At 36.6% G+C, this 141,613-nt stretch overlaps 7 protein-coding genes across 9 annotated transcripts; 3 read left to right on the top strand and 4 right to left on the bottom strand.

Moving 5' to 3' along the window:
* Positions 1–5,266: 5,266 nt before the first annotated feature.
* Positions 5,267–15,218, bottom strand: LOC117324463 (nuclear receptor coactivator 4-like). Of its 2 annotated transcripts, none has more exons than XM_033880342.1 (7): positions 15,136–15,218; positions 11,787–11,919; positions 10,846–11,045; positions 8,611–8,857; positions 7,956–8,352; positions 7,490–7,698; positions 5,267–6,564 (listed from the first exon to the last, which is right to left on the bottom strand). In XM_033880342.1, the coding sequence occupies exons 2-7, from the start codon at positions 11,874–11,876 to the stop codon at positions 5,812–5,814; spliced, it is 1,896 nt and encodes a 631-aa protein (XP_033736233.1). In that variant the 5' UTR covers positions 11,877–11,919; positions 15,136–15,218; the 3' UTR covers positions 5,267–5,811. The 2 variants fall into 2 exon arrangements, with proteins under 2 accessions (XP_033736233.1, XP_033736225.1); XM_033880334.1 differs by having other exon boundaries at positions 5,269–6,567.
* A 15,172-nt stretch (positions 15,219–30,390) lies between these two features.
* On the top strand, positions 30,391–39,178 carry LOC117324476 (caspase-7-like). Its single transcript, XM_033880355.1, has 6 exons — positions 30,391–30,630; positions 32,034–32,118; positions 35,662–35,885; positions 36,102–36,295; positions 36,887–37,019; positions 37,623–39,178. Exons 1-6 carry the CDS (start codon positions 30,624–30,626, stop codon positions 37,823–37,825), a joined length of 846 nt encoding a protein of 281 aa, XP_033736246.1. The 5' UTR covers positions 30,391–30,623; the 3' UTR covers positions 37,826–39,178.
* A 1,071-nt stretch (positions 39,179–40,249) lies between these two features.
* Positions 40,250–48,612, bottom strand: LOC117321607 (achacin-like). Its single transcript, XM_033876122.1, has 5 exons — positions 48,588–48,612; positions 46,691–47,078; positions 45,025–45,126; positions 44,097–44,309; positions 40,250–41,812 (listed from the first exon to the last, which is right to left on the bottom strand). The coding sequence occupies exons 1-5, from the start codon at positions 48,610–48,612 to the stop codon at positions 40,903–40,905; spliced, it is 1,638 nt and encodes a 545-aa protein (XP_033732013.1). The 3' UTR covers positions 40,250–40,902.
* A 4,300-nt stretch (positions 48,613–52,912) lies between these two features.
* On the top strand, positions 52,913–60,907 carry LOC117324484. Its single transcript, XM_033880366.1, has 3 exons — positions 52,913–53,370; positions 55,191–55,391; positions 59,496–60,907. The coding sequence occupies exons 1-3, from the start codon at positions 52,956–52,958 to the stop codon at positions 60,089–60,091; spliced, it is 1,212 nt and encodes a 403-aa protein (XP_033736257.1). The 5' UTR covers positions 52,913–52,955; the 3' UTR covers positions 60,092–60,907.
* Positions 60,908–74,031: 13,124 nt separating this feature from the next.
* LOC117324493 lies at positions 74,032–80,036 on the bottom strand. Its single transcript, XM_033880378.1, has 2 exons — positions 79,955–80,036; positions 74,032–75,395 (listed from the first exon to the last, which is right to left on the bottom strand). The coding sequence occupies exon 2, from the start codon at positions 75,392–75,394 to the stop codon at positions 74,198–74,200; it is 1,197 nt and encodes a 398-aa protein (XP_033736269.1). The 5' UTR covers position 75,395; positions 79,955–80,036; the 3' UTR covers positions 74,032–74,197.
* Positions 80,037–80,811: 775 nt separating this feature from the next.
* LOC117324501 (cell division cycle and apoptosis regulator protein 1-like) lies at positions 80,812–120,655 on the top strand. 2 transcript variants are annotated; one of them, XM_033880392.1, is made up of 21 exons: positions 80,812–80,919; positions 82,296–82,360; positions 83,492–83,694; positions 84,163–84,407; positions 90,384–90,498; positions 94,243–94,426; positions 95,208–95,478; positions 95,658–95,883; positions 98,708–98,988; positions 101,091–101,307; positions 102,101–102,169; positions 102,314–102,448; positions 103,681–103,752; positions 104,123–104,311; positions 105,972–106,142; positions 106,459–106,524; positions 106,789–106,888; positions 114,166–114,326; positions 115,709–115,862; positions 119,584–119,823; positions 120,288–120,655. In XM_033880392.1, the coding sequence occupies exons 2-21, from the start codon at positions 82,303–82,305 to the stop codon at positions 120,530–120,532; spliced, it is 3,402 nt and encodes a 1,133-aa protein (XP_033736283.1). In that variant the 5' UTR covers positions 80,812–80,919; positions 82,296–82,302; the 3' UTR covers positions 120,533–120,655. The 2 variants fall into 2 exon arrangements, with proteins under 2 accessions (XP_033736283.1, XP_033736293.1); XM_033880402.1 differs by having other exon boundaries at positions 84,166–84,407.
* A 4,368-nt stretch (positions 120,656–125,023) lies between these two features.
* Positions 125,024–128,274, bottom strand: LOC117324510. The gene is made up of 2 exons (XM_033880414.1): positions 128,151–128,274; positions 125,024–127,147 (listed from the first exon to the last, which is right to left on the bottom strand). Exons 1-2 carry the CDS (start codon positions 128,160–128,162, stop codon positions 125,102–125,104), a joined length of 2,058 nt encoding a protein of 685 aa, XP_033736305.1. The 5' UTR covers positions 128,163–128,274; the 3' UTR covers positions 125,024–125,101.
* Between the last annotated feature and the right edge of the window lie 13,339 nt (positions 128,275–141,613).

Genomic DNA, 141,613 nt, shown 5'->3' on the forward strand with positions numbered 1-141,613 from the left:
TGATGAATGCATGTTCTAAAAACAATTCTTGAGGTATTTCAAACCTTAGAGAGTCTGGACTTCATTAATCTTTAAAGCAGTTCGGATTCCCACACTATAACCATATATAGCATTGTTTGAGATTTACAAATAAAACAAATTGAATATGAACAATATTTTGACATTTGGTCTAATCCAACCAGGTGAGCGATACAGGCCCCATGGGCCTCTTGTTTATATTACCCATATTAGGCCCCCTTTCTCCCGCCTTAAGGGTGTCACATCCTTCATTTATACATTGCCAAATAATTCACCAGACCGAATTTCATCAAAATTTAGTTGTTCAGGATTAGTAGAGTTTTAAAAAAATACTCGTCGGTCAAGGTGAATCAAACACAGAAAACGTTGTTAATGATAATATTTTTTACAAAGGCCAATAACTGTAAGTTACAGCCGAATAATTTCCATTTTCAAACTCATCCGAGATCTCATCAATATATGACAACATACAAAGTTTCATCAAACTTGGTTGATATTTACTCCAGTTATCGTGTTCATGAGGTCTAATAATAATATCATTACCAAGGGCAGTTACTCTGTAAGTTATTATTGAATTCCCATTTTCGAACTCCTCCAAGATCTTGACGATATCCGATTGCATACAAAGTTTCATCAAACTTCGATATTTATTGCAGTTACCGTTTTTTTTGTTTTTTTTTGTATTTATTTTATTTTTCAAAATTAAGCATAGTAATAGTATTATTACAAACGGCAATTACTCTGTAACTGTCGAATAATTTCGATTTTCGAACTCATACGAGGTGTTGTCAATATGTATTTACATTCAAAGTTTCATCAAACTTGGTTGATATTAACTCAAGTTATCGTGTTCACAGGGTAATTGTTGACAGACGACTGGTGCCACAGTATGGCATAAGTTCACCTTGGTCATTTTTGACCAGGTGAGCTAAAAATTCTCTAGGCTGACCCCTATGGGAAAATAACATTGCTAGAATCCCCAACTTAAGTTTAAGTAGACATATTTTTAGCTCACCTGGACCGAAGGTCCGGTGAGCTTATGCCATGGTGCAGCGTCCGTCGTCCGTCGTCCGTCCGTCAACATTTGCTTCAAATCGCTACTAGTCAAAAAGTTCTTATTGGATTTTGACCAAATTTGGTCAGAAATATCCTTGGCAGAAGGGGATCAGATTTTGCATAAATGGTGGCTCTGACCCCCAAGGGGCCTGAGGGACGGGGCCCAATAGGGGAAATTGAGACAATTCCTTTAAATCGCTACTAGTCATAAAGTTATGAATGGATTTGAACCCAATTTGGTCAGAAACATCCTTTGGAGAAGGGGAACAGATTTTGCATAAATGGTTACTCTGACCCCCAAGGGGCCAAAGGGGTGGGGCCTAATGGGGAAATATAGGTAATTCCTTAAAATCGCTACTAGTCATAAAGTTATGAATGGATTTGAACCCAATTTGGTCAGAAACATCCTTTGGGGAAGGGGAACAGATTTTGCATAAATGGTGACTCTGACCCCCAAGGGGCCAAAGGGGCGGGGCCTAATGGGGAAATAGAGGTGATTCCTTCAAATCATTACTAGTCATAAGGTTATGAATGGATTTGAACCCAATTTGGTCAGAAACATCCTTTGGGGAAGCGGAACAGATTTTGCATAAATGGTTACTCTGACCCCCAAGGGGCCAAAGGGGCGGGGCCCATTAGGGGAAATAGAGGCAATTCCTTCAAATCGCTACTAGTCATAAAGTTATGAATGGATTTGAACCCAATTTGGTCAGAAACATCCTTTAGGAAAGGGGAACAGATTTTGCATAAATGGTGACTCTGACCCCCAAGGGGCCTGAGGGGCGGGGCCCAATAGGGGAAATAGAGGCAATTCCTTTAAATCGCTACTAGTCATAAAGTTATGAATGGATTTGAACCCAATTTGGTCAGAAACATCCTTTGGGGATGGGGAATAGATTTTGCATAAATGGTGACTCTGACCCCCAAGGGGCCAAAGGGGCGGGGCCTAATGGGGAAATAGAGGTAAATCCTTCAAATTGCTACTTGTCATAAAGTTATGAATGGATTTGAACCCAATTTAGTCAGAAGCATTCTTTGGGGAAGGGGAACAGATTTTGCATAAATGGTGACTTTGACCCCCAAGGGGCCAAAGAGCGGGGCCCCATATGGGAAATAGAGGTAATTCCTTTAAATCGCTACTAGTCATAAAGTTATGAATGGATTTGAACCCAATTTAGTAAGAAACATCCTTTTGGGAAGGGGAACAGATTTTGCATAAATGGTGACTCTGACCCCTAAGGGGCCAAAGGGGCGGGGCCTAATGGGGAAATAGAGGTAATTCCTTCAAATCGCTACTAGTCATAAAGGTATGAATGGATTTGAACCCAATTTGGTCAGAAACATTCTTATGTGAAGGGGAACAGATTTTGCATAAATGGTTACTCTGACCCCCAAAGGACCAAAGGGGCGGGGCCTAATGGGGAAACAGAGGTAATATCTTTAAATCGCTACTTGTCATAAAATTATGAAAATATTTGAACCGAATTTGGTCAAAAACATCATTAGGGGAAAGGGGAACAGATTTTGCATAAATGGTGACTCTGACCCCCAAGGGGCCAAAGGGGCGGGGCCCCATATGGGAAATAGAGGTAATTCCTTTAAATCGCTACTAGTCATAAAGTTATGAATGGTTTTTAACGCAATTTAGTAAGAAACATCCTTTGGGAAAGGGGAACAGATTTTGCATAAATGGTGACTCTGACCCCCAAGAGGCCAAAGGGGCGGGGCCCCATATGGGAAATAGAGGTAATTCCTTTAAATCGCTACTAGTCATAAAGTTATGAATGGTTTTTAACGCAATTTAGTAAGAAACATTCTTTGGGAAAGGGGAACAGATTTTGCATAAATGGTGACTCTGACCCCAAGGGGCCAAAGGGGCGGGGCCTAATGGGGAAATAGAGGTAATTCCTTCAAATCGCTACTAGTCATAAAGTTATGAATGGTTTTTAACGCAATTTAGTAAGAAACATTCTTTGGGAAAGGGGAACAGGTTTTGCATAAATGGTTACTCTGACCCCCAAAGGACCAAAGGGGCGGGGCCTAATGGGGAAACAGAGGTAATATCTTTAAATCGCTACTTGTCATAAAATTATGAAAATATTTTAACCGAATTTGGTCAATAACATCATTAGGGGAAAGGGGAACAGATTTTGCATAAATGGTGACTCTGACCCCCAAGGGGCCAAAGGGGCGGGGCCCCATATGGGAAATAGAGGTAATTCCTTTAAATCGCTACTAGTCATAAAGTTATGAATGGTTTTTAACGCAATTTAGTAAGAAACATCCTTTGGGAAAGGGGAACAGATTTTGCATAAATGGTGACTCTGACCCCCAAGAGGCCAAAGGGGCGGGGCCCCATATGGGAAATAGAGGTAATTCCTTTAAATCGCTACTAGTCATAAAGTTATGAATGGTTTTTAACGCAATTTAGTAAGAAACATCCTTTGGGAAAGGGGAACAGATTTTGCATAAATGGTGACTCTGACCCCAAGGGGCCAAAGGGGCGGGGCCTAATGGGGAAATAGAGGTAATTCCTTCAAATCGCTACTAGTCATAAAGTTATGAATGGATTTGAACCCAATTTGGTCAGAAACATCCTTTAGGAAAGGGGAACAGATTTTGCATAAATGGTGACTCTGACCCCCAAGGGGCCAAAGGGGCAGGGCCTAATGGGGAAATAGAGGTAATTCCTTCAAATCGCTACTAGTCATAAAGTTATGAATGAATTTATACCCAAATTGGTCAGAAACATTCTTATGTGAAGGGGAACAGATTTTGCATAAATGGTGACTCTGACCCCCGAGGGGCCAAAGAGGCGGGGCCCCATTTGGGAAATAGAGGTAATTCCTTTAAATCGCTACTAGTCATAAAGTTATGAATGGATTTGAACCCAATTTAATAAGAAACATCTTTTGGGGAAGGGGAGCAGATTTTGCATAAATGGTTACTCTGACCCCCCAAGGGGCCAAAGGGGCGGGGCCCCATATGGGAAATAGAGGAAATTCCTTTAAATCGCTACTTGTCATAAATTTATGAATGGATTTGAACCCAATTTGGTCAGAAGCATTCTTTGGGGAAGGGGAACAGATTTTGCATAAATGGTGACTCTGACCCCAAGGGGCCAAAGGGGCGGGTCCTAATGGGGAAATAGAGGTAATTCCTTAAAATCGCTACTAGTCATAAAGTTATGAATGGATTTGAACCCAATTTGGTAAGAAACATTCTTGGGGGAAGGGGAACAGATTTTGCATAAATGGTGACTCTGACCCCCGAGGGGCAAAAGGGGCGGGGCCCCGCCCCATATAGGAAATAGAGGTAATTCCTTTAAATCGCTACTAGTCATAAAGTTATGAATGGATTTGAACCCAATTTAATAAGAAACATCTTTTGGGGAAGGGGAGCAGATTTTGCATAAATGGTTACTCTGACCCCCCAAGGGGCCAAAGGGGCGGGGCCCCATATGGGAAATAGAGGAAATTCCTTTAAATCGCTACTTGTCATAAATTTATGAATGGATTTGAACCCAATTTGGTCAGAAGCATTCTTTGGGGAAGGGGAACAGATTTTGCATAAATGGTGACTCTGACCCCCAAGGGGCCAAAGGGGCGGGGCCTAATGGGGAAATAGAGGTAATTCCTTAAAATCGCTACTAGTCATAAAGTTATGAATGGATTTGAACCCAATTTGGTAAGAAACATTCTTGGGGGAAGGGGAACAGATTTTGCATAAATGGTGACTCTGACCCCCGAGGGGCAAAAGGGGCGGGGCCCCATATAGGAAATAGAGGTAATTCCTTTAAATCACTACTAGTCATAAAGTTATAAATGCATGTTGTAAACTCAGAGAGTCTGGACTTCATTATTTCTTTAAAGCAGTTGGGATCCCCACGCTATAACCATAAATAGCATTGTTTGAGGTTAACAAACAAAAGGAATTGAACATGAACATTATTTTGACATTTGGTCAAATCCAACCAGGTGAGCGATACAGGCCCCATGGGCCTCTTGTTGTACATACGCTAGCACGATCTAAGACTACACTTACCTGACTGTAAATTGCATTTTAGGATCTCATTTGCCCAATAATGCTCCAGACCAAATTTCATCGAAATCCACAGTCAATCAGGACTACTAGCGATTTAAAGGAAATGTTGAGGGACAATTGGATAGGTGACAGACAACAGAACATTAAATATTATATCAACATGTGTTTAATTTGTGCATGAGCATAATGAATTTGTGTAGAAATAAACACCTACAAAATGTATACCATGCAACCTTTTAAACAGAACAACACAAGTACTACCAAGACACAAAACTTACACAATACAATGATACATTATATATGATATAGATAACTATACGTATGCAGTAATCTAGTATGTGATAAAATATATTATACCTTAAAAAGTTATGAAACTCAACCAAACATTTTCTTATTGGCTTGATAAAATTTCTGAATTATCTAGCCTTTTGAGGATCCTATGTACAGTTAAATAATACATTGTAATCACAGGCATGGATACACAAAACATTTTTCTGTAAAGAATTCATTTTATAGTACAAGCATCACAGATTTATTGCACAAAACTTTTCAACAATTTTGTTGACCATCTGATTCTTAAAAGTTTTTGATTTAAATGTTAGTATATCAATTCTTATTAGGAATAAGAATAAGACAGAGCATGATCAACGAAAAGTTTAATTATGGTGCTGGTTAGGATCCAGGTGTAACAGTTCAGTTACAGAGCCAGAACGAATTGTTCTCGTGAATGTAGGGAAACTCCAGGACTTGTTCCTTGGAATGAATTTCAGTTTCCATGCTTTCTTTGTGTAATAACCATATCTCTTGGTCCATGTCTGGTGTGCCCTTGTCCATATCAGTGATGCTGTGGGCACTGGGGGGTAGGAGCCACTGGTCAATGCCGATCTCGCTGTGTTGTTTGGTGACTTTGTCCCAAGTGACACAAGATTGGAATGGAGTGCTTAGAGGTGGTAGTCTGTTGGCCTCATCAAGGTGTAACCAAACCTGGTTGTCTGTGTTCTCAAGGAACACAGGGAAGGTTGTAGCATTTGATTTGTTGGGTTGACTATGGGTGTTCTTATCATTTAATAACCAGTCATTGACTTCCTTACTCGCCAGCTGGAAATGTTCAAATCCAACACATCGGGTAGTTGGTCCAACATTTTTTCCACCATTGGCAAGCCATTTCCGGTCATCACTGCTATGTTTAAAGATATTGAAACCTGGCAAATCAGTGGCATTCATGCCACTGATTCTATGGTGCTCCTCAAGGCAGGAGGGTGTTCCTAAACATTCATTGAAAGACTGGCATGGTTCATTGGCCTTACAAAGGTTGCTGACTTCTTCAGATTTCTCTTTGCTACTGCTTGACTTGATCCAAAGTTTGTCAGCCAGATAGTTGCCTAGGTTCTCAATCTCAAAAGACTTTGCTGGTTTGTCACAGCAGGAATCACCACAACAGCCTGCCTTCTGGGGGGAAAAAATTATTGATATAATGTAACATTGTAAGACCAATATATCCACAAAATTCTTTCACGAACTGCATTATATTTTATTTTATTTTCTCTTGAACAACCAGTTTAATTTATATATATATATATTAAAACAAGATCATGGCCGCCACCACTGTATTATATTTATTGGCTATATGTTGAATTCACAAAGTGACTTTACTTTTCTTCACCTAATCAACCACAAAATGACTTTATATTTCTTCCGATAAAAAAACCTACAAATAAATTTCCATAATTTTGAATCTCTGTCAAAACTTGACAGGGCCATCAGTCAGTCAATTTGATGCAAAAAAAAAATCTTCAGTGTGATTTCTTCACAACAACTTAAAGACCCAGAGACCTGATAAGTGGCCTATAGCATGCTTGAGTGAAGGTCTACCAAGTTTGTTCAGATGAAATTTGAATGTCACAGCGGTCAAATGTTCTGAAATAATGCCGTAACGATCAGCTAAGCAAAGTTGCATTAGAAGCAGGTGAGCATTACAGGCCCATTGGGCTCTTGTATAAAGAATATTTGAAGGATATGCTGTCAGGAAATACAGGAGTTAACTAGACTGAAAACACTCTTATCTAATTATGATCGCAGACTTTCAGGAAATACATTTGACCCCTGAAACCTTTCATAAGGGCAAGGTCATTCATTTGAACCAACTTGGTAGCCCTTCAGTACAGGCCTAATATCAGGTCTCTAGGCCTCTTTGTTACAGAAAAGAAGTTGCTTAAATTGAAACGTTCACGCCAGACGGGCGAGAACCAACATAACACAGCATAACATGCTAATTGACATTCACTCAATTTTGTTTTTATTTATCAAATGTTTTGTCATCAAACATTTATCAACAAGATACAGAGAGAAACAAGAATGTTCCTTTTTATACCTGTTTGGGTGCCAGCCACTGGGACATGTCATTGTTTCTTTCGGCAAGGTAACTAGCAATCACATCATGTCCAATAGCCTGATCAGAGCCTGTTGATTGGGAGTCTGACTTGCGATATCCTTCTCTAGGTGAAGCAGTCCAGCGGCCTATGTCTACCACTGGAGTGGTCCCAGACAGCTGTTCAACAACATCTTCATTGTCCAGCACCCCTATCAATGGTTAGTGTAGTCTTGGCACTTGTGCTTTTATAGTTATGATTTTTTTTTCATCTTTTTAACAAAAATGTATTAAATATATTTATCTCTCAAAACCAACAAGAAATGATAATTATCTTTTAGTACCTTAAGATTAGATGTTTGATACATCTGTAAATCTTCTTTCAGGTTAACAAAGTCATACTTGCAAGATAGAAATATATTCCCATCTTAGTGTTGTCTTTTATATAGCTATCCTAGCCAATATTTACCTGTAACCACTGATCCATCAACAATCTCAAAGTCATCTTCTTCTTCCATGTCAGGGTTCTGTTTGATCTGAAGCAACCATGTGTCTATACTGGAGGTAGTGGACGAGACAGTTGGGATCCCTCGGGGAGTACAACTGCCAGACGTTGTACTTGATGCAGTGCAAAATGACACTGAAGGAGAAATAGCTAGCACATCAGGGGAGATGACTGACATGATGGGCTGCTGACAAGAGTCGGACACTTCAGTAGAGGAGGATTTCAACCAATCACTGGGATCTTTACTAAAAGCTGGGAAGGCAAATGCTGGTTGTAAGGCAGATGTGGTGGTAGTTGTGGCAGTTGAGTGGGTCAGCCAGTCCTCAGGGCGGGCTGACAGCTTGGGTATATGGACATCAATCTGTTAAAGAATTACAATATTAAAGAAAAGTCAGCAAAATTGACATTAAAAGAAAACTGATGACTTTACATAAAGACTTCTGTTGGCACTACTGTTGACTGTAGTTCATGTTTACATTTGACAGTAAACTTCTATACATATTTACATTTAAATGTAGATTTCTGGTACTGACTTTATTTTACTGTGAACTTTGGTGTATAATAACTTAGGTAAGGACTTACAAGTTACATAACATATGGCGGCTAAGATCAGACTTACATTACGACTATTGGTCTTGGCATGTTTGATTTCTTCAACTGTTTTGTACAGGATATGGTGTTCTGCATCGTCATAGTCCTCGAAGTGAGGTGGCAGACTAGCCGCTGGACTGCGTGGGTCCATGAATTGTGATGTCAGAGGAAACCCAGTGTGATCCAAACGTCCATAGTTGACTATAGCATCCTTGAGTGAGGCACTGTCAGCCCTAAAACTGATATAGGGAGTCTCCTCTGGCTTCAGGTCATTCCTGTAAACATAAGATTGTTTGTAATTTAATACAAGGTATCAGCGATACAAATCCCCTCAGGCGCCAAGTATACCCACCTAAACATCCTGCTGTATGCCCCTTGAGGCCACCTTGTTTGATGTATTCTCTTTAACTTAACAAGTAAAAGAAATTTTATTGAAATCTGTTTAAAGATTAAGTAGCTTCAGGAATGACAAAAGTTTTTCTTAGTTTCAGTAATGTCAATCTTGTCCTTGACCTTGGCACCATGAAAAACGAACTATCTGAGATATTCCCATACTTGAAAGTTGATTAAAATGCATTACATAATTAAGTCACTTTGAGCACTAACAAAGATTTTCTATAAATAGCAACCATGCTTGTCCTTGATTTTAAATCTGGCACCCTGAAACCCAAACTCGTTTAAGGTATTGAGACTCATGTTTTACCAATGTATGAAATTTGATTGAAATACAGGTAAAAATAAAGTTGCTACAGCATTGACAAAAGTCAAACAAGCGAACGTACACACACACATACAAACTGAATATTATATCCCTTTGCCGACTTTGTCACAAGGGGATAATAACAGTAAGATCCAAGAGTTAAGTGACTACTTTATTTTCCCTAAATAATGACAACTTACAATGAACAAGACAATTCTGTGAATTGACTGGATGTAGGTCAAAATGTAGGTCAGAGTGACCCACTTCTAATACATGACACATTGCCTAACCTAGATGAACATATGTGATGAAATCCTGGAGTGTTATTTCCCAAACCCTACAACCTTGTTAAGTCACAAAACAGCCTTATAATTCCTACAACCTTGTTAAGTCACAAAACAGCCTTGTAATTCCTACAACCTTGTTAAGTCACAAAACAGCCTTATAATTCCTACAACCTTGTTAAGTCACAAAACAGCCTTGTAATTCCTACAACCTTGTTAAGTCACAAAACAGCCTTATAATTCCTACAACCCTGTTAGTCACAAAACAGCCTTGTAATTCCTACAACCTTGTTAGTCACAAAACAGCCTTGTAATTCCTACAATCTTGTTAGTCACAAAACAGCCTTGTAATTCCTACAATCTTGTTAGTCACAAAACAGCCTTATAATTCCTACAACCCTGTTAGTCACAAAACAGCCTTGTAATTCCTACAATCTTGTTAGTCACAAAACAGCCTTATAATTCCTACAACCTTGTTAGTCACAAAACAGCCTTGTAATTCCTACAATCTTGTTAGTCACAAAACAGCCTTATAATTCCTACAACCCTGTTAGTCACAAAACAGCCTTGTAATTCCTACAACCTTGTTAGTCACAAAACAGCCTTGTAATTCCTACAATCTTGTTAGTCACAAAACAGCCTTGTAATTCCTACAATCTTGTTAGTCACAAAACAGCCTTATAATTCCTACAACCCTGTTAGTCACAAAACAGCCTTGTAATTCCTACAATCTTGTTAGTCACAAAACAGCCTTATAATTCCTACAACCTTGTTAGTCACAAAACAGCCTTGTAATTCCTACAACCCTGTTAGTCACAAAACAGCCTTGTAATTCCTACAACCTTGTTAGTCACAAAACAGCCTTGTAATTCCTACAATCTTGTTAGTCACAAAACAGCCTTATAATTCCTACAATCTTGTTAAGTCACAAAACAGCCTTGTAATTCCTACAATCTTGTTAGTCACAAAACAGCCTTGTAATTCCTACAATCTTGTTAGTCACAAAACAGCTTTATAATTCCTATAACCTTGTTAAGTCACAAAACAGCCTTGTAATTCCTACAATCTTGTTAGTCACAAAACAGCCTTATAATTCCTACAATCTTGTTAGTCACAAAACAGCTTTATAATTCCTATAACCCTGTTAGTCACAAAACAGCTTTATAATTCCTACAATCACGAACCAACCTTATAATTAATTCTTTTAATTCAACAGACCAGTTTCCCTAGCTACCATGTACAGATATAAAACGTCTCTTTATCTTGATGTAATACATACATATCGAAGAGTATGTTGTCCCCTGCACCTCCGAGCTGACTTTGTAGACTAGTTAGCAGACTGTGAAGGCGTACCACCTGTCGATGAAGTACTTCCTCCTTACTGCTGTGAATGAGATCCACCTGATTAGCCAGGAAAACTTGGCGGTTCCACAAGGACCTTAGGTGCCGCAAAAATGTTGTGTTCATGTTGCTCTTCACCTATAAGTACATATGTGCACGATTGCTTAATTTTGCACATTTAACACACAAACTGGTGTGTAAACAACTGTCAAGTAAACACTGTTTGTTTAGACCAAACAAAAGGTCTAAATTTTTATACTGAAGTGACCATTTGCATTATTACAAAACAATTGTTTTCAATTATCAGGTTTACTTAAATGCATATCAGAATCAGTGTCTAGAGTACTGAATGTGAAATACATAGAGAATAACGAATAGTCTCTCATTGAGTATAACATATATATTTCATGATTATGACTATAATATATATATAAATATTTTTCATACGAGTCAAGCATAATCTCTGATGCCATATTCTTATGATGTTATGCTTTTCAACAAGACGACACCATTTTGTTTAAGAATATTTCAACATTATTCAGAAGTTACTTTTTCAGTTTTAATTTACATTGATAATGTTCTGAAAAAATAGTCTAAAAAAAAACCCAGAAATACATTAATATCTCCCTCTTATTTGGGGGTCAGAGGAAGCTGTTCCTGCTTATAACATTCCGCTTACACCATAATTAAGTTTAAGTTTAAATAGTACATAAAAATGTCCTATTTACTATGGCCAAGAATCCTTAAAATTTGCTACCAATGGGCGACTATTCTAATCAATATATTTCCTTCTAAAACAATAAAGTTATGGATAAAACAAATTTGTGGCACTGGTCTAGTATCTTGTAACAAATAATGAATGCCCAGTAATTTACTCACTTCACTAGTGTTCTTGTCCAGGTGTGTCTTGATAGCCTCCAGCTGCTGAATAGCATTTTGTGTCTCTCTGATTTTCTGTTCCAAGTCCATGATTTGGATTCAGTTGCACTTGTATCAATAACTTGTCTGGGACCTGGAAATTATTGTAAACATGGAAATCAAACATAAATTTCTCAATTACAATAAGCCTGGAAAACCAAATACCTGTACTTTCTGTCTAAGTTTTTAAATCATGCAATTAGTCTGTAAATGTAAAAAAAAAAATCAGCCAAGGCATGATTCTATCTATTTCAAACCAAATAAACACTGATCTGACAGAATTACTAACTGATATATACCCGACAAACTATACCTATATATTGCTAGATACTGAGCACCTTGCAAGTGTCAGGAACAGCTGGTGGTGATGAACGTGACAGAATGAGCAGGTTATAATGAGGTCTTGTAATCACAACACCTATGTATATACCACCAAAGTTTATCTGAGCTTATCTGGATCACATGCCCAGAGGACCTCTCATCTTGTCAAGTTCATCTGATTAGTACATGTTATTATTGTTATTGTACTCAAGTTTGCATATACAATGATGTACCAGTATACTATTTAATCAAGCCTATTGTTCTAGTAGATATGATTTAGTAAGTCTATGTCTCTTATGGTAAATCTAATACCGGTAACTGGTATTTATTTCATTTCAACAAATTTTATTGTAAAAATAAAATAAAAGGATTAGACAACAGGCAAACCTACAGTCTTTTAATTTCCTATGAATCCAGTAAATACATACATGTTCCGGAGTAGGTTAAATTTGACGAAAATTGGAATACGACACACATATCAAATACCAGCCCGAGTTTCCTCTGGCCCTGACACCATGTCTGGTGTACCAATTCAATTCAATTTATTTATTTTACTCAGGCGCACTTTATATTGTGCACGACAAGAGGTCAATATAAATACAATAATACAATGATATGATTGACAGTAAAGCACACATACCATAGACGCGACATTTCACTATTCATAGCCAATATCCGTACACTATCATATTCAACATACCATATACTACCACTATATTACAATTCCATCTTACAGTGCGATCATGATATTTTAGCATACAAATTCAACTAACATGCAGATACTTTCAATCATGATATAACAATCAAACCGTCATATACACTACAATAATGTTTTATTTAGCAAAAATGATCAATAGTATATGCATTAAAAAGTTTACAATTTGATGAGTAAATTCACATATTATTTTTTAAATGTCTTTCTAGTAGTTGTATAAACAGGGACAGATTTGATAATATTTTGATATTGCATACGGATATCAATCCTTTCATTTTGTGAACCGATGGGTTGGAGGTATAATAAATACAATGTAGGTATATATTTTCTACGAATTTGACTGACATAAGTATTTAAACATGTAAACAGATAATGATATCGTTTCCAACTCCATTTAAACATAGCGGACAGATTCTGTTTTCACATGGTGTTCTAGTCCATCGCCCAGTCTCTATGGGCAGAGATGTATTACTGGTTCTTAATTTACATATAGTTACTCTATCTTTTGGTTTGAGCCTAATCAAGTATTTTTCAAACTGAAATTGATTTTTAAATATAATATATGTTTGCCCCTTAGAGGAACTTTCAATGTCGTTATACCATTGTTGTATGAATTGGTCATGCAAAATAGCTTTAAAATTTACCAGGTTAACAAGTGGTAATCTTTATAACAGTATAATTTATACAAATGAGTCCAATCGGAAAAAAAAAGTGTGTGTAATAAGGTCAAACATATTGTGCTATAGGGCCAGATGGTTTAGTATTGTTTAACATTTTATCAACATGCAGCTATATACAATCATTTAAGGACAGCCTCCACTGTGTCATGCAGAGGAAAGTTGGACTATAAACTATTGAGTGGTACTGCCTTGAACCAACAAATCATCAGTAAATAGATACCAGTAATATGGATTAGACATGGACAAGTTGTGTGTACATATAACACAAAACAAATTCATGCTTGCATATATATAGGTCAGATTATTAAAGTGTATCTGCTCAAGTCAGAATCTGTCACACAGAATGCTAAATGATCAGTTCAAGGTTAACGGTAGTAGGGCAAATCAGGGCTCTGGACAAATCACACACCTATACTATGGATGTTAGTGTGTCTCGAAGTCCCACATCGCCCTGTGTTGTCAACCCAGATTCATTAGGTTACACAACTACACAAAATGTGTCGCTTAATGATCAGATAACAGACTCTCATGTAATGTAAACAATCGAACATATAATGTAGACAGAAGAATAAATGCATGCGCTCACACTTACATACGTACATTGGCTAACTGCTAATATATGATAAAACTGAATACATTTATATATAATACCTATATACCTATACATAGAAACCTGATGTTGAGTGCTATATTATATGATAGATGTAACATTTTGTCCAGCTGCTGTTGTAGAAAACATATGGCTGGTATAATTTTGGAAAAGACAGGCTAAAGCATCCAAATGCTGTTCCCCTACAACAATAGCTAGTTTTGTACCAACGCTCATGAGGACGCCAAGTCAGGTTTACTGTTAATAGACATAAAATGTGATCCACCTTACATTAAAGGCAACAATTAGATATTTAGGCCTACCAGTAACGTGAGCACAGGTCCTAGCATCGTCTGTCAATACATGATCCAATATATATATATTGGATGTATTGACAGATCTAGACGAGGCTAGGAACTGTGGAGTGTGGTGACAGTACCCGGATCAGTACAGTACCCAAATTGGATCAATAGGCTTAATGATGTGCATATAATAATGTAAGCTTATATATGATATAAAATCAATGTTTAACACATTTATAAGAAAAGAAATCAATGAGCTCAGTTGAAATGGGGAGAAACAATATCAAGAAGGCCCAGAAGTATAAAGATATAAACATAATGGAAGGTCAAGGTCGTTTTCTATTCGCCATTGACACGTTTCTGTCAGTCACGTTCTACTTTTTATCAACACCTAAAGCCCACTTCAACTTAAACGGTTATAGATGTGAATGGTGTTGTAAAGCATAGATGGAATCTTATTCCGTATAACCAAGAAAAGTGCCATATCGATGATATTTACTTCAGAAGTCCTACCGAACAAAGTCACAAACTAGCTCTAGTCAGCTAGTAGCTGTCTAACACACAGGTGACGCAACCATTCCGTCGGACCGTGTTTACGACAGCTTATTTACTATACTTTTGATACCGAAATAGTAAATACAATTTAAAATGTTACATTTTCAGTTGAACTAACATATAATTTAGTAAAATATAAGATATTTACCCAAATAATGTTGGCTCCAGATGTAATCGCCGGATGTGATCTCTTTCGCTGGTAAACGTCACACAATTCGGTGTGTTTTGATTGGTCGGCGATGAAGTATCGTAATGTCGTACGAAAATTGTACGCAGAGAATGTTCTAGGGCTGTACCCCCTGCCCAAACGTTGATCAAATCAGTGGCAAGTAAATCTAGGACACACTTGTAGAACAAATATTTTAAAATACCATATGGTTGTAGTGAAGCCATTTCTCAACTGACTGGTCAAATAGATTATTGGGCTGACGGTTTGATTAACATTGCGAATTAAGCTATGGATTAGATTTAGATAGTTTTTCTTTGCAAATATACAGTAGATCTACAGTATAGATTCGACACAAATTAAAAAAAAAGACACAAATATAAACGGGACACAAATCAATAAAAAAAATCAAAAATGGGACACACATTTTAAAATCATAAATATAAATGGGACACAAGCTTTAAAAAAGTGTAAGTGGGACGCAAATTAAAAAAAAAACCCGCATATATATATAAATGAGACACAAATTATAAAAAGCACAAATATAAATAGGACATAAATTAAAAAATATATATATTTATATTTATATGAACCAAGAAGATTTTATTCATGAATTTAGTAAATTTTGATGAAAAGTGTTAAATTAACATCATAATTCTTTAAGGTTTATTCTCTATTATGTTCATATATATAGAGGATATTGAATGGTTTCCAGTTTGATATAACATATCTTTCACGAGTATGATAGAATATCGATATTTTCACGAGTGCGAAGCATATCGAAATATTCTGTCATACGAGGGGACTTTTGAATGTTGCTTAACTCGACATACGACTTGCAAAATTCAGAAATTGAATTTTGTACAGCTCGACATACGACATTCACATTCAAATGAAATTACTAGTCAACGAGGGGTTTTGAATGTCATGTAGCTCGATTCAACATTCAGAAATTAATGTTGTGTAGCTCGACATACGACAAATGAAATTTACTGTATATTTTTTTTTTTTTTTGTAACATGGATGGTTTACGGATGGTTTGTCTAGACCAACCCAGGGCCACTCACCAAGTAAACCAGCAAAAAATCAAAAGGCTCTAGATACAGACTAGGATATATGACCAACTAAGCACACAGTACTATACACGGCCATTCATTTTCACTTTGGTTGGAATCAAGTGATCAAACTTTCGCGACACTTAGGTCAAAGAAATTGAAATATTGGTCATGGCAACAAAAACTGAACACAAATATCTACCTATAATGTGAATTCGGAGAGGATGGCAAATATCCATGGTTACTATATGGGTAGAAACATTTACATTAAAAACGTGCACGGATATTTTGAACCCGTTATGTCTGTTGCTAGCCGTACGGAAGGAAGAACATTCGTCATGTGATGCCCTTTTTCTAAGAGATATTTCTCTGTTTTTGTTGATGTATGCTGGTGATACTGTTCTTTTCTCAGAGTCAGCTTCTGGTTTACAAAAGATGTTGGAGACGTTGAAAATATATAGTGACAAATGGCAATTGTCAGTTAACATAGATAAAACTAAAATTGTTGTATTCCGAAATGGTGGTAGAGTTAGTGCCAATATCAAATTTTATTTTGGAAACAATGAAATAGAAATTGTTGATAGTTTTAATTATCTTGGTGTCTAATTGAACTTTAACGGTAAATTTAGTAAAACTCAGCTAACTATCGCTGACTAGGGACGCAAATGCATGTTCAATATTTTGAAAATTTGCAATAATTTAGCTCTAAATGTTGAATCTAAGTTGAATGTTTTTGATGTATATATTTCACCTCTCCTTAATTACAGCTGTGAAGTATGGGGTTTTATCCCGGCAGATCAGATAAAAAAATTACATACCGACTTTTTGAAAAGAATCTTGAATGTTAAAAAGAGTACACCTACTTTTATGTTATACTCTGAGCTTGGTCGTTTATCTCTGCATTACCCGGAAATGCCGAATTATTAAATACTGGTTGAAGTTAACTAAGACTACTAATTGTATATTAAAGTCAGTGTATGACGATATGATTGTATGTAATCAGAGAAACTGTAACTGGCGATGCCAGGTTAAAAACTTACTGATGTCTACATGTCTTTGGCGATGTTTGGTTAAATCAAAGCGTTAATAACGAAAAAGTATTTTTGCATCTTTTCAAACAACGCCTAATCGATAATTTTATTCAATTAAGGAATGAATTTACTGAAAATTCATCAAAATGTTATCTGTATAAATTCTTGTTAGACTTTTACTCTACAGTAATTATTTAACAAAATCAGAGATCTATATAATATAGTATATAGGTCTCTGACAAAATCAATTCCAGATATTTATTCTCGGCTTATATCAAAGTTTCGTTTATCATTTCATCAGTTAAGAATAGAAGAAGGCAGATATCGTAATATCCCAAGGGCACATAGAATTTGTATTTATTGTAACTAAAATCAGGTAGAAGATGAATTTTATTTTATTCTTATTTGTCCTCTGTATGTAATTTTACGTAAAAAAAAATATCAAAAAATACTATTGGAACCGTCCGTCGTCGTATAAACTTGTACATTTACTAGCAGTACGTAATAGTAAGGAACTTTGTCATTTAGGTAAATAATTACGATCAAGTCTATTATTACGTTCAACGTTTCAATACGACTTCATACAATTATCTCATATATATTTCACAGCTGTCCGCCATTCTATCAAATTCATTCTTGTCTTGTACAATGTAGGTTATTTTTTCATATTATACTTAACATTTTGCATATGTTTTGATATCCTTATTGTATATCAGTTTTTGCTGTAATACCGATGGGCCGCAAGACTTAAAGTGAATAAACAATACAATACAATACAAAATACATGTACATTCACAACAGTCACAAAACATCAATCTAAATCGAAACACTAAGATAGTCTTATTGTCTGTGCAGTAAACGAATGACTGAGTTTAAATAAACTATTAGTAGAAAAATGGTATATTCGTTTTCTTTAGATAAAACATTAGAGGCTGATAAACTATCCCATATACTGTATATGGTGTGCCGTTAGGGCCAAATTTTCAACATCGCTCCATGGTGAAGGAGCAAAAACACGAAAACACTTCTTCGCTCCTTCGTATTTCGCTCTTTCGCCATCGTGTTTTCGCTCCTTCGCTCCTTTGCGTTTAGGTCGAAGGAGCGAAGGAGCGATATTGAAAATTTGGCCCTAACGGAACACCATACATATACCATAATCCATCGTAACCAGCTGGCCAGAGCGCATGAGTAATAACAGTTTCATTACAGCAGCTGTAATCGAATATTAATGCATGTTCCTGCTAGAGATCGAACCCGGGAGCTTGCTAGTGCTAGACTTCTGCTCAATCGAACAAACTTTAAACAAGAAATATCTTTAAAAAAAGATAAACTGCATAGTTTTAATGCTGGTTGTTATAATATAAAACTGCTCGTGAAATAAATGAACGAACTAATGTGTTTCAGCACAGATAACAAAATTATATCAGTTTGAATCATGTTAGGTGATACTAAGACTGCATTCGAATCAGGAATATAATTTTATTAATGTGTCATTTGAAAAGATACAAATTGTACATCCATTTATTCAGTTTGCATTCAATCTGAACTTTGTTTCGTTTTTAACTGCATTTTGCATTGACCGCTACATTGACCAATCACATACTTCATCTTTGAGTGGTATATTGCGGCTATCATTTACCAGGCTTACATACGGATGTTTGGACAATGTGCATTACATGCATGCAGTTTAAAGCCACATACTCCCAAACAGAGTCTGTCCGCGTTTTCGAAGGCCCACGCGTACAAAGACTTTTAGCAGGAAAAATTGATTTCGTATTAAAATATGTCATAAGTAGTTTATATATGCATCCTTTCGACAATAGATTATGCTCGATGAGTATTGTTCATAAATTGCGCCCTATCAAATACAATCGTCTTTTATTTTTGTCACACGCCAAAATGATCGTACAAAATGTATTATTGTACTATGAAGCGTACAGTATATGCAATGTCAATAAATGTGTGAGTTTATTCAAATTTACAGATTGTGAAGTAGCTGAAATTTAATTACTTCGGAAACTCAAATTATAACTGCTTTGTCATGATTTTCAGTCAAACTTATAATTATTATATATATTCTCTTCTTCGTTCATGCACACCTTGCTAACATATATTTGGCGTTTAGAACGTTTACTTACATATACAAAACTGACCTCAACAGGGGAGGTAATCAAATATATGTCACAAAGTGTATAATATAGATGTGATTACCAAAGAATTAAGAAAAGTAAACACAGATGGTACTTTTTCGTTGTACAGTGTATTGTACAGTATACATGTTTATCTATTTGTTTTCCTTCGTTCTTATTTTTTTTTCCAAAGCTAATATAAACTTGTGCTTTGTATGATTAATATATATGTATATATAAGTTTTATCAAATAGCAAGTGTTGAAAACACAGATTCCGCTATTAGTGACTGTCATATTAAACACTTTTCTGATACGTAAAACAAAGATACACGTATTATTGTACTATGACGTGTACATTAAATAAAATGTCAGTATATGTGTGATTTTCCAGGAAAGAAAATTAAAATTTTGATATTTTGAAGTAACTGGGTTTGAACGACGTCGCAAATAAAAGTAGTAGCTGCTTTGTCATGATATGGAGCCCAGCATATATATTTACTCTTCTTCGATCATGCACACCTTGCTCAACATAAAATTTGGCGTTTAGAACCCTTTACTATTTACTAAACTAACCTCGACAGGGGAGGTAACCTGATATCCAAAGTGTGTAATAGATGCGATTACCAAAGAATTTTTAACAAGTAAATATAAATGGTACTATTTCGTTGTACAGTATATTGTAATATGTTGCCAGTGTATCATTTACGTTGACTGCAAATGTTTATTAAATTGTTTCACTTTGTTTCTATTTTTTTCCAAAATTAAAGCAAACAAATGTTAAATAACTTGTGTTTTGTAAAGTTCATATAACATTTTAGAGTTTTTTAACAATTAGCAAAGTAATGAAACTACTAATTCCGATATTGGTGTATATGTCATAGTTATCACTTTTCTGGTACGTAAATAAATGATAAATGCATGACTTGATGAAACTAACTTAATTTCGAGATTTACTTGTTTCTATGGCAGTTCCTTTGGTTGGATTCTGGTATACGTCCGCCGAATGGTCACTTTGACCTATGAACTGTCCGATACTAGTGGTCAGGTGACGGACGTGTGTACGGAATTTGGCCATTGGCACTGTCTCAGGATGGGGATTCAAGTTGCTCAGTAATTGAATATCTATTATCTATTAAAGATACCAACATTACAACATATCAACTGTAATGACAGATTTAGATGCTTCTCTCATAGCTGTATATGTATGTGTGATTAGTAATTACATAATTGTTTTATATTATTATTCATCATATAATTGTTTTATATACATATAAATACTTGGAATAAGAGTCTACGTAAATATCAATTAAATGACTGTATCGTATAAGTATCAATTTAATATCTGGTATCATATATACATATCAATCAATTATATTATATACATGTACATATTTCTGGTATTATATATACATACATGGTATCGTATTATTTTCTATAGTAGTAATAGTACATATCGATGAGCGTAAATGTTACATGTAGTTATATTTAATAGTACATATGATTCATATAGTGTTAGTTTAATGTTATATATATATATCTTGCCACATAAGTCACAAATGAATTTTGTCAATTTAATCTTTGTCTTGTTAATAAGATCCTTTAATATGAGGGATTTGAATTATCACCGAATCCTGATATGCGATTACTTTCACCAAAACTCAAATGTTTATTAATCGAACCATGTTGCCCTACGTGACTGCGAACTTACGTCTTACATTTTTTACTGCATGTTATCTGTCTAAATTTTATGTACTTATTGTGGCTTTTTTTCAAATGTACTCAATACATACACTCAGAAATAAAATCTATTGCTGGATTGCACAGTGCCCTTCTTTGATACCGATTCGCTGTTCTGAACCATTTTCTTTCTATGTGTATGATAATGGGTAATTCGTACATGTGTCACAGAATAGCGATCGGTATCTTTTATTCAAAGGTCTACGGTAAATGCATGAGGAAGTATTTCGTGTGTATATCTTTTAGTCTAAAGATGCTTATATGGTTGCTAGACCGAAGTCGTTTTTATATTTCATGGTTAATTAATCAATTAAATGTGCTTATTTCTTCATGCTTTCAAAATGTTGAATTTTCAGTAGTTTTACTACTACTTTTATTACAAGATATGGATATAGAGTCCAATCCCGGCCCGAGGCCCGACGAGCTTTCAATATTTCACCTCAATGTACGAAGTGTTAGGAATAAATTAGATTGTGTAAAAGACATAGCCGATGAATATGATATTATTTGTTTAACAGAAACTCATCTAGATGATCAAGTATCTACAGATGAATTACTTATTGATGGTTTTCATGAACCTTTTCGTCTTGACAGAAATTTTGCTGGTGGAGGTATATTAGTTTACACTAACAGTCTTTTAAAAGTAAACCGATTAACGGAACTTGAATTTCCCGGCCATGAAGTAATTTGGATTAATGTCCAGTTAACGAATTCTTCTTTCATTATTGGCACTGCTTATAGACCTGAATATTCTGGTTTACCTTTCTGGGAAAATTTTCGTACATCTATTAATAGTGCCTTAGACATTTCACCAAATATTATAATAACTGGTGATTTGAATGTCGATTTTTTAACTGTATCTACTAATCATATTATTTTTGATATAATGAGATCTTTTAGTATTACTAATGTCATAAATGAACCAACTCGTATTGGGCCGACTAGATCCAGTCTACTTGATCCTATTCTCTTATCCCAGTCTCTTTCCTGTATCGATTCGTCTGTAATACCTGTTGATAAGTCTATCAGTGACCATGATAGTTGCACTGCTAGTATTAATATTCCTTGTACTTTTAGACCCACTTTTAATCGTAAAGTTTGGCTTTATAAGAGAGCCGACTTTGAAAAGTTTAATAATCTTATTACTAATTATAACTGGAACGCTCTTTTCTCAAATTGTAATTCGGTTGATATTGCTTGTGATCGTTTTACTGATATATTTTTAAATTTTGCAAATTTGTGTATTCCATCTAAATTAGTCACTTTTAGGCCTAATGATAAACCTTGGATGACCTCAGAATTAAGAACTAATTTGAGAACTCGTGATAGATTACACAAAATTGCTAGGTCAACCAAGCTTCTTTCGGACGTTAATAAATTTAAGCAACAACGTAATAAGGTAAACAACATGAAAAAATATGCACGATTATTTTTTTATGAAAACGTAAACGGCATTATTGATGCATTATCAACCACTGATCCAAAATCTTATTGGAGACTTATTAAACGATTACTAAAATCAACCGGATCTTCACAATCTATACCTACTCTGGTAGATTCTCTTAACAATTCTATCGTCACCAATGATGAAGATAAGGCTAATCTATTAAACAATTACTTTTGTAATATTACAACAGTTGACGATACTAACACTGCTATTCCTTTGGTAGAACAAAGAACTGACAAAACTTTTAGCTCTATAAGAGTGAACATTAACGAAATTAAAGATATCTTACAAATATTGAAACTCGGAAAGGCCTCTGGTGAAGATGGAATTAGCCATCATATGTTACGAAATACTTCACATACTGTATGTATTCCTCTTGAAATTATTTTTAATATGTCTTTATCGACCAGTAATTTTCCATCTAGTTGGAAAATTGCCAAAGTTATGCCACTATTTAAAAAGGGTGATCGACATTCTCCTTCTAATTATAGGCCAATTTCTCTTTTATCTACCGTTGGTAAAGTATTTGAACGTGTAATTTTTAAACATATATATAACTACTTCATGGAAAACTCTTTGTTTTATAAATATCAATCGGGTTTTATGCGTGGTCATTCTACTGTGTATCAACTTCTTGAAATTTATCACAATATCTGTATCTCACTTGAAGAAAAGAAACATGTATGTATGGTATTCTGTGATATTTCAAAGGCGTTTGATAGGGTGTGGCATAAGGGTCTTCTGGTCAAACTTCAATCATACGGAATTTGTGGAGAGTTACATTCTTGGTTACAAAATTATCTATGTCACAGACGACAAAGAGTCTTTTTAAACAATTCATATTCTCAATTGGGTTTAAATTTAGCAGGGGTTCCCCAAGGTTCAATCCTAGGTCCACTTTTGTTTTTAATATATATAAATGATATTGCCGATGTTCTTGAGTCAGCTGCTCGTCTTTTTGCAGATGATACCTCTATGCTAATGTCTTCGTCATCCTGTCTTGAAATTGAAACTGTTTTAAATAGGGATCTAAATTCTTTAAATCTTTGGTCTAAAACTTGGCTAGTTACATTTAATCCAGACAAAACTGATGTAATATTTATTTCTAATTCTAATGACTTAGACGAAGACCTAGAATTGAACTTTGATGGGAAAAATTTGATTTTTACTGACAACCATAAACATCTCGGAGTATATTTTAATTCGAATGCCAAATGGGGAGATCACATTAACGCAATATACAGTTCTGTTATGAAGAAAATTAACGTTTTAAGAAAATTGAAGTTTTTACTAAGCCGTGAATGTCTTTTAAGAATTTACAAATCATTCATCTTACCAGTTTTAGAATATGCATGTGAGGTATGGGATGGTTGCACCAAAGCCGAATCAGAATTGTTGGAGAAAGCCCAAAGGGAGGCCATTCGTATCATAACAGGCCTTCCGTCTTATGCAAATATCGAATATTTATATTTTGAATCAGGTTTAGATACCCTATCAAATCGTAGAAATCGAAGAAAACTCCAACTTTTATATAAAATGCAAAATAACTTAACACCAATTTATTTGAATGATCTCCTACCATCTACAGTAGCAGAAAATAACCGATATCCTCTTAGAAATAATAATAATTACAGAGTTCCTCCATTTCGGCTTTCTCTTACAAATAGTTCTTTTATACCATCTACTATTCGTAGTTGGAATTCATTAGATTTATCCGGACGATCATTACCTTCTTTACCTTTATTTGTAAATTCTTTGGCTTTAAACGTGCAACCATCCCCACCTATCTATTTCGGTTTGGGTGAAAGAAAATTCAATATTATGCACACCAGACTAAGACACCAGTGTAGTCCACTTAAGTACGATTTGTATCGTGTAAATCTTGTTGATGATCCAGCTTGCTCATGTGGATATCCATGTGAGAATGCCTTTCACTTTTTATTTGAATGTCGCCTTTATGCTCAGGAAAGACGTATTATGCTTCAACATATAAATGCCTTTGGAACAGAACCTAGTTTAAAACTTCTATTGTATGGTAATACTCAATTTTCCGTAGATCTAAATTGTCGTATTTTTAGACTTGTGCATTTATTCATAAAATCCAGCAACAGATTTTAAAATATTTATAAAGTTCTTGTGAACTATTGTGTTTGTATTAAATTTTCATAGTCATTCAAACTTTATGCCTATTTCTATATGTAATATACATGTGTTTATATGTGTAATGGGAGAAGGCCTTAGTAAGTTGCAATAACTTGTGCCTAATCCCTTTTCCTTTATTGAAATAAAATATGTTTAAAGTACAGAGTCTGTCCGCGTTTTCGAAGGCCCACGCGTTTGGCGTTCCGCCATTTTGTATGGACTGTAAAACCCGCCGTTGCATTGTGGGACTAATTTTCAGAAAAACTTTGTCTGGCAGCCACAGTTATTATTTTTGGGAATTCCCCGTATACTTTCATAAATACACATTTTCCTTCAGCTTCTGATTCACGATAACCTGTTCGATATGTATCAAGTCAGAAAACTGTAAAAAGCTCAAAATGTAAACATTGATATATATGTTTCTTCGTAAGTATGTGGCTTTAAGTATATATTTACTGTTCCGTGTGCATAAAGTATAATTATATGTCGCAGAGTAATTCATAAAAATGATCTAGCCTAAAATTTGAACAGCACAATGCATTTCAAAAAACTTTAAAGTCACATATATACTCCCGAACCACCTAACATTCTAGTCGCACACGTGTATTAATGGCAATCCAAGATGCTCACTCACGCTCTCCCAACATTAAAATGACCACTGGCCTGGACGCTTGACCGGGGGAGTCCTAGAGACATCAGTGTATAAAAATAACTCGCCGCATTTATATAAATATTTATAACAACGTGCACTGCACATAAACTACACACATGGCCGTTGTTTACATATCGAGCTTATCAGGTAACTGAACAAAATAAACAAACAGAGTTTACATTTATATATTATATTTTAAAATGTAGCAATATGCGTACAACAAAACATCGATAAAATCTTAGATGGGTTAAGTTGACAATGTTCAATTTATAGCTAACCAGCAAACCAATAGACGTCCAGAAAAATCGGAATTCGAGTCTATTCCTTTTTCTTCTCTCGTTAAGTTCCGATTCCACACATTTTGTGTCTTTTTTTGGCAGAATCTGTCTGCGTTTTCGCAGTTCCACGCTTGCAGCGTTCCTCCATTTTGTATGGACTGTAAAACCCGCCATTGCATTGTGGGACTAACTTTCAGAGAAACTTGGTCCGGCAGCCACAATAATTATTTTTGGGAATTCCCCGTCTAATTTCATAAATACATTTTCTTTCAGTTTCTGATTCACGATAATCTGTTATGCATGTATAAAGTCCGAAAACCGTAATAAGCTCAAAATGTAAACATTCTTCGGGAGTATGCGGCTTTAAATGTTAAGGGTAAACAAATCCAGAAGGCAAGTTAATTTAGCAAAATAGTTTAACCCAATCGAATAATTGATCAATCGAATTTGAGTAAACCGTGGTGGTAAAGTAGATCACGGGTTTGTATGATACATACGTCCCCAAGTAGATCACGGGCTTGTATGGTATATACTGTATATATACGTTCCCAAGTAGATCACGGGCTTGTATGATATATAGATACGTCCCCAAGTAGATCACGGGCTTGTATGATATATATATATGTCCCCAAGTAGATCACGGGCTTGTATGATATATATATATGTCCCCAAGTAGATCACGGGCTTGTATGATATATATATACGTCCCCAAGTAGATCACGGGCTTGTATGATACATATATCCCCAAGTAGATCACGGGCTTGTATGATATATATATATGTCCCCAAGTAGATCACGGGCTTGTATGATATATATATACGTCCCCAAGTAGATCACGGGCTTGTATGATATATATATACGTCCCCAAGTAGATCACGGGCTTGTATGATATATATATACGTCCCCAAGTAGATCACGGGCTTGTATGATATATATATATGTCCCCAAGTAGATCACGGGCTTGTATGATATATATATACGTCCCCAAGTAGATCACGGGCTTGTATGATATATACGTCCCCAAGTAGATCACATGGCCATCAACATGGATCGAAGATCATGGGTTTACAGCTGGTCTCATAAACAATGTTGAAAACCGATCCATACATGTATGTGTAAATGGGTAAAGTTCTAAGTTCCACATTTATAATGTTATGCACGATTTCAGGATAGATTAATGTATATGCACTGCCGTAAGTGTCGAATGACTGCTGTAAAAAATCGAATTTCTAATATCATAAAAATAAAATTTCTGGTACAAAATAAAAATAAAATTATCGATATCAGAAAACAGTTAATAAATTAGTAATTATCAATGTGAAAATAGCGAATGAGAGGATCTCATTGGACTATATGATTGCAGAAGTCTGTACATCAAATGGCATATGTCAGGACACGACCACGTGACGCCATTCGAATATTGTTGACATATACAATAGGAAGTCTGAGGACTAACCATATGTCTCCAAAGTCATAAATAACTTAAGTTTACCGCAAACAACACATGAACTTCGAGACAGTGAAAACGACGTAAAATCACGTGGTTTGAATATGATTATCCCGATTGTCCCTCCTTCTGGTGATTGTGACGTCATATTTTGGTGGGAATATCATTTTACGTCATTTTCACAATCTCAAAACCCCCGTATTAAACAATTAAGCATGAATATCAATCATATTGTCTGAGAGTTTGCTCAAACAATATAAAAATTATCCGTCGGAACAAAATATTTGGACGAACGGTCAAGACATTACTATAGGACGCTGAATTGGGAGTAATTTCAATACCTACTCAGAACAGGGCGCTTACAGGGAGAGGGTCGATCAAAGAACCCATACATTTCATGTCAAATGGAGTAGATCGGTGAAGCTTGTGTTGTTCATCAGACAATCCGTTGAGAATTGACCTCTTAAGCGGTCATTTTTCAACGACATGGTCCATTTTCAACTTTGAAAGTTGACCCAGGATTCATATTTAACGTTGAAAACTGACCTAGAGGCCTAACCTAGCACTGTTTATAATAAGTTACGTCTACCCTAACGAAGATGGAAAGAGAAGAGATGTGACGACCCTACCCTGTCAATTTTGGTTTATCAAGGTTTTTGACCCCATCAATACTAAATATTGGACTAAAATACATTGTCCTCTGGGCCGGCGTTGTCACACCTATACACGTACTCATCATCGAAAGACAGCAGATGGATCTTTATCATGCAAGTTGGACATTCTCACGCGACACCATTGTAAGTCCCGTCCGACGGACTGTGTGTAAGTGTCCCTCTGTCATTTTGTAGACTGTCCTCGTTAACAAATGTCTATACTTTTTCCGTGAAACCACACAATTCTGACTTCACTAAACTGTACACATTTACGACGTTTTAACATGTAACTGTGATTTGTTGTGAGTTTAGTAATTGTGAGGGTATAGGGGAAGCGGGAGTTGGCTGAAGACCGGATGGTGCTGGGAATAATTTGGATATTGGGATTTATTACATTTTAGTTGTAGTAGGAGTGGGGTAAAGTAGGATTTGATGGGGAGGGGTGGGGGAGGGGTCGGGGAGGGGGTCGGGAGGGGTCGGCGGAGTTTTGTTTACCTGGAGGTTGGTTGGGACAATAACGTTTTTGCTCTGTGTCCCATGGCAAGGAAAAAAACTTACTCCACTCCTTTTTTTATATATAATACAGAAATACAATAAGTGCTGCGAGCTTTGTTTGCTTTATATATAGATAACAATGACACGGAATCATGGCAAAACTATTTGGGCTCACCTCTTAGGGTGGCCTTCAGTATTATTTTATTTAAATGAACATAAAAACACATACATACACATATAAAAAGCAAAGGTGAGCGGCAAAATTACGCCAAAAATGACCGGTATGCTAACATATCGGTCATCCGCCACCCGAGCAGCATTGAAAGGATACTTATCTACCATCATTGCCTTGACTCATATGTCTAGAAGCATTTATAGAATATATTGTGAAGTTTTGTACCTATCACCTCAATAGAAGTAGACAGGACCAAGTCACTGATCTGAACCTTACTAACTCGTTATTTATTATAGCAACTAAAGTATACAAGTAACAACATCTCATCTGAACCTTGTTACCACCACGTTATTTATTATCTCATCTGAACCTTCGGGTGGCGGATGACAATATATATCTTTTATATATTGTCATTTTGGCGGACTTATCTATCTTCCGCTCACCTTTGCTGTATAAGGTGTTATTCATACAAAGAATTCAAAGAAATACTATTAATAATCAAAATCTTTTCAATTATCATTATCAACATAAAAGAATGAAAAATTAAATAAAATAATTGCGGCCACTCCTAAAAAAGTGAGCCAATTTATCGCCACACATTTGTCTTGCTGGTTTTTTATTTGGTACACGTGTTTAGAAGGAGACCATGCAGCAAACAGAGCTCTACAACATGGAGGTAACATGTCAAATAACAAATCGATTTGTAAAAGGGAGGGGGATAAGCAGTTGTCATAAATTTGAAGAGAGTTTTATTACAGTGGAGGCAAAAATTATAGTTTGTAGCAAACAAACATGTTTTTGCACTAACTGGCAGAATTTTATTACCAATAGTTCGATAACAATAAACCACGCCCCGTGACCCTTATATGGTAAGCGTCACATCCGGGGTCATAGAGCAAAGGTCACCTCTCATTGGTCAATTCTAATTAGGCATCCCAGCATTGAGAAAAAATTTTCGGACGGTCGCCATTTTAATTTGGAAGAATCTAAATCTTGTCAGCGAATTTCACAAATCTACTGCTTACCCTCCCATCCCTCCCATATTTTATTGCATGTACATGATAAATTTACCTGTTTAATGTTTGGTATGTGAGCAATGTTTTGTACGTGAGAAATGTTTTGTATGCGAGAAATGTTTTGTATGTGAGATATTTTGCCATTATGTTATGGTGCTTTGTAGAGTTAACTAATGTTGTAATTTTGTAAAGCGGACTTATCTATCTTCCGCTCACCTTTGCTGTATAAGGTGTTATTCATACAAAGAATTCAAAGAAATACTATTAATAATCAAAATCTTTTCAATTATCATTATCAACATAAAAGAATGAAAAATTAAATAAAATAATTGCGGCCACTCCTAAAAAAGTGAGCCAATTTATCGCCACACATTTGTCTTGCTGGTTTTTTATTTGGTACACGTGTTTAGAAGGAGACCATGCAGCAAACAGAGCTCTACAACATGGAGGTAACATGTCAAATAACAAATCGATTTGTAAAAGGGAGGGGGATAAGCAGTTGTCATAAATTTGAAGAGAGTTTTATTACAGTGGAGGCAAAAATATGTGTTTTATATTGTATCGTATGCCTTGAGTGTTTGCCAATGTAAGAATTTTAGGCAGATGTATGCGATAGAGTGCTCACTTAAGATACTATTTATTATTTAGATTCATTTAACGTGTTTTACGACCGATATTATAACCTTACGGTCAAGTAACCTGAACATCATGGTCGCTAAACCTTCACCGGTAAAATCGAAAGTGAAAGGTGTTAAGTTACGCATGACTACACTCTATAAATCAATAGATCTTCAAAATCTAGCTTGTAAATATAATCAGAAGCGCATATATTACAACATATGTGCGACGTAAAACAAAGGTTCATTTTTCATTGTATATTGTTGTATCACGTGAAACTGTAGTTTACAAGTGGACCATTGTTATACATTCTTGGTATGTCTATATATAGATAGTGCGTTATAAATAGTGTATGTCGTGTCTTGTAATTGGCTGCCACGGTGAGGGACGTTTACTAGGCAGGCGTTTTTACTTGTCTATTTGACCGAAACACGTACATGTACGTTACGGGTAATAGCCAGCAGGCTCTGGATTAATTTGTACTTTAACACGGCCAACTTCGACGAGCTTCAACCCAGTCTACTTTATCGTCAGTGATTGGCATGTAATAACATCAGTACGACCTGTTGTCAAAACGAAAGTAGGATATAGGATATGTCGGGTATGTATCTTTGTAGCTCAGAGATTACATTTTTTTATATTCTTTCACTGAAATAGATTAATTAGGGAATACATTTCAAGTCTATAAATGTAATGAACTATTACGGATAGATTAATTTAGAATTCTAGTTTCATGTATTTAGTGCAGGGTTTATTGTTGTATTACCAACAGTTAATTGTCGAATCTTGCTGGACAATGAAAGAAGAATTATTTCTTCATTCGTATCCATATATAGTTTCAAAAGTTTTCGATGTTGTCTTGGTATTTTTAAACGGATTCTTTCATGAAATGTCTGTTGAAATATCACTTCCTTGTACAAAAGTGAAACAACGCCACAAGGGTATATGGGCGGCCGTTTTAGGATAAAATACAGACACTACTTAAGTGCAAAAAAAAAGGGGGGGGGGGGGGGGGGGGGGTATTCGTGTTGACCTATTTAATTCCCGAACAATGAAAGTGTGGGCGAGTGATCGCCTGGTAGCAGATAGGCAGGTAGCCCGAGTTTCCTCCAGACATGATGTAAGGGCCAGAGGAAAATCGGGCTAACAGGAGTTTCAGAAGTTTTTTATTTGACACTCAGATCATATATACGATACATGAGCAACACCAGACTATACACAAATAATTAACATTAGACAATAGATAGCACTGGTACAGTTAGCATGGAGACTGAAATGTTTGCATAATGAAATGGAGAAAAGCACATATTCTTTTCAATACTTTCAAATTTGTTGTACAAAATAATTCTGAGTATTTTATAGTATTTGGATACTGAATATAGTATTTAGGAATGTATTTATTTCTTTCAGTACGGAAAAAATCACATTCAAAAATATATATATAGTGGTATTCATCACCAATGGATTGTTTATCGCATAGTACACATATATACGTTCTTCCCGTTTCCCCCATCTTCCGGAAACTCGGGCTTACAGACAGGGACAGTTCATTGATATATGTACCAATGCATTATATTATGTTAATCTTACAAAAAAGTAATAAATAATCTCGCAGCTCCTCGACTTCAAGCTTGTATTTATAATTCAGAATGTATATTTGATTTAAACAGCTAAAGACTGTATTATTCATGGCGGAAAACAAGTTATCAAAAATTAATTAAACCAGATTAATGACGTACTATTTGGTCATGCTACCGTATGTTGTTATATCTAAATATATCTCTTAATTGTTTAAAACTGAAGATTTCAAGTTTTGATAGCTTTCTTTCTACGTTTAAAGACTCTATGATTATCATTCTGAATCGTGTAATTGAGGGAAAAAAAACTCCGATACGTATACAATATAATACCAAAATAAAACTGAACATGGATTAATTTGTAAGACGAAACGTATTTTGAGAATTTACAAGTTATTAATTTTCATATTGTTTCATGCTGTTACAGATCAATCTGATCCAAGTAAACCAAGACATCCAGTCGCTACTGGAGAAAACGGAGACTATGTTTTCCACCCTGGAGTTCGAGACAGGTACCTATTATACGTTATACTGTTGTATAGATACGTTATACTGTTGTATAGATACGTTATACTGTTGTATAGATACGTTATACTGTTGTATAGATACGTTATACTATTGTATAGATACGTTATACTGTTATATAGATACGTTATACTGTTGTATAGATACGTTATACTGTTGTATAGATACGTTATACTATTGTATAGATACGTTATACTGTTGTATAGATACGTTATACTGTTGTATAGATACGTTATACTGTTGTATAGATACGTTATACTATTGTATAGATACGTTATTATATAGATACGTTATACTATTGTATAGATACGTTATACTGTTGTATAGGTACGTTATACTGTTGTATAGATACGTTATTATATAGATACGTTATACTATTGTATAGATACGTTATACTGTTGTATAGATACGTTATACTGTTGTATAGATACGTTATTATATAGATACGTTATACTATTGTATAGATACGTTATACTGTTGTATAGATACGTTATACTGTTGTATAGATACGTTATGCTGTTGTATAGATACGTTATACTATTGTATAGATACGTTATACTGTTGTACAGATACGTTATACTGTTGTATAGATACGTTATACTGTTGTATAGATACGTTATACTGTTGTATAGATACGTTATACTGTTGTATAGATACGTTAGATACGTTATACTGTTGTATAGATACGTTATACTGTTGTATAGATACGTTATACTGTTGTATAGATACGTTATACTGTTGTATAGATACGTTATACTGTTGTATAGATACGTTATACTGTTGTATAGATACGTTATACTGTTGTATAGATACGTTATACTGTTGTATAGATACGTTATACTGTTGTATAGATACGTTATACTATTGTATAGATACGTTATACTATTGTATAGATACGTTATACTGTTGTATAGATACGTTATACTGTTGTATAGATACGTTATACTGTTGTATAGATACGTTATTATATAGATACGTTATACTATTGTATAGATACGTTATACTGTTGTATAGATACGTTATGCTCTGGTATAGATACGTTATACTATTGTATAGATACGTTATACTATTGTATAGATACGTTATACTATTGTATAGATACGTTATACTGTTGTATAGATACGTTATACTATTGTATAGATACGTTATACTGTTGTATAGATACGTTATACTCTGGTATAGATACGTTATACTATTGTATAGATACGTTATACTGTTGTATAGATACGTTATACTGTTGTACAGATACGTTATACTGTTGTATAGATACGTTATACTGTTGTATAGATACGTTATACTATTGTATAGATACGTTATACTATTGTATAGATACGTTATACAGTTGCATAGATACGTTATACTGTTGTATAGATACGTTATACTATTGTATAGATACGTTATACAAATGTACTATTGTATAGATACGTTATACTGTTGTATAGATACGTTATACTGTTGTATAGATACGTTATACTATTGTATAGATACGTTATACTGTTCTATAGATACGTTATACTATTGTATAGATACGTTATACTGTTGTATAGATACGTTATACTAGTGTATAGATACGTTATACTATTGTATAGATACGTTATACAGTTGCATAGATACGTTATACTGTTGTATAGATACGTTATACTATTGTATAGATACGTTATACTATTGTATAGATACGTTATACAGTTGCATAGATACGTTATACTGTTGTATAGATACGTTATACTGTTGTATAGATACGTTATACTGTTGTATAGACATGTTATACTATTGCATAGATACGTTATACTATTGTATAGATACGTTATACTGTTGTATAGATACGTTATGCTGTTGTATAGATACGTTATACTATTGTATAGATACGTTATACTGTTGTATAGATACGTTATACTGTTGTATAGATACGTTATACTGTTGTATAGATACGTTATACTGTTGTATAGATACGTTATGCTGTTGTATAGATACGTTAGATACGTTATACTGTTGTATAGATACGTTATACTGTTGTATAGATACGTTATACTGTTGTATAGATACGTTAGATACGTTATACTGTTGTATAGATACGTTATACTATTGTATAGATACGTTATACTGTTGTATAGATACGTTATACTGTTGTATAGATACGTTATACTGTTGTATAGATACGTTATACTGTTGTATAGATACGTTATACTATTGTATAGATACGTTATACTGTTGTATAGATACGTTATACAGTTGTATAGATACGTTATACTATAATATAGATACGTTATACTATTGTATAGATAAGTCATACTATTGTTAAATAAGATTTACTGTTAAATTGATAATTAAGCACTAAGTACCATCATACAGTCATCTGAGTCAAAATATATCGACGTCGTCAGCCAGGACCACCTCTCACTGGGCGTTTCGACTCCTATCCTGGAACGCCCTAAAGGTGGCGAGTCGACATTGATAAACTCTACTGTTGTATAGGTTGTAGAGTTAATCTCTACTGATGTATACATTGTAAAGATAAACTCTACTGATGTATAGATTGTAAAGATAAATTCTACTGTTGTATTGATTGTAAAGATAAACTCTACTGATGTATAGATTGTAAAGATAAATTCTATTGTTGTATAGATTGTAGAGATAAACTTTACTGATTTATAGATTGTAGAGATAAATTCTACTGTTGATAGATTGTAGAGATAAATTTTACTGTTGTATAGATTGTAAAGATAAATTATACTGACGTATAGATTGTAGAGATAAATTCTACTGTTGTATAGATTGTAGAGATAAACTCTACTGATGTATAGATTGTAGAGATAAACTCTACTGATGTATAGATTGTAAAGATAAACTTTACTGTTGTATAGATTGTAAAGATAAATTCTACTGTTGTATAGATTGTAGAGATAAACTCTACTGATGTATAGATTGTAGAGATAAACTTTACTGTTGTATAGATTGTAAAGATAAATTCTACTGTTGTATAGATTGTAGAGATAAACTTTACTGTTGTATAGATTGTAGAGATAAACTCTACTGATGTATAGATTGTAAAGATAATCTCCACTGTTGTATAGATTGTAGAGATAAACTCTACTGTTGTATAGACTGTAAAGATAAATTCTACTGTTTTATAGATTGTAAAGATAAACTCTACTGTTGTATAGATAAGCTTAGCCCGAGTTTCCTCTGGCCCTGACACAACCCCTACACCAGAAATTGTGTCAGGGCCAGAGGTAACTCAGGCTAAGATACGCTATACTGTTGTAAATAATAACCTCTGCTCTTTTATATTTAAGATCTTCCATGGTACTGTGTATACATAAGCTCTGCTGTTTAATAAGCCCTAATGGGTTTTACTAGGTTTGCTGTGTGGTTTATTTTGCTCATATATCAGTGATGTTTCTTTGCAGTATTTGTACACATGTTGACGATGGTTCTACAGATAGTCTGATGTTATATGTATTTACCAAGTTTATGGTTTCATTACACCCTTCGTAATGTTATCATACACTTTTGATTTTTTGTATATATAGCTCCAAATTACCAAAGAGGAGTGAAGAAGACTTGATGCGTGAAGTGTACAACATCAGAGGTCAGACTGAATCCTCTCGCCAGGCACTTATTATAAACAACCTTACGAAGATCACAGGAGATAAAGATTCCAACTTGATGGAATCCAATCTTCAGAAATCCGGTTTCAGTGTCAAATGTAAAACTCGCCTGACACAAGAGAAGTTAGAAGAATGTTTGAAAACAGGTACATGTATAATTCAACCAGAATTACATTATAACCTGTCAAAACCGGATCCCTGTCTATTCCGGTTTCATTGTTTGATTTTAGCATTTCCCTATTAAATCATAATACAGTGTAATTGATAGACTGTTAATTATGTGAAGATAAAAATCGCAGAATGAATATTGAAGATGAAGTCACTGACTCATAAATATGATTTGACGTGTGATATGTTGACAGTTGCAGACGACATGGCTGATGATACAGACTGTTTTGTCTGTGTTGTCCTTGCCCTCGGCGGAAATGGTTTCATCAAAGGATGGAATTCCAATGTTTCCCAAACCAAAAGTTTGACAACTGAGAAGCTTTGCGAACCATTTCAAGGAAACAATTGCAAACCCTTGGTGTTAAAGCCAAAGATCTTTATCATAATGGTGAGTTAGATAACAGTTTATAAAATATTTATCATAATGGTGAGTTAGATAACAGTTTATAAAATATTTATCATAATGGTGAGTTAGATAACAGTTTATAAAATATTTATCATAATGGTGAGTTAGATAACAGTTTATAAAATATTTATCATAATGGTGAGTTAGATAACAGTTTATAAAATATTTATCATAATGGTGAGTTGAATAATATTTTAGTTTATAAAACATTTATCATGATGGTGAGTTAGATAACAGTTTATAAAACATTTATCATGATGGTGAGTTAGATAATATTTTAGTTTATAAAATCTTTATCATGATGATGGGTTAGGTAATATAGCTTATAAAATATTTACATGTATCATGATGAGGATAAAGCTATTTTATAAAATCTTTATCGTGCTGATGAGTTATATAATAAAATAAGTTATAAAATCAGCGCAAGTATAGGTACTTGGGTGAAATTTCACTGTATTATAGCGAAAATTGATAATGGGAGGTTTCTTATGTATGAAAACACTCAAAGATTGCTGCTATGAAGTATTATCGGTAATGAACTCGGTAACCTTAAAATTAACCATTTTCACATAGTCCTGGGACACAGAGCCAGATAGTCGAATACAGATTGACGGGGACGCAGACCAATCAGAGGTTTTCAAGGTTCCAACGGAATCGGATGTTCTGGTGTATGTATGTCATATGCCAGGGAAATTCAAACAAGGCTGTGAGTATGTTAACACGGAATATTGATAACTTAATGCCTCGCTTTCTTTTAAATAGAAATGGAACTAAATATAGAATTTATTCATAGTCGCAAAACTGCCAAAATTAAGAAAAAAAGACCAGTTTGACTGCACAGCATACGTTGATGGTTTACCTGAATGAGCAATCACGCCAAATACAAGATGGATTAACAGCTATCAGTTCTGTTTCTATGGACGACTTTTGTCAACATCTAATAACATAAAAGTAAAATATGTTTTAAAGAAGTTAAGTCAATATCAATTAATGTATTGTACACATTGAAAACAATGCCGGTATTAAAATCTGTCAACTTTTAATTTCAAACTAGTATGTGCAGAATGAACAGAACTGAAGTCATTATGTATATATGTCTACTAGAGCAAGTTACTATAGTAATTGATATATATATTAATGTAGTTTTAAACGGTAAATCCTACTGACTTACTAAGATAGTTCATCTCTGAATTATTGTTATTATGTTTATTGACTGATATCTAATGTAAACTTTTTGTATTATTATTCTCCCTAAACTATAAAATTACAACAGTGATATCTGCAACAGAAAATTGAATTGTATTTACAGATGATGGCGACGGTTCTTGGTTCATCAAGACACTTGCAGACGTGATGCAGAAGAATCGAGAACGCTGTAAGAGAAGGGATTTTCTCCGTCTGCTTACTATTGTCAACCGAGAAATGGCCAACAAATACAAGGGTACAAAACTGAAACGTTCCGAGTGTATTCCTACCGTCACATCAACGTTGACTAAACTCATCTATATCTAAAACGTTTCCCTTGTTCTCATCAATCTTTACTAACCAAAGTCGATCTATTTTTTAATATGATTGTTTTTGAATGTCAATACCCTTTCTGTAGTTTGGACTTTATTATCATGACGTGAAGCTGTGCTTTCCTGAGCGCCAGTTTTATCCAATGACGTTTGAAAGAGTTTGGCTGTTTGTAACACTCTTTCAACCAGTCGTTTTGACATTTTGTAATCTCCATGAACACGAGTCTTCAAGTTACGTTACATTGTCTAGTTATAAATGATGCAAGTGAAGAATCTCTGGAGGAATAATGTACATTGTCTAGTTGTTTTAGATATCTCTCTCGGTGATCGAAGTGCTCTGTTACATTGGTGAGTTGTAACCATAAAATCTCTGAGTGTGTTACAACTTTGTTTAGATAAAGCTGTTAATTCTCTGAATATATTTAATCCTTTTTCGGCATAGCCGTATAATATTCTTTTGGCCCCGGATATGACGCGACAGGTGGCGTTACTGGTCAAGATGAAGTATGTGATTGGTCAATGTAGTGGTAAATGCAAAATGCAGATATGCAGTTAAAAACGAAACAACGTTAAGATTGAATGCGAGCTGAATAATTGGAGGTATCTTTTTAAATGACACATTAATAAAATTATATTCCTGATTAAAATGCAGTCTTATTATCACCAAAAATGATTCAAACTGATATAATTTTGTTATCCGTGCTGAAACACATTGGTTCGTTGATTTATTTCACCAGCAGTTTTACATTATAAAACCACCAGCATTAAAGCTATGCCGTTTATTTCTTGTTAGTTATACTGTTAAATCTCTGGATATGTTACACCCTTTTTAAACATAACTGTTGAATATCTGACAGTATTACATTTTTTTTTTAGATATAGCTGTAAAATCTCTGAATATGTTACACTTGTTTAGATATAGCTGTAAAATCTCTGAATATGTTACACTTGTTTAGATATAGCTGTTAAATCTCTGAATATGTTAAAACTTTGTTTAGATGAAGCTGTTAATTCTCTGAATATATTTAATCCTTTGTAGTTATACTGTTAAATCTCTGGATGTGTTTACACATTTTTGAAACATAACTGTTAAATCTCTTACAGTATTACTTTTATTAGATATAGCTGTAAATCTCTGAATATGTTACACTTGTTTAGATATAGCTGTAAATCTCTGAATATGTTACACTTGTTTAGATATAGCTGTAAATCTCTGAATATGTTACACTTGTTTAGATATAGCTGTAAAATCTCTGAATATGTTACACTTACTAATATATAACTGTTCAATATAATGTTACTTTGTTATTGTCTGTTTATGATATAATAAAAAAAAGCCTAAGAACTGTGATGAGTCTGAGTGTTTCTTACCACCTCCTACAAAGCACACTGATATGGACGAGCTCAGGCACCTGATAAAAGATCTGAGTGTAAGTCTTAATACTGTCCATGGTAGCCTTGGTGCCAGAATGACATCCTTAGAGGTCAACCTAACCGAAAATCTTTCACAAATGACCGACAACAAGATAAATGAACAGCTCCACAGAATTTAACGCTTTACGAAACACCGAGTTAAGAACCATGACCACACTTCCTGTAAATGCTGCTTGCTATCGAAATAGTTTGTACAGACACAAAGGTGTTTGGGAGATTGGCTATGGCTTAACATGTGTTTCTTTTAAAAATGGAACATTTTTGGTTTCACAAAGGCCTATCAACTCTTCTTAATAAACTAAACTGGTTGGTTCGTTTACAGCCAGAATAAGTAGAAACTTTAAAAAAAAATCTATCTCAAAACAGGTAACAGGTACAAAAAATACTTTTCTATGGTAAACATGACATTTACAAAGGTACTCCTAGCCTTGAATAAAATGACAATAAAATACATATTAGATTTTAACTTTTAGTAGAACAGACCACTTCATAGGGGGGGGGGGGGGGGGGGGGGGGGGGGGTAGGTACACGAGTCAATGATATTTTAGTATTCATAATCAACAAAACTCTGGTAAAATATTGATAGCAGTACCTTCAGACAAATGGATAAACAACATGTTTCATTTTTATAATGATGCTAGTTCCAGAAATGGCTCTAGATTTTTTTTTGGAAAGGAAATAGATTTTGCCATTGGATTTGCTAAAAGTGGGCAATGTATAGGTGAAATACACAGATGGTATGTCCATGGATTGAAAAAGTGCAAGGTAACCTGGGGTCCATTACGAAGTAACTCCGTTATAAAACCCCGTTATAGGGACTATTATTTAATCTAAGATATATCAAATGAAATTTTCTCCTTAGCATGTATAAACGATATTAAATTGCATTTTAATTGTTTATCCTACATGACTTCAGACATGACAAGCTTGTTCACCAAAGAAGACAAACAACTAAAACCACGGATTGAATTGAAATTGGCCGTTTATTTATTACACGACAATTGAAATAAAATATAGCAATACAAGTTGATATTCATGAAATCAACCATATGAATCGAACTTATTGGTCAAAGGTGAGGGATACAAAACCACCACAACGGTACCTGGTTATCCTAATTTTTAATGATAAGAAACCCTAACCCAACCCGTATCTTCTATGACTGAGACACTTCCCCGTCCTCGGAGAACGTTTGAATAAACAACGGTATAATAATTACAAATACATTCGTGTTATATATGCTTACGCATATCAATGTATTACATACTATATACACCTGGCTTTCCTACCATAAAAGGAGTTGCTTACAAGCACCTCTGTCACGTGATTTTAGATCAAGTGTGCACCAATACACTAAACGATTTGCATGCCTATAAATCGTGGAATACGCATATCATCTAAAAAAGTTATGGTATATTTAAAGAACTTGGTGAATATTGTGATAAATTCATTCTTTTCTGTGTGTTGTTTTCACACCGATGAGAATGGGACACTTGGTCACACCTACAGGGGTACCTGTAAAGTGAGAAACGAAAGCAAACGCAACGAAACGAAATAAAACCAAACAAAACAAAACTAAACAAAACATGAAACATTGAAAAAATGGAGGGAAAATTGAACATATGCCTTTTTTTAAAAAATCAAAAATAACTACGCATTATATCGTCGATGACTTCCAGTGTATTTTCTGACCAAGTATCAGAATCGTAATTCCAGTATGATCCTGATGTAAGAAAAACATCATCGATCACAGACGGCTTATGGAGCAATTTCCAAACCTGGCTCCAGTGGACTCCTATTTTCCACGTGGAGTAGGCCCCACCGTATGGATATTCGTTCCACTGAGATATCCGACCATCGATGGGCTCGGGGATGTTTTTAACAGGAATATTGTACAGTTGCGACAGGTACAGGTGGGCGTGGCGCACAACTTCCGTGGTTACGCCATGTTGCTGTGTCCACATGTGATTGCCATGCTTCTGTAGCTCCCGCCACATGTCGTGTGATGAGTAAGCTACCATCAAGACAGCTGCTCCTGTCTGCTTGGATACCCCGAAATCCACAGTCCTTTCTAGGGGAAGGTCGGAGGTTAATATTACAGCGCCGGTTCGTTTTGGCGTGGCATACCAGCTACTGGCGAACTTGGCGACTTGGTGATGGTAATAATGGTAATGCTGAATAATCGGGTTTGGACACTTTTGTCGATAATTGTGTAGATGTAACTTACCACAGAATACATCGGATTTACTATGGATGTCTGACCACCATGAAAAATCGTACACTAGAAACAATTTGATACCAAATTGATGGTTTACAGTGTTCAAGTTGGATACAATAGGTGGTTTCTGTAATATTTCCCAATTAACTTTTAGCAAGGCAGTGGTAGGGACAGCTAGAATGACCTTTCGACTACACACAATGACTGACTCATTACTTTGCATTGTTTTCCCGTCAAGCGTTCGTGTTCTTACAAACATAAGGTTATACTTATCCTCCGTCTTCCTCGAGATACTGAGCAGCTGGTGGTTGAGATAGAGGAGGTGGCGTTTACTGAAAGTAAAGAAAATATCGTTTTAACTTATTGAATGTTCACATGCATGTTAGCTGCGAAATAAACATGTATGGGGTACTTTGGTTTAAATATCACATGGTAGCCTACGTCAATACATGTAAAAGATATATTTAGTTTTTTTGATTCAGATAGCTATTAGGGTCACTGTCCAGTAATTATTTTGCTCGTATATGGCAGTGTGTGTGGCAAAAGGCGTCTAATTGTTGAATCCTCACAAAGGGTCGAAGGTGGTTTCTCTGGTGCAATTGTTTAGGAGAAATTGAAGATTCTATATGCTTGTTGGATATTGATCGTTGCAGTCCACGTACTATTGGAACCTTTTAGAATCGATTAAATTCTTCCGAAAACATTGAAATATATAAATAATAATAATAAAATATTTGATTACGTGCAGACATAATAAAGGTAGAATACATGATATGAAGCAATTGTATTACAGTCTTTTCATAAAAAGGAAGATTGACCGAGCTAAAAGAGGTTGCAGCGATTCCTCATTCATAACCAAAATAAATTCATCTTTGTAATTCATGGAAACAAAGAATCATCTAAAATACTTGCTTTCGCAAAAAGAGGAACTCGCATAAAAATGGATTTCGTTTGATACTTTCAAATTACAACAATTGACACAACCTATTATTTAATGGGATGATAGGACGTGTAAATCTATCCGTCTTTATTTGGAGCGGTAAGCTGCCACTTCTTAACTTAGCTAATAAACTACGGTGTGGTCTTGGTATTAAACTAGTGACGTAAGACTCCGGTTTTGAATCTTTTTCAAATAATCGGTACGTCCTTAACTTTTTTCCGTTGGTGTTATCTTTATCACATCAGAGGCCGGAAAACCACACCTCTTCATCAACTTGGCGCACCTTTTGTTTGATTTTTAACATATAAGATTCACCAAAGGTCCAAATACATACTCATGTTGTAACTATACAACTTATTATAAGTACATTTAGTTTGTGGTTTGTAAGTTTTACTGGGTTATCACGATAACGGACTGAAAATACGGCTACCCACATATTGATACGGGCTACTCGCGTGTTTACGGACTGAAAATACGGGCTACCCACGTATTGATACGGGCTACTCACGTGTAGATACGGGCTACTCACGTGTTGATACGGGCTACTCACGTGTTAACGGACTGAAAATACGGGCTACCCACGTATTGATACGGGCTACTCACGTGTTGATACGGGCTACTCACGTGTTTACGGACTGAAAATACGGGCTACTCACGTGTTGATTGATACGGGCTACTCACATGTTGATTGATACGGGCTTCTCACGTGTTTACGGACTGAAAATATGGGCTACTCATGTGTTTACGGACTGAAAATACGGGCTATTCACGCGTTAACGAACTGAAAATACGGGCTACTCACGTGTTTACGGACTAAAAATACGGGCTACTCACGCGTTAACGGACTGAAAATACGGGCTACCCACGTATTGATACGGGCTTTTCACGTGTTGATACGGGCTACTCAAGCGTTTACAGACAAAAAATACGGGCTACTCACGCGTCAACAGACTGAAAGTACGTGCTACTCACGTGTTTACGGACTGAAAATACGGGCTACTCACGTGTTTACGGACTAAAAATACGGGCTACTCACGCGTTTACGGACTGGAAATACGGGCTACTCACGTGTTTACGGACTGAAAATACGGGCTACTCACGCGTTAACGGACTGAAAATACGGGCTACTCACGTGTTTACGAACTGAAAATACGGGCTACTCACGTGTTTACGGACTGAAAATACGGGCTACTCACGCGTTAACGGACTGAAAATACGGGCTACTCACGTGTTTACGGACTGAAAATACGGGCTACTCACGCGTTAACGGACTGAAAATACGGGCTACTCACGCGTTAACGGACTGAAAATACGGGCTACTCACGTGTTTACGGACTGAAAATACGTGCTACTCACGTGTTTACGGACTAAAAATACGGGCTACTCACGTGTTTACGGACTAAAAATACGGGCTACTCACGCGTTAACGGACTGAAAATACGGGCTACTCACGTGTTTACGGACTGAAAATACGGGCTACTTACGCGTTAACGGACTGAAAACACGGGCTACTCACGCGTTAACGGACTGAAAATACGGGCTACTCACGTGTTTACGGACTGAAAATACGGGCTACTCGCGTGTTTACGGACTGAAAATACGGGCTACTCACGCGTTAACGGACTGAAAATACGGGCTACTCACGTGTTTACAGACTGAAAATACGGGCTACTCACGTGTTTACGGACAGGAACTGCTTCACAAGTTTAACTGGTAGTTGCTGCATACCTCCCGATATTGTCAACCAATTTTCGCCAACCATGGTATCATTGAATATTAGCTGTGGTATTACTGACGCGGCAGACATATGATATAAGGAATATTTTATTGTGTTGGATAAAATGTCGACCGCTTCGCCACTTAGATACTTCTTGAAAAATTCCTGAATTCTGTTAAAGAACAAACACGTTTTTAAAATCAGATATTGCGTCCCATATGTTACATAATTTGATAACCCTCCAATCCCATTATCATGCTAATACGTTAATCGTTATGAATCACACAGTCGTTAACTGGACGAATGGGACCAATTCAATCAGGGAACACCAAAAACATTGCCATACAAGGAGAAAACGGATGAAGTTTCACGGTGACCTGATTTTATGTTGTATCTCCTGTTATATCTCCTAAACATGGCTGAGGGGAGTGCCTGAGGGCCTTCGGGAGAGTAAACCTCTATAGGTTATACCAACACAATCTAGAGCGCTAGGAACTAGTCTAGAGCGTGTACCACATCAGCCGGTTAGCAGATCGACATATGAACAAGTCTAGAACGATGTATCACATCAGCAGATAAGCACATCGACATCTGAACTAGTCTAGAGCATTTATCCAGATCAGCAGGTTACTTTTAGTGGACAAACTTCCTGTTATGATGAGAAATGCTTCTACTACTCAATCACTGAAAGATTATATATCGCGGTCCGCAAAATCCCATCACAGCAAGGAAAGGGGGCGTTACACCAAATATCACATATCTATTCCAGCCTAATTCAACGACTACCTTAAATTTGACTAATCAATCACGTGACAATTTCATACTCGGTAAGTATGTTTCTGTAGGGTTGCAACTGGAAAGTTGATAGAAATCCGAGTTCTACTTACGTTTGGTGTTCCAATTTCACACCGTCCTTTGAAACAAGGTAGCGCCGTTCCTGAGCAAATAAAGATGCATTTCCACTGAAGTTGGTTTGTTGGATCAGATACCTGAAACAGTATACCTTAGATTTCTAATATCTTCATGTCAGAAAAACAATCTAGTGCTGTGAATACGCGTGTATAAACGAAATCGATTGTCGTTTGACAAGCTATATTAAAACGAACAGACGGTGACAACAGCAGCCGAGAAGTCAATAAAGCAGAAACCAAGGAGACACCGAAACAACAAACACCAAAGATATCAACAAAACATACACTACTACAGGAACTAGGGATAATCTAAAACAACACAGATACTGAAATAACATCAAAGATGGATACATAAACAGTAGCCACAGAGACTAAAACATAATCAAGGATGGATACATAAACAGTAGCCAAGGAAACACAAAAACAACAGTAGCCCAAGAGGCTACAACAACGCAAAGGAAGAAACAACGACAGTATCCAAAGAGACGCCAACACAACAGTTGCCCCAGATACTAAAACAACATCAACGGACGACATAAACAGTAGCCAAGAAGACGCAAACACAACAGTAGCCATGGAAACTAAAACAACCCAATAGGAGCATGCACTTACCGAAATTACTGAAATATTAGCAGTAGCCACGGAGACTAGGATACACATACGGGACTCAGTGAGACATTAACACAAAGGTAGAAACTAAACAATCCCAAAGGGGTCACTGAGCACCTGAAATAAGAATCAAGCAATCGCAGAAATAAACAGAAACCGATAGAAATGGCATTGTAACAGAGAAGAAAACTATGGACCTGCTTCAGTAACCTCATATGCAGTGTTTAACTTATTTCAATCGAGCAAAATGTAAAGCTCTGGTGAGAGCAAATCGAGTTGGGTATGTAACCAAAGCCCGTCGGAAATGTAATCATTTGCGAATTGAGCAAGCGAAAATGTTTTCTTCTTCTGTCTGATACCCCTGAGTGGAAGATTATAGTATATATTAATTGTAGGTGAAAACGTAATAAAAGAGTAAAGAATGCATAATTAAAACTTGTGACGTCAGTGTTTATTTTGAGACCAATAATTTAATATTGTTCTCTGACACGTTTATTAACACGCTTGCTGTATTTGAATGCGTGCAAATTGAACTATTTTAAGTTTGTTTCGATAATGAATTTAAAGCGACTATAACTGTAGAATTCATCCTCATTAAATGCCTATTTCTTGTATATACATGTTGTGAAATGGGTTTAAGATAGCGATGCACGAGCCTTTACCGTAAAACAAAATTAGATAAATCTGTGTTTCCATCTTTTAAAACACGGTTTACCTTGTTCGGTGTTTAATGTTACACGAAAAAAAAAACGAAAGGAATCTTGTGGGACAAGTGCGAGTCCTCACGGCGGTCTGCTAACGAGCTGTAACTTCTGAATTCTTATATGACCTAGTGCATTGTAATGGTATCGCTTTGCACAGACTTTATTTACAAACAGGGTTGCGGACACTTTTAATTCTCGTAAATAAGGAGAGTCTTAGTTTTATGATATATTTGTTTATAATATTACACTTGATAATATTTTAACTATGATTTTTACAGTTAGATAGTCGCTTTAAACCCCTCAGTGAAGACGTGATCACGTTTGCCTACCTATATATATTATCTATGCCAAGTCTTTCGTGTTGTCGCAGATTGTAAGGTATGTTGTTGTCCCTGAAGTCTGTTTTTCGTAGATACCTCCCTCTCATATAGTACATCGCATCATTTTTTACTTGATCACGATCTAAAAAGGGCTTTGTCTTTAAACCGACCTTTTGCAAGGTGCGATACAGGAGTTGATGATCTTTCTTACTAAATCTCATAGCTCCTAGTTCAACTGGGACATCCGGGGCGTGTGTGAATGTGTGTGTGTAGAATCGACCGCCCAATCGGTCACAATACTCGTATAGACCGACATTGAGTCCCTGGTTACGAAGTCTCCAAACCGAGTACGCCCCTCCAATTCCTCCCCCCACCACAGCGACATCATGGCAAGTTTCTGTAATATAAATCACATTACATTAAACTCAGACATTTTCATGTCATTCTGACTGAATGTTCATAATCACTCGCTTATAACGCATAGCAATCGCATTTCCTGACAGGTGACACCCTTTCACCTTTTGTGAGTAATCATCATTTCGGCCTATTTGACAGGAGTTCAATTTTTTACGTACCACTCGTTATTTCCTACTTAGGACATAAAACCAGAATACCAACGGCTAAAAACGAGAAAACGAGTGCGAAATATGGACACACATATCCTTGAGAAAGTCAAAGGTGTATGCTAGCTTCTGTTAGTATTTTTAGGGGAAAAATTAGTCCCTACTCTTACTTCATCAACTATGTTGTTAGTATAGTAGGAGTAAGGGCTAATTTTGTTTTATTAATACTAACCAGATACAGACACCGGTGGAGAACCTATACGATTAGAGATCGTGGACGAGTGAACGTGTTCTGCTCCAAGAGTTAATTTACATGGTTTGCGTGATCTAAGTCAATATTCATAGTTTTAATTACATGTTTTTTATTGTTAATGCTATCGCATGCTCTGACTTTTGCCTATTGTTCGAAAATGTAATGTTTTATTAATACTCAAATTATACAAGGAATTTTGAATATATTTCGGATATTTTAGCTATGGGACCTCTAACTTCCTTTTCTTTCCTACCTACACCCTTTCTCTCTCTCTCTCTCTCTTTCTCTCTTTATTGTTCTCTTTCTATTTTGTGTGTGTGTCTCTGTCTCCTACAATATTTAGTGTTACTATTTCAATTTAATACAGTTAATTTTTATCTCTTCAATGTTTGTCTACTGTATTATCCTGGTATGTATGGTGAATGGATGTAAAGGTGTATATGTTTGTGAGTTATGTATGCACACACATAAAAAAGTTATAATTTAAAAAAGGAAAACTATATATGAAAGAGATATGTATGTTTCTTGATTGTGCAATATTACGTACAGTGTTTATGTTACATGTTACTGTTGATATTATATAGTAATTTGGATATACATATAACTTTATATATGGCATTAATATTTTGGACAACTTATATGTACTTAAAAGTTCTTTAGCAATATAGTGACTATTATGTCATTTAATCAATTAACTATACTCAATATTATAGATCAATTGACTTTTGACAATTTCATATATACTAAATTTATTCCATAATACATAATACAATGAAAAAAACCCATTAATTGACAGTTTGGTTTTCTTCAGTATATATGTGTGTGAATGTGAAGTGTGTGAATGTGATGTTTATTGCCTTGTAATCCAAAATGAAATGTCTTTGAAAATAAAAAAATTATAAAAAAAAAAAGAATTTACATGGTTTGCGTGATCTAAGTCAATATTCATAGTTTTAATTAGACGAAGAGAATACATATGTAGAACGTTTATATAACACTATATATTTAAGGTAATTTACTATGGAAATATGCGAACCCATTGAGCAAATACTTGAGTATTGTGTGACGCAGTTTGACCATATCTAATTACCATCCACTACCAATCTCTCATTCATACTATTCCTTGTGATTTTGGACAGGGTCTATGGATGAATCGTTTGAGACTCCGGGTTTTACACAAGTATCTGGTGTTCTTCTATTTATGTTGAACATCTCCTAATCTGATATTTCCACAATTTTGTAGGCGTATTTTATTTTCCTGCACTTCGTTCTGGATTGCAGAACTTGCTTGAGTCATGAAAGGACGACACAGCTTCATGATGCAGTTTTTATCATTGTTTACCAGAACGCATAAGAATACAAAATAGTTTACATTACCTGGATTAGATATGGTTGTCACTATCAGGACACTGACCAGTGTGAGAAGAGATACCATGGACACCATCGCCTACACTATAATACTTTCTCAGGGATCATAACACACACATCTGTCCTATATAACTGTTATCACACAAATATCAAGCGGGTCGTAAAAGTTCAGGCTTTGATGTTTGGTTCGATTATTGAAATAAACTTGTATCTTTATTACGCTACATGGCCTGAAAATAGCCATGAAAGGGAGCTCTGTAATATAAATAATCACCTAAGAAAATAATTTTAACATAGTTGAGGTCACAGACGCCGGCTGACGTTTTGGTATCTCTACATCTGGTGATGTATATTCATTTTCTAGCAACCGCTCGACGCTGCATGCTATTTAGAAAAAAAGGGAGGGGCTCTGTCACTGTTGGTAATATCTACAAAATGTCTGTAATCTTGAACAGCCACTTCTAAAAGTGTCTCTTCTGTTAGAGAATTTGTCATACTCTCGTTCAAAGTCTAATTTTCTAAGACAGTCGATTGTTGTCTTTTATTGGCAAGAAAATTCCAACACAACAAAGGAATGTTCACATACACTGCATATACATTGTATATATAAAAAAATATTTAAAAATCCTCTTAACATGGGCAGTTGAAAATACTGACTTCTCAATTTTCATACAAATAGTGGCCCATTTTAGTTTTTACAACGATGCAAGTCGACTTTCTGATTTACTCTCTAGATTAATGGTAACTAAATGGTATATATGACTTATATTACCAAATTTCTGTAGAGATGACTTATTGGGTTCTGACAAAAATCCAAAACTGCTACACTGTCGTCAGATTCATTGACTGTATTTTAACTATTAGACAATACGTCTGTGTCTGGCAGTAAGTCCACCTGTGCGTATCCATTGGTTAACATTTTTTATTTTGATATTTTCAACAAATATGAACATTTAACATCTTCCCCTATAATTGCCTTACCTGCTCTAACCTGATAGGAATCACCTCGGTCACCGAAAAGATTTCACTTTCAAAAGAAACAGAGAGATATATAACTAAAATGAAAGCTTTTTTTAAAATTTATTGATTCATTTTTTTTACAGTTTAAATTGGATACATACCTTCTACGTACTTTAAGCTCATAATAAATACAATAGGGCAAAACCCAAGATTTGCGCTAAATGTTACAAAAAATAGAAAAAAAAAGACAAAATATGCTAAAACATTATTATTTTCATCAGTAAAATCATAGGGTCATCTATATAGGAAAATAATATTGAATTTTGAAAACTTTTGCACAAAACTAGCCATTAAATATATCTCTAACAAGAGGCCCAAGGGCCTTAACGGTCATCTGACTCTAAATTAAAGACACTTATACTATTGTAGCATGTATTCGATGTAGCAAGTACAAAGTGGCACTGTTGGCCATGGTGGTCATCTTGGATTTCTGACCGACCCAATAAATAACAACACTTGGTCAGGACCATCTCAGGATAATTTCTGGTAAGTTAGAGCTGAATCCCACAGGTGGAATTTGAGAAGAAGTTTGAAATAGGTGTTGTTCAGGAAAACCATGATTGGACAATCATGTTACAAAATGGCCGCCATTGCTGACATGTCAAAGTTTTTACGAGGCCGAAAAATAGCAACACTTTGTTGACTCGCCTTCCTTAACATCCTCACCAATTTCCAGCTCAATGGCACCAGTGGAACTGGAGAAGTTTAAAATGTGTTTTTTTTTCAAGATGGCGACCATGACGGCCACCTTGGATTTCGGATCGGCCCGAAAAATAACAACACTTGGTCGGGTTAATTTCAGACAAGTTTCAGCTCAACAGCACTGGTGGAACTTGATAAGAAGTTTATAATGTGTTTTTCAAGATGGAGGCTATGGCGGCCATTTTGAATTCGAATCAGCCCGAGAAATAACAACACTTGGTCAGGATCATTTTAGGCAAGTTTAAGCTCAATAGCAAAGGTGGAACTTGAGAAGAAATTTAAAACGTGTTTTCAAGATGGCGGCTATGGCGGCCATCTTGGATTTCGGACTAACCCGAAAAATAACAACATTTGGTCAGAACCATCTCAGGATCATTTCTGGTAAGTTTCAGCTCAATCCCAGTGGTGGAACTTGAGAAGAAGTTTGAAATGTGAAAAGTTTACGGACGGCGCACAGCGGACGACGACGGACGAAGCACGATGAATATAGGTCATCCTGACCCTTCGGGTTAGATGACCTAAAATGACACGTAATGAGAGCATTTGTTTCACCTGATTTGACCTCATATATGTACATATAAATACGAGTTCCATTTTGGCATTGAATTGCAAATGGCAGTTGTAAATAACAATAAAACCATATGGCACACATATCATATCTACAGCGTTAACGTTAGATGTTGTGGTTATTTATAACGCGTTAAAATGACATAGATATTAAAAATGGACCAATCGAATTCACAATGGTTAACGATGCGAGAACCCGGTCACCCAGGGATACTGAAACAACGGATGATTACTGTAATCAATATTTTTGCTGGTATGTGTCCTTGAGTCTCGTAGATATCGTAGGGAAAATAACGGTTTATGCAGTCCCACATTAATGCCTCAGTTGCCATGGTTATACGAGATATTCACTGGTGATCTCTATGGTGAAGATAATCGAATCATATAGCATCATCCGGATCATTTGATTCGTTAATGTGAGATATATACTGTATATGTCAGATAGGATACATTACGTACTGTCTGTATGTCAAATGGGATACATTATGTACTGTCTGTATGTCAGACATGATACATTATGTACTGTATGTCAGATAGAATACATGATGTACTGTCTGTATGTCAGATAGGATACATGATGCACTGTCTGTATGTCAGACAGGATACATTATGTACTGTCTGAATGTCAGACAGGATACATTATGTACTGTCTGTATGTCAGATAGGATACATTATGTACTGTCTGTATGTCAGACATGGGATACATTATGTACTGTCTGTATGTCAGACAGGATACATTATGTACTGTCTGTATGTCAGACAGGATACATTATGTACTGTCTGTATGTCAGACAGGATACATTATGTACTGTCTGTATGTCAGATAGGATACATTATGTACTGTCTGTATGTCAGATAGGATACATTACGTACTGTCTGTATGTCAGATAGGATACATTATGTACTGTCTGTATGTCAGATAGGATACTTTATGTACTGTCTGTATGTCAGATAGGATACATTACGTACTGTATGTCATATAGGATACATAATGTACTGTCTGTATGTCAGATAGAATACATTATGTACTGTATGTATGTCAGATAGAATACATTATGTACTGTCTGTATGTCAGATATGATACATTATGTACTGTCTGTATGTCAGATAGGATACATTACGTACTGTCTGTATGTCAGATAGAATACATTATGTACTGTCTGTATGTCAGACAGGATACATTATGTACTGTCTGTATGTCAGATAGGATACATTATGTACTGTCTGTATGTCAGACAGGATACATTATGTACTGTCTGTATGTCAGACAGGATACATTATGTAATGTCTGTATGTCAGACAGGATACATTATGTACGGTTTCCCCACGATATTATAGTGTGGTGCACGTGACGACACTCTCGGCGGAAAAGGCGATTATTTAAGTCGAAATAAAGTGTGACCAACCCTTTGTTAAACTTCAATTGCAATAAAATATGTTTAAACTTAACCAGAGATTTAACTAATAAAATCATCTGAAATCTGAAATGCAGGCCATGATGTACATTTGTACTTGCTAGCTCACTATAGGTTCAGCTTGAATAGTTTTACAATATGTTATAAAAACTAGATTTTTTTCAAATCTTTAAAATATTCTAATTTCTATTTTGGTAGGAAAGGCTGTAGAGGAAACTGAATTGTGGTCTGAAGCCAATACTTTGGATTCTTGAATGAGGGTGACGTCCCCGGATGTCTAACTGGGGAACACCTACTGGACGGAAACGTCATTTGATAGCTTATGATCCAATCGGAAGCTGTGTTATTTATATTCGATTGCGAGATACCCTCACAATAACAAAAATATGGCGTCGGAGTGTGACGGAGGTGGCACTAGAGAAGAATCACCAGCAAAACGTCGTAGGGTTAACGTTAGAGCTTCAGAATCGGACTCAATTTTTACTGATTTTCCAGAAGACTTTATCAAACAACTATCACATATATGTGGGCATTACTTATGTTGGCCAGGCACCCAAAGAAATCCTGTTCTTACTTCACTTCAATTTATAAACAGTAATGCTGCCGACGAGAATGAGGGAATCACATTCTCTAAAGCATACTGCTCTGTAAAACCTACAAACACAAGAAAACAGGTTTTCGGAAGTATATTCGTGAAGGGCATTGACATGTTATTAGCCTATTTTACAGATCGGAGGGTTCCAGAAAATACGCAAGAACGTCACGTACTTGGGAAGTTGCTGGGTTATCTACTTGATACAGGTTTGTATCCTGGGTTATGCCTACTGCAGGGACGGGGTACGTGTTCGATAAGTAACAGATTTCGCTCTCTTTTTTGTGTCACACCAGTATAAGTTTTGTGTCACACCAGTATAAGTTATTACATGTACATCATACCTGACCACATACTGCCACATACCACATACATCAAACACAAGTAATATCAGTTTATATTTAAAAAAATAAGATTTTATGTTATGAATTATATTAATTTTTTTGATAAATTGGAGACAGGTGCTAGTACAATGAGATGTTTTGGACCGATGACGATGGAATAGCCCATGCAATCTCCATACTACCTTAAAAAGAAACTGTGATGGCTTCTGATTAGGAGTCTAATTATTGTGTAGACTCCTGTAGGATTGGGAGGTGGTGCTTGTGATGTCATCTGTTTAGGGGACTATAATTATTGTGTAGCCCCCTGTAGGATTGTGAGGTGGTGCTTGTGATGTCGTCTGTTTAGGGGACTATAATCATTGTGTAGCCCCCTGTAGGATTGTGAGGTGGTGCTTGTGATGTCGTCTGTTTAGGAGACTATAATCATTGTGTAGCCCCCTGTAGGATTGTGAGGTGGTGCTTGTGATGTCGTCTGTTTAGGGGACTATAATCATTGTGTAGCCCCCTGTAGGATTGTGAGGTGGTGCTTGTGATGTCGTCTGTTTAGGGGACTATAATGTATTGTGTAGCCTCCTGTAGGATTGTGAGGTGGTACTTGTGATGTCGTCAGTTTAAGGGACTATAATTATTGTGCAGCCCCCTGTAGGATTGGTTGCAGTGTCTCTAATGTTTTCTGTTTAAGGAGCTAATTGTTGTCCACCTGTAGGATTGGTTAGTGTCTTTAATGTTTTCTGATTAGGGGACAAAGGACAAATCTGAAAGCCCAAGAATATTCAATAATGCAAATTGTGCTGTATGACATATTGGTTATTGGAGGTGGCTAAAAGTGTCTTCTGCAGAATAAGACACTTTGATATACATGTATTGAGCTTCTGTTTAGGGAACATAGAATAGACCAAAACTATTCTGCTGCCAACACTTGAGATTATTATCGTATCTGACTTTGGTGTGTTCCTGTCATAATGTGGTTTGTTTTTCTTCACTTTTATCCTCACATGAGTATGAGCATCACACAATGATCACTGTGTTTTTTTGTTTTTTTTTAAATATATCATCATTTATTCACTCTATGTACTTAAACACCTCCAGTGTTTCATGTTTATACATTTACATGAAATAATGAGGCATTTTCAATATAAAATACTTAAACAGAACCAATAACAACAAACTGAAAGATTATCAATTTTGATATTAATAGTTTACATTCCTGAAAAATAAAATTCCGATGTACAATTTTCGTGTTTTATATTGTAGAAAACAATATTACTTTAATGCACATTTGTTCTGAGGGGATACAACTCTCATATTTATTACAACTGTTGCTGTGATTTTCTAGTGATGTTCAGTTGACTTTCAGCATCATTTTTACACTGTTTTATAGTTTATGTACATGTATTACACTGTAATGTTACACTGTTTAATAGTTAATGTATTACAGGGTAATGTTACATTATTTTATAGCTTGGTGAATTACAGTGTAATGTTACATTGTTTTATAGTTTAGTGAATTACGCTATAATATTATAGTTTAATGTATTACACTGTAATGTTATATTATTTTACAGTTTATTGTATTACAGTGTAGTGGTACATTGTTTTATAGTTTAGTGTGTTACATTGTAATGTTACATTATTTAATAGTTTAATGTATTATCTTGTAAAGATCACATTATTTTCTATTCCAGCAACACAAAAACAAAATCCATTGCGAAAACTAGGAACTTTTTGTGAGACTGAGCAAATAGTAATACTTGCGAATCATCTATTTGGAAAGCTAGCTACTTCATCAAAATATGTCATTGACAAGAATTTTGCTATAAAAAAACATGGATGCCCATGTGGAACTGGATGCAATATTACAGGATATTATGGAGCTACAAGTATAGGTAAGCTGATCATGGTTCAATCTGATAAAGAGTGATGTAACTGAACTGGTTGATGATTTTCTATAAATAGTAGTTGTGACACAGACCTTTGAATCCCAAAACATACAAACTTTCTAAAAGTGAGAATGTATTCTCATGTTATACTTACATGTATGGTGAGACATTTGTAGTTTTACCAAAATTACTTCAGAAACAAGTTATAAAGGAGGGTATCATTGAACACCCACAAAAAAGAGAGTATGTCATTGAACACCACAAAAAAGAGAGTATGGCATTGAACACCACAAAAAAGAGAGTATGGCATTGAACACCACAAAAAAGAGAGTATGGCATTGAACACCACAAAAAAGAGAGTATGGCATTGAACACCCACAAAAAAGAGAGTATGGTATTGAACACTACAAAAAAGACGGTTATCATTGCACACCCACAAAAGATATGGCATTGAACATAAACAACATGTCTATAGCATTCACAAATAGATCCCATACAGAATGTGTCCTTTATACAACTAGACCAACACAGGATATGTCCACAACATACACAACTAGACCAACACAAAATATGTCTACAACATACACAACTAGACCCCATACAGAACATGTCCATAGCATACACAACTAAACCCCATACAGAACATGTCCATAGCATACACAACTACACCCCATACAAAATATGTCCACAACATACACAACTAGACCCCATACAGAATATGTCCATAGCATACACAACTAGATCCCATACAGAATATGTCCACAACATACACAACTAGACCTCATACAGAATATGTCCATAACATACACAACTAGACCCCATACAGAACATGTCCATAGCATACACAACTAGACCCCATACAGAATATGTCCACAACATACACAACTAGACCAACACAAAATATGTCTACAACATACACAACTAGACCCCATACAGAACATGTCCATAGCAGACACAACTAGACCCCATACAGAACATGTCCATAGAATACACAACTAGACCCCATACAGAATATGTCCACAGCATACACAACTAGACCCTATACAGAACATGTTCATAACATACACAACTAGACCCCATACAGAACATGTCCATAGCATACACAACTAGACCCCATACAGAATATGTCCACAGCATACACAACTAGACCCCATACAGAACATGTCCATAGCATATACAACTAGACCCCATACAGAACATGTCCATAGAATATACAACTAGACCAACACAGAATATGTCCACAGCATACACAACTAGACCAACACAGAATATGTCCAGAACATACACAACTAGACCCCACACAAAATATGTCCATAGCATACACAACTAGACCAACACAGAATATGTCCACAACATATACAACTAGACCAACACAGAATATGTCCATAGCATACACAACTAGACCAACACAGAATATGTCCAGAACATACACAACTAGACCCCATACAGAATATGTCCATAGCATACACAACTAGACCCCATACAGAATATGCCCATAGCATACACAACTAGACCCCATACAGAATATGTCCATAGCATACACAACTAGACCCCATACAGAACATGTCCACAACATACACAACTAGACTCCATACAGAATATGCCCATAGCATACACAACTAGACCCCATACAGAACATGTCCATAGCATACACAACGAGACCCCATACAGAACATGTCCATAGCATACACAACTAGACCAACACAGAATATGTCCACAACATACACAACTAGACCAACACAGAACATGTTCATAGCATACACAACTAGACCCCATACAGAACATGTCCGTAGCATACACAACTAGACCAACACAGAATATGTCCACAACATACACAACTAGACCAACACAGAACATGTCCATAGCATACACAACTAGACCAACACAGAATATGTCCACAACATACACAACTAGATCCCATACAGAACATGTCCATAGAATACACAACTAGACCAACACAGAATATGTCCATAGCATACACAACTAGACCCCATACAGAACATGTCCACAACATACACAACTAGATCCCATACAGAACATGTCCATAGCATACACAACTAGACCCCATACAGAACATGTCCATAGCATACACAACTAGACCCCATACAGAACATGTCCACAACATACACAACTAGACCCCATACAGAATATGTCCATAACATACACAACTAGACCCCATACAGAACATGTCCATAGCATACACAACTAGACCAACACAGAATATGTCTATAGCATACACAACTAGATCCCATACAGAACATGTCCATAGCATACACAACTAGACCAACACAGAATATGTCTATAGCATACACAACTAGATCCCATACAGAACATGTCCATAGCATACACAACTAGACCCCATACAGAATATGTCCACAACATACACAACTAGACCAACACAGAATATGTCCAGAACATACACAACTAGACCCCATACAGAATATGTCCATTGCATACACAACTAGACCCCACACAAAATATGTCCATAGCATACACAACTAGACCAACACAGAATATGTCCACAACATATACAACTAGACCAACACAGAATATGTCCATAGCATACACAACTAGACCAACACAGAATATGTCCACAACATATACAACTAGACCAACACAGAATATGTCCATAGCATACACAACTAGACCAACACAGAATATGTCCAGAACATACACAACTAGACCCCATACAGAATATGTCCATAGCATACACAACTAGACCAACACAGAATATGTCCACAACATATACAACTAGACCAACACAGAATATGTCCATAGCATACACAACTAGACCAACACAGAATATGTCCAGAACATACACAACTAGACCTCATACAGAATATGTCCACAACATACACAACTAGACCCCATACAGAACATGTCCATAGCATACACAACTAGACCCCATACAGAACATGTCCATAGCATACACAACTAGAACCCACACAAAATATTTCCATAGCATACACAACTAGACCAACACAGAATATGTCCATAGCATACACAACTAGACCAACACAGAATATGTCCACAATATACACAACAAGCTATAGACCCCACACAACATATGTCCATATCATATACAACAGAGCCCATACAGAAAACGTCCATCAGCTTTTCAATGAACCCTCAGTAGTTCTTGAGAATATATATAGTGGTAAGAAGAATTGGTTTAAATGGATAGGCAAAATGTGAATTGGAAAAACCCACCACCACCTGGTACCACCACCAATGGTGTTATACATTACATGTAGAGAAAGTGTAACTAAAAAATCTGTTATAGGTATGTTTATAACCTGAACACAACAGCACGAGTCCTACTGCTACATGTATACACACATGTATCTTGTCTTTAGCATTTAATGATCAACATGAAATAAGGAAAATTGACACGTGTAACAAAAATGAGTGATATCAAAAACATTTAAAATCTATCTTAAATTGATAAAATACACAGCATTGATCAGTTATATTTACTGTAGCCTTTAAAAGTCAGCACTATAGCCAAACCTATTTTAGTGTTTGATATCTGTATATATGTATTTGTATATATATATTTCTCTCGGTACAACTACGACAGGAAATTCAAATCTATATTTTCGGATCACTAACACATATATAAGTGCATATGATACATTGTGCTAATAAATAGATATATAACTTAGCAACACAAATGACGAAGGAAGACAACTTTTTGACTCGTGCCCTGACCGGGCCTCGAACGATCTACGGCACCCTATCGCCTAGCCAGAAATACCCGCAGCTTATACCGCTGTGCCACATCGGCGTTCTTAAAAAGAACGTTTCAATGGCGCAGTGATGGTCGGCCCGATACCCTGACATGATCATTGTGGAAGTCCTCTATAAGATGATATGAATACCTGGATCGCAATGTATTTACATACATGGATACAAATTGTACATATATATATTTCTCTCGGTACAACTACGACAGCAAATTCAAATCCATATCTTCAGATCACCAACACATAGTGCATATGATACATTGTGCTAATAAATAGATATATAACTTAGCAACACAAATGACGAAGGGAGTATAGATATATATTTTAAGTTAATAATTGATATTCAAGAACAATGTATTTTCAGGAAATGAAGATGTCTGGCATGGTAATCTTGATATTATCCTGAACCAGGAATTGGGCATCAGTCACAGTGAAAAAGAATCAAGTTCCTGTAGAGCAGAATTGTCAATGGCCACATCAAAGAAATCTTCCCACCTTTCCAGAAATGATCAAATTATTGCCGAAACAGTAGTGTTCTCATTTCTACAGCAACAGTGTCACCCTGAGAGTGCTCATTTCTTGTGCCCCTGTATTGGTGTGGCTAACACAGCCCTAGTATTCTACTTCCATGATTCTGAGCACGATATCCTCCTGGAAAGCTCCCGAATACCACTGCTTGATTCAGAATTGGAAATCAACTTATTGGCAATAATATCATCTTGGTTAGTGGTTAACTATAAGTATTTAAGCAGTGGTTTGCCGGAGTCTCTGAAAGGATCAGAAAATGCAGGATTTTTCTGTCAAGCCAAAGAAAAAATTGAGACATATAGAAGTAATTTGAAGTTTGGCAATATTGACTGTTCTCCACATGTTCCTGAAATAAGTCATCTAGGTACAGACACAGACTTCTTGAGTGATGCAAGGTCAAAGTTTTTTCAGATTGCTTTTGAAACCAACTAATAAAGGCTGACATAAGTCTGGGGATGTGAGGCTGACATAAGTCTGGGGATGTGAGGCTGACAAAAGTCTGGGGATGTGAGGCTGACATAAGTCTGGGGATGTGAGGCTGACATAAGTCTGGGGATGTGAGGCGGACATAAGTCTGGGGATGTGAGGCGGACATATGTCTGGGGATGTGAGCCGACATAAGTGGGGATGTGAGGCCGACATAATTCTGGGGATGTGAGGCTGACATAAGTCTGGGGATGTGAGGCGGACATAAGTCTGGGGATGTGAGGCTGACATAAGTCTGGGGATGTGAGGCTGACATAAGTCTGGGGATGTGAGACTGACATAAGTCTGGGGATGTGAGGCTGACATAAGTCTGGGGATGTGAGACTGACTGTGTCTGGGGATGTGAGGCTGACATAAGTCTGGGTATGTGAGGCTGACATAAGTCTGGGGATGTGAGGCTGACATAAGTCTGGGGATGTGAGGCTGACGTAAGTCTGGGGATGTGAGGCGGACATAAGTCTGGGGATGTGAGGCTGACATAAGTCTGGGATGTGAGGCTGACATAAGTCTGGGATGTGAGACTGACATAAGTCCTTTGGGGTCACTCAGGGCTTGCATATATTTGACATGAATGCATACATGAGATTGCCAGTGGACTAGTGTCCAAGTTTTTTCAGATTTGATAAACTTCATTTCTACAAAATAACAATATATAGCTGTTTCATTTGAACATTCAGTTATGTTAAAATATTCCTTCTTTTAATGCACATTTTTGTTCATTGTGCAATTTCTCGTTATAAATAAAGAGATCACCAGATTGAATTGAATCTTACTTTGATTTCAAGGTGTTAAAACTACTTACTTAATTTAGCACATGTTTTACTAAACCAGGCCAGCTACAAAATATTGATGAATTGCTAATTGACTAAAATCATTATTCACAGATGTTCTTGTATTAAAGGAAATGTGAATAAAGTTAAAATAGCGTTTTCTGTTTCTTCTCAATGAAATTTGGTTTTGAAGGTCTTTTGTGATATTTTCCAATAATATATTGTAACCCAAACAGAATTTGAGAATGTGAGAAATATAAGAGATTATGTATGTCAAACAGTTCACACTTTATATAATGTGCCCTGACTTAATATAGAACATGGTAATATACCTTGTCTAATTAAAAATGTTAAAAAATAGACATGTGCTTGTATAGACATATACCTTCATTATACATGTACAATACAATATGCTAATTATCAAAAAAATAATTTTCATCTCATACAATAATTAGCTGATTATAATTAAAGTTAAATAGAATTTTGATTTGAAAACATGTTTATGCTATGTCCTATTGCACTCAGAATATTAAAGAATGAATGGTGTGATATTTCCCAAACATATTAAGCTTGTTGCTGATTTAGGAATTAGTTAAATAGTTTTACCGGGTAATGTATCGTTAAACAACTGAAACTCTGGTTTCCCAACATCTATTGGTGATCATGGGGACCCGAAAATTTGTTAAGTCTGAATGTTATACACGAATCTCTCAAGGGATGAAATGAACGAAAGTGCTTGGATACGTATACATCTTTAACAGAAGGATAAACTGACCAGACTTCTTCCTGATACCAAATCTAAATTAGAAAATACAAGGAAACAGGAGGGTAACAGAGAAACTATTGCTGGATATGTTGGCATCACAGAGTACAAAAACCTCTTTCACAGACAATGGAATTTTGCCCACGAACCTATTTTTACCAAAACCAAATGTTATTTGTAGCACCCTTAGAGTGAATACTTGAAATAGGCTTGAACAATTCAAAAGGTCCCAGGGGCCTGTGCTGTGGCCAAAATAAACTTGTCCGTCAAAGGTGTATGACTAGGTTCACTTTTCCATCCAAAACACTATCAAACCATTAATATTTTATTTGGTTAAGTGATCTTATTTTCTATAGAGTATGATTTACTGCAAATTTTGATCTTACATGTAGCTAAATATCGCACAATAAAAAATACCAAAATTTGTCAAAATATTGAGGCAATTTTTTTAGCTGTTTTAATTGTTTACGGACATGATACACCCACTTCCGGTTCTTGTGCACCAAACATATTTTGGAACTTTTTGGCACATTATGTTCGCTTAATAATTTCATGACCGATAAATTTGTCATTTATAACAATATCCAAGGAGTCAGTATCTCGAAATCGCCATTATTAAATATTAGTACAATGTTATTGATATGGCTGTTTTTGAAATTTATCTTCAGTTTCTTGTTTTTCAAATGATGATATAAATATTTTGAAACTTTTAACATAATATTATGTATGGAACCATAGCTTAACACAAAGTCAGTGGTGTAAAAAAGGGGCCGCGGTGGCCGAGTGGTTAAGGTGTCCCTACACTTTAACACTTGCCCTCCACCTCCTGGTTGGGAGTTCGAAACCTACGTGGGGCAGTTGCCAGGTACTGACCGTAGGCCGGTGGTTTTCTCCGGGTACTCCGGCTTTCCTCCACCTCCAAAACCTGGCACGTCCTTAAATGACCCAGGCTGTAAATAGGACGTTAAACAAAACCAAACCAAACCAGTGGTCTAAAAGGTCTGCAAACGCTATTTTAATACAGAGCTTAATCAAACACGAAAAGTAAATGTATGGCCATTAATCTTGCAATTTATTAATAACAGTTGTATTCACAAGTAACATCTGGTTTTGGTTAAATTGGTTCTTGGGCAAAATTCTGTTATTCGTCAAAAATGGAACATTTAACAAGGTACTGTAGCTTTGTGAAGCGAGTGAATAGTGACGTAGCGGTCACCTGACGTTGACATGGTGATGTAAAATGTATCATGTTCGTGTCTTATCGTGAAAATTCTTACAAGGCATGATTTATAATAAATCCGGATAGTTGTTGATTTACATTTTCATATCTACATTATGATTTCGTCAGAACGAAAACATGTCTGCAATCTTTTCCTAGATGGAAGTCCCTTGTTTTGATCACGATCAAATCTAGTTATTATTGGACCTGGTGAATGCGGTAACTGGAGTAAATATCAACCTAGTTTGGTGAAACTTTGTATGTAGCCATATATTGACAAGATCTCGGACGAGTTCGAAATGGGAATTATTCCACAGTAACTAAGAGTTATTGTAATGATAAAATTTATAATATTTTAGCTCACCTGGCCCGAAGGGTTTTGAGGTAAATGGATTGGTCAGGAGCATTATTTGGCAGTGCCAGGGGACCTAATGCTGTATAAATGAAGGGTTTCATTATACTCTTTGGGCGGGAGAAAGGGGCCCAACGGAGGGTAAATATATTAAAAAAGAACACACTTTAAAAATCGATTTCTTTTTCAAAACGGACAGGATTTAGTCCACCTGTAGTTTAAACCATTGTTGAGAGATGCAGTTCAAAAGCAGGGAAATATGTAGAATTAGAGTATTTTGTTATAATTACTGAAATATCCAGGTGAGCGTTGCAGGCCCTCTTATTCGACATTCCTAAGCATCATTATTGCGTTCATAAATGTTTTATAGTTGAATTTCCAAAAGGACAGGGCAATAATTAATTTTATGTGATGGCTGAGGCCATGCTATGTTTCCTCTGATATTTTCAGCAGAAGAAAATGACCACGCCATTGTCAAACATTATAACTCCGTACTGAAATAAACATCAATGTGACCATAAAATGATAGCTAACACCATCATTTGGACAGTTTTATGACCAGCTACCATTAGATAATCAAGCCACCAACATCCATATCACTTTGGAAATTAAGCATTGAAGAAATCGACTGAATGATTGACGCCAAAGAAATGATACTTTTGCACTGTTGCATAAAGTGATGTTTTACGTACATGTACTTCACAAAAATCCTTACATTTCTCTCGACGTGTCTAAAGAAGCGTCGGGAGATCCATACGTCCAGTCAAAACAAAACCCACACATTTAAAACACACATTATATCAAATTGGTATTTTGACCGATTATAGCACAAAAAGAGTACATGGACATATGTCTTCTTACGTTTTCCGCCATGCCATTAACCCATTTCCAACACGAATATGAGGAAAGAGAGTTTAATACAGGGTTTTGACATCACAGCTAGAGGTCTACATCCCGAAATAAAACGTTTTAGTGATATAACTTATGAACGTGTTCACACAACAGAAAACTATAGACTAACTTTCTTACTTTTCCCAAGTCTTTAGACGTTTGGGTCATATATACTAGTAAATGGGAAAAGAAATTATGGTAAAACAGTAGAGTAGCATGTTCGCAGTTGGCGCAACATTAGCGCCGACTCGGTGTAGAATCTATATTATGCTAATTTATTCGCGGCCCGAGTTTACTAAGCTGAAGCAGGGAGAGATGTAAATACCACTACAGTAAATGAGAATAATTATTATCTGTGATATTGTATGTTGTATGTTGACGGAACTGTATAGGCCTCGTTGTATTTTATATAAGTGACTATAGTTTACATTAGGACTATATACCATTATTAGATTTTGCAGTAGATATCCAACTTGCCAATTAAACAACTATGTACATCGATCACTGATGTGCTTTGGGAGTCATGTGATCTGCTTGCTCTGCGGTCTTCTTCACTGGGAGACACGAATGCCCTAGTTTTTTCATATTTTCTACTAATTAGAATTTTTCACTTTACCAAATAAGCACTAATTTAGCACAGCACAGACTATTTTTTTTCAGAAACATATCTAATTATGAAATTCACACACTAGTTTTTTGCCTTCAAGCCGAATTTTGTGAAATGTACCTAAAACTTCTGTGATAGGCACTAATATTGTTTTCACTGTCTATTATTTCCCTCAATGTCTAAAAAAGATGAATACTCTCTAATTCTCTCTTTGCTGTCTAAAACTCGGTGATGTGTCCTATTATTCTGCAATTTTTACTATTATTCCTGGTCGATACTAGAAATATAGGACATTGTCTAAAATTGGAGAAAATGATTTTCTTGGAACAAGGACTAATTTTGAGAGATTTGCCAAGGGCTATTTTATCGACAGCAACACCACAAGCACTGCTAGCTGTATACTACCTTACCTGGACAGCAGTGAGCCTCCCTGACCACCAAGCTCAGTGGCTAGCCCTGGCCTGGAGCGCTCATCCATGAAGCTGTCATATATAATTACCTAATTGATGGAAATCAGGTCTTGAAATAATTAGGATACAATAGGGAAATTTCTATTTCAAAATATTTTATTGTCAACACAACAAGTATAAATTTACATTGAATATCGTACAGAATTGGTGTTGGCAAAAGGGATTGGACAACAGGCTCAGCCTATATTAGTCCTTTCCTATAAATTTCCAGTTTAGTGGACATGAAGTAGGAAAAGTCAATAATTGATATATATAAACAAAGAAAACACATTCTCACTCACTCTCACACTAGGGAAATATTTCATCATTGTGATTATTTATTTGTCATATATTTAACATATACGTCTAAAGTTTAGTGATGTGAAAAGGACTACCCAAAAAGCTCAATTAAAGGATTTATGCAGAAAAATGGTGAACAAACTGTTTTATTAATCATAGACGTATATATCACATTGTTTTATGTGTTTTAGTGACTAAATGTTATATATATCTTTGATAACACAATAGCTTAGCAGATAATGACTAAGTCAGCGACAGTGGTACACGTATACAGGATAATACAATGATGCAGCCCATGACAGAAGTGGATGTGACACTGTATTTCATTGCATCATGAACAAAATATGACAGCAAATAGCTTATCTATCAACATACTTTAAAGTATAAATAGCAATATAATAGTAAATAGTTACGTAGTTATTGTAGATATTCAAAGTTACAACATTTTCATTCCATGCATAGGACTTTCAGGTTATGATATGCAGTAGGAGAAATTGTCAAAAAATCAGCTTATATTAAAGTTGGATAGGACATAGTGATATACATTAAAGATATATATTAATCAGATTTTCTCCATATCCTTAAAGAAGCAGATTGAGGTAGCATTACATATAAGTAGAATATAGGAAAACTATGGTAGCAGATCAAATCACCTCAAATCACCTCTTTCATATCACAAAGTAATTTATATCATCACTTTCTGTTAGTGAACAACTAAAAAATAAGATCCTGTTATTAAGCGACATTTCTGACTAAACAAAAGAAGCCTAGCCCTTACTATCCTTGACTTTTGTTTCCGATTGGCAAGATATCACACCTTCACACCTGAGTGAACCTCCCAAAGTTTTTTGCTCCACAGGTAAATACCAACACCAGTATAAACAGATAAAGGATTAGACAAATTATCCATTCTAAATATTTATTGTTTCATTTTTTGTTGAAACACAGTGTATATTGATAACACAATTGATAACACAATGTAGTTACAACATGTCTTGTACATCTCATTAGTATTGATGGTAATATTGTCCTCCGCCATCTTATGCTTGTCTATGTCATGATAATTACGACAAGAGATCCCAGAGGGATCTTGGCGCCCACCATTGAATGATCTTTATAGGTTCTATGTCAGATTGATCTTCTCTCTATTTTTGCTTTCCTTTTACTAATCTGTGCAAATTGAGAAACATTCCTCCAGTACTTTTCAAACAAGGGAATCCTAGCTATATATGAAATTTGAAATTTAGCGATAATGGCTGTTGTTGGCCAGGTTGTTTTCAGGACAGATTGGTCCCAAAATGCAATACGAGGGACCAAGTGGAACCTACATATGAAATTTGATAACAAACTTCAATTGTCAAAATCAAAGATGGCTGCCTGTCGGCCATGTTGTTTTCCGACTGATCCCAAAATGCAATATGCATAACAAGGGACCAAGGGCTACCTACATATGAAATTTGAGAAAGATCCCTTCGGTACTTTCTGAGAAATAGCGATAAAACTTCAATTGTCAAAATCCAAGATGGCTGCCAGTCGGCCATGTTGTTTTCTGACTGGTCCGTAAATAAAATATGCATAACTACGGACCAAAGGCAACCTACATAAGAAATTTGAGAAAGATCCCTTCACTACTTTCTGAGAAATAACAATAACAAACTTCAATTGTCAAAATCCAAGATGGCTACCTGTCGGCCATGATGTTTTCCAACTAGTCCAAAAATGGAATATGCTTACCTAGGGACCAAAGCCAAGCTACATATGAAATTTGAGAAAGATCCCTTCAGTACTTTCTGAGAAATAGCGATAACAAACTTCAATTGTCAAATTCCAAGATGGCTACCTGTCGGCCATGTTGTTTTTCGACTGATCCAAAAATGCAATATGCATAGCTAGGCACCAAGGGGAACCTACATATGAAATTTGAGAAAGATCCCTTCATTACTTTACTTTCTGAGAAATAGCGATAACAAACTTCAATTGTCAAAATCCAAGATGGCTGCCAGTCGGCCATGTTGTTTTCTGACTGGTCCGTAAATAAAATATGCATAACTACGGACCAAAGGCAACCTACATAAGAAATTTGAGAAAGATCCCTTCACTACTTTCTGAGAAATAACAATAACAAACTTCAATTGTCAAAATCCAAGATGGCTGTCTGTTGGCCATGTTGTTATCTGACTGGTACCAAAATGAAATATGTTAAACTAGGGACCAAGGGCAATCTATGTATCAAATTTGAGAAAGATCCCTTCAGTTCTTTCTGAGAAATAGCGATAACAAACTTCAATTGTCAAAATCCAAGATGGCTGCCTGTCGGTCATGTTGTTATCCGACTGGTGCCAAAATAAAATATGCACAACTAGGGACCAAGGGCAACCTATATATCAAATTTCAGAAAGATCACTTCAGTACTTTCTGAGAATTAGCGATAACAGGCTTCAATTGTCAAAATCCAAGATGGCTGCCAGTCGGCCATGTTGTTTTCTGACTGGTCCGTAAATAAAATATGCATAACTACGGACCAAAGGCAACCTACATAAGAAATTTGAGAAAGATCCCTTCACTACTTTCCGAGAAATAGCAATAACAAACTTCAATTGTCAAAATCCAAGATGGCTGCCTGTCGGCCATGTTGTTTTCCGATTGGTCCCAAAATGCACTATGCATAACTACAGACCAAGGGCAACCTACATATGAAATTTCAGAAAGATCACTTCAGTACTTTCTGAGAAATAGCGATAAAACTTCAATTGTCAAAATCCAAGATGGCTGCCAGTCGGCCATGTTGTTTTCTGACTGGTCCGTAAATAAAATATGCATAACTACGGACCAAAGGCAACCTACATAAGAAATTTGAGAAAGATCCCTTCACTACTTTCTGAGAAATAACAATAACAAACTTCAATTGTCAAAATCCAAGATGGCTACCTGTCGGCCATGATGTTTTCCAACTAGTCCAAAAATGGAATATGCTTACCTAGGGACCAAAGCCAAGCTACATATGAAATTTGAGAAAGATCCCTTCAGTACATTCTGAGAAATAGCGATAACAAACTTCAATTGTCAAATTCCAAGATGGCTACCTGTCGGCCATGTTGTTTTTCGACTGATCCAAAAATGCAATATGCATAGCTAGGCACCAAGGGGAACCTACATATGAAATTTGAGAAAGATCCCTTCATTACTTTCTGAGAAATAGCGATAACAAACTTCAATTGTCAAAATCCAAGATGGCTGCCAGTCGGCCATGTTGTTTTCTGACTGGTCCGTAAATAAAATATGCATAACTACGGACCAAAGGCAACCTACATAAGAAATTTGAGAAAGATCCCTTCACTACTTTCTGAGAAATAACAATAACAAACTTCAATTGTCAAAATCCAAGATGGCTGTCTGTTGGCCATGTTGTTATCTGACTGGTACCAAAATGAAATATGTTAAACTAGGGACCAAGGGCAATCTATGTATCAAATTTGAGAAAGATCCCTTCAGTTCTTTCTGAGAAATAGCGATAACAAACTTCAATTGTCAAAATCCAAGATGGCTGCCTGTCGGTCATGTTGTTATCCGACTGGTGCCAAAATAAAATATGCACAACTAGGGACCAAGGGCAACCTATATATCAAATTTCAGAAAGATCACTTCAGTACTTTCTGAGAATTAGCGATAACAGGCTTCAATTGTCAAAATCCAAGATGGCTGCCAGTCGGCCATGTTGTTTTCTGACTGGTCCGTAAATAAAATATGCATAACTACGGACCAAAGGCAACCTACATAAGAAATTTGAGAAAGATCCCTTCACTACTTTCCGAGAAATAGCAATAACAAACTTCAATTGTCAAAATCCAAGATGGCTGCCTGTCGGCCATGTTGTTTTCCGATTGGTCCCAAAATGCACTATGCATAACTACAGACCAAGGGCAACCTACATATGAAATTCGAGAAAGATCCCTTCATTACTTTCTGAGAAATAGCGATAACAAACTTCAGTTGTTAAAATCCAAGATGGCTGCCTGTCGGCCATGTTGTTTTCCGATCGGTCCCAAAATGCAATATGCATAACTACAGACCAAGGGCAACCTACATATGTTATTTGAGAAAGATCCCTTCAGTACTTTCTGGGATATAGCGATAACAAACTTCAATTGTCAAAATCCAAGATGGCTGCCTGTCGGCCATGTTGTTTTCCGATCGGTCCCAAAATGCAATATGCATAACTACCGACCAACTTCACCAAGGGGAACCTACATATGAAATTCGAGAAAGATCCCTTCAATACTTTCTGAGAAATAGCGATAACAAGAATTGTTTACAGATGGAGGGACGGACCACGGATGCAGGGCGATTAAAAATCCATCAAAATCAAAAACTTCAGGTGCAACAGAGACAAACAAGCTGGAAGTTATTTGTTTATTTAATTATAAAATTTGCACCACAGTGTATATATATACAACAGTTTATGCAGATATATGCTACATATGTATTAGTGGATGTTGAAATATTTCAATTGTTTGGTAAGAGATGGGTCTTGTCATGATCACCAACATTTATTCCTTAAATTAAAATATGCATTAAAGTAAAAAGTTTGATTAAATTAAAAGATAATAAATTATATTTCTTTTGTTGAAATATTTTTTGGACAATGCTTTCTCTGTTTACCTCAATTTCATTATTATATGGTATGTATATATGCCATGGTGTCTCATTTTGGATTTTAGCAATCCTTTAATAGTTTCTAACTTGTAAAGATTTACAAATATCATTTGAATTTAATGATTGTGTCCTTTTTAGGTAACAATATGGATTAGCATATGCAGGACATATACAATATTTGATTTTTACACAGGACAATGTCAAAATAAAACACCATATATACCATATAATTTTGATGAAATCCACTTTTTTCTTTTGACTGATTCCACAATTCAACATGTGGGGAAGGTTGAAGGCACCTTTATATTATCAACATGTTATGGCCATGGTTAAGAGTTAACAACAGATTTTCCTATAGCTATCATTCATTGTAAATATTAAATCACTTTTAATATTTGACATGTGGAATAGTGGGGTCTCTGAAAAGTGCCTCCCCTCACATACGTTTAATTCTGGAACAGCCCTGATCAGTAATACATGTATTTACATTAATACATATGCATACACACTATGTCTAGACATTTGCATTGTTAATCAAATACTGTAAACAGGCATCAGTTGGTCTGTTAAGTCATGCGCAGAAATCAACAAGAAAAGGATACCGGTATATGTGATAAATAGAATTTTACACTGCATGTTTAATTACTGATACATGGATATTAATTAACTTCATCAAATCACACATGAAAGCTCCTCTCAATGAATTGATAAATTACTGGAATTGTTTATTGATGAGAAGTTTTCTTTCTCATATGAATTGTAGATAGCAAGTTTTCTAAATATTAAAAATATTAAAAAAACTTATTATATTAAAAAATAAGTTAATTATAGCAATTTAAAAATAAATTGCATCCAAGGAAGAAATGTAGAATTAAATTTTGTATCAATCTAGATTTCACATTTACAAGGCTCAGGTAACTTCACATTTTAAAGGGTGGCTCAAATGTTCGAAAGTGAGATAAGTATATAATATTATTGCACATGTCTTGTTTAGTTTGGATCCACAAATTAACACACACATATTTAATTTATACACAATAATGTACATTATAAGATTCAAATGAGGACATAATAGTTGATTACTTCATCTAATAAATTATGTACTTTGATTGATAGCAATGAATCATCAGTGGTCACTCAATAAATATAACTTCTATCACTACATATATACACTTTATATATATATCAATACATTCAGATTAAGTATGATAATGGGTGGATTTAATTTAAGACATTTTAATTATGTCAAACTTACGACATCAGTGGTGCTATTCTCACCACAATATATTACTGAATCCCTACTGGTATAAACCAGAAATATAACACATTTCTATATACATATATATCCACATTCAAATAATGATCATGTCAAGATAACTTATTAAACAATCAAAATGCAATCTTAATATCATTTATACATGCTAAGGAGTAAATTAAGATATATCTTGAATTATGTAGCGTATATTAAATGCTTAATATAGTCCCTATTAAGGGGTTTCATAACAGAATGAGGGCGCATGCGCAGGGTTATGGAGGTGAAAGGTCACGCGCAGTGATTTTACTATATATACCTATTACACGGTAACAGTAGCTACCCAGCCACCGAAACAGACTGCATCACTAATGGACACAAGTCAAGGTCAGTTTGTGTTTACATCTTTTTAAGGTTGGAATTTATCTAAAAACCTTATATATAGCTATAGCTATATAGAGATCCACAGCAATAATGAAATGATATAATGATAAAAGTCAGATATCCAGGCACTTACAAAACTCCTGCATTCCACAATAAAAATAAAGATACAAATGCCATATTTCCAAGCATTAAAACATAAAACAATAAGAGTTTGTGACAAAAGAAAAGGTATGAAGACCTGGGATTGTTATAAGCACACAGATCCCAAGATATAATCACAAATTAGGACAGTGTTATATTCAACACTGGAAAACTTTATGAGTAATCAAACTAAAAGGGCTAAACCCCAAACATGTTTACACTGAATTGTCCAAATTAGTTTCTCCAATACAAGGAGGTACACAGTGCATCCAGCATCCAGTCACCCATCCGTAAAATTAAAGATAACTGGTATATATATGTATATGTATCTGGAACCCCGGTCGCTGCAGCTGTGCTGGCAGCCCCAATACGGAAACTATGACTGGTACACTGGTTTGGCTGAAAACCTGCCCATATCAGGGAGTTTCTGAGACATCAACTGAAGTGTTGGTAAGATACTGGGATATTTCCTGGGAATGTGAATAATGGACCTGGTAAGACACCCCTTAATTGAATGTATTGGTACAAAGCTGTGACTGGGCAGGTGGAAAGTTCCTGACTCTTAGCATGAATTGCTAGGGTGACAGCACTGACAGGGCGAATATTGTAATGACCCTTAAATGACCTAAACGTCAACTCTAGAGTGGAAGGTCTTGAGCAAGACAAAATGATCTTGGCATCGTCAAATTGTAAGACATGCGAAGTAGATTTGCTTATAGTTATTTCGCCTATGCATAAAAAGGCATGAAATGCTAAAAGATACATTGCTTTTAGCATACATGCTTGATAATGTGACGAAGCTATGTGAGGTAATGAATGAACTAGTTGTTCAGTATGTTTGGTGTAATGGGTAGTCGTGTATCTGGACGATAAGATCCCCTCTGAATACTAGTCAATATTTTCTTTACAATGAAGGATTGAGTTGGGTCCGGGTGACCGGCTAAGCGGTTGATGTTTTAACCGATAGCTGCTGTATAAGTAGACACTGTAGCTGCTGCCATTTGTTGTTGAGACAAATGCGCAATAAAATAGACCAAAGTGCCTACTGTAGTGGGCAAGCATGTTTGTAAATAAAAATCCCTGATTACAAATTGATGTAAGGCCTGGAAAGCACATCTATACAGTGCCTGTGTTTTAGGAGCGATAGCATCCCTCAAAAGATAATAAACAGTCTTTGATTCAAATCATCATCATGATCAGTGGCTAATCAAAATGAATTATATTATTACATATAATAAATGTTTCCAAATACATATATATGTATCCATATTTGTATTCAACTAATATGCTCATGCCAAACTAGATAGCTATATATAAACAGTCTTTGATTCAAATCATCATCACGGTCAGTGGCTAATCAAAACTAGAACTGTCGCCAGGATGGCTGACTAATACCCCCGCAATCGGCACGAGTCAATGGTGAATTGGAACTGTTAATTAGAGGCTAACTAAGATAACCCAGTGATATAGTGACCAGTTGCCATAGCAACCATAATTTTGAGAAAAAAAAAGTGAGATGCACATCTACACATGGTTCTTTATATTTGAGTTAAGTTTCATTGAAATCGGCCCTTCGGTTTAGGAGGAGTTGTCCAGACAAACTTAAAGTTATGGTTCTTATCGGAAAACCTGTTTATAGTGACCAGTTGCCATAGCAATCATAATTTTGAGAAAAAAGAAAGTGGCATGCACATCTACACATGGTCCTCTATATTTGTGTGAAGTTTCATTGGAATCGGCCCATCAGTTGAGGAGTTGTCCGGACAAACTTAAAGTTATGGTTCTTATCGGAAAACCTGTTTATAGTGACCAGTTGCCATAGCAACCATAATTTTGAGAAAAAAGAAAGTGGCATGCACATCTACACATGGTCCTCTATATTTGTGTGAAGTTTCATTGGAATCGGCCCATCAGTTTAGGAGGAGTTGTCCGGACAAACTTAAAGTTATGGTTCTTATCGGAAAACCTGTTTATAGTGACCAGTTGCCATAGCAACCATAATTTTGAGAAAAAAGAAAGTGGCATGCACATCTACACATGGTCCTCTATATTTGTGTGAAGTTTCATTGGAATCGGCCCATCAGTTTAGGAGGAGTTGTCCGGACAAAATGCGTCGACAGACAGACGGACGGACAACCTGATTCCAGTAGTATACCCCCTAACTTTGTTGCGGGGGTATAATTAATTATATTAATTGAATCACTTTATATTGGATTCAAATAATGAGGACAGTACCATTAGGTCAAAACAACCGCTGCAGACAGTTTGGCATCAAAATGGAACACCTTTCTTCAGAATTTCTCGGTCAAACCTACGCTTCACTGTATCCAGTTCATTTTGCAGACTCCTAATCTTCTTCTTCTGTTCGCCAAGTTTAGCTTTCAGCATCTCTGTTGTCATGTTGGAGTGTCTGATATTGCTGGAAAGAAAGTCATTCTCCTTTCCTTGAAGGTTCTGCTTCCTTCTCCTTAGGTTTCTTCGGAACGAGGAGCACTTCACACATCGTGACCTCAGATGGATCAGAATACTACACCGTGAAGATCTAATTGTTGAATGGTAGGTGAGGTTTCCTTGTGAAGCACAAAAATCTCCTTCTCGGTACGCCAGTACTTGCCCGGGTATTAATCCATGATCTTCCCCATCAGAGATACCTACTCCAACTGGCACAAGACTTTGGAACTCCTCATCAGTATTTCCAATGCACACAGAGAATGTTTGTAATTTTGTCAAAAGTAGCAAAATCTTTGATGTCGAATCAAATATTGGCGGCATATCGTTCCAAAAATCATGTGTGGATGGAATTTCCCTTTGGTGAACAGATATAGTAGCTGTGTAATCCGTATGTATCAGGACCACCAGCTTGACATGTGACTTGTTACCACTGTTGTAAATTTCTAGTATCCTGATGTCACCGTTAGTTGTGTTCATTACAAATGGGGCTTCAACCACTTCTGTTAACTTTTCTTTTAAGCTCTCATAACTATTCACAGGTTCATCAACTACAGGTTCGCTGGCAGAACTGTCTAGATCCTCAAGTAGGTCATGTTGATGTTGTATATTGGTATTGCTATGGTCTAATTGTAATAATTTGGATTCATTTAACACTGACTGATCCTCCACAGATATTGCACTGTCATTACTGTCCATTTCTGCTGAAAAACTGAAGGAATCCAAACAGTTCTCATGACTGTGACCATCTAAACATTGTTCAACATCTGCACTTGAGTGTGGTACATCAACCTGTTCTGATTTCAGGTCAGCGTCAGTTCTGTCTGAAGATGTTGCTGTTTCTGTGTCCACTGTGAACTCTAGATCTGTTGATGGACAGGCAGAATGACCATAACAATGGTCATGATACAACAAGGCAAAACTGCTGTGCGTGTTATTTTCAGGCAAAGACCCTTTCTGGTAATGGAACTTTGGTCTGTATCCAATTAAACTCTTCTTTCTTTTCTTTGACTTTGGCATTCTGTTGAAGATATAAACAAAACAAAACAAAATCAACTGTCAATATTAATATTCAAAGACAAGTACATGCAAGCCATGGCAGTAGCTACAACACAAGTTTATGAGACTGAGTGTTGAATAATCATAATGATTCATTGTATCTAAAAAAAGAATGTCTGTAGGACCCCCCAGTCTCCATGCAAAATAAGTCTAAGTACCTGTGTTCATGCTATCGATCACATTTTGCTAGCTACATTTTGCATAATGTAATCAGTAATTGCAAAACTGTTTTTAACCTTAAGAAATAATATAGACTGCATAAATATCCCCGTGTCTTTAATCTTTAATTCAACTACTTACGTTTTACACTAATTACGATGTCATTGCAACTAAATTATCCTAAGATCCAGCTGCATGAAAATCACGTTGTATATATGTATGTTACGGAAACGGAAGTACAGTGCATTCCGCTTAATTGGGTTGCCTATTTGCGGGGACTTTTTACCCGATTAACCGACTTATGCAATAAGCCTATATGCACGTCGCCATCTTAGATTTGGTCCGTAATGGTTAAGACTTGAGTCGATTTTGGATGAAAATATTTGCGTTATTATTGTTAATAAACGGCGTTTTTGTTTGTGCTTTTACTGATGTCAAATTGTCAGATTACTTTAACTAATTGTATAAAAATACATGTATTAAAATAATACAAGAGATCCCAGAGGGATCTTGGCGCCCACCATTGAATGATCTTTATAGGTTCTATGTCAGATTGATCTTCTCTCTACTTCCCTTCATTTTACTAATCTGTGCAAATTGAGAAACATCCCTCCAGTACTTTTCAAACAAGAGAATCTTAGCTATATAAGAAATTTGAGATTTAGCAATAATGGCTGTTTGTTTGCCAGGTTGTTTTCAGGACAGACTGGTCCCAAAATGCAATACGAGGGACCAGGGGGAACCTACATATGAAATTTGAGAAAGATCCCTTCAGTACTTTCTGAGAAATAGCGATAACAAACTTCAATTGTCAAAATCCAAGATGGCTGCCTGTCGGCCATGTTGTTTTCCGATTGGTCTCAAAATGCAATATGCATAACTAGGCACCAAGGGGAACCTATATATGAAATTTGAGAAAGATCCCTTCAGTTCTTTCTTAAAAATAGCGATACAAAACAAGAATTGTTTACGGACGGAGGGACGGACGACGGACGCAGGGCGATTTGAATAGCCCACCATCTGATGATGGTGGGCTAAAAAAGGGAGGGGGTGAGGGTGATGAAACAGATCATATTCCATAACTTAAGGAAACTCCTTAGCTTGAAATTTTCCATAGGAAAGCATTTCAGAATTTAGGGAAAAATCCTCAGTTAAGGAGAATCACTCATTTTCTAGAACACCATCCGAACGACATGCAATCGGGACACCCGATAGAAAACCTGCAGCCAAAAGTTTCCTTTGATGAAACTGGGCCCTAGTTGCTTTAACAAAATGAATAGGATATTGAATTGGTGGTGACATAATTTCAAGAGTGAAATCAACCTATTAGGTACCGCCTTTGTTAAACGGTGCAAATAATCTTATACTATATTGTTGTCAAGGACTTTCTGATCATGAGTTGGCAACTTGACGTTTAATCCTTTTCCCAGCAAAACAGAAAATCTAGGTAAAAAGTTTTTTGGGCAAACATGATGTATACATGTACATGCCATTTACTTTGTCTTATATGTTAAAAAGCAGTTTAATCATATAAGTAAATACAGATAGTCAAGTTTACATATAAATATATATCTATAGATAATATTTTGTCATACTCATAGCACTACAAAAAGTTAAATTCATAATTTATTTTGTGTGTGAAATTGCATATTAGTTTTCATTAACATGATTATAATTAATATTATTCTATGGTATAAATTAAGGGTGTACACCTGATCATGAGAAATAAGTTTACCTGTATTTCTGTAATACGTTAGGGCGATACACGTAATTATAAAACATGTAAATTTTGAAGTATAAATTAAAATAATGGATTTTTTTTTAGCTTTTTTATACAAAGGTAAATATAGTAAATATAGTAAATTTTGCTACAGTATACAACTTTTAACTCTTTACGTAATCATTCAAATTTCGCGGTCACTACTGGAAGTGAATTAATTAATGCTGGGTAGGTCCTTTGTGTATTGGAGCATATGGCTATCACATCAGACGTCGATAAAACAATCTTTTATGTGTGATGCCTAATATTAAATGAAGTTGATCATATGGAACGAGTAATTAGTACGGAAACTCTTTTTCCCAATTTTTCCTCCATAATTGTTTCGTACGTATCTTGCTGCTCTGCGTTGTATCTTTTGTAACTGGTTTATTTGACTTGTGTTGTGAGAGTCCCTTATGGAGGAGCAGTATTCCAGTTTGGGTCTAACAATGGCCTTGTGTGCATGTTCTTTGATGTGTTTATTTTTAGGTTCCGTTTCAAAAATCCTAGTGATTTGTTTGCGTTTGATGCGATGTTGTTTATATATGCGTGTCCCATTTGAGGTTGTTCTGTAATGTTATGCCTAAGTACTTGCTAGAATCTACTTGTTGTAATGTGTGGTTGTGGAGTTTGTATGGGTATATTTAATTTTTGTGCGTTTGTTGGATGTGGATATGATATTGCATTTGTCGGGGTGAAAGGTCATCAGCCAATCGTGTTCCCATTTGTCTGCTGCATCTATGTCTTATTGTAGTTTGGTTGCGTCATTGATGTTGTGTATTGTTTTGTAAATGATACTGTCATCTGCAAAAAGTCTGAGAGTGCTGTGTTTGATGTAGTCTGGTAAATCATTTATGTAGATGATGAAGAGGATGGGTCCCAAACAGGTTCCTTGGGGTACTCCTGATGTTACTGGTATTTGATCTGAGTGTTTCCCATCAAGTACTACTGTTTGAGTGTGGCGTGTCAAGAAGTCTGTTATCCATGCGAGTGTGTTCCCTGTAATCCCATAGAATTTGAGTTTGTACTGAAGTCTTTTGTGTGGTACTTTGTCAAAGTCCATGATGATGATGTCTGTTTGTGTGTTTGTGTTAGTGTTTTGGCAAGGTCATGGATGAATGTAGTAAGTTGTATTTCACAGGATCTTGAAGAACGAAATCTGTGTTGTCATTGTGTATGACCGACACCGGAAATAGCCCCAGTCTGAAGCAAGGAGAGGCGAACACACAAACTGGCAGCAGTAAGTAATTTTGTAATATTTCTTGGTAAGCAACATTATATTTGCAAATTGATTGATCACACAATAGGACAGATGTTTGTGTTCTGAATACCCATTATTAACTTTATGAATGAATGGAAAATACATGTTAATTTAATTAAAATAAGGTGCTTAGTACCGACGTTTTTCACTTGTCCAAATTTAAATATCTTTTCAGCTGTTTAACATACATAAACGTTGTGTGAAACGGAAGATACAGATACAAAAAGTTGAAAACTTGTAATCATTAACATCTTATATCATCATTTATGGCCAAATGTTGCTAATATCACAGTAAAATGCCATTTATTTCTTTACTTATTGTACGGTGGATAGCTTTTTTGTGTACGGCGTATAGATAAAAACTATACGCCGTACACAAGTGCAAAATGTTTTTGTCAATTTTTTACTCTTTGCTGTACAGACACATTACAAATATTGATTCAACATATAATACCTATAATATATTTATCAAATCTTGATCGATACCTTGCATGTTTAGCACCTTAGTTTTTGAGAATTCCAGGTTCATGTCCACGGAACTCACAAAAGTTACCAGTACTACGTTCATGTTTCACATGTTTATTTATTTCTGTGTACATTATTTGAATCCCTTTGTGCGATGAAATGTCCACTGATATCTGTCCTACTATGTGATCAATCAATTTGCAAATATAATGTTGCTTACCAAGAAATATTACAAAATTACTTACTGCTGCCCCGCTTCAGGCTGAAGCTATTTCCGGTGTCGGTCATACACAGTGGTTGTAGGTTGTATAAAATGTTATTGTTCTCCAAGTGTTTCATTATGGTGCTTGTTAAGACGTCAGACGAAAACATCGTCAATTTTAAACGCACACAAAAAGCACATCGTTTTATGTAAGCCACTACAAAAATTACTTTATTATCCAAAAACTATCCTACTTATGGGATATATTCCTGTTTATCATGCACATTGTTGGCATTTATCCGTATTTTCGAAAATTCATAGGGCCTTCGCACGTCACTTTGAATATGTTGTCGAATGGAACGAATGAAAAAGGTCATCATTTCGTATAGCTAGGAGATCTTCTTAAACACTATAACTAAAAATAATGTTACAACATTATCCAAAAACTATCTAACTAACGATATTCGAAACTAAAAAAATAAAAGAATATTCATAACATTTGTTTTTTTCAAAAGCCCCACAGAGACTTTTCGAAAATTAGAAATTACCGCCGATCTTCCGTGCGGTATGCTTTAATTTCATATTCAAAATACGAACACTTTCACAGCAAATTGTTACATATTTCATGTTGATAACACTTATGCATTTTGCTATTAATAAAATCAGAGCACTTACCTTGGATCTGGGGTGATGATTTCAAATAGAAATAATCGATAATAATTTGTGTGGTTTTCAAGATTCTCCAATATGGCGTCGAGTGAACCCACAAAGGATTGTGGGAAGGTCAGGGGCCACCACGTAGGCCTAACAGTTAGGGGCAAAAAGAGAGTAGCCGATCTCTCTATATAACTGTTAGATGTCTCTTAATATGTCTCTGAATTAGATACGTTTCTAAAAAAAATACTCTTTGCTGTGCTAAATTAGTGCTTAATTGGTAAAATTTGTGAAAAATTCTAAATTAGAGTCTAGTAGAAAATATGAAAAAAACTAGGGTATTCGTGTCTCCAAGCAGTATATACCAATATAGGCCTACAAGTCTCTGCTCCAAGTGAGCTTCTGTAACTTGTGTGTACAATTAATCAGATTGCTTGTGTGTAACGTTAGAGTCTTACTGTAGTGCTTATTATTTTTTTCATGTTCGTCAATTTTTATTTCTCCATCATTAAAAAAATTCACCTTTCTTTTTTTAGATTGTGAATAATTGTTAATCGGTTTATTTACACTTTGCTGATAACAACATACATTGCCATGATATTGTTTGCTTTTAGACAGTTTTGCATGCGTTATGCTTGCTCTAAAGCAATAGTAGTTGTAAATCTTGTTACATTACTAGAGTCTATATCCTTTTAACTGTATTTGTTGTAATTAATGCGATAATGAATAAAGTTTCTGGTATTTTTTGTATTCCACGTAAATTATATTAGCTTATAAATCTTGTGCTCGTGTCAAGTTGCCTTTTGTTGACGCTTGCACGTTATATGGGTCGTTCCGCTTTTCTTTTGAAGTCGAAATATAAACCAACTGCAAGCGTGTGGAAGATGAAGATTAGGAACGAGTGAGGAAGAACCTGCGGGCCCACAAAATAAATTAACCTTGTATCTTTTAGCTTGTTTATATATCAGTATATGTGATTATCATTGGTAAGTGATCGCATTACTTTGATAGAACTACAATGATAAGTGTGGGTGAAGCTGTCATCAATACTGTTAAATGTATTTTGTAGTAGCTTCTGAACTCCGGTGGCTGGCGTCATGTGGTTTTTGATAAAAAAAGGGGCCTGTTTTCACGACTAAGAACCTTTAGTTAATTTAGCAATACGTTATGAATTCATTATAAATTGTTACAGGGTCGAAAAAAAACCCAATGAATAGAATCGTCTGTCTGTGAAAGAGAAACGTCTCGTCACAATACCGAAACGTCTTGCCAGTACTGTGTCGTTAGTACCGAAACGTCTCTCTCTGTGCACAGGAGCATGTCTAGTCTTATATTAGAAAATAGCCAGAATACCTATATATTAAGACTAGACATGCCCCTGTGCTCTGTGTGACGGGAAATTTTGGTAATATTACCAAGAAAGAAGACTAAAAGATTTCCTCTGCTTCTTGCATATATATGATGTATTATTGTTCTGGTACCCTCATTTCCCTCTGGCGGGTTATACTAGATGCAGCACAATAAACATATGATATGAACACGTTTTCTCACTTAAGTTGACTTTGTTTTTTATTGTGAAACATGTATATTATTCAAAACAACAGAATATTGACAGTGGACGTCATGATGTCCAGTGTAATTTCTGCACTTTGGGTACTGGGACCAGGGTTCCCATTCTTTGGGTACTGGGACCAGGGTTACCGTTCTTTGGGTACTGGGACCAGGGTTCCCTGTTCTTTGGGTACTGGGACCAGGAGAGAAATCAAAAGTTGTCTCTGTTGGGTAATGTATATTACATAATAAATATGGAAGTAAGTATGAAATAGGAAGGAGTAATGAAAAATAGTCTGCCCCTGTTGGGCTTCGAACTAGCAACCTCTCGCTCTCAAGGCAAACATCCTACCACTAGGCAAAAGGGAAATTCCCATTTTTCTGAGCTAGTATGGTGACCTTATACTCTCTACTTTTACAAGTAGCTGATGGGGAAGAATCTTTAATGTCCTTGATTTCAAGCTCCCTTAGATACATGTATACCACTTGTTTATAATGACCAGGTCAGTGAAACTTTTGTTACATATTTTAAAAAAAAACGGACAGTATATTTAACAGTGCAATACATTCTTCTTTTCTAAGTGGCATGTTGATGAGATTGACATAACAAATTACCAATAAATAGTGCAAGATTTTCAAATTAGCCACCATTTTTTTTTTTTTTTTTTGTAACCTATTTAAAAATCTGTTATTTTACATAAGAGTGAATAAGTTCTACTCTAGCTATATGATAAATAATTTCTGTAGACAGTGATCGAAAACTATTGTAGGATAATTCTTTTTTGTATTGATAAAGTTTTGTTAATTTCAGAAGTACCATGTCGCAGTTTGCGGGAACAAAAAACCCACCGTGGGCTAGACCACAGTCACAATCAGGTATGTGGGATGATCTATCTTTATTATGTCTGCTCTGAATAAACACTTGCCAACCCTCCTTCTTTTGAACATTTCACCTAATCATTAGAAGTTTATTATCATCGGCAACACAACATCTTTATCATAGTGCCAAAAATACACAATTCACCACCAGATATCGCTACTTAAATCAACAAATGTGCTTTTCTAGAGTTCTATTCCAGGGTATATACAAGTCATTGTTGGAAATGTTACAAATCTATAATTTTAAAACAAGTTGGGGGGGGGGGGGGGGGGGGGGAATTATTAGTAATTGACAATTTTAGTAGTGTGCTTAAGCTTTCGTGATAGCATCAGTTTACAAGATATATTATTTCTAATTATGAGTTTTCACCTGTTTGATAACTGTTGCAATGCAGATATTACCTGGCTGGTAAAACTAAGAAACACTTAATAAGTTCTTAAGTGATTGAGCTCAGTTAAATACAATTTGTGAAAATGTGAAATGCAAAAATTTACCACTGAACTAAATCTAATCCACTTGCCCCAATTATCTCTTATTGGTATCTTACTCAACTCGCCCCAATTATCTCTAATTGGTATCTTACTCAACTTGCCCCAATTATCTTTTATTGGTATCTTGCTCAACTCGCCCCAATTATCTCTTATTGGTATCTTACTCAACTCGCCCCAATTATCTCTTATTGGTATCTTACTCAACTTGCCCCAATTATCTTTTATTGGTATCTTACTCCGCTTGCCCCAATTATCTCTAATTGGTTTCTTTCAAACTTTCAAAGTTAATTCATGAAGAATGTCGAGATAGAAACAATAGATGTTATTTGAACCTTTTCTGGTAATGACTCCTGTTGATTGCACACAATCTTCCCAAAAAGTTCACAATGATTATTGTAAGTACCTGGCCTGGATATGCTGGATTAGTGATTGAAAAAACAATACTACTTGTACCAATTAATAGGCTAGAATTCTCAGTACATTTGTGTTGTGATTATGTTAGAAGCTGATAAAAGATTCAACTGAAATTGTGTGCATGATTAGAAAAAAGATATTTTCATTGATTTTACTTGGCAGATTTATAAAAAAAAATTTTTTTTTAAAGTGTCCAATCATCTTCCTAAACTTTTTTTTCAGAATTTATTAATGTTTCGTCGACAAACACCATTGCTGCTGCAAACTCGATCAACCAGAGCCAAGTGGCCAACACCATGCTTCCCCAGTCAGTGGTGGCCAACCCCACAGTGTACAGCCTCAACAATTCCACACCCAACTTGGGCACCTCCCAGTACACAGCTCCTCAGTACTCCGCCCAGCAGCTGGTCGGTCTTCAGGCACAGGTAAAGTCAAGACAACTCACAAATGTATAGGCCATTGAGAATATAATGGTAGGGCATGTTACAAAAGGTAGGACAACTGGCAAATATGCATCACTACTGAACATCGAAAGAACAGATTGCACAGAATGGCAGTCAAATAAGGACATTCTGACAACATACAGCAAAGTTTGAACTGATAGCCATATAGGGATAGCACAAAATCTGACAAGGCTAGAACATTCTGGTTAAGTTGGACAAAGACTGAGAAAGATTGATATTAAAAGGGAAAATCTGGTACCAATAGATTTATGTATGAGACAGATAGAGCAGACTTACATGAACAAGCATATTTAGACATAAATAAAGTCTGACTGATTGACCTGAGGTCAAAGTCAAACGTGAGGAGAGATGATTCTGGATGACATACATGCATGTAGGTAGGTAGGGTATGAGTTATGATACAGTACAATCATAATAACCTTATTCCAGCAGCAGGCAGCAGCCCAGGCAGCCATGCAGCAGCCCTCTATTTCCTCGCCAGCCCCTACCGGACCTGTGATTCCTCAGCCAGGTATAGCTATCCCTACCTCCCTGGCCACTACTCCAAATGTCAGCTACCCAACTCCCAGGGCAGCCCAGCCTCAGGGACCCAAGCAGAGAGTCTTCACTGGCACCATCACCAAACTCCATGATAACTTTGGATTTGTGGATGAAGATGTCTTCTTCCAGACAAGGTTTGTTCAAAGTTTTTTTCCTTTGCAATGTATTAAATTATTGAACATGATATCACTTTATGAACATGAGAATAGGAGATTTTTCAGCTGTTTTTGGAATAAATATTAAAATTTAAAATTTTAGTTAATTTTGGAGTTTGCTTAAAGGGGCATTCCATCATTGAAATGAGTTTATGCTATGACAATAGAACTAAACAGGATTATTTTATTTTTATTTCACCTGGTCTAAAGTACCAAGGTGAGCTTATGTTATACCATGGTGTCCAGGCATGTGTCCCTCCGTCAACAATTAATTTCTTCTTCATAACCACAGATGGGAATTAAACAAAATTTGGCTGGAAGCATCTCTACTCTAGGTGGTTGACATTCAAAATTACATAAATACAAATGTTGGGGTTGACTCCCCAGGGGTGTAAAGGGGCGGGGCCAACAGGGATGAATTTGGCTTTATTGATATAAACAACTTCTCTGAAACTAAGCAATGGATATCACTCATATTTGACTTGTAGCATCCCTTTGGGTTATGGATTCAAAATTGTACAAACTAGCAGGGTTGACCTCTCTGGCCTGAGGGATGGGGTTAAAGGGGTCAATTTGGCTAGATTGATACAAACGACTTTTCTGTAACTAAGCAATGGATATTGCTCATATTTGACTGGAAGTATCCCTATGGTGTGGGAATTCAAAGTTGTACAATCGGTGGGGTTGACCCACCCAAGAGGTCAAAGGGGATGATTTAGCTGAATTGATATTAGCAAATTCTTTGAAACTAAGAAATGGAACAACTTATTTGAATATGGCCGATATTTGACCAGTTACACATATACTTGTGCGTCCTTCTTGTTTCATATCTCATGAAACCGGTGATAAGCTTGTAAAAGTGATGAACTTTACCGATATAAAACATTCAAAGTCCAAAGTTCATTTTTGTTTGTTATTAGGGCTTTTCACCCAAGTGGTGAAAAGACCTTTTGTTTCTGTTATGTTTATTATTATTTTTCTTCTTCTTCTGCACTTGGCTTTGTGACAGCAATTCAGCAAATATGGTATAAGTTATGTTTAAAGTGATGTAGGTATGTTTAATGAGAAGGTCTGAAGATGTTCATGTAACAAAATTAAGTAGGTCAGAAAATTCAAAATAACCGCCATGACGGCATACCTTAAAAGTTTAAAATTGCTATAACTCAAAATGTATTCATTATACAGAGGTCATGTAATTATATTATTTGTAGATAATGACTAGGGCTAACTTTTATATAATTACAAGTTTAAGGTCAGAGGTCAAATTAAAAAGTTCGCTAAGAGGTCAAGTTTATCTATTTTTAGAAAATCTTCATTTTTCAATCTTTTTCAAAAAATCTTTCAAAGTATGATGCAGTATGTCATTCTGATAATTTCTATGTCATTAGTTTTTTGGTATTATTTGTCGTTAACGCGAGACGCCATTTTGAATATTTCACTCTATATTTTATGTATGCCTACAACTCACATTTTAAGTTTTTTCTCAAATTCCACCAGTGCGACTCAGCACAAACTTTGACAAAATGATTATGAGATGTTACTGACCAAGTCTTGTTATCATGGGGTCAATCCACAATCCAATATGGCCACCATGATGTCATGTATTAAAAAGTTTAAAATGACCATAACTAAAAAAGGATTTATTCTACAGAGGTCATGTAATTAGGTTATTTGTAGATAATGCCTGGCGCTAACATTTACCACAAAAAGTTTTCGGGTCAAAGGTCAAATAAAAAAGTAAGCTATGGGGTCAAATTTGTCTATTTTTAAAAAATCTTCATTATTCAATCTTTTTCCAAAATTCTTTTATAGTATGACGCAGTATGTCATTCTGATGATTTTGCTGTCCTTAGTTTTTCAGTAACATTTGTCGTTAACGCGAGATGCCATTTTGAATATTTCCCTTTATATTTTATGTATTTTAAAAAACAAAGGAGTTGGACGAGGGGAGATAACGTGTACAATGTGCTGTATGGGTTATCTCCCCTCGTCCAACTCCTTTGTTGAAACGTTTCATCTCAAATGCCAGATTAATTCAAAACTAGAATGTGGATGACCTATCAAGTGTTCTAAAATAGTTTTTTTTACGTTTGGAAATACCAAGCCTTTAGGTCATTTATGCTAAGTAGGTGAAAAGCCTGTCAAATTGTTAGCCAACAATTTCTAGTATTTCATTTACTAGCCATTCATGTTATCATAACTTTAAAAATACATGTAATTGAGGAAAAACTGTTTATAATTGGGGTTTATCATCAGTAAAAACAACACACCTACAACATTTGCCATGCTTTGATCAGTTTTTTTTGGTGTCAATGATGTCACATGATTATATAAATGAAGCAGAGTAGGCATGGCAGAATATTACAGTGCTGATGCACACAGGGGTCGACATTAACGCTTGTCCGATTGTCCGGTACCAGATGAAATTGATCATTAAAGTACTTGTCCAACGGGACAAGTAACAAATCTGTCATTGTGTTTTATTAGCTCACCTGGACCGAAGGTCCGGTGAGCTTATGTCATGGCGCAGCGTCCGTCGTCTGTCCGTCGTCCGTCCGTCCGTCCGTCCGTCGTCCGTCAACATTTACTTCAAATCGCTACTAGTCAAGAAGTTCTTATTGGATTTTGACCAAATTTGGCCAGAAACATCCTTGGCAGAAGGGGAACAGATTTTGCATAAATGGTGACTCTGACCCCCGAGGGGCCAAAGGGGCGGGGCCCAATAGGGGAAATAGAGGTAATTCTTTTAAATCGCTACTAGTCATAAAGTTATGAATGGATTTGAACCCAACTTGTTCAGTGACATCCTTGGGGGAAGGGAAACAGATTTTGCATAAATGGTGACTCTGACCCCCGAGGGGCCAAAGGGGCGGGGCCCAATAGGGGAAATAGAGGTAATTCTTTTAAATCGCTACTAGTCAAGAAGTTCTTATTTGATTTTGACCAAATTTGGCCAGAAACAACCTTGGCAGAAGGGGAACAGATTTTGCATAAATGGTGACTCTGACCCCCGAGGGGCCAAAGGGGTGGGGCCCAATAGGGGAAATAGAGGTAATTCCTTTAAATCGCTACTAGTCATAAAGTTATGAATGGATTTGAACCCAACTTGGTCAGAAACATCCTTGGGGGAAGGGGAACAGATTTTGCATAAATGGTGGCTCTGACCCCTGAGGGGCCAAATGGACAGGGCCCCAATAGGGGAAATAGAGGTAATTCCTTTAAATTGCTACTAGTGATAAAGTTATGAATGGATTTGAACCCAACTTGGTCAGAAACATCCTTGGGGGAAGGGGAACAGATTTTGCATAAATGGTGGCTCTGACCCCTGAGGGGCCAAATGGACAGGGCCCCAATAGGGGAAATAGAGGTAATTCCTTTAAATCGCTACTAGTGATAAAGTTATGAATGGATTTGAACCCAACTTGGTCAGAAACATCCTTGGGGGAAGGGGAACAGATTTTGCATAAATGGTGACTCTGACCCCCGAGGGGCCAAAGGGGCAGGGCCCAATAGGGGAAATAGAGGTAATTCCTTTAAATCGCTACTAGTCATAAAGTTATGAATGGATTTGAACCCAACTTGGTCAGAGACATCCTTGAGGGAAGGGGAACAGATTTTGCATAAATGGTGGCTCTGACCCCCCGAGAACCCAAAGGGGCGGGGCCCAATAGGGGAAATAGAGGTAATTCCTTTAAATCGCTGCTTGTTATAAAGTTATGAATGGATTTTAACCCAATTTGGTCAGAGACATCCTTGGGGGAAGGGGAACAAATTTTGCATAAATGGTGACTCTGACCCCCGAGGGGCCAAAGGGGTGGGGCCCAATAGGGGAAATAGAGGTAATTCCTTTAAATCGCTACTTGTCATAAAGTTATGAATGGATTTGAACCCAATTTGGTCAGAAACATCCTTGGGGGAAGGGAAACAGATTTTGCATAAATGGTGACTCTGACCCCAAAGGGGCCAAAGGGGCAGGCCCAATAGGGGAAATAGAGGTAATTCATTTAAATCGCTACTAGTCATAAAGTTATGAATGGATTTTAATCCAATTTGGTCAGAAACATCCTTGGGGGAAGGGGAACAGATTTTGCATAAACGGTGGCTCTGACCCCAAAGGGGCCAAAGGGGCGGGGCCCAATAGGGGAAATAGAGGTAATTCCTTTAAATCGCTACTAGTCATAAAGTTCTGAATGGATTTGAACCCAATTTGGTCAGAAACATCCTTGGCAGAAGGGGAACAGATTTTGCATAAATGGTGGCTCTGACCCCAAAGGGACCAAAGGGCGGGGCCCAATAGGGGAAATAGAGGTTATTCCTTTAAATCGCTACTAGTCATAAAGTTATAAATGGATTTGAACCCAATTTGGTCAGAAACATCCTTGGGGAAAGGGGAACACATTTTGCATAAATGGTGACTCTGACCTCCCCGAGGGGCCAAAAGGGTGGGGCTCAATAGGGGAAATAGTTTTAATTCCTTTAAATCGCTACTAGTTATAAAGTGATGAATGCATGCATGTTCTAAAAACAATTCTTGAGGTCTTTCAGACCTTTAGAGAGTCTGGACTTCATTAATCTTTAAAGCAGTTCGGATTCCCACACTATAACGATATATAGCATTGTTAGAGATTTACAAATAAAACAAATTCAATATGAACATTATTTTGACATTTGGTCCAATCCAACCAGGTGAGCGATACAGGCCCCATGGGCCTCTTGTTTATGTTATATTCTGAAGTCAAAACTGATTCAATCCTCACTGTAAAATGAGTAAAAACTCCTTTAAATTGTGTTAACCATCGAGCGGAAGTGAGTTGATCATGCTTATTAAAGCTTCATTCGGAACTACATAGAAATGATGCTAGACTTCCGAGGGCTCTCGAAAACATGTAATCGGTATCACTAGTATGTTTGAAACGCATGCGAATGCTGTACATGTGAGAGCATTGATACTACGACAGATACCGTCTGCTGGAATCGTAATAAAAATGAATCAGTTTTGATATAATTAAGGAGGCTACAGATGAAGCAGACTGCCGTGCCCTAGAAAACGGTGACATGTTTTAATGTTTTCACAGTAGTAAGTTTGTTTATAGTTTAGTCTAACAGTTCTCCATGAAAGTTAATTATTTTAGAGTACTTCATTCATCTGCTTTTAGGTAAAAAAAGGATGGTTTGGTAAAACTTAAATAACTTGTAATAATACTTTCTTGCTGTTTTATTGTTGTTAGTAATTATTATGAGTCGAAATTATGGCTTGCAGTGCTTACCTCTACTTTATAATAAATCATCTCGCTGTTTACACATAACAGATGGAAAGTAGAAACACATGTAGGACAAGTGATTATTTCATTCGGACAAGTGAATTTATCTTATCACTTGTCCGAAGGGACAAGTGCAGAAAAAAGTTAATGTCGACCCCTGGCACAGCGGCCGAGTTTTGCAGATTTTTCGAACAAATGTGATATTTATTTCATCACCATTGGTAACAAATATGAGTCTTAAGCTTCTTTCATTTATCAATCTTATGAATTACTGTGCAACTCAATTCTGCCGTTCGAATGAAGGAATATCCCTTAAAACCTACCATACTGACAAAATGGGACAGGTGAGAAGTGTAATTACATACTTGTGTAGCATGTGTATATTATCATCTCCTCATGATGTGTATGCCTGGTACTATGTTCTCTTTTTCTTATCGATCCAGTGACTTTGTTTAACATTTTAAAATGGTTTTGATGAAACTTCATATTTCATTAAGCATCAGAATGTATCAAAGTTGCTATTAATAGAAAGTTATTGTCATTGCTCTAGCGACTACATTTTTACAGCTGATATTGACCAGACATATTATATTGGTCAAGTATGAGTCTAATACCTCAAATGATTTTGTGTTGGTGAGTGAGGGAATTTTTGAACCAATGAGTTAAAGGAGATTATTGATTTCTTTGTTTAAAGCTGTGTGAAAGGTGCTCAGCCTAAGGTTGGAGACAGAGTTCTGGTGGAGGCCACTTTCAATGCCAACATGCCCTTCAAGTGGAATGCTGTAAGGATACAAGTACTTCCTAACCAGGTATGGTGGCATCTCCCAGGCCCCAGATACAGAATGTCACGTGTGATCTTGTTACCATTTCTGGTTGTGTATATTATTAAATCTCCAGCCAATCACACGGCCAAACTTGTTAGTATATTACATGTATCTGGACTAGTGCAGGATTTCTAACAGTAAGGAAAAAAGTTATTATGAAAATTCTTGATTTTCTGTATGGGTCTTTACCTATAAAGAGAATAAAAGAAGCTTGTTATATATATGCCATGGTAGTTATACACATTGTATTAGAAACAGCTAAGAGAGTTGATTGAGTTTCATTTAAAATTTACACTAAATTGGTGAGTTCTGAAAATAGATTACAAAATACTGGTAACATTTATTGTAATTCACAAATCTCAATTGTGAAAAGAAATCATTCTTGTGTTACTTTAATCTTGATACATTTATTAAGCAGCTCCAAAAAAATCCTTTTTAAAATCAATTACAGTCAAACCTGTCTTAGCGACCACCTGAATTAAACGACTCCCTTTCATATGCAACCGTATTTTTTCCTCCCAACGTTAATTACTATACTAATGACCTGAATTAAGCGACCACCTGTCAGACGCAACTAACGACCATCATTTCTGTGTCCCAAACATTGAAAAGTTACTTTTTTTCAGTGAATTTCTGAGTTTTAAAACGGAAGCAGAAGTCATATTCAAGAAGAAACCAGACGAACTTTTCCGCTTTTAAAGATTAAAAAGTACTTCAGAAATGCATGAAATGTTTTATTCCGTCTCAAACAATGTCTTTAATTCATTATATTTGCCCTGATAACACCCAAAAATGAACGAAACTACTTTTAATTACTTCTAAAAAAAGGAGAGGGGATGGGGCAAAAAGATGTCCTAGCCATTCAGGCGATTTTCACAAAATTTTGATACATAAAAATACAAAATTTTCTACATTGTAAAAATTGGTATTTCTCATTTTGCTTTAATTTTTACTTAAAATGACAATTTTCTGATTCAAATGAAAGACAAAATTTTCTCTCATATCTCGCCATGTTGGATAGAGTTTGCCCATGTAAGATAGCTATGTAAGATAAATCTATCTTACATAGCATTTCACGCGCGCGGATTAATCTGCGTTCAAGGGGGACAACTCTCACAACGTCGTCTGCTTGTGTTCACATCCGACAGTCCTTATCGTCGGTGTCGGTTTTGAAACGTTGGACTTAACTATAAAAATACATACATTCTTAGATAAATATATATCATATCAGCAGTAAATCAATAGGGCTACACGGTTAAACGATTAGACATTTCATCTGAGCGAACATATAACTCCGTTACTGTAACAAACAGTTAGACTACGTCTACAGGCCTGGTGTAACAGTTACAGTACAATACAGACTTGCCTACCCGACAGATTTGTCATTTGTCATTAAAAACATGTAAACACACACAATCACCTGGCAATGACAGGAAGTAAAATAAAAGCCATACATAAAAAAATATAAAAAAGAAAATGTCAAATGTCACAACCTATGAAATGGTTCCGTTTGCGTCAGCAGGGGGCCCTGGAATTTGTTTACTCTACGGTACTGTCAGTAACTGTTAGGCCTACTCAGTAACCTGTGTATTTGGAAGTTGGGAATTGGCTCTTAAATGAACGAACATTCGGTAAAAATGACACCCCTCGATGTTCATATAAAAAATATTTATTTCAATTGTAACTCAGAGTCTATATTTGTGTAGAGTAACCATGAAAACTAACTGCCATCCTAGCCTTTCAATATGATCATCGTTAGCCTATCGACTGACCTACCTTCGTCATTCCATCAAGACAACCGGTTAAACACATATAATCCTATGTCACAGAAAAGATCGAATACTCGTATAGAGTCACTGTTCGCTGGTTCACACACAAAGTTGCCAAAATCACAGTGAATTTAAAATTACCAGCCACGAAACATCGCCGCGTCATGGCGATCGAGATCGACATCACTCTCATTGAACTATGAATGGAATTCCAATGACAGTCGTGACGTCATGCAGTGACGTAGTATTTTATAAAAAAAAAATTGACTTGACATTTAAAAGTACAGTGTGTTCTGTGAAATGATTAAATATGTCGAGGTGCAAATCAAATTATATGTGAAGTTGGGAAACTCATTTCAGCGTTGGCTTTCAGTATTGTTGATAGAACTTCTTTTTCTCGGATGTTGACAATTTGATCACGGCCACGTAAAAGTCGGTCAAGTTACGGTAATTTTTATCGGCGAATTGTTCATTCGTTCATCACTTAACCACAAAATGAATGAAATTTGTGTGCAAACAATGTTTGCCAAAAATAGGGTATGATCTTTCAGAATATCACAAGTATATTTAGTAAAAACGTCAAATAAAGAAATTAAAAAATTGAAGAAAATGGATGGCTGAGGGACACTTTCGCCAGAAATTCGGTAATGATATGAGAGAAAAAGACTCTTTCATTATGTGTGTATGTAGGATAGGGATATTCCACCCTCGGGATCACAAAATGTGGTAAAACCCTCGGCAAGCCTCGGGTTTCACCACATTTTGTGACCCCTCGGGTGGAATGTCCCTATCCTACATATACACATATGAAAGAGTCTTATAATCTTTACTTACCATGGCACTAAGATGTATGTGTATACACCCATCAAATTTGATGGAATTATTATGATATGACGTCTGTCCATCTGTCAAGGTGTAAAAGTTTAGGCTTTATAATAACAAATATCAAGTTGTGTTTAATGAGTTGGAGACTTAAGTCTTTTTGTAACACTGCTCGTGAAATTGACATCTATTGGGACTAAAATCACAGTTAGTGAAGTTGACATCTCTAAGGACTGGCAACACTGTTAATGCAATTGACATCACTAGGGACTGGCAACACTGTTAGTGAAATTGACATCACTAGGGACTGGCAACACTGTTAGTGAAATTGACATCACTAGGGACTGGCAACACTGTTAGTGAAATTGACATCACAATGGACTGGCAACACTGTTAGTGAAATTGACATTATTAAAGACTGGCAACACTGTTAGTGAAATTGACATCATTAAAGACTGGCAACACTGTTAGTGAAATTGACATCACTAGGGACTGGCAACACTGTTAGTGAAATTGACATCACTAGGGACTGGCAACACTGTTAATGAAACTGACATCACTAGGGACTGGCAACACTGTTAATGAAATTGACATCACTAGGGACTGGCAACACTGTTAGTGAAATTGACATCACTAGGGACTGGCAACACTGTTAGTGAAATTGACATCACTAGGGACTGGCAACACTGTTAGTGAAATTGACATCTCTAGGGACTGGCAACACTGTTATGAAATTGACATCTCTAGTGACTGGCAACACTGTTAGTGAAATTGACATCACTAGGGACTGGCAACACTGTAAGTGAAATTGACATCACTAGGGACTGGCAACACTGTTAGTGAAATTGACATCTCTAGGGACTGGCAACACTGTTAATGAAATTGACATCTCTAGTGACTGGCAACACTGTTAGTGAAATTGACATTATTAAAGACTGGCAACACTGTTAGATTGTTAGTTTACCAGGTATGTGATAGAGATTGTCTGTCCACATGAATTACTTTGTTGGACTGATTTCTGAACTTGAAAGATAGATTTTGTAATACCATGTAAAAATAATAAGCCTGTAATTTATGTGAAATGATTCTTCTGATGAGTGTAGTGATAGGATTAATAACTTTGATAATGTATTTGTAGGGACCACAACAAGCAGGGATGGGAGGTGGTTTTAACAAACCCTCCGGACCAATATCTATGGCTAATTCCATGATACAATCATTGGCAACCAACATGCCTCCATCGGGACCCATGAATCATGGAGGGAATCTGTCTCTCAATCAGCCTCTTCAGTCTCTGATGCAAACCCACCAGCCACCTCCAGGTACGTTCTACTCCAGATTCCAAAGTTACACCTTGACTTGTGTGATCCAATAGCTGTAATGTTGTCAGGCTGTTACATCTAATGTGTTGAGTACATCTACAGTTTAACAACAACCAATCATTGCCATGCTTCCAAATGGTGACACATGCACAAATGAAGTCTAGTTGCTGTAGGAGAACCAAAGGAAATTGGTGGTTGGGCTATTGTCGACTAGATGGGTACATTGTTATTTCTTATTTCTCTACACATGCTCATAACTTGTAACTAAAGTGAGTCATACCTACAATAGTTAGCTCACCTGCCAGGGCAAATGAGCTGATGCATATGGCCTAGAGTCCGTCGTCTGGCTTCAGGAAATTCATTTAAACAACTTCTTCTCAATAACCAAGAGGCCAAGAGACCTGCTATGTCATGTAGCATGTCTAGGTTGAAGGTTTATCAAGTTGTTGGTTGGGGTTGTTACGGAGGTGTTCATGTGGACAGGGCATGTTGCCATTAGAAGATTTTTTGTCAGAATTTAGTCATAACCTGTTGGGTTATAAAGGAGGTTGAAAAACTAGTCATGTATTGGAATAAAAAAGTTAAAGGATTTCAGTACCTGTGAGGGTATTTGTTATCCTTGGTTTTAATCCAGTATAAATGAGGAATGAGTAAAACCATGTTTGCCGTTATACCATTGTAGAAGGTTCACAACATTTTGAGACTCTATGATATATGTATATAATATGATAATACATTGAAGGTTAAATCTACAATTTAATAAAGAATTTGTAAATTGTAGGCCTAATGTCAGCCTCAGGAATGAGAGGCCCCATTTCCTCTGCACGGAGGAATGAACCTGCTCGATTTGAGAGGAATCGTGAGAGGAAAAGAGAGATGATGCAGGAGAAGCGGGAGCGACAGGAACGTCTACAAGTTGCTAGGAAACGATCACGTTCAAGGTCCCCTGTCGCCAAACGCAATGATTCCACACATCAGCGCAGTCCTGCCAGAAGGAGGCCCCGGATAGTACCAAGATATGTTGTCCAGGTCCCAAAGATCTCATTTGACATGTAGGTTACCTCCAGAATTCAACAGTTTACTTGTGCATTTCAAAAATAAAGTTTTCGAATTCTAGTATCATGGATTGTCACTGATGATCATCTCTGTTCATTATTAACTCTTCTTAATCTGACATGAATGACTAAATATACAATGACTATTTCTATCAAGAATCATGTAAATTTTTCAGGAAATTTGCCAATGTGATGTCATTGAAGGCACGCTACACAAACATGTATATTCCAAGCGACTTTTTCAACGCCAACTTTGCGTGGACAGATGCATTCCCAATTGTTCGACCATTCCAGCTTGGCAATCACTGTTCCTTTCACTTATTCCACAAGGATGTGGAGGGTGTGGAACCTACTACGGCTGTACTGGACCCCCCAGACAGTGACCATGCCTACAATGCTAAGGTAAGTACACTTCCACAAGGGGCCGCGGTGGCCAAGTGGTTAAGGTGTCCTCCACCTCTGGGTTGCAAGTTCGAAACCTACGTGGGGCAGTTGCCAGGTACTGACTTTAGGCCGGTGGTTTTTCTCCGGGTACTCCGGCTTTCCTCCAACTTTAAAACCTGGCACGTCCTTGAATGACCCTGGCTGTTAATAGGACGTTAAACAAAAACAAACCGAACCAAACCACTTCCACATCATATAGGAAAGGGCATTAAGTTAATGTTGAAATATTAAGTTTAGATTCAAGTTAAATTTTGAACAGCATCTTTTTTTAGATTGTCTCTTCAAAAAAAGGGAGAGACCTAATGTTGTCACCTTCTCATCGGCATTGTCATTGTCATTGTCATTGTCATTGTCATTGACGTTTGTTTTCCAATATTAACATTTTGGTGCAAGTGTTGAAAATCATATTGATATTTTGTATTAGGGTCCTTGCAGGGTTTTGGTGCAAGTGTTGAAAGGCATTAACACATCACTTTATAATTGTACATTTTTTTGCATTTTTGAAGATATCGGAGATTTTTCAGCTATTTATGTTTGATGTCAATTAAGGTTGAGTAACACAAATTGATTCTGTCAAGAACACAATATCAAGCTTATTCTATATGCAAAACAAAACCAATTGATATGAATTATTCATTGACTAACATTTGTGAGATGAGCTATGCTGCTCTACAACAGCTTTTGTTCATTTTGACTGCTGAAGTTTTTTACAACTATTTCTCCAATAGTACTGAATGGTTCTTTCTCAAATTTCACATGTAGGTTTCCTTTGCAGGGTGCGAAAAATATTTTTGAAAGCTCTCTCGTCCCTGAACTAGAATCACTTGTCCCTTTGACTTCTAATTTAAATTTTAAAAAGCACAAAAAACCTGTGTAAATATGTATTCAATGTTTTAATCATTATTAGTTGTAATTATACAATTTGAACTGCAGTTTTGTGAATATTTCATAAAAAGCAAGCCAGTATATCGTTCGCTTCACCATGGCCTAAACAGGAGCTAACAAGTCTGTTCTAATCAGTAAAACCTTTTTCCAGACTTCGTTTTAAATAAAGTTTAATAATGTATTCGCCTGTGATACTGTTTTATATCAGGTATTACAATACACAAAAACGAGATATAAAAATGTATAGAAGTGTGACACGCTAGTGTTCAAATATTGTCATTCCGAGTGCCGATAAGAATTGTCGGAATTCATATGAAACCAGGTCCGGATTTATTTCTGTCATTTACCTGTATTAGTCTCGCCCTTTTTGATTACATAAACGCATCAGTATCACGTAGACGTTTCTGCAGAGCAATCACAGAGAGAGGGCTCGATGGAACTTATAGTTTAAGTATGATTTAATCCTAATTTGTTTAGAAAATTATATAGACTGTGTGGTATAAATTCCAAAGATAATATCTATAAACATGATTTATTTACTCTTTTCTTTTGAAATTTACTCGTCACCAGGGACGAGTACACGACGACATTCACTCGTCTCCAGCCAAATTTACCTTGTTCAGGACGAGTGCTTTTTTTGCACCCTGCTTTGGTCCTTGACAGGTGGCCAACTATGATTTTGTTAGATGGATTTTGTAATCACCATTTCTGAGAAATTAATCAATAAATATTTCCAATATGTTGTCCGTAGGTTCTTCTTTGTCAAACTGAACAAGTAATAACTACAGTGAAGTTTCCCAAAGTTTCTTCTTCATCTTTTTGTTCCTGTCATGTTGTTCTTCCTAGTTCCTCATTTTCTTGTTCTAGATGTTCTTATTGTTTGTCTTCTTTCTGCTGTAAAGGTTTTTGACATTTTTTCTGGAAAAAAATAAGTATGATCTTCAACAATGAAGGATTATTAGTGATGACCTATAGATTTGCAAACAAGTTTTTGTTTTTCCGAAAACCATCCAAGATTGCTGCCGCTTTCTCTGATTAGCTTAAATATTTTGAGCATTATAATGAAAATTTGAAGTCTTTTAGAATAGTTTAAACAAAAAAAAGGACATTGTCCATTGGCTGCCCAATGAAGGCTTCTCATTGGTCGAAATTGAGATGTCCGATTTTAATGAAAATTGGTCTATATGTGTAGGTGTGGTATGAAATGATAAATTCAATGGTGAAATCCGTTTTGTGATTGGACAATCAAAAGGCTTTTTAAAATTTGAAATGTAAGAGTTTTGAGGGATGCTGAACATGGTGGCAACAGTTTTGAAAAGTTTGGTTGCCATGGTATTAAAATGATTGGTCAAAAGTGTAGATATTGTCATATTTTGATTCAATTTGGTATGTAGTTGATTCATGATACTACAAATACAGCTGTGACATGATTCACGTTTTATTGCCTGATGATCCCTTTGGATCCCTGTTCCTGTCCTGATGTTGGATTACATTTTGTTTCCCATAGTTTCAGAACCTGTTACAGAAGTAACTTTGAGACTTTTTGTTTCCATATTCATCAAATTTCATTGTCAAAAAAGAATAGTCAGTAGGATTGTAGATCAGGCAAAGCCTATCCAAGTTCTCTCCATAAGGTGATTAATGGTGCTCCCCTGATCTAAAGGTCCAGGTTCAATTGAGTGTAAAAAAATGAACGCCTAGTAAGGGAGAAGGGGAGACATCTTTTGTTTATGATAACAATCTCTGGTTGATATTAAGTGAATAATTTCAATTATTAGACAGTGTAGTTTTGATATAAGGTAGGTTGTAGATAAATATTTGGTGGTATCAGATTGATCCTCCCAACAGATACATGTTAAGCTGCATTACCATATATGTTTGATAATTTGTTTGCTAGGTAATGCTCCTTTCCTGTCCCTCTCTCGATGATCTATACCACAAGTCATGTGCCCTAGCTGAGGACTCACCAGATGCCCAAGAAGGATTTGTCCATCCAACCAGGCTGCTTAACTTCCTTGTAGGTCTGAAAGGGAAGAATGAGACGATGGCCATTGGGGGGCCTTGGTCTCCCTCTTTAGATGGTCCTAATCCAGGGGAAGACCCTGGAGTGCTGATCAAAACAGCCATTCGTACTACCAAGGCCCTGACTGGGATCGACCTGGCTGCCTGCACACAATGGTAAGGATCATAGATTTCTGCATATAAATCAGGAAGTGGAAGGGGTCCAGTACTCCGATTGTTGTACTGTAACAGTTAATGATAGGAATAATGAAAACTTCAGTGTTTGGTGCATTATAAGCTTGGAATTTTTGAATTGTTTATATGATGATAATATCATTATTGCAAGAATATCTACCTGAAAATTATTTGAATAAAATCAATAATTGTAAATTATCATTATATATAATATTATGTAAACTTTGTTAAGAAATATTCTGCTGTCTAAATTGAACTTAATTACTTCTACAGAAAGGTGACATTCATACAGTCATAGCTACATAACAGATGACATTTACAAAATTATATTGCACAACTGATGACATTCATACAGTCATAGCTACACAACTGATGGCATTCTTATAGTCATAACTATACAACTGATGACATTCATACAGTCATAGCTACATAACATATGACATTTACAAAGTTATAATTGCACAACTGATGACATTCATACAGTCATAGCTACACAACTGATGGCATTCATACAGTCATAGCTACATAACTGATGGCATTCATACGGTCATAGCTACACAACTGATGGCATTCTTATAGTCATAACTATACAACTGATGACATTCATACAGTCATTACTACCAGTACACAATAGATGACATTCACAAAGTTGTATTGCTCAACTGATGACATTCATACAGTCATAACTACACAACAGATGACATTCATGCAGTCATAACTACCATGCCAGTACAAGCACAACATATGAAATTTACACAATGAAAATTACACAACAGATGACATTTACAAAGTTATATTTACACAACTGATGACATTCATATAGTCATAACTACACAACTGATGGCATACAAACAGTTGTAACTACACAACTGATGACATTCATACAATCATAACTACACAACTGGTGGCATTCATGCAGTCATTACAACCAGTATACAACAGGTTACATTCACACAGTCATAACTTGTACTAGTACAAAACAGGTGACATTCATTATCATAACTACCGGTTTATTTACAACAGATGACATTCACACGATCATAACTACTGGTATATTTACAAAAAATAACATTTATACGATTAAAATTACACAACAAATGACATTTACACGGTCAATTAAAATTACACAACAAATGACATTTACACGGTCAATTAAAATTACACAACAGGTGACATTTACACGGTCAATTAAAATTACACAACAAATGACATTTACACGGTCAATTAAAGTTACACAACAGGTGACATTTATGCAGTCCATACCTGATAACATTTGAGATATAACACAAAATTTAATAGGTTAAACAATATCATTTGATACCATAATACTATAACCATGGTAGTTCCTTCTCTAAGTTGGTATATGAAGCCTGGATAGTCATTGTTAATGTCATTATCACCATCATGAATTTGGCTATTGTTCTATGTAGCAAACATCAGTGTGACAATGAAACATCCATGTAAGCCGGCCCCAATGTTACTAATATCAATCATTTATGACCACATTTCCACAATTTTTGTCTTTATATCATGATTTAACTGTCACAAATATCTGTTTAACAATTGAATTTTTTGTAGAGGTTTGATATTATAATAACAATTTGATATAGTTTGAGAAATGCTTTGAAAATGATACCATTTTGGTATAGATAAGCTGGATTGACCAGTACATTGTCTTTGATTTGTTTCCAGTTGTTTACCGTTTCTATATGGGTAGGTTTAAGTAAAATCTAAAAATACATGTATACTAAAAATAACTATATTCATTATAGACCTGTAAGATTGAGAATATGAATGGTTTACAATGTTTATACAAATCAAGGCAATGTTTGTCAACAACATTAAGGAAATAGAAAATTTATACATAATTTATATCAAACAAATCATTTCCTAGTGGTAAGTAGTTTTCAACAGGCATGTAGGGACTACAAAGGTAGGAAGATATAATGAAATTGACTATAAAGATTGTAGTGATATATTGATGTATGTATAAGTATGTTGATGCATGATGACCAATGGCCTGTTGACATGGTTTGTTGTACAACTTTTCACAATGGTCTGTTTCCACCCCACCCCTTCTACAGGTATCGATTTGTCGAGATGCAGTACCTGCGGCCAGAGGAGACCCACAAGGGGAAACACGTGGCGGCCCGGGTAGAAACCACCGTCATTTTCTTTCCCGATGTGTGGAGCTGTACCCCAACCCGCCTCGAGTGGGCCACTTTGCAGGCCTCCTACAAAAAACAACTTCAGAAGAAGTTGTCGACGGTTTCCAGTTCCGACAAGGACGACAACTCACAGGCACCCACCATTATATATATTTTTTATTTATTTTTTTCTCAAGTTATAGGTGTAACGTATGTACAGTGTGGGCCCTTGTGGCCTGCTACAGTACACACAGGCCTGAGATGTACCCATACAGCCATGGGACAACAGATACATTTAATCTCTAATAGTTCATGGTCACTGTAGTAACCCCACAGGTAGGAGCAGACTGCAGATGACCTTTGACCCCGCCGACCCTGTAACCCTTGACCTTGCTGACCCTGTAACATTCTGTTTATCCATGTAACACTGTCCTCTGACTAGCTTGTCTTCTGTGCTTCTTTTGATGATTGAGTGTGATCAGGTCACATATTTCAAATTTTGATACATTTCAAATAACTAGCACATGTGAAAGATCAATTACATCAAAGTATAGAACCAGATGTGGTAGTGTATATTCAATCATCTTTCAGGCTTCTGTCCAGAAAAAGAGTCATAATATTTGCTGCAGCTCCTTACCAATATGGACTATTTAAATGTTTCAGTTGCCTCGTATCAATAAGAAGCAGATACCAAAATCTCTGTTGTTGAAATGAAAATCACAGCAGACTGTCTTCACAATCAATCATTATCAACAAAGCTTTAGTGTTTAAATCAGGAAGCTGACACTTGTTGTAAGTAACAGGCATGTCAGGTGAATGACTATGCTGTGATTTTCAGAAGGAATTCCCCCAATCCACATAGGAATTTCTTTGGAATGGCCTTGCAAGTCCAAACAATTCATAGTACAGGAGGATCTCAAATGCTAATACTAATTTCATAATTGTAGGAAGAAGAAAACTCTGAAGAAAATAGTGAGCCAACGCATTTCTCTGAACTGGATCCTAAGACAATGAAGGTAAGGGTGTTTCTGTAGGTTATGACACAGTCTAAAAGTACCAGTTAATAACTGGGACTGACTTGTCCTAACGCAACAAGTAGGGTAACATATTATAAATCTAAAGATTCTTTTAAAATATTGTCAATATTTCTTTTGTTGTAGATTGTTGACCTGAGGAAAGAGCTTGAAAGTCGTACTCTTAGCTCCAAAGGACTCAAATCTCAACTCATTGCTCGCCTCACAAAGGCCATTAAATCTGAGCAGGAGAAAGAGGAGACACAGGAAAATATGGAAGTGGTAAGTCTTGTTTACACAGGAACACATGGAAGTGGTAAGTCTTATTTACATAGGACAGGAGATACAGGAACACATGGAAGTGGTAAGTCTTGTCTACATAGGACAGGGGACACAGGACTGTATGGAAGTGGTAAGTCTTGTCTACATAGGACAGGAGACACAGGAACACAAGGAAGTGGTAAGTCTTGTTTACACAGGACAGGAGACACAGGAACACATGGAAGTGGTAAGTCTTATTTACACAGGACAGGAGACACAGGAACACATGGAAGTGGTAAGTCTTGTCTACATAGGACAGGAGACACAGGACTGTATGGAAGTGGTAAGTCTTATTTACATAGGACAGGAGACACAGGACTGTATGGAAGTGGTAAGTCTTGTTTACACAGGAACACATGGAAGTGGTAAGTCTTGTTTACACAGGAACACATGGAAGTGGTAAGTCTTGTTTACACAGGAACACATGGAAGTGGTAAGTCTTGTTTACACAGGACAGGAGATACAGGAACACATGGAAGTGGTAAGTCTTGTTTACACAGGACAGGAGACACAGGAACACATGGAAATGGTAAGTCTTGTCTACATAGGACAGGAGACACAGGACTGTATGGAAGTGGTAAGACTTATTTACATAGGACAGGAGATACAGGAACACATGGAAGTGGTAAGTCTTATTTACACAGGAACACAAGGAAGTGGTAAGTCTTGTTTACATAGGACAGGAGACACAGGACTGTATGGAATTGGTAAGTCTTGTTTACACAGGAACACAAGGAAGTGGTAAGTCTTGTTTACATAGGACAGGAGACACAGGACTGTATGGAAGTGGTAAGTCTTGTCTACATAGGACAGGAGACACAGGAACACATGGAAGTGGTAAGTCTTGTTTACACAGGACAGGAGACACAGGACTATGTGGAAGGGGTAAGTCTTATTTACATAGGACAGGAGATACAGGAACACATGGAAGGGGTAAGTCTTGTTTACACAGGAACACATGGAAGTGGTAAGTCTTGTCTACATAGGACAGGAGACACAGAATTGGGAACTCGGTACCTAATGGAAGTGAAAAATCTTGTTTGGTTTAAGCTTCATTTCTTTCCTTGATACTGATCATGGAATTTAAATGAAAAATGAGAAAAAGAATTCAGAAACAGTTACAGACACTTATATTGTTGCACAGGCATTTGGAATTAACATTAAATTATCACTTTGGTAATATTAATGTTTAGGAGGAAGAGGCACCAGAGGACCAAAAAAAATCACAGGAGCCAGAGGAGAAGACTGACGAGAAGAAAAAGGAGGTAAAGTATAAAGGAAACTTAAATTAAGGCTATCAGGTTCTGTATATACTAAATTATACTAATTGACTAAGTGTATGTTTGTAATAAAGAAAGACACTTAAGGCTATCAGGGTCTGTACTAATTGGCTTGTGTATGTTTGTAATAAAGAAACAAGGTGAGATTGTTGAAGTCATTGATACAGTGTATAGGAATCTGTGTGTATGAGATTGGTATTAGTTTATGGTATCATGATCATGTAATATTGTTGGTAATTCCTGAACAATGTATTAAAATCTGTGAAAATGATATGATATGAGTCTACATAGAATGAATATGAAAGAATATCTGTTGTCTTCACATTTACTAGAGCATTTGTGTTGGAATTTCTAGGAGGAAGAGGAGAAGAAAAAGGAACGAGAGAAAGTGTCATTGGAGAGAAAGTATGTCCTTCCTGATGATCCTGCTATCATTGTGCACCCCAATCCCACAGCCAAGAGTGGCAAGTTTGACTGTGCTGTTATGTCTCTTAGTGTCCTTCTGGACTACCGGCCTGAGGACAACAAAGAACACTCCTTCGAGGTCTGTAATCTGTCCTTATGTTAGGAATCATTCTTAGAGAAATAAAAAAACATTTTGAATTGACAATACTTACTGAGAGATGAGATATTTTATTTTACGTAGCCTAGGTCAGGGTTGCATCTGATTTTAAGCTCACCTGGACCTGACCTTATGTGATGGCACAGCATCCGTTGTCCTTCAACATTTGCTTCAAATCGCTACTAGTCACAAAGTTCTTCCTTTGAATCGCTACTACTAATAAAGTTATGAATGGATTTGAACCCAATTTGGTCAGAAACCTCCTTGGGGAAGGGGAACAGATTTTGCGTAAATGGTGACTCTGACCCAGAAGGGGCCAAAGGGGCGGGGCCCAATAGGGGAAATTGAGGTAATTTCTTTACATCGCTACTAGTCATAAAGTTATGAATGGATTGAACCCAATTTAGTCAGAAACATCCTTGGGGGAAGCGAAACAGATTTTGCATTAATGATGACTTTGACCCCCAAGGGACCAGAGGGACGGGCCGGGGCTCAATGGGGAATAGAGGCTGGAAATAAAGTTATGAATGGATTTGAACCCCATTCGGTCAGAAACCTTCTTGGGGAAGGAGAACATATTCTGCATAAACGGTGATGCTGACCCCCCAGGTGCCAGAGGGGTGGGGCCCTATAGGGGAATTAGAGGTCATTTCTTTGAATCGCTACTACATGTAGTCATTAAGTTATTGAGATATTTGAACCCAATTCGATAAGAACTATCCTTGGGGGAAGGGGAACAAATTTTGCATAAATGGTGATGGGGCCCATTAGGGGAAATCAAGAGTAATTTCTTCAAATCTCTACTAGTCATAAAGTTTTGAATGGATTTGAACCAAATTTGGTCAAAAATATTCATAGGGGAATGGAACAGGTTTTGCATAAATGGTGACACAGACCCCCTGGGGCCAGAGGGCATGGCCAAATAGGGGAAATAGATGTAAGTCTTTTAAATTGCTACTAATCATAAAGTACTGAATTGATTTCAACCAAATATGGTAAGAAATATCCTTGATGGTAGGGGAACAGATTTTGCATAAATGATGACTGGCCCCCTAAGGGGCCAGAGCGGTTAGGCCCAATAGGGGAAATTGAGGTAAATCCTTTAAATTCCTATTAGTCCTAAATTACCATATTTTGATGAAACTTAATCTGAAGCATTATTGGGTTAAGGAGATCTAATGTAGTGTAAATTTAGGGTATGGGTCCCTTCCCCTCTGGGAAATGTTGCAAAGTAGAAAAAAGACGAACAAACAAACTTTAAACCATAGTTGGAAGATGCAGCAAAAAAGGTAGAAAAATGATTGTAATGTTGTCCCATTCAGAAGATCAATAACATTTGAACATAATTTATAGTCAATACCCCTACAATATATTGTTAACTCTAACAATTAACTTAAGTTATCAGATGTTACTTCTAATTGTATGACACAGGGACGAAATATTTTTAGTTTACATGTGATAAACTAGAGGTTGAGAAATTTACCAGTTTATTAGAAAGAATTCATATATCATTGAGATCTTTATCTGTTAACATCTGACAACAGATGCCTGCTGACTAATTTGTTGAATATTTGATACCAAATGATTGGCTGTGACATCAGTAAGTTTCCCGGACCTCAACACATTTATATTTGTATTCTAGGTGTCCATTTTTGCGGAACTCTTTAATGAGATGTTGATGCGTGACTTCGGGTTTGAGATTTACAAAGTACTAGTGAAGGCACCAGAGAAAAAGGAAGAGGAGAAGAAAGACAAGAAGAAGGAGGAAGAGAAAAAAGACAAAGACAAGAAATCAGATGATAAATCTTCCAAGGTATACACATTTTTAAATTTAGTTATCCATCTGTTACAGAACAGAAACTAATAGGAAAATCAGGATTTTCTACTATAGATTTTAGTGATTGATTTCCTTAACCTAGTAGAAAGTCATGGAAGAAATAACTAAGGTAAATCTCTAAATTCCTTCTTTGAGCCTATGGTTAAGAATTTATGATAGATGTAAAATTCAGGATGCACCGTCAATGCACATTGATAGCAGCACCCTCTTGGTACTGAGAGGCACAATCCTGTACTATAACATGTTACTATAATGGTGTGGTAATGTACATGTAACTTCCCCACCTTAACAGGATGGTAGCAGCAGTAGCAAGAAGAAAAAGACTGATGAAAAGGATCGCAAGGACAGTGAAAAAAAGGTAAAACAGTTTACTTATATTTATTTTTCAATCTGGGATTATTTACTTTTCCATCTGGGATCTCTTGTTAGTTCAGGGAATATGTAATTTGCTGTGTTTAATCTCATGTGTATCCAGTTGGTTGGACATGACACCTGTTGGCATATACCTTTTAAGGGAGCTGAGGATGAGATAAATAAAAAAAAAAAAACATATAAATAAAGTAACAATGGCCGTACTTAGAGTATCCTTTAAGGGATTTACTTTGAACTTTATTGTATACAGGACAAAGACAGGAAAAAGGATGATGACAAGAAAAGTGATGGTGAGAAAAAAGAGGAAAGAGCTGACGAAAATGATGGGGAAGAGGAAAGCGATGACAAAGGTACAACACCTGAGATACATCTCACTAAAAGTTGTCTTTCGGCTGTCTTAGTGTTTCTTGATAGATCTCATACTGATTGTTGTCTTTCGGCTGTCTTCGTGTTCCTCGATAGATCTCATACTGACTGTTGTCTTTCGGCTGTCTTAGTGTTCCTCGATAGATCTCATACTGACTGTTGTCTTTCGGCTGTCTTCGTGTTCCTCGATAGATCTCATACTGATTGTTGTCTTTCGGCTGTCTTAGTGTTCCTCGATAGATCTCGTACTGATTGTTGTCTTTCAGCTGTCTTCGTGTTCCTCGATAGATCTCATACTGAAAGTTGTCTTTCGGCTGTCTTCGTGTTCCTCGATAGATCTCATACTGACTGTTGTCTTTCGGCTGTCTTCGTGTTCCTCGATAGATCTCATACTGATTGTTGTCTTTTGGCTGTCTTAGTGTTCCTCGATAGATCTCATACTGATTGTTGTCTTTCAGCTGTCTTCGTGTTCCTCGATAGATCTCATACTGATTGTTGTCTTTCGGCTGTCTTCGTGTTCCTCGATAGATCTCATACTGACTGTCGTCTTTTGGCTGTCTTCGTGTTCCTCGATAGATCTCATACTGATTGTTGTCTTTTGACTGTCTTAGTGTTCCTCAATAGATCTCATACTGACTGTTGTCTTTCGGCTGTCTTCGTGTTCCTCGATAGATCTCATACTGATTGTTGTCTTTTGACTGTCTTAGTGTTCCTCGATAGATCTCATACTGACTGTTGTCTTTCGGCTGTCTTCGTGTTCCTCGATAGATCTCATACTGACTGTTGTCTTTCGGCTGTCTTCGTGTTCCTCGATAGATCTCATACTGATTGTTGTCTTTTGACTGTCTTAGTGTTCCTCGATAGATCTCATACTGATTGTTGTCTTTCGGCTGTCTTCGTGTTCCTCGATAGATCTCATACTGATTGTTGTCTTTCGGCTGTCTTCGTGTTCCTCGATAGATCTCATACTGACTGTTGTCTTTCTACTGTCTTAGTGTTCCTCGATAGATCTCATACTGACTGTTGTCTTTCTACTGTCTTAGTGTTCCTCGATAGATCTCATACTGACTGTTGTCTTTCGACTGTCTAAGTGTTCCTCGATAGATCTCATACTGACTGTTGTCTTTCGGCTGTCTTAGTGTTCCTCGATAGATCTCATACTGACTGTTGTCTTTCTACTGTCTTAGTGTTCCTCGATAGATCTCATACTGATTGTTGTCTTTCGGCTGTCTTCTTGTTCCTCGATAGATCTCATACTGACTGTTGTCTTTTGGCTGTCTTCGTGTTCCTCGATAGATCTCATACTGATTGTTGTCTTTCGGCTGTCTTCTTGTTCCTCGATAGATCTCATACTGACTGTTGTCTTTCGGCTGTCTTAGTGTTCCTCGATAGATCTCATACTGACTGTTGTCTTTTGGCTGTCTTAGTGTTCCTCGATAGATCTCGTACTGACTGTTGTCATTCGGCTGTCTTAGTGTTCCTCGATAGATCTCATACTGACTGTTGTCTTTTGGCTGTCTTCGTGTTCCTCGATAGATCTCATACTGATTGTTGTCTTTCGGCTGTCTTCTTGTTCCTCGATAGATCTCATACTGACTGTTGTCTTTCGGCTGTCTTCGTGTTCCTCGATAGATCTCGTACTGACTGTTGTCTTTTGGCTGTCTTCGTGTTCCTCGATAGATCTCATACTGACTGTTGTCTTTCGGCTGTCTTCGTGTTCCTCGATAGATCTCATACTGACTGTTGTCTTTCGGCTGTCTTAGTGTTCCTCGATAGATCTCATACTGACTGTTGTCTTTTGACTGTCTTCGTGTTCCTCGATAGATCTCATACTGATTGTTGTCTTTCAGCTGACTTCGTGTTCCTTGATATATCTCATACTGATTGTTGTCTTTCGGCTGTCTTCGTGTTCCTCGATAGATCTCATACTGACTGTTGTCTTTTGACTGTCTTCGTGTTCCTCGATAGATCTCATACTGACTGTTGTCTTTCGGCTGTCTTCGTGTTCCTCGATAGATCTCATACTGACTGTTGTCTTTCGACTGTCTTCGTGTTCCTCGATAGATCTCATACTGACTGTTGTCTTTCGACTGTCTTAGTGTTCCTCGATAGATCTCATACTGACTGCTGTCTTTCGGCTGTCTTAGTGTTCCTCGATAGATCTCATACTGACTGGTGTCCAAGTATTCTTATGTGACTACTTAAATGCTGTTGTAAGTTTAAGACTACTAGATTTCCTTATGGATGACGAAAGTTTGTTGAAGAAACATATACATTTTTGTTCCTCATTGATCGAGTTGCTGAAATCTGATTGGTCAACATTATGTGTAGTATTTGAAGTCCATAGTTTACATCATGCTGACTTAAATGGTAACAAAATGGTATGGTTACAAAATGGTATGGTTACAAAATGGTATGGGTTACAAAATGGTATGGGTACAAAATGGTATGGGTTACAAAATGGTATGGGTTACAAAATGGTATGGTTACAAAATGGTATGGGTTACAAAATGGTATGGTTACAAAATGGTATGGTTACAAAATGGTATGGGTTACAAAATGGTATGGTTACAAAATGGTATGGTTACAAAATGGTATGGGTTACAAAATGGTATGGGTTACAAAATGGTATTGGTTACAAATGGTATGGGTTACAAAATGGTATGGTTACAAAATGGTATGGTTACAAATGGTATGGGTTACAAAATGGTATGGGTTACAAAATGGTATGGTTACAAAATGGTATTGGTTACAAATGGTATGGGTTACAAAATGGTATGGGTTACAAAATGGTATTGGTTACAAATGGTATGGGTTACAAAATGGTATGGGTTACAAAATGGTATGGGTTACAAAATGGTATGGGTTACAAAATGGTATTGGTTACAAATGGTATGGGTTACAAAATGGTATGGGTTACAAAATGGTATGGTTACAAAATGGTATGGTTACAAAATGGTATGGGTTACATGGGAGCATGATCTATAATCGGCTTACTCCTGTTATTTGGAAGTAAGGTACACATGCTCTACTCTATAGGTGACTACCACAGTGACTGTTTGTTTTATAGGTTCATACTCTACTCTATAGGTGACTACCACAGTGACTGTTTTATAGGTTCTTGCTCTACTCTATAGGTGACTACCACAGTGACTGTTTGTTTTATAGGTTCATACTCTACTCTATAGGTGACTACCACAGTGACTGTTTGTTTTATAGATTCATGCTCTACTCTATAGGTGACTACCACAGTGACTGTTTGTTTTATAGATTCATGCTCTACTCTATAGGTGACTACCACAGTGACTGTTTGTTTTATAGGTTCATACTCTACTCTATAGGTGACTACCACAGTGACTGTTTGTTTTATAGATTCATGCTCTACTCTATAGGTGACTACCACAGTGACTGTTTGTTTTATAGGTTCATACTCTACTCTATAGGTGACTACCACAGTGACTGTTTTATAGGTTCTTGCTCTACTCTATAGGTGACTACCACAGTGACTGTTTTATAGGTTCTTGCTCTACTCTATAGGTGACTACCACAGTGACTGTTTGTTTTATAGGTTCATACTCTACTCTATAGGTGACTACCACAGTGACTGTTTGTTTTATAGATTCATGCTCTACTCTATAGGTGACTACCACAGTGACTGTTTGTTTTATAGGTTCATACTCTACTCTATAGGTGACTACCACAGTGACTGTTTGTTTTATAGGTTCATACTCTACTCTATAGGTGACTACCACAGTGACTGTTTTATAGGTTCATGCCCTACTCTATAGGTGACTACCACAGTGACTGTTTGTTTTATAGGTTCATACTCTACTCTATAGGTGACTACCACAGTGACTGTTTTATAGGTTCATACTCTACTCTATAGGTGACTACCACAGTGACTGTTTTATAGGTTCATACTCTACTCTATAGGTGACTACCACAGTGACTGTTTTATAGGTTCATACTCTACTCTATAGGTGACTACCACAGTGACTGTTTTATAGGTTCATACTCTACTCTATAGGTGACTACCACAGTGACTGTTTGTTTTATAGGTTCATACTCTACTCTATAGGTGACTACCACAGTGACTGTTTTATAGGTTCATACTCTACTCTATAGGTGACTACCACAGTGACTGTTTGTTTTATAGGTTCATACTCTACTCTATAGGTGACTACCACAGTGACTGTTTGTTTTATAGGTTCATACTCTACTCTATAGGTGACTACCACAGTGACTGTTTTATAGGTTCATGCCCTACTCTATAGGTGACTACCACAGTGACTGTTTTATAGGTTCATACTCTACTCTATAGGTGACTACCACAGTGACTGTTTTATAGGTTCATGCTCTACTCTATAGGTGACTACCACAGTGACTGTTTTATAGGTTCATGCTCTACTCTATAGGTGACTACCACAGTGACTGTTTTATAGGTTCATACTCTACTCTATAGGTGACTACCACAGTGACTGTTTATTTTATAGGTTCATACTCTACTCTATAGGTGACTACCACAGTGACTGTTTGTTTTATAGGTTCATACTCTACTCTATAGGTGACTACCACAGTGACTGTTTGTTTTATAGGTTCATACTCTACTCTATAGGTGACTACCACAGTGACTGTTTTATAGGTTCTTGCTCTACTCTATAGGTGACTACCACAGTGACTGTTTGTTTTATAGGTTCATACTCTACTCTATAGGTGACTACCACAGTGACTGTTTTATAGGTTCATACTCTACTCTATAGGTGACTACCACAGTGACTGTTTTATAGGTTCATGCTCTACTCTATAGGTGACTACCACAGTGACTGTTTTATAGGTTCATACTCTACTCTATAGGTGACTACCACAGTGACTGTTTTATAGGTTCATACTCTACTCTATAGGTGACTACCACAGTGACTGTTTGTTTTATAGGTTCATACTCTACTCTATAGGTGACTACCACAGTGACTGTTTGTTTTATAGGTTCATACTCTACTCTATAGGTGACTACCACAGTGACTGTTTGTTTTATAGTTTCATACTCTACTCTATAGGTGACTACCACAGTGACTGTTTTATAGGTTCTTGCTCTACTCTATAGGTGACTACCACAGTGACTGTTTTATAGGTTCATGCTCTACTCTATAGGTGACTACCACAGTGACTGTTTTATAGGTTCATACTCTACTCTATAGGTGACTACCACAGTGACTGTTTTATAGGTTCATGCTCTACTCTATAGGTGACTACCACAGTGACTGTTTTATAGGTTCATACTCTACTATATAGGTGACTACCACAGTGACTGTTTTATAGGTTCATGCCCTACTCTATAGGTGACTACCACAGTGACTGTTTTATAGGTTCATGCCCTACTCTATAGGTGACTACCACAGTGACTGTTTTATAGGTTCATGCCCTACTCTATAGGTGACTACCACAGTGACTGTTTTATAGGTTCATGCCCTACTCTATAGGTGACTACCACAGTGACTGTTTTATAGGTTCATGCTCTACTCTATAGGTGACTACCACAGTGACTGTTTGTTTTATAGGTTCATACTCTACTATATAGGTGACTACCACAGTGACTGTTTTATAGGTTCATACTCTACTCTATAGGTGACTACCACAGTGACTGTTTGTTTTATAGGTTCATACTCTACTCTATAGGTGACTACCACAGTGACTGTTTGTTTTATAGGTTCATGCTCTACTCTATAGGTGACTACCACAGTGACTGTTTGTTTTATAGGTTCATACTCTACTATATAGGTGACTACCACAGTGACTGTTTTATAGGTTCTTGCTCTACTCTATAGGTGACTACCACAGTGACTGTTTTATAGGTTCATGCTCTACTCTATAGGTGACTACCACAGTGACTGTTTGTTTTATAGGTTCATACTCTACTATATAGGTGACTACCACAGTGACTGTTTTATAGGTTCTTGCTCTACTCTATAGGTGACTACCACAGTGGCTGTTTTATAGGTTCATGCTCTACTCTATAGGTGACTACCACAGTGACTGTTTTATAGGTTCTTGCTCTACTCTATAGGTGACTACCACAGTGACTGTTTTATAGGTTCATGCTCTACTCTATAGGTGACTACCACAGTGACTGTTTTATAGGTTCATACTCTACTCTATAGGTGACTACCACAGTGACTGTTTTATAGGTTCATACTCTACTCTATAGGTGACTACCACAGTGACTGTTTTATAGGTTCATGCTCTACTCTATAGGTGACTACCACAGTGACTGTTTTATAGGTTCATACTCTACTCTATAGGTGACTACCACAGTGACTGTTTTATAGGTTCATACTCTACTCTATAGGTGACTACCACAGTGACTGTTTGTTTATAGGTTCTTGCTCTACTCTATAGGTGACTACCACAGTGACTGTTTGTTTTATAGGTTCATACTCTACTATATAGGTGACTACCACAGTGACTGTTTTATAGGTTCATGCTCTACTCTATAGGTGACTACCACAGTGACTGTTTGTTTTATAGGTTCATGCTCTACTCTATAGGTGACTACCACAGTGACTGTTTGTTTTATAGGTTCTTGCTCTACTCTATAGGTGACTACCACAGTGACTGTTTGTTTTATAGGTTCATACTCTACTCTATAGGTGACTACCACAGTGACTGTTTTATAGGTTCATGCTCTACTCTATAGGTGACTACCACAGTGACTGTTATATAGGTTCATACTCTACTCTATAGGTGACTACCACAGTGACTGTTTTATAGGTTCATGCTCTACTCTATAGGTGACTACCACAGTGACTGTTTTATAGGTTCATACTCTACTCTATAGGTGACTACCACAGTGACTGTTTTATAGGTTCATACTCTACTCTATAGGTGACTACCACAGTGACTGTTTGTTTTATAGGTTCATACTCTACTCTATAGGTGACTACCACAGTGACTGTTTTATAGGTTCATGCTCTACTCTATAGGTGACTACCACAGTGACTGTTTGTTTTATAGGTTCATACTCTACTCTATAGGTGACTACCACAGTGACTGTTTGTTTTATAGGTTCATACTCTACTCTATAGGTGACTACCACAGTGACTGTTTTATAGGTTCATACTCTACTCTATAGGTGACTACCACAGTGACTGTTTGTTTTATAGGTTCACAAGTTGATTATGCAGTAATTAAGTTGGATTTGATATTGGAAGTTGTTTATTGTGATAGTGGTGTCACTTTATTTTTAAATTGAATATATAATTTACAGGAAAGAAGGAAAAAAAGAAAGAGAAGAAGAAATTATATACTAAGGACAAGGATGTACTGTTGTCATTTACATACTTTGACCAGAATCACACAGGATATCTGTTGGATAAAGATGTGGAGGAAATCATCCATACCATCGGTCTACAGCTGTCTCGCGCTCAGGTAACATTTCTCATGGATGTGTAGTATTTCTGGGTATAGATACATACCTCACCATTATCACAATTTCTGAAGTTTACAAACTACACATATCTTTAGCTCCTAGCCTTGGTATCTCACTTTCAGCCATCAACATCATATATGTTAATATTATACACATTATTTCTCTTAAAATTCGTCTATATTGTTCTAAAATTACGCAATATGAAACAATAAACAGTTCAGGAAAATTTGAACGACCGCACTGATTTTGTATAAAAGGTGAAGGCAGCGGGAGTATACTGGAATCGAGATTTCTGTTCGTCTGTCTGTAGACACATCTTGTCCAGACTGGTTGGCCGATTCCAATGACAATTCACACAAATAGAGAGGACCATGTGCAGATGTGCATGCAGCTGTTTAAATACCAAAATTTAGACAGCTTTTAAATTGTTGAGTCCGGTGAGCTTATCCATGGCGTGGCGTCTGTCGTCCGTCAACATTTGCTTCAAATCGCAACTAGTCGAAACGACATAAAGTTATGAATGGATTTGATCTAAATTTAGTCTGAAAGATCCTTGGGGGAAGGGGAATAGATTTTGCATAAATGGTTGCTATGACCCTCCATCCCATAACCAAGTATAGCATCACTCGACGTTAAGGGTAAACACAATTCTGATGTAAAAATAGGCCCAAGGGTTTTTCCCCACCCTTAGAAACTTTGTTTCTTTAAACACAATCATTTTGTAAAAACAATCTCTGAGGTCTTTTCACACCCTTAGAGAGTCTGGACGTCGTTATCACACCCTTAGAGAGTCTGGACGTCGTTATTTTAAAGCAGTTGGGATCCCCACACTATAACCATATATAGCATTGTTTGAGATTGACAAATAAAGCCACTTATTTACGAATTGAACATGAACATTATTTTGACGTATGGTCAAATCCAACCAGGTAAGCGATACAGGCCCCACAGGCTTTTGTCCAGACAACTCTTTCCAAAACTGTTGGGCAGATTCCAATGAAACTTTACACAAATAAAGAGGACCATGTGTAGATCTGCATGCAGCCGTTTCAATTCCAAATTTTTGTTGCATGGTAACTAGTCACTTTAAACAGGTTTTTATTGTCCAGACAACTTTTCCAAAACCTTTGGACAGATTTCAACAAAACTTGTGACTAAATTCTCTTTATTATAAACAACACATATTCCAGCCATTCTGAATTTCAGAAATAGGGACATGCACAGGTTATCCTAGTTAGCCTCTAAATAACAGTTCCAGTTGTCCATTGACTCATGCGGATTGCGGGGGTTATATCAGTCAGCCATCCTGGCGATAGTTCTAGTTTTACAAATTTTAATTCTTGTCTTGTTTTGATAGAAGGTGTGTGATCCTATATTCCAGGTGCGTAAGTTGGTACAAAAGTTGGTGTCCCGGGATGCCCTCAACTACAGAAAGCTTACAGATCGCCCTTTTCCTGGTCAGTCTGACAACAAAGAGGAAGCTGAGGATCAGACATGGGAACTAAAGATCAATGAGATTGAGAAATTGGCCATCGGTAATTACACTGTAGCTTTGTTTGCAGCTGAATCCCAGTCTTGTATTTTAATATCACTAAATAATTGATAATCTCCATCAGTTTACTGTTACAGTATTGTATGATATAAGCAAATCAAAATGATAATGTCTATTAATTTTGCATCATAATTTCCTGTACTAATACCATGCTTAATAATCAATATTAAAACATTTACGAAATCTTGGGTGATAGAACTTGGTATTTTACTGAATTAGAAATGAAATACAAATGCACTCATTTGTCCTACCTTTGATCCATATTGTTTTGAATATAGTAACAGAGTGTTATCTGTGTATTATCATGTGTTATATACCAGTATTACTTAAATGTTATCATATGATATACAGGCGTCAGGGGTGATATCAGTACAGGTGTTAATGTGATTAACAGGTGTGAGGGGTGATATCAGTACGGGTGTTAATGTGATATACAGGTGTCGGGGTGATATCAGTACAGGTGTTAATGTGATATACAGGTGTCAGGGGTGATATCAGTACAGGTATTAATGTGATATACAGGTGTCAGGGGTGATATCAGTACAGGTGTTAATGTGATATACAGGTGTCAGGGGTGTTATCAGTACAGGTGTTAATGTGATATACAGGTGTCAGGGGTGATATCAGTACAGGTGTTAGGGGTGATATCAGTACAGGTGTTAATGTGATATACAGGTGTCAGGGGTGATATCAGTACAGGTGTTAATGTGATATATAGGTGTCAGGGGTGATATCAGTACAGGTGTTAATGTGATATATAGGTGTCAGGGGTGTTATCAGTACAGGTGTTAATGTGATATACAGGTGTCAGGGGTGATATCAGTACAGGTGTTAATGTGATATACAGGTGTCAGAGGTGATATCAGTACAGGTGTTAATGTGATATACAGGTGTCAGAGGTGATATCAGTACAGGTGTTAATGTGATATATAGGTGTCAGGGGTGATATCAGTACAGGTGTTAATGTGATATACAGGTGTCAGAGGTGATATCAGTACAGGTGTTAATGTGATATACAGGTGTCAGGGGTGATATCAGTAAAGGTGTTAATGTGATATACAGGTGTTGGGGGTGATATCAGTACAGGTGTTAATGTGATATACAGGTGTTGGGGGTGATATCAGTACAGGTGTTAATGTGATATACAGGTGTGAGGGGTGATATCAGTACAGGTGTTAATGTGATATACAGGTGTGAGGGGTGATATCAGTACAGGTGTTAATGTGATATACAGGTGTCAGGGGTGATATCAGTACAGGTGTTAATGTGATATACAGGTGTCAGGGGTGTTATCAGTACAGGTGTTAATGTGATATACAGGTGTCAGGGGTGATATCAGTACAGGTGTTAATGTGATATACAGGTGTCAGGGGTGTTATCAGTACAGGTGTTAATGTGATATACAGGTGTCAGGGGTGATATCAGTACAGGTGTTAATGTGATATACAGGTGTCAGGGGTGTTATCAGTACAGGTGTTAATGTGATATACAGGTGTCAGGGGTGATATCAGTACAGGTGTTAATGTGATATATAGGTGTCAGGGGTGATATCAGTACAGGTGTTAGGGGTGATATCAGTACAGGTGTTAATGTGATATACAGGTGTTGGGGGTGATATCAGTACAGGTGTTAATGTGATATACAGGTGTCAGGGGTGATATCAGTACAGGTGTTAATGTGATATACAGGTGTCAGGGGTGATATCAGTACAGGTGTTAATGTGATATACAGGTGTCAGGGGTGTTATCAGTACAGGTGTTAATGTGATTAACAGATGTGAGGGGTGATATCAGTACAGGTGTTAATGTGATATATAGGTATCAGGGGTGATATCAGTACAGGTGTTAGGGGTGATATCAGTACAGGTGTTAATGTGATATACAGGTGTTGGGGGTGATATCAGTACAGGTGTTAATGTGATATACAGGTGTCAGGGGTGATATCAGTACAGGTGTTAATGTGATATACAGGCATCAGGGGTGATATCAGTACAGGTGTTAATGTGATATACAGGCATCAGGGGTGATATCAGTACAGGTGTTAATGTGATATATAGGTGTCGGGTGATATCAGTACAGGTGTTAATGTGATATACAGGCATCAGGGGTGATATCAGTACAGGTGTTAATGTGATATATAGGTGTCGGGTGATATCAGTACAGGTGTTAATGTGATATACAGGTGTCAGGGGTGATATCAGTACAGGTGTTAATGTGATATACAGGTGTCAGAGGTGATATCAGTACAGGTGTTAATGTGATATACAGGTGTTGGGGGTGATATCAGTACAGGTGTTAATGTGATATATAGGTGTCAGGGGTGTTATCAGTACAGGTGTTAATGTGATATACAGGTGTCAGGGGTGATATCAGTACAGGTGTTAATGTGATATACAGGTGTCAGGGGTGTTATCAGTACAGGTGTTAATGTGATATATAGGTGTCAGGGGTGATATCAGTACAGGTGTTAATGTGATATACAGGTGTCAGAGGTGATATCAGTACAGGTGTTAATGTGATATACAGGTGTCGGGGGTGATATCAGTACAGGTGTTAATGTGATATATAGGTGTCGGGTGATATCAGTACAGGTGTTAATGTGATATAAAGGTGTCAGGGGTGTTATCAGTACAGGTGTTAATGTGATATATAGGTGTCAGGGGTGATATCAGTACAGGTGTTAATGTGATATATAGGTGTCGGGTGATATCAGTACAGGTGTTAATGTGATATAAAGGTGTCAGGGGTGTTATCAGTACAGGTGTTAATGTGATATACAGGCATCAGGGGTGATATCAGTACAGGTGTTAATGTGATATACAGGCATCAGGGGTGATATCAGTACAGGTGTTAATGTGATATACAGGCATCAGGGGTGATATCAGTACAGGTGTTAATGTGATATACAGGTGTGAGGGGTGATATCAGTACAGGTGTTAATGTGATATACAGGTGTCAGGGGTGTTATCAGTACAGGTGTTAATGTGATATACAGGTGTGAGGGGTGTTATCAGTACAGGTGCAGGGTTTTTGCCAGGCATGTTTTGGGTCCGGTACACGGACCCATTCCCAATTGAAAATTGGCACGTATTTTCCCAATTTCGGTCTATATTTTCCCAATTCCGGTCTGTATTTTCCCAATCTCTGTTAACATAAGACAACCTAAAAATTTGGATTTATACGAGCTTCCAGTCATTATTTTGTCAACGTTAAAATGTTACCGTGAGTCATCGTGTTGTTGTTGGTTTTGCGATGCGCGCCTGCGCTGGATAGTCTTATTGAAGTCATATCATATCTGCGTTTGAATCGCCCGTTTAAAGAGGAGTTTAATGCAAAGCGTTTACGTACGTTGACTCGTTCTATTTACCGAGGTCAAATCCAGTACTGGACTCGGGACGATGTCACACAATTCCAAATATTACGCAAAGAAGATTTTGCTCAAAGATTCGAAAGATTTAATGAAAGTTACGAACTTTTTCAAACAAAATACTGGTAATTCCCGATCTGAAAGTCAGGCAGCTGCTTCAAACGATCTCCAATCTGAAACGAAAGTTAATTCAAGTAAAACTGAAAGCGAAACCACAGCTGCAGTAACACGTAGTGTTAATGTGATATATAGGTGTCAGGGGTGTTATCAGTACAGGTGTTAATGTGATATACAGGTGTGAGGGGTGTTATCAGTACAGGTGTTAATGTGATTTACAGGTAATAAAAGCTACATCCAGATGAGAGTTAAACAGGAAGAAATCCAGCAGTGCCCTACGAAGACTGCAGCTTTAAAGGACGAAGTGACTCCAGAAGAGGACACTAAGGAGGAGGTGACCGGCTTTGTTATGTACAAAGGGAGTGTACTAGACATCACCAGTGTGATGCAGAGGCTGGACAGGAGTGAACGTACACGAAACGAAATGGAGAAACAGATGCAAAACCTCACCACACAGAAAGGTAATGTTTAAACACAAATAGTCATTCTAAAACAATATCATTGTATGTCCTTTGTGCTAGAGAAAGAACATGATTACAAAGATAGAATTCGAACCAGGACATCTATTTGTCTTTAGGTTGCCAAGTAAGGTTGCATTAAATTCACTTCTCCAGGAGTTAGTCCTCTGTCATCAAATGTTGGACAAAGATCTTGTATAATCATTCAACAGAATGATGACTGTTTAGGACTTAGGCAGTTAAAATTTGTTATTGCTATTTCTAAAAATGTGCTGGAAGGATCTTTCCCTCAATTGTACATGCCCTGGTTTTAGAACTGATGATATTGACTGTCAGGCTGTTGATGGAAATTACCCTTTTGATGTTAAAGGGATTTTCTTTAAATTTCAAGATTGCTTTATCCATCTACCCGTTCAGTTCATCATCAGCACACATTACTTAATATTTACTATTATTTTGTTTGATAGACGGTTTGAAGAAGAATCTAGTCAGTAAAGATGATTCCTGCCAGAAGTTGGCTGCCGAAGTAAAACAACTGAAGCAGAAACTACAGAGCCAAGAGAAGCTAACAAACTTGAGTGACACAACATGCAAGAAATATCTATCTGCCTTGCAGGAATCTCGTACATATCTAACCAGTGCAGTAGACACCATTGTACATGCTCTCTCAAGTGACAAGGTCAAAAAGGAGGAGGAGTCAAATGGAAGTTGATTGTGTTAGAATAGATGTAAAATTCTGTAGGGTATTTCTTGAATCTAATATTAAGTACATAGATTTAAAAAGAAAAATAATGTATCAATGTTCTAAAGCAACATTAAAAGCTACATTGATGTGCAAATGTACCAGTGTTCTCACACAGAAACTGCTACATGTACATTGATGTACAAATGTATCGGTGTCCCCACAAAGAAACTGTCACATACATTAATGTACAAATGTATCGGTGTTCCCACAAAGAAACTGTCACATACATTAATGTACAAATGTATCGGTGTTCCCACAAAGAAACTGTCACATACATTAATGTACAAATGTATCGGTGTTCCCACACACAAACTGTCACATACATTGATGTACAAATGTATCGGTGTTCTCACACAGAAACTGTCACATACATTGATGTACAAATGTATCGGTGTTCCCACAAAGAAACTGTCACATACATTAATGTACAAATGTATCGGTGTTCCCACACACAAACTGTCACATACATTGATGTACAAATGTACCAGTGTTCCCACACACAAACTGTCACATACATTGATGTACAAATGTATCGGTGTTCCCACAAAGAAACTGTCACATACATTGATGTACAAATGTACCAGTGTTCCCACACACAAACTGTCACATACATTGATGTACAAATGTATCGGTGTTCCCACAGAGAAACTGTCCCATACATTGATGTACAAATGTATCGGTGTTCCCACAGAGAAACTGTCCCATACATTGATGTACAAATGTATCGGTGTCCCTCAAAGAAACTGTCACATACATTGATGTACAAATGTACCAGTGTTCTCACACACAAACTGTCACATACATTGATGTACAAATGTATCGCTGTTCCCACACACAAACTGTCACATACATTGATGTACAAATGTACCAGTGTTCCCACACACAAACTGTCACATACATTGATGTACAAATGTACCAGTGTTCCCACACACAAACTGTCACATACATTGATGTACAAATGTATCGGTGTTCCCACACACAAACTGTCACATACATTGATGTACAAATGTATCAGTGTTCTCACACAGAAACTGTCACATACATTGATGTACAAATGTACCAGTGTTCCCACACACAAACTGTCGCATACATTGATGTACAAATGTATCGGTGTTCCCACACACAGAAACTGTCACATACATTGATGTACAAGTGTATCAGTGTTCTCACACAGAAACTGTCACATACATTGATGTACAAATGTACCAGTGTTCCCACACACAAACTGTCACATACATTGATGTACAAATGTACCAGTGTTCCCACACACAAACTGTCACATACATTGATGTACAAATGGATTTTTACATGATAGTTTAATGTTCAATCTGGTTATAATGTAATCATGGTTGAAGTCTGCATCCGTTGTAGAAGGACTGATGATAGAAATGTTGGTAGATTGGTTCAAGGATAAATATATCCTGTTACCAGTTTGTTTCAAACCAGGACTAGGATTTCGTAACAAGTCTATGATAGGTTTACCAATTGGTTGATAGCTACATGTAGTGTATACTGATTTCCTGTACAGACTTAGGTGTCAGCATGAAGTTCTAATAGCAGACTGATTTGAAGCATTAGTCTCATGGAATACTGGAAAGCATATGAGGGGAAGGTGTTATTTTTTTACATTTGGTTATAACATTTTCATGACCATTTAATGTGAAATTGTGTTTTAAATTCACTGACAGAAAGTTATTTTTGATATGACGAAGTAATAATGCAGTTTATATGAATATTACTACACACCATTGCAAATATCATGCCTCAGAAACGTAAAACTTAAATGGTCACTCGAAATTGGAGGTAAATGAAATGAGCTTGACATACATTGGGGTGGGGGGATACAGGGTACTACTCGGGGATGGGTGAATACTGGGTACTGCTCTGGGATTGGGAGATACAGGGTACTACTCTGGGATTGGGAGATACGGGGTACTGCTCTGGAATGAGGGAATATGAAGTACTACCCAGGATGGGGGATATGGGTAACTGCTAGTCTGATTAAATAACTCTAGTTTGTTTATACGGTTTCTATGATGTAGTCAGATATTCAGACGAGAAGGATCAAACAAAGCTAAATTGAATAGTTGTCTAAACTTGGATCATTTCCATACTGTCAGTACTGGAAACACACTGCCCAGATTTAAACACATTTTCACAACAATACATGTATCCTGTAATGCCTTTTTAACATTTCTGTAGTGTAGAAAGTGATAATCAAACAGTGCTTTTTTAATGTTTTAAAGTTTCGAAATGCTTTAAAATCAAAATATTGAAAATAGTTAAGTAGTCCTACTCATGAATTTCTTACTTTAAAATATGTTTACACCTGAATGCAAGGAATATCAGTTCCGTTGGTCCACTTTGAAGTGGTCGGAGATGTGAAGTGTTGCTCTTTGCTTGTCACTCTAAAGCTTTGGTTAAAGAGTTTTTTTAGAGTTTGTCATACCCCTCATTGATAGCAATAGGATGTTTAAAAGTTTGCATGGAAGTTCTTTTCGTGTCAAACTTCAATCGTGTGTAGTCGTAATGGAAATTAAATTAATTATAATATTTCTTGCATTTTGATATGTTTTGGAATGTGACCTGAACCATGTCATTAAAGTGTGTGTTGTAACAATTTTTAATTGTTCACGAGCTCTACTGGATTGTCTTGGGAGCCTCTCAGAAATCATGGTATGATCTAAAAATAATGGGACAACAATAACTGGATGCCCCAACTGCTGACAGAACTAGTGCACAGAACATTGCTATGCTCTGAGAAATTCATTATTCTATTTGCTTTTAACTGGAATTTTTATTGCATATGGCTGGGTGTTTGGATGGAGCTATTGTAAAACTATTTCCTGATTAGAGAGTTTACAACTATGAAGCTGCATGGTAATGTTATATGTGATGTGGCATGTTAACCTCCTGTGTCGGTCATACTGATGGCGGTGTTCAGTGGGACATAATTATGTGTATTTTAATTCTCTGTCAACCTGAATCTGTTATTTGTTATATTTTGATATCAGAGAAAACTGGTCAGTATGTACAGCATGGCCTGTAGTCATCTGATTTTATTGCACTGACAACTGAATAAACATGATTTATATCTGACTTGTTATCACCCTCCCATCATCAGATATATTCAAAATCATCAGATATTCAAAATAACCTTTTTTTCCATTGTTCATCCTTAAACAATTCTGTATTTCGTATCACCAATATGATGATGATAACATTCTATATTTCGTATCTTCAAAATGACGATGACAACATTCTGTATTTCGTATCAGCAGAATGACGATGGAAACATGTATTTTGTATCAGCAGAACGGCGATGACAACATTCTGTATTTCGTATCAGCAGAACGGCGATGACAACATTCTGTATTTCGTATCAACAATATGATGATGATAACATTCTATATTTCGTATCTTCAAAATGACGATGGAAACATTCTGTATTTTGTATCAGCAGAATGGCGATGGCAACATTCTGTATTTCGTATCAGCAGAATGACGATGACAACATTCTGTATTTCATATCAGCAGAATGACGATGACAACATTCTGTATTTCATATCAGCAGAATGACGATGACAACATTCTGTATTTCATATCAGCAGAATGACGATGGAAACATGTATTTTGTATCAGCAGAACGGCGATGACAACATTCAGTATTTCGTATCATCAGAATGACGATGACAACATTCTGTATTTCGTATCATCAGAATGACGATGACAACATTCTGTAGTTAGAATCACCAATATGATGATGATAACATTCTTTATTTCGTATCTTCAAAATGACGATGGAAACATTCTGTATTTCGTATCAGCAGAATGGCGATGGCAACATTCTCTATTTCTTATCATCAGAATGACGATGGCGATGACAACATTCTGTAGTTAGAATCACCAATATGATGATGATAACATTCTATATTTCGTATCAGCAGAATGACGATGACAACATTCTGTATTTCCTATCATCAGAATGACGATGGAAACATTCTCTGTTTCGTATCATCAGAATGACGATGGCGATGGCAACATTCTATATTTCGTATCACCAGAAAGACTATGGCGATGACAACATTTTGTATTTCGTATCATCAGAATGACTGGCGATGACAACATTCTGTATTTCGTAAGAACTTACCGTTATAAAGAACTAACATACTAATGGAGCATGTTTATATTTAAACACACAACTATTGAGTTACCAAGATAATCTGTCATTCTATCTACACCAATCCGGTATTGTGTGAGTCGGCTCGTCAATTAGCAAACCCCCAAAGTAAAACAAGCGAGGTAGAACATGTTATTTAAGGCTAAAGAATTACGGGATTATCATCAGATACGGGATTATCATCTGATACGGGATTATCATCAGATAAGGAGATGTCTGCGTCAACGAGAGAATACGTTTGTAGGAAAGTGCTTGCATTAACAAACAACGCAATTTTAACATCAATGATTTATTTAATATTTCGTAACTTACAGTTAAATTAGACAGACTGTATTACTTTCCACATGGTGTCCGGGCTAAGGAAGATGCTTGAGAACAGATGTGTGACCACCCGCGCAAGTTGGATGATTGTCGCACTTGGTAATTGTAAAGATGGTGTGGTTGTGAGGATCGCCGGTCATTTCAATCAAGTGCTGGTGTCCCAGTGCCACGGAGGTGTATACGGACACCGTTTTTGCGCGAGTTACGTCACGGTATTGGTTGGGGTTCAGGTATATGTCGTGTACGTGAGGCCCTGGGGTGTGCCACGTGGTGTTGGACGTCTGGAAGTGCTCATCGTTTGGATTAAGCACTAGAGATTGGTTGGCCGTGTGTTGTCCAACTGCTGGTGGCCTCTCAAAATACTTCACATAGTCCTGCATATGCATGACCATCTGTTTGAGTGCGTCTATCTCTTTGTAGACGGCGTTGCCCTCGAAGTGCGCCGGGGCTATTGGGTACCTCAATCTTACTTTTCCAACACCTTCGATATCAGGAAGGAAGATGCGAGTACCCGAGGACCGGACACTCCTGACCTGGCCATGTTTGTCAAGGACACCTACTGCCTCCCTAGTTAAATCTGTGCCAGGTTTGAAGAATTCGTTTGGAGTGAAATAAAAGGCATCAGAGCGGGTACCGTTAAAGGCTTTGTTGCTGCTCATACCGCCATCTCGGCCATTGGCGTCTACCGAATTGGCTGGGTAGACTGTGGAAGGGCCGTGGTGGAATACAAGCTCATATGGGTTCCATTTATACAACGGTGTTAGCCAAATTATTTCAAGTGGAATAGCATATGTGTACCTGGAAACTTGGTCGGCACACACGCGTTTGTGGGTGTGTTGGTCAGTATGACATTGCCTGATGGCACGGGGTGTTATCTGGGGTTGTGTAGTCTGGGCGGTCCACAGGTTCTGGTCGGAGTATCCACGGTACAAAGTGTATATTTTTGAATTACCCTCCTGTTTATACTTCAACCAGCGGTGGTAATATCCAGTGTTCAGTTGAGTAAGGTTCGAATATTTCATATCGTATTCTGTTCTTTGAAAAGCATGGTCATTTAAGTTTGCAAGATAATTGTCTTTGCCTGGAATTTCCTGCATTATGTTATCTATAAGTCCTTGTCCGTATAGCCTGATGTCAAGTTTTCCGTGTCCAAGAGTGCTGTTGTACTGATGACTGCTGTGTGTGGGATTCAATGTAAACCGGGCCGCCTTGTTCATTGACATCTGATCCATAGTCTTCCTGTTCGCCAAACGCGGGCCTAGGTCATCCACAAGAGCAAAGTCTCCAAGCCCGAGTTCTGTTTTTATTGGGTTGCAGAGAATACGGTAGTTCCATTGAGAGTACACCGGTGTTCCATTCTTGACGTCTACAAGGGTGGTGGGTAAAAATCCATAGTTCTCCCTCAGACTCTTACCTCCGGTATAAGACGTAAATCGGATCTTTCTCTGTAGGTCAGCCCATCCAGCCGCATCCAAGAAGTGGCGGTCGCTATGGAAGGGTTCCTCTAGCGTCTCTGTATTTGTTGTCCAGCCTCCCTCTAGGTAACACATGGCGGGCTTAAAGTATTGCTTATAATCTGAGCGGATCTGAGTGTTCTGTTCCTTGAACGCCCGGAAGTACTCGCGCATCTCTTTGATCTGCTCCGCCACAGTATGTTTATTTCTAACAGATATCGGTACATCTGGGAACGGTAGGTCCTCCAGTGAGTTGTACGTCTTGGAGTGTCGACTTGGCATGCGAAGTTTGTAGTCGTTGTGCCGGGTGCGGAACTCGACTCCGTTAAGCACAGCGATAAGCTCACCCATACCCACAGTTCGATCATAGTTAGAGTGATCATGAATGGCTAGAGCGGACCGCTGAGTGATGGAGTCTGAGAAGAAGCTCCTGGTTCCCTTGTTGACGACCCGGATTTGTTTGACACCAGAGTCTCCGTCCGATCTTATTCTCTCCTCCACAAAGAGTTGCTGCAACATGAGTTGGCGGGCAAGAGTCTGCATGGTGTTCTTCAAAACGTTCAGATCATGGCCCCGATTTGCGCTAACTGTCAACACCGAGGCAGCTAGTACCATAACCAACAGCATCTACAACAGATACACCAAAAGCGTTAAATAAGAGGGATACGTAATGTATTCGTCACCAGAGCTTGACCAAGATCAAAATACCAGCATAGATTTATACAAAGGTCAAAGCATACAATGAGATTAAACTATTTGATTTAATTACTATCTCGCTCACAGTGACAACGAAAACAACTCTGGCATCCTTATCTCACAACAAATGTTAAGTTTTGTGATGAAACATCTGTCCATGTTTTGTCTAGCTGACTGCGACATGTAATATCGTAGTCAAGTAAAAACAAATGCAATAGAGCAATGAAGGTTGGCGGGAAAATTGAGTTATATAGAGACTGACGTAGTTCTTATTAAGAGATAGGCACGCGTTTCAATCTAAAAAAAATATCTTAAATTCATATCTTAAAGAGTTTGGCACACGTTTTAGTAGATTGTTCTTTATAAACCTGTAGACCTAAATTACCATCCCAAGCAAGTACCAGGATGCTGACTATGAGAATTAGTTTCATTTTTTTCCTGAGTTCAAGTCATTGTGAAGATATACTATACTGCCTTTTTGTATTAACAGGGACCTTGATCTTTGACCCTAAGTTCTGAAAATGAAACCATAAACAATTACTTCCATTACCGAAATATGAAATTGATCGGTATTGTCCCAAGAGAATTCCAAGTATGTATGTTTTTTATACAAAACACAACATTTGTTATTGTTAATACAAAACACAACATTTCGTATGCGTCTCGTTTGGATAATGTTGGACTTTCGTTTTTGGGAAACGGATAAAAAAATGTGAGTGAGTTAATGACCACACCGCTGCCGATGCTAATTTTCATCACAGTGAAAATGTTTTATTTATCTAAACTGCATTACCGACTACGAACACTGTGTTGTATATTTCATTGTTAATTGACTAAACATATTTGAATGGAAATTTACAGTAAAATATTATCATTACCTATTACCGACAAATTTCATTTCCGTCTTCAACAACAGAAAGCTATCCGTACTTACCTTGAGTGCCATTTTCTACCGCCTGAGAAGATGTGAAGTGTAGAGAGAGGTATGACTGTTTAAATACACCTGAACATGCACCTGTCCGATACGGAGTATCGGTTTGTCGCCCGCCAGATACCTCCTCGGCAGGTGTCTGATAGGTGTTTACAAGTACACGACCCGAGGAGGACAAACCGACTTTAAAGTCTCCGTATTTTTTTGTGTGTGATGACTCCAGACAAAATTACAAAAAATATGTCGAGTAATATAATAAACACCAAATAATGATGTAATGTGATAATCAGTTTTTATAATTGCAATTAAAATCGGGAAACTACAAACTGATAACGAGGAATCGCTTTAGTTTAAACATATTTTATTGTATCATAGATATACAAAGGGATCGGGCACAAGTTTTCCAACTTATATAAAGCCCTTTCCCAAAACAAGTATACCACGCAAATATTTACACAAGATGACATTAGAATTTACATAAAATGATTTTATTTTTGAAAATGTGATTTTAAGAAGAGTAGAGATAGGGTGATAATTAGAGGGAAATGGAGAAAGAGGATTTAGAAGTCTCCTTCATTTACAATTTATTTTACAATTTTTGAAGAATAATTAGAAATTGTTTGACAAGAAAGTTTTAAAGTATTGTTTTTAGACAGAGTGAGAGATCTTACTCGACTCAGCTGACCTTTGTTAACATTGCGCTATTCCATACTTTCAGCTGTTCAATGTTCAACATATCTCATGCCATGTTTTACTTTCACCGTTGTCTTTCCTTTCCTTCTGATATATCCGTTTCGCAAATGCCTTATGAATCGAGAAAGATCAAAGACGCTGTCGTTAATTATATATATTATTGAAGTGACAAATTTGATTAAAGGAAGAGAAAGAGAACTGCTAGGGAGGGAGTGATAGAGGGAGAGGAATAGTGCAGAGGGAGATACAGAAATCAAAATCGGTTTGTATCACGAATATATTTTTTTTTTTTTATTCAAATTTTTTCCACATAATCACATACATCTATACATCGCATATGTAATTGGATATCGTATTATTCACATTACAACTTAATATTCAATGACAATTCTAAATAGATTATTTAAATTTTCCTTATATTCCTAAAATGAATGTACAGTATATTACACATGTAAAAATGAAAGGACATGTATCTTTGTTACCTCATGAAACATGGTTAAATTTTAAAACAGAAACTGTGTAGTTTACAAACCCATTGGTTTAGCAATAGATAAAAATTAAGTAATTTACCAGCCAGCTAATTTGTTATCTTTATATTTTACCTTTTCCCTTTTACTGACCTTATCTTTATAATCCTAATATACATGTACAAGTACAACATATGTAAAATATGGACATGTACCTGTTGTTATCTCATGAAACATGGTAAAATTATAAACAGAAACTGTGTAGTTTACAAACCCATTGGTTTGACAATAGACAAATATTTGCGTAATGTGCCCACCAGCTAATTATTTGTTAAACTTAAAAGTTGATTAATAAAAATCCATTTATATTTTACCTTTACTGAACTTTTCTTTACATTCATAATAAGAATGTACAGTATATTACACATGTAAAATATGAACATGTATCTGTTAATTGTTACCTCACGAAAACATGGTAAAACTGTAAACAGAAAGTGTGTAGTTAACAAACTCCTTGGTTTGCCAAAAGTACAAAAATTGTGTAATTTACCATCCAGTTAACTTAAAAGTTGATTCACAAAAATCCATTTATATTTTACCTTTTCTTGTTTTTTATGATGATATGTATATAATCCCATACCTTCTATTTTATTGTAATGGTTGATGTATTTTTTGCTTTCAGAAAATATTGGAGTTGTGTTTTTCAATTTACACAAATATATATAGTATCTCATAAGCAGCAATAGAAAGTTTATCTCATAATTATGTTCTATGTCTGTCACACCAAAAAGAAAGGTCATTGGGTGTCTAGGTAAAGTTATTTGGAATTTGTTTTCCAACATTTCCATAAACAAAAGCCAGAAGGTTTTAACAATACTACAATCCCAAAATAAATGAAGAATAGTTTCTCTTCCAATTGTGCAGAAGGTACATCTTTCAGTTTCTGAAAGTTTACATTTCATCAACTTAGTGTTGGTATACAATATCCTGTGTACTAGTTTATAATGAAAGTTAATAAGTACATCAGTTACCTCCCTTGGTAGAAGATAAAGTAATTCCCAAGTTTCATCACTGATGTCAGTATTTAATATTTCTTGCCACTTTCTTTGGCTATTAATTGGTTTTTCAGAAAGAGGTCTGATCATAATATGATACAAATATTTAGTGACTTTATCGTGTGTATTCAAATAATTAATCAACTTATATGGAATTATAGGTATATCTACAATACCATTACTATTCCGTAGAATGTCCTTCCAGTTTCTTGGTATGGCATTAATAACACCAAAGTATTCTATAAAGTTTACATTTATACTGTATTTATGAGAAAAAGTTTCATAGGACATAAATTGATTGTTTTCTAATAAATCTGAGACAAAAAATATATCTTATGTATCACGAATATATTGCTGAGTGTGCAGACATATATTTTCATTTCTTCCTTTGTTAAATCAGGACATCCGTGTAATATTAGTTGCAGGTCTAGTGGGATGAACTCATTTAACTCGCGATACCATTTTACTCTTGTTACAATTAAAAAAGAAATGACACCCATTTTCTATAGTGTCCACATTGACAAAGTTGGAAATCAATCAAATTAGCATGAAATACGGGGTAAGTCGTCATTTAGAGTACTCGATCTACATCTTAATCTGGCATGCAAACTATTAGTTTTCCTGTCACCAATCAAATAATAAATAGGAATATTTATGTCATTAAGCTTACGAAGAGTGTCTTTAAATACTGAGACTGACATGCTCTGTCTTATGTTAGGTTCTAAGTTGTACTAAGTCGAATAGTAGAGAGAGAAAAAGAAGTGTTAGTAAGATGAAGTCTAAAATAAGGTAAACAGTAGTTGTTAGCATTACGGAGGTTATATTGTATATTTTGCGAAACTAAAGGAGGAAGTAAAGCTGTAAGATAGTTCGGCGTTAGATTAGCGTGAATTTTGTAGAAAAGTTGTAATTTTCTCCTTTTCCTTCTATTTGTTAATGGTTCTAGCGCACTCTCAGAATATAATGATTCCCTACTTGTATAAGAAGGTAATCCAGTAATTATACGAATAGACTCTAGCTGGAGTTTTTCTAAATTGTCCGCATCACCGAGAGTACATCCGCCCCATACTTCGCAGCAATATTCTTATAAAGGAAGCAGGTATGATATGTAAATTTTGTCTAAAGTTCGTCTGTTCAACACATGCTTCAGTTTTCGTAAAACATTAAGCTATTTTGACAAATTTTAAACAATATTTTTAGTATGGCAACTCCATTTACAATTTTAGTATGACAACTCCATTTACAATTTTAGTATGGCAACTCCATTTACAATTTTAGTATGGCAACTCCATTTACAATTTTAGTATGGCAACTCCATTTACAATTTTAGTATGGCAACTCCATTTACAATTTTAGTATGACAACTCCATTTACAATTTTAGTATGGCAACTCCATTTACAATTTTAGTATGACAACTCCATTTACAATTTTAGCATGACAACTCCATTTACAATTTTAGTATGGCAACTCCATTTACAATTTTAGTATGGCAACTCCATTTACAATTTTAGTATGGCAACTCCATTTACAATTTTAGTATGGCAACTCCATTTACAATTTTAGTATGGCACTCCATTTACAATTTTCATTTAATATTACTCCCTATGATATTCTACAAAGTCAACATTTACATTATTAAACTTTATTTCAGTTACGTGGTCAAGCTCAAAGTTGGAAACAAGTAATGCCTTCGTCTTAGCAGGATTACAATGTACTAGCGACTTATCGGCCCAGTGTTTAATTTTACCTAGATCGCTATCGGCCCAGTGTTTAATTTTACCTAGATCGCTATCTGCCCAGTGTTTAATTTTACCTAGATCGCTATCGGCCCAGTGTTTAATTTTACCTAGATCGCTATCGGCCCAGTGTTTAATTTTACCTAGATCGCCATTTATCTTTGTTTCAGTGGTTTGAGGTGAGGTATCCGAGTATACAGTAAGGCAGTATCATCTGCATATAATTTACACAAACTTTCAAGGTTATCGGCTATGTCATTTATATATTAGAATAAATAAAAGAGGGCCTAATACCGAGCCTTGAGGATTTAAGTAAAGACTTATTATTTGCAACAAAGACTTGCTGCTGTCTATCACTAATATAATTACCTAACCAATCTTAACAATTTCCCTGAAATACCGTAATTTGCCAGTTTCACCATCACCCCCTTGTACCACACACGATCGAACGCTTTTGATATATCACAAAAAACTAAACATGTCGGACGTCGGGATTATGTCGAAAAATAATGCAACAATATGGGGCTTACAACATATCAGTCAGCCCTCGTACACACACACTTATATCCAGCAATCATGATACATGTACCATCAATATACAATATTGTTCGGAAGTTAAACTCCATCAACCAACCGACCGGCAACATAAATCATGATGCTTTTTATATGGTGACCATGGCATTGTCGAAATGACACTCTTTCAGTTATATGGGCGGCGACACATCGATCCACTTCTGTTGAACTCTAAATACATGGTTTTATTAACCTGAACAAATATCAACCTCGAATTTCGTCCTCTGTTAATATTCTTTTCTTTGATTTATAAAACCATATATCGACCTTATCGATGGTATTCTCTAGAGCGTTTGGATTTGGGATTTTTTCAGTATTTTAATCTTCTGACTTCGTTTTAAACCAACGTCTATGGAGTTTGTGCCGACTATGATTTGTTACCAAGACACATAGTTATTGGTTCCTAAGCAGTATTGTTGCCATTCCATTTTATTGTGTCGCATGAAAAAGGAGATATATAGATATCACCATGTCGGCGGCGGCGGCGTCGTCCACACAGTGGTTTCCGTGCGATAACTTGAGTTCCCTGGGGTCAATCAAACTCAAACTTTGTAAGAGCTTCCTTATCAAAACTATTTGCATGGGAATGCTTTTCTGGTTTGAAGGTCAAAGGTCAAAGGTCAAGGTCACTGTTACTATAAAAAGAAAATTTGTTTCCATGTGATAATTCGAGTTTTCTTTAGCTAATTAGGCTCAAACTTCATACAGTGCTCCCTTAAGAAAAGTGTTTGCTTGGGATTGCTTTCCATGTTCAAAGGTCAAGGTCACTGTTACTGTTAATACAAAATTGGTTTCCATGCAATAACTTGAGTTACCTTGGGCAAATCAGACTCAAACTTTGTAAGTGCTTCCTTATCAAAACTGTTTGCTTGCGATTGCTTTTCAGCTTTGAAGGTCACAGGTCAAGGTCACTGTTACTATAAGTAGAAAATTTGTTTCCATATGACAACTCGAGTTTTCCTTAGCCAATCAGGCTCAAACTTCATACAGTGCTTCCTTACCAAAAGTGTTTGCTTAGATTGCTTTTCAGGTCTAAAGGCCAAAGGTCATTGATACTATAAATAGAAAATAGGTTTGCTTGGGATAACTTGAGATCCCTTAGGTCAATCAAACGCAAACTTGATGCATTGCTTTCTTACAGGAAGTGCTTGCTTGTTTAAAATTGATCTCCTAGCTTACTGCGCAGGCGACACATTCACTTCCGTGGAATTCTTGTGTATTTTGAAGCAAAACATCTGTGTCACTTTTGCATCCGACGGGCGTATATTATTCCGCATCTTCTCTTAATCTCTTGTGAATAGTATCTACATCACTAGTTAGTTTAAACTGTATTTTACTATTGCAAATTGCAATGGTACATACATTATACAAAATATGAAATGATTCAGAAACAAGTAATTGGTACTTATGTAAATCCGTCTCCCTGTGTTTATAGAATGGCTATAGAACTGTACTGTACCATATAACATGTACAGGGGAAAGAAAGAGAATACAGTACTAGTTCTTTATTGACATTGTTCACAAATTACGATATTGCAATATAAATCAATAATATAAAATGAAATAAATAAATAGATACGTAAATACAGGAAAGAAACAATACACTCGAAGAGCAAATCAAACAATATAATAATGTTAATTAGCCTCTTTGATATATTTGACCATTTTTTCTAATTCTTGTATTTTGTCCTTTAAATAACTGTATCAATTTAAACTTGCTTTACATTTAAAATCAATACTATAATAATATTAATATGAAATAGTATCAGGACTAAATAACTTATTAGTATTAATATCTTGTACTGCACACAATATTTTAGCCTCTGTAATGTTAACCTGTAACTTTTCAAATATTATATTTGGAGAGTTAATGCACTGTTCTTGAAAAAAAAACTTTTACATCTTGGTTTGTGTTTGGGCTGGTTGCGGCTAAAGCTTTTTAAAAAGATCGAAAAATATACTGTTCAGTCGACTTTTGGCAGTCTTTTTTTTCGTTAAAGAGGCAGCTGAGATTTGACCGACTGTCGGTGGTAGCTTCAGGTGTAGTGTACAAGTGTAATGGGTATATTTTGATCAATCCGGAGACTGTGCCTTCCGTTATTACATGTATTTGATTTTTATTATTTTCATAGTAGATCATAACCACAAGACATGGCCTAATGTTTGTACTGTTAAACATTATGTAGGATTCCCAGCACAAAAATTAGCTTTATGACAGCGAATTATCTATCTCCATGGTAACGTAATATGATAACATTGTACAGAGAGAAGTGTCCCTAAACGTGCGTGTTACCTCGTTGGCCGCCCGATTTAAACTGTTTATCATATCTATTAGGATAATTAATGGATGCAGGCTGGAAGCCTCTATATCCATATCAACAATATATGTACATAAAATAAATAAATGATTGATTTCCAGTATATCAATTGCTATGTTTCCTCAATATATCTAAAATGTTAAACTTTAAAATGAATATTTTCCAGTGTTTATCTAGCATTACTTCAAAGTTGTATACAGTATCTGCATCTATAATATGTTGCGGCAAATTATTCCATACATCTATTATTCTGTTACTGAAGAAATTCTTTCTTAATTCTAGTTTACAACGTTTCTTAACAATTTTCTCAGGGTGACCTCTCGTCCTACTAGAACTGTCCATTTGGAAAAAGTTCTCAGTTACTCTATAATCATAAAGTTTTTTAACTATTTTAAAAACATTGATAATGTCCCCTCTAGTTCTCCGATGTTGTAAAGTTGGAAGATTTAGTCTCTCTAGGCGTTCCTCATATGTAAGGTTTTTGAGTCCCGGAATAAGTTTTGATGCCCTTCTTTGAACGTTCTCGATCAGGTCGATATCTGCTACTCGATATCAATGATAGATATATAGGACTAAGGCAGCAGGTGTACGTATTCATTAAACTAGACGAGGAAAGATATTGTATAAGGACACACAAGGTCATTGCACGTTATCACCAAGATAATGTTTTACACAAAATTAACGAGAACAAAACCGACGAGATCCCGAGAAAGATAAACACGAGTTAGAGGTTAACATATTGGCAGGCATCGCGGGCGGCACCTGTCGGTCAAAACAGATATAATGAAACGGTTACATAACAAACGCCACTTTCAGCAGCAACATAACGACTTGGAACACACGCAAGCATGGTAAGTACATACTGTCAATATTTACGGCACGGCGATTCCGTCTGGCCTTCGCCATTGTAAACAGAAACTTTATTCATTTTACAATAATTGCTATTTTGTTTGGAGATTCGCCTACAATTTCTAACCGACCTCTTTGAATTTTGTGAGCGCCTTTTTTTTTTATTCCCACGTCTCTGTAAAAGATATTTCCCTTTATCTATTTCAGTATTTGATTCTAGATCTCCCAAATTACAACCGATCTCTTTTGAATTTGGTGATCCTGATATATTGTTGCTTTGAAAGTCATTTTGAACATTCTGACATACACTACAACTGTTTCCCGAATAGAATTGGCGTCATGTTTAACATACCTTACATATCACAAGTTGTAGATTGTGTCCGTGTTGGCATGTTGTAGATTGTGCCCGTGTTGGCATGTTGTAGATTGTGTCCGTGTTGGCATGTTGTAGATTGTGCCCGTGTTGGCATGTTGTAGATTGTGTCCGTGTTGGCATGTTGTAGATTGTGTCCGTGTTGGCATGTTGTAGATTGTGTCCATGTTGGCATGTTGTAGATTGTGTCCGTGTTGGCATGTTGTAGATTGTGTCCATGTTGGCATGTTGTAGATTGTGTCCGTGTTGGCATGTTGTAGATTGTGTCCATGTTGGCATGTTGTAGATTGTGTTCGTGTTGGCATGTTGTAGATTGTGTCCATGTTGGCATGTTGTAGATTATGACCGTGTTGGCATGTTGTAGATTGTGACCGTATTGGCATGTTGTAGATTATGTCCATGTTGGCATGTTGTAGATTGTGTCCATGTTGTATATTGTGTCCGTGTTGGCATGTTGTAGATTATGACCGTGTTGGCATGTTGTAGATTGTGACCGTATTGGCATGTTGTAGATTATGACCGTGTTGTCATGTTTTAGATTGTGTCCGTGTTGGCATACTGTAGATTGTGACCGTATTGGCATGTTGTAGATTGTGACCGTATTGGCATGTTGTAGATTGTGACCGTATTGGCATGTTGTAGATTGTGACCGTATTGGCATGTTGTAGATTGTGACCGTATTGGCATGTTGTAGATTGTGACCGTATTGGCATACTGTAGATTGTGACCGTATTGGCATGTTGTAGATTGTGACTATGTTGGCATGTTGTAGATTGTGACCGTGTTGGCATTTACCTGTTTGCTGCATCTTAGTAATGGGGTCACAGTTACCCAAACGCATCATGTTACCCATAAGCATGTTCACCACGTGACCCACAAGCCGACAACACCAACCACCACCATTGATCCAGTGGACGCGCAACTCGGAAGCGCACGACAGACATTGGAGGGCATGAGTCGCCAGCTGATGATGCAACAGTTGGGTGTTGAAGAACGTATCCGGTCGGACGGAGACTCGGGCCTCAAACAGGCGATTATCCGACACAGGGGCACGCGACCCTACCTCAATGACATCGTGTCTCCATATCCCGCGGCTTTGTATGATGTTTGGAATAACCGGGACCGCGTAGCTATCGGTACAAACGTCTTCGTCTTGAATGGTGTGGAATTCAGAATACCAAGTCAGAGATACAAACTAAGGATGCCGAGTAAGTCTAGTAATGGTTGGCACGAAACGGAACCCATTCCCTACCCAAGGGTGCCTCTCTCCGTTCTTGCAAAACGAAACGTCACTGAGCAAATCATTGAGATGCGGGAATACTTCAGGGCATTCAAACACCAAGATACCAAGATACGAGGCGACTATTCCGATTACTTCAAACCCGTGTTATGTTACTTAGAAGGCGCATGGATAGATGGAGCAGCACATGACCAGAATAGATGGATGGGAGAGTCGTTAAAAATTGAAGTTTTATCTGCTGATGGGCTGGAAGCAAGCAGCACTTTTAACCCAACCAAGATTATGAGTGTTGTGAATGGAACATCGCGATATGCTCATTGGAATGCAAGAATCCTATGTCACCCGATCCAACAGGAATTAAAGTTAGCAGCTTTCTACATCAAAGATGATTTGGCCGCCAGGTTATCGGCCAAAAAAAGTTTGTACGATTTCGCTAAGTCGAAGTCGGCCCGATTTGACCTGATCGAATTCGGCAGACGCTCACGTGGGTTCTCGGCGGATGTTGGCCATGGAGTGGGCAGTCCAACCTTCTCCCATTACTCCACATTAGACGCCATTATGGAAGAGATTCCTGGTAAAGACAACTATCCGGCCAATATTACAGGAGGGGAGTTCGGTCTGACCGCATACAACGCACATTTCCCACGCAACAACACAAAGCTCAACTTAGGCAAGTACCACCACTGGTACCGCGTGTTACAGAAGGGGGCCATGGGCACGAGTGTCATCAACCGTGGATACGCCGACCGAACGTTGTGGGTAGCAGCCAATACTCGACATAATGTCGCACCACTGTCGTATACGTCATGCATTCGAGACAAGACCACACACAAAAAAGTATGCACTCCTGATATCTCCCGATATTCCTACGCCATCCCATTGGAAATCATTTGGTTGACACCGCTGCTCACATGGAACCCGTACAACTTAACTCGCATCGACGGGGACATTCATACTAGCCCAGCTAACGCTGTCACAGCAGATGGCCGCAACGGTCACACTCCAGGAAAAGCTTTGAACGGAACAAACAAAGAGAACTTCTTTCAAACACCAACCGAATTCTTCAGATATCGGCAATCTGTACGCTACGTGATTGACCCAGCAGGTCACTCACACTCAGTTGTGCCGTCTGGTAGCCAAACTATTCTGAGGGATATTCCTACAGTCGGAACTGTACGTCTTCGGTATCCAATATTACCGACACATCAGGAAGGCAATGCTGTCTACAAAGAATTGGATGCACTCAAAGAACTTGTTATGAACATGGCTGCCGAGGCCAAATATTTCCACGAGAAACCCGACGCTATACAGACTAACGTAAATCCTACAGCTCACGAGGAACACTATCACACGTCTTCGTCCTCAGCGGTGGCTTCAGCCGGACTCCACCAGCATGACGTCTTCCTGTCCCAGGATGACATTGATTTGCTCAGGAAGAACCACACCGTAGCGGTATATACCACGCTTAATAACGGCCACCAACACGTACTTGAGATATACGAACATGTCCACAAACCCCACGCCTCCCACAGGAGCTGGTTACGAGTGGCGCTTTGTGACGGAAAGGTCCAGTGTTGGGACGGGCACTCCAACATTCTCTACTACACACGGTAGGATGTTACTCCCGGTGTCATTATCCAACTTTCTCCGGTTCATTGAATGTGTTAAAGTGAAATAAACTTAAATAAAAAACTTCAGTCTTTAGCAGTTTTTAGTATACCGTCATCAGATGGTGGGGTATTTAACTCACCCGACGTCCATGGTCCGCTCGTCCCTCCGTCCGCAAATAGTGTTGTGGCTATTTCTTGAAAAGTACTGAAGGGATATTTCTCAAACTTCAAATGTAGGTTCCTCTCGGTCTTTAGTTGTGCCCATTCAATTCTGAGTCTGACCAGGAAAAAAAGGCCGACAGGCAGCCATCTTGGATTTGATGGGTCAAGTTTGTTACCTCTATTTCTCAAAAAGTTCTTAGATTACATATGAATGTTTTCCTTGCTATCAGGTTATTAAGAGGAAAATGGGAAAGAAGAGAAGAGTAGAGAAAATATCTGTCTTATATAGAACAAATAAAGCCATTCAGTGGTTGTTGTTTAGTGGGTCTAACTAGCGACATAAAAAGACAAAGTAAAAAGAAAGAACTTAAAAAGAACATCTTTGTAGCAATCAGTCTTTAGGACAGATCATTCTATCACTAGCTTATCAGACATTTCGTTATCCTGGAGCACACTGGCTGTTCGTACATGTAACTTTGTGATGAAAGGCGTTACAGAAACATTGGTGATATACTATATTAATAGCCACTCGTAGTTGTTCCGAAGACTATCTAGATGGGATGACGCGATGTACACATACAATTGGATGATGTTGCTATCTCTACATAATGGCAAATTATAAAACACGATTACGACAACAAAGACTTTATGCCATTCGTTCCGTGAACTTTGTCACTCATGCTGGAATGATTTTCTTAATTATGGCTTCCACGGATATAAAAATTCCTTGAATTTCAGTACTTCCCTGGACACGTCTTGGAAAACAGTGTCATGCCTTGAAAGTCTTGGAATTCACCAAAAATGCCTTGAAAAGTCCTTAAATATATGTCTAAATAGACAACAATATTTCTTTCCTGACATTTTCACAAAAAAAACCACATTTTAATATTGTGTTATGTAACTGTGACAAACAAACGACTATAAGACTTTATATTGTGTTATATAACTGTGACAGGACATACGACTATAAGACTTTATACTGTGTTATATAACTGTGACGGGACACACGACTATAAGACTTTATATTGTGTTATGTAACTGTGACGGGACAAACGACTATAAGACTTTATATTGTGTTATATAACTGTGACAGGACACACGACTATAAGACTTTATATTGTGTTATATAACTGTGACAGGACACACGACTATAGGACTTTATATTGTGTTATATAACTGTGACGGGACACACGACTATAAGACTTTATATTGTGTTATATAACTGTGACGGGACACACGACTATAAGACTTTATATTGTGTTATATAACTGTGACAGGACACACGACTATAAGACTTTATATTGTGTTATATAACTGTGACGGGACACACGACTATAAGACTTTATATTGTGTTATATAACTGTGACAGGACACACGACTATAAGACTTATATTGTGTTATATAACTGTGACGGGACATACGACTATAAGACTATATATTGTGTTATATAACTGTGGCGGGACACACGACTATAAGACTTTATATTGTGTTATATAACTGTGACAGGACACACGACTATAAGACTTTATATTGTGTTATATAACTGTGACGGGACACACGACTATAAGACTTTATATTGTGTTATATAACTGTGACAGGACACACGACTATAAGACTTTATATTGTGTTATATAACTGTTACATTATTAGATTGGTAAAAAAAGGCAAAATATTACAAGAAAGTAAGATTGTCTAAATTCCGAACAAAAATTGATAAACGAAGCAAATTTTAACATATATATTCAAATAGTCTCTTGGGAAAAACGACATTGAGTATATCGATAGGGCAAGTGTCGTCTGAAATTCATCGACGACTATTGCCATGTGATTCCAGGTCTAGATGAGAAACAGAACGGTGAAAATGGATCCCATCGGATACCTTAACGAGCATGTATCACTTTTAATTTCATATCACACAAGAAAATATCATTTATCCAATAAGATCAGATTGTTTACATACAACTTTGGAAGTCTCTCAGGACTTGGAACAAACCTCACGATCAATGAAATAATGTATTATATATACAAGTGTATTCCTATTCGCGGCATGTACCCTTGACACCTCTTGTGTTGTCAGTTTTTTTAAGCATTTGACATCCATATCTGAATTAACGATATATATAGAGAACACTCTCTTGAATTCAGGATTAACTGTAACAATGGGGGATATTGATCGGATTAATAAGTGTGTACCAGTATACCTATAGATATGACATACTAGTTTTTTGGAGCAGCATATAAGAGACATACCAGATATTAAAGTAACACACAATCAACCAATGAACTGACAGTGTCAATCATCTGGGAGAGTACAGGTAAGGGACTGTCAAAGTGTCAACCACCGGTTAAAGGCGATATAGTTTCGAATGAGCGTTACATGTATCGTCTA

Source organism: Pecten maximus, chromosome 1 (assembly GCF_902652985.1).
Source record: "Pecten maximus chromosome 1, xPecMax1.1, whole genome shotgun sequence".
Lineage (NCBI taxonomy): Eukaryota > Metazoa > Mollusca > Bivalvia > Pectinida > Pectinidae > Pecten > Pecten maximus.

What these genes read in the sequence shown, in the direction of transcription:
- LOC117324463 (XM_033880334.1), bottom strand. Translation starts at nt 11,876, where the DNA reads ATGGACTTGGAACAGAAAATCAGAGAGACACAAAATGCTATTCAGCAG. An exon ending in GACAACATACTCTTCGATAT is followed by an intron (nt 8,858 to 10,845) that starts GTATGTATTACA and finishes TTATGTTTACAG; the next exon opens with GAATGACCTGAAGCCAGAGG. An exon ending in AGTGGCTGGCACCCAAACAG is followed by an intron (nt 6,568 to 7,489) that starts GTATAAAAAGGA and finishes TTTTCCCCCCAG; the next exon opens with AAGGCAGGCTGTTGTGGTGA.
- LOC117324476 (XM_033880355.1), top strand. An exon ending in AGAAGAATGTTTGAAAACAG is followed by an intron (nt 35,886 to 36,101) that starts GTACATGTATAA and finishes ATATGTTGACAG; the next exon opens with TTGCAGACGACATGGCTGAT. An exon ending in AGGGAAATTCAAACAAGGCT is followed by an intron (nt 37,020 to 37,622) that starts GTGAGTATGTTA and finishes TTGTATTTACAG; the next exon opens with ATGATGGCGACGGTTCTTGG.
- LOC117321607 (XM_033876122.1), bottom strand. Translation starts at nt 48,612, where the DNA reads ATGAATGAGAGATTGGTAGTGGATG. An exon ending in TGAGAGATTGGTAGTGGATG is followed by an intron (nt 47,079 to 48,587) that starts GTAATTAGATAT and finishes TTTATATTACAG; the next exon opens with AAACTTGCCATGATGTCGCT. An exon ending in GGCATAGATAATATATATAG is followed by an intron (nt 45,127 to 46,690) that starts GTAGGCAAACGT and finishes ATACTGTTTCAG; the next exon opens with GTATCTGATCCAACAAACCA.
- LOC117324484 (XM_033880366.1), top strand. Translation starts at nt 52,956, where the DNA reads ATGGCGTCGGAGTGTGACGGAGGTGGCACTAGAGAAGAATCACCAGCA. An exon ending in GGGTTATCTACTTGATACAG is followed by an intron (nt 53,371 to 55,190) that starts GTTTGTATCCTG and finishes TTTCTATTCCAG; the next exon opens with CAACACAAAAACAAAATCCA. An exon ending in TTATGGAGCTACAAGTATAG is followed by an intron (nt 55,392 to 59,495) that starts GTAAGCTGATCA and finishes ATGTATTTTCAG; the next exon opens with GAAATGAAGATGTCTGGCAT.
- LOC117324493 (XM_033880378.1), bottom strand. Translation starts at nt 75,394, where the DNA reads ATGCCAAAGTCAAAGAAAAGAAAGAAGAGTTTAATTGGATACAGACCA.
- LOC117324501 (XM_033880392.1), top strand. Translation starts at nt 82,303, where the DNA reads ATGTCGCAGTTTGCGGGAACAAAAAACCCACCGTGGGCTAGACCACAG. An exon ending in AACCCACCAGCCACCTCCAG is followed by an intron (nt 94,427 to 95,207) that starts GTACGTTCTACT and finishes TGTAAATTGTAG; the next exon opens with GCCTAATGTCAGCCTCAGGA. An exon ending in CTGACGAGAAGAAAAAGGAG is followed by an intron (nt 103,753 to 104,122) that starts GTAAAGTATAAA and finishes TGGAATTTCTAG; the next exon opens with GAGGAAGAGGAGAAGAAAAA.